The 144,179-nt window shown below is 38.5% G+C and overlaps 6 protein-coding genes across 12 annotated transcripts in view; 4 read left to right on the top strand and 2 right to left on the bottom strand.

Moving 5' to 3' along the window:
• The window catches only part of porb (P450 (cytochrome) oxidoreductase b), a 32,367-nt gene extending 29,393 nt beyond the window's left edge, over nucleotides 1-2,974 (bottom strand). Inside the window, exons 1-2 of the mRNA XM_030152670.1 lie at nucleotides 2,971-2,974; nucleotides 140-146 (exon numbers count right to left, since the gene is read on the bottom strand). The gene's annotated coding sequence lies outside the window, so the exon portion shown is untranslated. The remainder of the gene's footprint in view (nucleotides 1-139; nucleotides 147-2,970) is intronic.
• The window catches only part of gdpd1 (glycerophosphodiester phosphodiesterase domain containing 1), a 12,245-nt gene extending 2,754 nt beyond the window's left edge, over nucleotides 1-9,491 (top strand). Inside the window, exons 5-11 of the mRNA XM_030152673.1 lie at nucleotides 730-775; nucleotides 891-1,012; nucleotides 2,199-2,288; nucleotides 4,687-4,820; nucleotides 5,933-5,992; nucleotides 7,298-7,349; nucleotides 7,610-9,491. Coding sequence (XP_030008533.1) covers nucleotides 730-775; nucleotides 891-1,012; nucleotides 2,199-2,288; nucleotides 4,687-4,820; nucleotides 5,933-5,992; nucleotides 7,298-7,349; nucleotides 7,610-7,744 — 639 coding nt within the window. The 3' untranslated portion in view covers nucleotides 7,745-9,491. The remainder of the gene's footprint in view (nucleotides 1-729; nucleotides 776-890; nucleotides 1,013-2,198; nucleotides 2,289-4,686; nucleotides 4,821-5,932; nucleotides 5,993-7,297; nucleotides 7,350-7,609) is intronic.
• An 815-nt stretch (nucleotides 9,492-10,306) lies between these two features.
• ypel2b (yippee-like 2b) lies at nucleotides 10,307-26,133 on the top strand. The gene is made up of 5 exons (XM_030152674.1): nucleotides 10,307-10,505; nucleotides 15,529-15,760; nucleotides 17,168-17,211; nucleotides 17,689-17,797; nucleotides 23,558-26,133. The coding sequence occupies exons 2-5, from the start codon at nucleotides 15,644-15,646 to the stop codon at nucleotides 23,645-23,647; spliced, it is 360 nt and encodes a 119-aa protein (XP_030008534.1). The 5' UTR covers nucleotides 10,307-10,505; nucleotides 15,529-15,643; the 3' UTR covers nucleotides 23,648-26,133.
• Nucleotides 26,134-36,770: 10,637 nt separating this feature from the next.
• hip1 (huntingtin interacting protein 1) lies at nucleotides 36,771-108,194 on the bottom strand. 3 transcript variants are annotated; one of them, XM_030151908.1, is made up of 32 exons: nucleotides 107,890-108,194; nucleotides 80,962-81,025; nucleotides 79,536-79,678; nucleotides 79,350-79,406; nucleotides 73,266-73,346; nucleotides 70,395-70,471; nucleotides 69,115-69,176; nucleotides 66,818-66,958; nucleotides 63,801-63,858; nucleotides 63,496-63,571; nucleotides 62,687-62,830; nucleotides 60,447-60,544; nucleotides 59,783-59,855; nucleotides 59,471-59,654; nucleotides 58,497-58,585; nucleotides 58,207-58,323; nucleotides 57,699-57,800; nucleotides 55,756-55,758; nucleotides 54,582-54,776; nucleotides 53,027-53,174; nucleotides 52,846-52,932; nucleotides 50,467-50,574; nucleotides 49,111-49,247; nucleotides 47,590-47,700; nucleotides 47,359-47,417; nucleotides 45,637-45,730; nucleotides 44,114-44,214; nucleotides 43,074-43,179; nucleotides 42,033-42,156; nucleotides 41,855-41,916; nucleotides 40,666-40,783; nucleotides 36,771-39,603 (listed from the first exon to the last, which is right to left on the bottom strand). In XM_030151908.1, exons 1-32 carry the CDS (start codon nucleotides 108,004-108,006, stop codon nucleotides 39,593-39,595), a joined length of 3,147 nt encoding a protein of 1,048 aa, XP_030007768.1. In that variant the 5' UTR covers nucleotides 108,007-108,194; the 3' UTR covers nucleotides 36,771-39,592. The 3 variants fall into 3 exon arrangements, with proteins under 3 accessions (XP_030007768.1, XP_030007770.1, XP_030007769.1); XM_030151910.1 differs by lacking the exon at nucleotides 107,890-108,194 and adding an exon at nucleotides 96,307-96,438; XM_030151909.1 differs by lacking the exon at nucleotides 55,756-55,758.
• Nucleotides 108,195-110,291: 2,097 nt separating this feature from the next.
• Nucleotides 110,292-113,061, top strand: bcl7bb (BAF chromatin remodeling complex subunit BCL7B b). Of its 4 annotated transcripts, none has more exons than XM_030153015.1 (6): nucleotides 110,292-110,460; nucleotides 110,944-111,019; nucleotides 111,112-111,199; nucleotides 111,381-111,539; nucleotides 112,175-112,338; nucleotides 112,457-113,061. In XM_030153015.1, exons 1-6 carry the CDS (start codon nucleotides 110,348-110,350, stop codon nucleotides 112,526-112,528), a joined length of 672 nt encoding a protein of 223 aa, XP_030008875.1. In that variant the 5' UTR covers nucleotides 110,292-110,347; the 3' UTR covers nucleotides 112,529-113,061. The 4 variants fall into 4 exon arrangements, with proteins under 4 accessions (XP_030008875.1, XP_030008876.1, XP_030008878.1 ...); XM_030153016.1 differs by having other exon boundaries at nucleotides 110,294-110,460; nucleotides 112,199-112,338; nucleotides 112,457-113,052; XM_030153018.1 differs by having other exon boundaries at nucleotides 110,294-110,460; nucleotides 112,175-112,302; nucleotides 112,457-113,052.
• Nucleotides 113,062-113,490: 429 nt separating this feature from the next.
• baz1b (bromodomain adjacent to zinc finger domain, 1B) lies at nucleotides 113,491-128,631 on the top strand. Of its 2 annotated transcripts, none has more exons than XM_030151604.1 (21): nucleotides 113,491-114,288; nucleotides 115,430-115,546; nucleotides 116,698-116,842; nucleotides 117,205-117,397; nucleotides 117,598-117,719; nucleotides 117,947-118,144; nucleotides 118,226-118,414; nucleotides 118,528-119,821; nucleotides 120,089-120,280; nucleotides 120,516-120,654; nucleotides 120,775-120,959; nucleotides 121,224-121,335; nucleotides 121,429-121,527; nucleotides 121,892-122,069; nucleotides 122,579-122,764; nucleotides 122,934-123,081; nucleotides 123,688-123,835; nucleotides 123,923-124,044; nucleotides 124,666-124,796; nucleotides 125,057-125,163; nucleotides 125,821-128,631. In XM_030151604.1, exons 1-21 carry the CDS (start codon nucleotides 114,170-114,172, stop codon nucleotides 126,464-126,466), a joined length of 4,770 nt encoding a protein of 1,589 aa, XP_030007464.1. In that variant the 5' UTR covers nucleotides 113,491-114,169; the 3' UTR covers nucleotides 126,467-128,631. The 2 variants fall into 2 exon arrangements, with proteins under 2 accessions (XP_030007464.1, XP_030007465.1); XM_030151605.1 differs by having other exon boundaries at nucleotides 114,170-114,288; nucleotides 118,558-119,821.
• Nucleotides 128,632-144,179: the final 15,548 nt, after the last annotated feature.

Here is a 144,179-nt window from a genome sequence, read left to right as displayed (position 1 = left end):
AAAATATAACATTTTACAGGACATTTTTAAGTCAAATAAAGTGCAGTTTGAGGCTTCAGAGTTGTTTGAGTAAGGTAACAAATCATGTGCCTCAATTGTTTGAGGTCTACTACGTCTCCTGATCAGGTCACATGATAACCTTCAGCCTGATTTACAAAAAAAAAAAAAGGCAGAGTTGGTGGATTTGTTGCTTTCTCTGCCGTTCAGTTTTAAGTTCAGAGAATCCTGCTGAAAATTAAATGCCATATCTTTCTGAGACCCAGGAGAGTAAATGTTTTTGCTTTTTTACATTAAATAATTGTTGTGATTGGAAACAGCATATTGCAACAACTTTTTCAGATAAATTTTTTTGTATTGGAATGTTGAGTAAAGCTTAGAAACTCGTCTCCCCTACAGAGGACAGGAATGTACTGCTGAGTCTCAAGAGGATATTACCAAAACTATACTCTTAAGTGCCCATAAATAATTTCATGCCAATTAGACATTTGTATTTAAGAATATTTTGTTTGACTATGGCTGTAACGCACTTAAGCACAAAGTTCCAGGCATTAATTTTTTTCTTGGTTTCTAGCTCCTTTAATCTTATATTTGTCATTTGTGTTGATCATCCCACGACTACTATATGTGTGATTGAGTACATTTAATGTCTTGTGTGTTAACCACTGTCTCCTGTGTGCTCTCTCTCTCTCTCTCTCTCTCTCTCTCTCTCTCTCTCTCTCTCTCTCTCAGGAGCTGCCACTGTACCGCTGCAACCTTGATGTTACTTTTCAGAGAGGTGAGCGTAACACACTTAGAAATACATCACCCGCAGAAACACACACAGCTACCTCTTTAACCTGTGTTCTGTTCTCAATGCTGAGAGTGCTGTCCATTTGTCCATGTCTGTGCAGCGTGTATCTGTGCAGGAGGAGAAGATAAACGCATCCCTCTCCTCAGTGATGTTTTTGAGGCCTTTCCTAACACTCCTGTTAACATTGACATCAAGGTCAACAACGACACTCTCATCAAGAAGGTGTGTGTATTATGCATGCGTGTATTTCTTCTTTGCTGCTGAAACCACCGTAAATCAACCCTCTTTTCTTTTAGTTGGATATTTTTCAGGTCATATTTGAAAATGTTTCACAGCAGTTGCTAAACACAGATTAGTGATATGTTTTCATAGCCTGTTTGTTGACAAACACAGCATTTGTGGATACCTCATTGTGTATCAGAAGGGATAAGTAGATAATCATGGAAGAAGTGTCATCTTGCCAAACTACTACCAAGTAGGGCTGGGCGATATGAAAAAAAATCATATGATAATTTTTTTCATACCAGATGATATTGATATGTATCATGATATACATCAAATCACTATTTTTGTGAAGCTTTAATTTTCGGTTACTCATAAGTTAGTTGTGAAGACATTAGAAGGTTATTTTTGATTTAAATATGATTTATTTTCCGTCAGGTTGAACATGACAGATGTGATGAAGAACATTATACAACTGTTTCAGATAAATAAAACAGGTGCATATATTTAAAACTAAACCATAAGTCTGACCAGCAGGCAAAAGCTTTCAATTTTAAAAAGAGAACACAAACAAAACAGACCACCTTCATGAAACAATACCGGGGGTATATACGTGGGGCTGTGTTCCTTAACTGCCATAACCTGTTTAAACCGAAAATGAAACTTAACATGCTTTGAACGTCCGACTCCTGGCTTCTATGCCGCACCCTGCTTTTCAGTAACCCATAGCCCAAGTTCTCGGTCAAATTTTCTCCCGAAGGAACACTCACTATCTCCCGCTACAGCCCAAACATTAGTGTGTGTACTGCAGCATCAAGCTAATTTGACATGGCTCTAGTGTGATTGGTTCGGTGTGGCACTACTTAATTATGATTGGCTGTTCTTATGTCTATCAAAACATGGATGAATGAATTCTGTCAAAATTGTTTTGAACATTTCTCATATTTCCATCAAGGAAAAGTTGTATCGTGATATATATCGTTATCGTTTTATCACCCAGCCCTACTTACCAAGAAAAATTTAATTTATATTCTGTTATAACTTGAAATGCTTCACAGCTGCAAAATGTGATTTGTAGAAGGGAGTGTGAAAAGCATCGTAAAGTTGCTGATTCATGTTTCAAACCTGCAAAGTATGCTTTTTAAGCAGAGTAAAACCATTTTAACAAACCATATTTTTCCTCCAGGTGTCTGAGTTGGTTGTTAAATACGACAGAGAGAATCTGACTGTGTGGGGCAACGCCAGCAACAAGATTGTTAAAAAGTGTTACAAAGAGGTACATTCTTTCTAAGCACTGGGTTTACAGTACAACATCACAATTACAACACAGACATCATTATGAGCTGCATGCTGAGATGGGAAGGTTCTCCTTCACTGTAAACGATACTAGGACCTACTGGTCTTTCACTGCCTCGTATTACAGTACTGTTCAACAGTCTTAGATCACCCTCAACTCTACAAAAACACCCCGTTTCTGCAAGTTATAATGAGCATACATATTCAGGGTTTTTCTGTAGTTTGTGCAGGGATTAGGTGCTCAGGTGGCTTTTGTTATTTGACCAAAGGCTTTGCACTTTTCATAATGTTGGACCTATTTATTTATTTATTTATTTATTTATTTTTTACAACATTTTAAAAATAGCACAGTGAAATAATTTATGTCCTATTTTAAAACAATAAATAAATTAAAAATATTGATAATCATATGGTACCTTTTCTCTCCAGAGTTGTAAAGACATCTCAGTGTTTTTCCTGGTAAAACATTTATGCAGCTTCACCTATATCTTTATAATGGAAAACCCTGTTATTTATTTCTTAGTGTGTCATTGAAGATACAAGAAATCAGCTTTTTCTGCAAAAAAGCAGAACTGAGTTTCACACAGGCAAAAGTCAGTACTAAGTGTAAGTGTGACATCCATTTGCACCTTGTTGTACAGACTGAACTCTCTTGGTGTGACTCTTTTCTCTATAACCTTGTGGTATTATACCAATCTTCAGAACTCACCAAAGTTACTCTTTAGACTTGGCTTGTCTTTTATTATTCTCTGTCTGTATGATTCAGTCCAGCTTCTATAATAAGAATTTTCCTTCTGATTAGTTTCTTTTTAATGCTGTTCACATATTTCCCACATATTCCTCTGTGTTTTATTTCAGAGGCTGAGAAATATATGCTCATTATAGCCTTAATAAAACATCATCTCTAATAGTGGACTAACGCTTTTGCACAACGCTGCACTTCATTTCCATCTTTTAAATTGACGCCCTGTAGTACACGCTGAAATTATTGGATTATGTGGCAGGTGCTGGCTCAGAAAATCCAGTTTTATTCACAGTGCAACCGTAAACTGGAACAGGATGTATAAAATCTGAAGCTTGCATCATTTCTATCCTTAGGGCTTTTTAATGCTCCAGGGTGCTCTAAGATTTATGTGGATTTGTGAGGACACAACTGCAGAAATTGAACATAATATTCATAATTAAGTTGTCATTGGCGTATAATCACATAAAAGTAAAGCTGCAAGTAGTATGTAATGTATATACCTACAGAATGTATATGTATCTCCCTCTGTAGAATGTATATATATCTACAGAGGTTCACCTTTCACAAAGTTGTGTTTCTACGGTAGATTTGAAAAAGTTTCTACTTCCTTCTCCTTTTTAGCACTTGATAGGTGTCATCCAGTGTTAATGTCCATTATCATCATCCACTATGTTTGAGTGTAGATCAGAGTTAAAGGAGTGATGTTTTGCTTTTTTTAAATGGAATTATGCAGTTTAAAACATTTCCCTGTGGTCTTCATAAACTATAAATGCTATGCTTGGGTCTGAATTCTTCATTAATTCAATTCCACAGGTCCATCTTCAACACTATTTCTGAGTAATGACACCAGAAAGGTCATTTTGAGCGCTGGTCCTTTAAATGCAAATGAGCCACTTCATGTCCCACCCCCTCCAGGTTGTTGGCTGTGATGCTCTGTCCAGTTCAACCAACAACTGAACATTTTAGGTAATCGGCTTGAAGTTTGGACACATTTTCAGTTTTTACTACAACCGCTGCTGCTGAGAAACAATTATGTCGTACTCAGAGAAATGTTCATCGGAAGTCTTGACCTTATATGTGCAAATGTTGTGACGTAACTAGTTACAGACGCAACAAATTAAGCTGGAATTAAAACAGGTTGTAGAAATTCACCCAATTTTTGCCAAAATGAATATTTGATGAATATACTTTGCAGCACCTGTAGGGTTCAAATTCAAACTTTATGAACTATTAGGGTCCAAATACACAAATAAATGAACCAAAGACTAATAAAAGTGGGTTTAGCAAAATATGACCCCTTTAATATACCCTCAACTAAATAAGTAAAATGAGGCCACTACAGAGGAGAGATAAGCTGTGACTTTGTCAAAAGATATATAAATTTAGATTTTATTTTTCTACTTCTAGCTGTGGTTGTTTTCGTTAGATTAGAAACAAACACGCAAACAAACACGCAAACACACAAAGCAAAGCAATCACAATACCTCCTGGCGGAGGTAATGAACTATTTCAACAAGTTGAAAAAAAGAAGCCAATGTTTTATGTGATTATCTTAACTAAATATTGTGAGATTGAAACAGACTTTAATTAAATGCATATTAACACTGAGTCTCATCACCTTGTGTTTTCGCAGAACCCTCGTATTCCTGTGTTGTTCAGCTTTCCCAGAGTGCTGCAGCTGTTAGGCCTCTTCTACTCTGGCCTGCTCCCCTTTGTTCCACTCAAAGAGCAGTTCTTGGAGATCCCCATGCCCTCCATTATCACCAAGTAGGTCCTGATACAAAATAGTAATAATGTAATGAGATCCACTAATTGGCCTTCTGGAAAATGTAACCCTCTGCTTTCCAGGCTATCGAATGACACAGATATACAGTATGTGCTTTGCAGGTCAAGATTTTCATACAGTAATAAATTCCACCAGAGATTATCAGTATCAGACTCAACGTGCACGTTAATAAAAGTCGGACAAGGACGATTTTTATTTTATTTTATTTTTTTATTTGTGAGTTTTTAAAGATGTAAGGAATCTTTTTTTCCCTCTGCATTTGCTTAAGTCCTTGAATGAAACACAAGCCCATTAGAAATGGTCTTAACATGACAAAGCATGAAAGGTTTTAGTGCCACTGGTCCACAGGATTAAGCAATAATTCTGCCCCAGATTAAAATATGCAAGAGCCTGCTGTTAGGCTGACATAGCCGGCCAAGGTGCTGTGTCTCAGGAAAGGAAAAGATTTGTGCACTCGTACCGTTGCGAAATACTCAACCACTTGACTTCAAAGGTTAGACTGAGAAATGTTTAATTCATTAGCAAGAGAAATGTGGTTTCTTTAATTAAAGAGCTTTTAATCTTTTATTCAGGTTTTAAAAGTTGCACAAGGTGCTCATGTCCTCCCTGGATCGCGTGTAACCATCAGAGTTTATTCACTGTTGGCAGAGTGTCCTTCCATGTCTGTTTTAAAGAATGTCATTCAGCAAATGAAGTCATTAAAAGGTGGTTTTATTCACATCTCCTTTCATGGAGTGCGTATTGATGTGTCTTAAGGATGAAGGTCTTAGAGTAGAGTATTCATGCCTAACATTCATTCAGGATTAATACATTTGTTTATGACTCTGATAGTTTGCCTTGGTGTCCTTGTGTTCTGTGTATCTGTTCTCATATCTTTACCCTCTCGTTTTAACTTTTCTCATTATTTCCTAGATTGAATAGAAAAGATGTTGAATTCATTCCACTTTGAGTAAACTTAATGTACAGTGTAAAATTTTATATTTATTTGCTATCTTTTGAAATCATGTCATGCGGATGTGAAAACAGACTCCTGCATTTGACAGTAACAACTACTGTACGTAAACATGTAATTATGTTTTGAATGATTCGTCAGACTGAAGGACCCTGACAGATTAACCAGAAGTCAGAGATTCATTACGTGGTTGGCAGACACGTAAGTATACTCAGTTGCCATAATACTTCATTTTTTTCTTCTATAGGCAGATATGGGTAGTATTTAAAATAAATCTATTAAAAACACAATTCTATTGTATGTGTTTCGTAATTTTACTGGGTAGAAAAAAAAGAGATTTTGTATACTGTTAGAGTTTGTATTAGTGTTGTTGAAATACCTCAATTCAATGTGTTTTTTTTGCATAATGAGACTAAACTTTATAAAAGGTTATTCAACAATTAGCCTTATCATTCTGCAGATAATCCCACACGGATTACATGACTTGAAGTCTCCTGTGTCCAGTTCTGTGTGAAAATTTGCAGCAAAGTGTATTATTAATTATAGTTAAATGCACAAAAAAGGACACTTTGAGTTAACTGTATTTTTTGTCACTTCAAAATACAAATTACATGTACATGAAGAACTAAGTTATCAACTACCAGTATTTTGTATTTTATTCAATTTTCCAATATTTGGGTATTTTTGATTTGTAACCAGATGCTTTTTGCTGTATTAGTGTCTACATGGCCAGGTTTTCTCTGTTAGTATAAAGTTCAGAGTGGCTGAATGGTTATTTCCAATTAGAGTTATACATCTTAATCTAATATATTTAGTTACAGATGTTTTCTTTAATTTGACTGGATTCTGCTCTGTCTTACGTTGAACATTTACAGAGACTTCGCCTTTTTTAAGCATTGCTGGAATATTTACCATGTCTCATCTAACCCTAACCCCTAACCCTCATCATACAAACTTGATTAGCCTTTACATTCACAGGGTTCCCACAGGGTCTTAAAAGTCTTGAATTTACAAATTTGTATTTAATACCTTAAAAAAATCTTTAAAACATATTAAATCTGATATGGTAGGTCTTAAGTTATGTTGCCATAAACTTGTTAGCTGTATTGTATTTGAATGTGTCTGTTAAATGTCCAAGCTGCAAAGAAAGTCATGTTAGTCTGCTCAGTTCCACCAGTTCCAACCTGACAATTTATAGTGAAATTAGGAACCAATTATCACTAATTTTGCAGCCCGTGATGAGAAATGACTCAGAATGGTGGGAACCAAGATGTTGGAGTAAATAAATAAATATCCCTAAATTCTAGGAGTCACAGATTTTTTGCCAGTGTGGCAATGAAATAGGCTGTGAAATGGGCATTAAATTCTTTTCTAAATAGTCTTTAAAGTCTTAAATTTAACTTGTAGAAACCTGTAGGAACTCTGCATTCATTGTTAGTTGTTATGTGCTCTGTGCTTGGTTTATTTTGTTGCACAGTCTATATACTCATGACTTTTCTTCTTTAGATTGCTGATGAGAAAAGCTCTGTTTCAACATTTAACTGCAAGAGGAATTCAGGTAAAAACAGCATTTTTTGTTATAAATACCGATAAATAATGTATTAATTTCTTGAGCATCACATACAGTATTTTGTTTACATAGTGTAGTTAAGTTTATAGTAAATGTTAATAAATATGCTTGTGAGTGCATTGAGTACTGTTTGACCTACTTTCCACCGTGTCATGCTGAAAATGTCTGTGGTTCTTAACATGTTCAAAAATAGGCTACAACCTTCTACTAACACCAAAATGACGTGCAGAAATTGTGTGTGGTTTCAGGTGTACATCTGGGTGCTGAATGATGAAGAAGACTTCCAGAGGGCTTTTGAGTTGGGAGCCACAGGGGTTATGACAGATTTTCCCACCAGGCTTAAAGACTTCATGGACAGGAATGGCATTTCTAAGCCCCAGTGACCTGCCAAAATCTACCTCACACCCCTCCACCAGTGATTATCTTTCAACCTGACCTGACCTGCCAAGCCAGCCTCATATCCCATGTGCCCATTTTTTTCCTGCATGCATTCCAGCTGGGCTCCCCTGACACTGTTTGTTGCTGCCATTGTCTGTACTGATTTGATAAATTATTAGTTTCACTGCTAACACAGACTTCTCTGATTTAAATCCATATAAACATTCTCATAAAGGACACAGACTGTACTTGCTACATGTTATTATATCCTTTGTGCAGTGTTTTTTTTTTTTTTGCAGGATCTTTGTGGTTCCCTTCATACACATGTAATTTACCTGTGACAGTATAACAATCATGTGTTTCAAAGTTATGTAAAACTGCATGGGTTTTTGAGGTATACATTTGACACTGGGCTAAATGACCACTTAAACATGCTGATAAGTCATATTAGTCTTTTTCTAAACGGATCGGCAGATTTTGACTTGAAATTATTTTTGCTAATTTAAGGTCTTTATTTTAACCTCATACTTTGTAATACATAACATGACCGTTGTTTCATGTTCGCCGTGTTGCCCATACAAGATTCAAGTATCGTTTCAGTATAAACACCAGCAGATGCAGCTGCTCTTCGTGTTTGTTTACCAGTTGCTTTATTGAGTTTTGAGGTCAGGCATATTTTCCTGTCACTTAGCACATGGAATAACACACAAAGCAGTTTTCAGATATTTTTATATGAGCTGTATTATGCCAAAAAAAGTGCTTCTTGTGAGAAATAACGGGATGTTGATAAAAATACTGAGTTTCACTGATGCTCAGACTCTTAGTGTGAGATGAACAGAAGCTGATAATGTACAGAGGTGCTCTGTATTTCATTTTAGGCACTGGCAAATTCTAATTGACCACAAATTATGTTGTTTTCAAATGTAGGTTTTGCAAGCTTTGGGTTTTATGTTGTTTAGTTGTGTTGTATGCTTGTGTTTTCCCTGTTTTTCTCTAACTCCAGAGGTATGACTGAGGTTTTGTTTTTCCATGGGTAAACCTGTCAAAGATATTTGCACATCACAGAGAATACTGCTTTAGTCATAGTAATTTATACCTTTTCAGTGTGATCAGATGTCATTGAAATTTCTGTTTAAGACATTGAAAAGTGTACCATGTTGTGTGATCTGTTTTAAATGGTAATTTGACTCTGAAATGTATTACAGACAGCAGTTGTCAAGCAGTTCCTCACTGTGGCTGTCAAAGTTTGTGTGTGTAAAGGTTATTAGGATTATCATACCGCTGCCAGGAGCTAATCCAAACTTGTGACCACACAATGAGGGTTATTAATGATTGTATTATTGGTTGAATGTATTATATGCTCTTTGGTAACAGTATTGCTGTTTTATCATGTCTTCATTTTATTGTTGGCTATTTTATTAGTGCTGTTGGTCAGTGAAATCTGCACAGATATCAAACTGAAAGTGTGATTCAACTCTTCATCGTTTGAGTTCAGCAGAGAGGATAAATTATTCAAAGAAAGATTCCAAATCATAAGACAGAACTTGAATCAATATATGTAGCCAGAAGATTTTTAAAATTACATTTTTTTTGTTGTACTGAGTGGTTTGTTTTGCATGAACAAATACGTATTTGTTAAGGTGTCTGTATATTTGGTGACTGACAGAATCGTGTTGTGATATATGGAGTGTGTCATTTGTTTGCTGAGATTACTGAAATGTATTTTCTATCAATAAATACAAATAAACATTGTGTAGCCGATATTTATGGGTTTTCCATTTATGTTCATCTTCCACATACAGACAGCAGGTGGCACTGTGGACTGCACGAGAGTCAGCCGTTTCCTCGTAACGGGTTGGAGAAATGAATAATGTTGGGCATATTGAACTACTTTAACCAGACCACCTCGGTCTTCACTTTGCATCTTTATCCCACTGCTTTTTCACAACACGCAGCTTTCTGTCATTAATTGTGTACTTTCTAGAGAATTCTGTCTAAATAATTGGTTACGCTCCCATATTTCGGCCAATCAGCACTGTGTTGCTATGCCCGTTCAGTTTGCTGATTGGCTAAAACTCCTGTCATTCATTCAAATCAACCTCCGGTGTAATTTCTGCCAAAGATCGATACTTGTCTGTCAAGATAATCATCGTCATGGACTATACTCTCCTGTCAACGTTGCGATGTAAGGAAAACCCGTGACCGTATTAAATAAAATAAAGACAATTCGTGTAAAACTACATGAATCTACACTCAAGCAGACATTGCTAATAACTACTAACTACAACTTGTTCACACTAGTCAACCCTGCAGAGGTGAGTTGAAATAAATTATTTGGGAAATTAAACATCTATAAGTATCAATATCACATGCTTAAACTCCACCTACTAGAGTTTAAAAGAAGTATAAAAAGGCTTCACTCTAATTTAATGCGCTTTGCTTTTCAGTTAAAGGGCAGAATCAAAGTTGATTAGAGTTCTCTAATTTAAGAGCGTCTATGCAAACCCGGAAGTATTTGAAGGGAAATATCTTGCTCCGGCTGGTTGTTGTTCCGACTCTCTCCTCCTCTCTCTTCTATACTCTGTTGGGCATCGCTGCGCGTCAAAACATTGCGTTTCAGCAGGACTTGCCAGGGCCGGAGAGAAGAGGAAAATTGCCTGGGAAGGAATGCGAAAGGAGGTTTAGTATTGGCACTGCCACGAGGAAAACGAGGAGGTGCGACATTTTCTAGGCTACGTGGAGATCCGCTTTTTCTTTTCATCAAAGGTAACACGATTTCCTCTGCGTTATTTTTTTTGTACTGTGGTGCATTATTACGCACTGTTTTCATATCGCTCATGAACATTTTTCCAGAAAGCAATGTTGACATGTATAGCTTTGGACAGTAGTTTTTAATCATGCCAACTTTTATGCTGCAGCTGCATGCTCTGAGCTGTGTTTCATTTTAGAAATAAGTTTTTTGGTCTTAAATGTGGTGTCACCCTTCTTTTGGTGGTGATCACGTATTTTTGTGTGTGCACGTCCGTTTTCCTCGTGGATGGGATTTCGGAGGCTACTTTGCAACAGAGCAACAGTATCGGGTTATTATTAGGACACATGGTGTTTGTGGTGGCAGCTCTGCATGTATGCGCCATCATCATCCCTGTGCGCACGCCTGGCGTTGGTGCACGTCGGTGATGATCATTGCGGGTTATAATATTGTAGACTCATGAGATTATTGTCTGTGATCAGCTGATAGTCTTCGATCTGCAGGAGTCATTGCAGATATTAACGCATTTCTAAGTGTGTGTGTGTGTGTGTGTGCGTGTGTGTGTGTGCGTGTGTGTGTGTGCTTTAAGCTCTGCTGAGCCGAGGCATCCCCGCCATCTGTGCTCCGTGTGGTGGCAGAACTTATGCCCCAGATAAGTGCGCCACTGCTTGTGACCTGTTTCATACTAATAATCACGCATAGACACAGATCCATTAGTTTTAAAACGCATTTATTTATTTGTTTTCGTCCTGATGTGCTGCTCAGCCTGAGGAGGTGGCACTACTGTCACTATCCTGAGCAAGACAAATGACAAAAGTGGTTGGAAATAAATGAAAATATTGCAGGTTATACATGAGTGCGTTTGGGCAGTTTATGAGCAGTAACACTTACCAAGTTGCAATCTTTCCACTGTTTTGCGATCTAGTTTCATTGCAGAGCGTGCTTGCAGATAGGTATTGATCACAGGAGGGTCAATACACAGGGATGGAAGATGAGGGTCAGAGAGTTGCAGGCCTTGAAAAGTGATCCCATACAGACAGGACTTGTAGGCAAAACATAAACAAGAGCTGTGTGTAGTGTGTTTGAGTTTCACACACTTTGTAGATTACAGCTTTTTATGACACAGATCACTCTATCACTCAATGAAAATGACTTGGGGTTATGTTATACTGTGCAAGAACATTAAAAGTTTTTTATTCTTGAAGGAAACGTAAAAGTCAAAAGCACATGACACTCAATAAAACCATCCCTCCTGTGTGTTTAGAATGTTGTAAAATCAGACAGATAGAGGAATAAGGAGGGATAAAGATAAAAGACACACATAACCTGGTAAACAAGAGTGTTGCTTCATCAGTGAGATTTGATATGGGGGGAGGCAAGGAGGAGTTTTTTCCTTCCCTTCTCAGTGATGTCATGCTGCTGTACGATGTTGGCCTTGGTGTTCACGCTGAACGGAGAGCAGAGATGAAAGTACATGAAGTACAGCAGTAGTGTCAGTGCAGATTGTGAGCAATGCAGGACACACAGTCCGCCTGAAGAGGACACACAGCGTCTTCGTCTTCTCCCTGTCCCTTTCTGCGTCTCATCTTTCCTCCCCATATCTCCTCTTCCCCTGTGTCTTTCTCCCACTCTCTGTCATTGTTAGAAACATCATCAGCAGCGGCAGCATCAGTAGGTTACATAACAAAGGTTTTTTTGTTGGGACACAAGGGCCCTTTTGGCTGGTGAGACTCGTGGCACGTAGTCTTTTGTGATGACACCCAGAAATGACCAGAATGGACAGCTCGGTGGCCTCAAACAACCCGCAGCAGGACTGATGAATAGAAAGAGTGACAGCAGGACAAACAGAGGAGCAGATAGAGATGAAGACATAGGCAGGAAAACTCAAAGATAAACTGATCAAAGACGGGGTTATGTTTGTTAACATCTGTGCAGACAGTCGACATCCTGACGTGTCAGTTTTGATAACTTTTTTTTTTTTTTTTGCTATAGGAAGGATCCTGTCTGGGTATCTGTAATCAGACTTTGCAGACATCTGATCATTTATTCAATTTGGTATTCTTTCAAAGAGGGTTTTTTATTGCAAAGCAGCCCAGATTGACTCTTTGCGTCAGCGTTTTTCAGCGCGTCAGCATCTTGTTGCCTCAAACAATGTTGCCTTGCTCAATGATTTTCAAGCACGTCCACCCACTAAGATGAATGTTGCTCCTCTGTTGGAGAATAATTGAAAATGCTATTAAACATCAAACTTAGTCACAGTGCAGCCTGTGACACATCCAAATACAATGTTTTCCATTATTTATTATACTGCTGAAGACTGTACCTACTCTTTAGAAAATACTGTTCTTCATTGTAGATTTTATATCCATATGTTCTCTATTGTTGCACAGGTATGTTTTCTTCTCCAAAAGGTCTAAAAAGAACCCAACATAAGGATCATAATAGCAGCTTCCCATTGTATTATGTCACAGAATGTAGAGATAAGATATATTAAATAAAATCACAACTTAAACCTAAGGGGAATTATTCAGATTGCTCTGTTGTCTAAAAGTCTAACAACAATTATATTTATTTTACAGTGATGTTAAACAGAGCAATATAGTAAAATTGCACTTCTTTTCCTTTGTATTTTTATTTATTGTTTTCTGTATTTGTGTCCTTGGGTTTCATGAAAGGCACTTACAAATAACATTTATGATTATGATTATTATAATTATTATTAATAAAGCAAGTGTTAAGAAACATGAAGCATGTTTAAAAAACAAAATGACTAGGATGACCAATAGATGATAGATAGCACATCAATGAGACATACAGTATTAGTTTTCATCCCAAGCCACTGACACACACTGACACCATGTTTTTTGAGCTGTGACCGACTGAAGATAATACGCATAGAGAACTCAGCATGGATTATTTATGACTGAGGGAAAGACGTGCAATACTATAATCCAGCATTCCGTCTGTTTGTTAAGGGCACATTAGTATTATGATGCACTGCATCAACATGTCAGCGTGCTGACAGTCAACTGTAACTGCGTCCATCAGGGCTTTTTGTGCAGCTCGTATGTGAGTAAACACTTCATCTGTCTTGTTTGGCTTCAGCTGTAATGGACAGGTTGTTTGCTTTACATCATATATACATTGAAGGTGCTCAGCTGGTACTTCAGATATTTGGATTTAATGTAGTTCAATTAAAATTTGGAGCTTAAGTGGGAAGTATTAATTCCTAGATTATCTTCAACTCCTAATTACTCAGATGTAATCAGGCAGATCTTTGCACAGTTTATTTTATACACACAGACTAATTTAACTGAAATGACAGGGAAAAGCCAGAGTAAACAAACAATAACTTCTTGCTTATTCTCAGCCTTCAGTCCTGAAATGACCGTGAGGATAAATGAAGCTTTGGGTTAAACATCAGTCTGTGTGTATGTCAGGGGGTCAACACTGACAACTGTACTGAGCGTGTCTTTGTGCCCCAATCCCACGCCGCTGGCTGCGATTCAGAGGAGGGAAAACAAGGGCACGTCTCACTGGCTTATTTATTTATATCCTCCAGTCCTTCCCATCACTACTGGAACCTTTATCAGCCTGCGTCCGACACTGAAACCAATCATATCGCAGGGCAGTAAAGTGAAGAGGCCGCTCTTTCTTTCCTTTTGTTTGTCATGAACTCACTGAGGCCTCCTGCTCCCATTCAGAATTTTATTAGTTTTTCCAGATGGTTCACTAAAGACACACAGGAAAGAGAGGAGACTGACTGTGTCAGCATATGGTGAAGACGGACGAAGAGTTAAAACAGGCAGATAGACAGTAAAAGTGATACTGTACCGACATACTGTTCTTTATAATGTAATAATAATAATAATAATAATAATAATAATAATAATAATAATAAAATAACTGGATATGGCTCTATATTCATTTATGTTTCTTTAGTCAGCACCTACTTCTCATGCTTCACTTTATTTTAGATTATTTGATAGTTGTTTTTTAATACTGTATTTACACAGTGAATAATTATAGGAAAGAAAACTATCTGAATCATGTTTTGTCTAGAAAACAACAGATATAATTCATGAGTCATCCATACCAATGGCTAGAATATAATATGATATAATAATGATAATAATGTAATTTTCTCTGTATTGCTTATCCCTGAACTCCATCACCTTTTGCTCTTATATGAAAAGAAGCACTAGGGAATAACATTATTATTCACATTTTGTTACTGACAATGTGTTTCAGCAGAGCAACAGAACTGAAATAACAATATAACCCTAAAGATTGTGACTATACTAGAAGGTGAAGAGCTCTGGCCTCTAACTCTTCGTGTTTCTATTGTACAGTTAGTCTAAATATACAGAACCTTTGGGATGGGTTCCCAGGCCAGGCTCTAATCTACTCTGTCACCACGACACACCAGCAGAAGTATTTTAAGGGCTCTGTCTATTTGAATATCATGAAGAGAGCATAGCCCGATCCTCACTGTTGTGCTAGCCTAAGCAGATTATCTCTGCAGCCTTGTAGACTTTAACACAGAATGTGAGTTAGTATTGCCACCTCTGTGTCCTGAAAAGGCCTGCATGGGTTGAACACAGGCAAATGGAAACAGCTGCTCATAGATATGCACCTGCAGCTATAGCATGAGTAGCCCAGAGCAGCTGCTTTAGTAGCCCCAAACTGGTCCATTAGCCAGCTGGGACTCACTGTGTGTCATCTGTGTGGTGGACGCCTGCACCATGCTGCCTCTTGTTTTCAAAAGTAGGCTTTCTTCTGCTTTAAAGTAAAATGGGAATATAGTGACTCAGGCTGGGACTCCGGCTCATTAATCATGCATAACGGCGCATCACATTATAGCTGTTTTGGGGTTTGAAAGATTTCACAGACTCAAGCAGGTTGGAAAATTCTCTCAGCCCTTGGAGAAGGATTTAATCCCATCAGCAGAACACCTGCGACTCAGTTTGCAGTATCAGTGACAGGAAGCAGCTGTTACACAACCCTGTAACCATTAGCGTTCATCTCCTCCCTCCTCAGGTGTGTGCCTCCCGACCCACCGCCCACCACGGCCCTCACCTGTGTGTTGCGGTGCTTCCCCTGTGAGCCGACCTGGGCTGGCAGTCCCTTCTTGCACCGCCCGCCAACACCGCCCATGGTCAGAATGACGCGCTCCAAGACTTTTCAGGCCTACCTGCCGAGCTGTCACCGAACCTACAGCTGCATCCACTGCCGAGCTCACCTGGCCAACCATGACGAGCTCATTTCCAAGGTAACCAGCGCCTCTCTGCTTTTAATGATATGACTTATCTCCACAGGAGTAGTTATTCCTGGAACCACCTTTAGGTTTAGACAGCTAGTTAGTGCAAAGTGACAGCTGTTTTCACATGTTATTCCTGGGAAATTAGTGTTATTTTTTAAATGCAAAATAGTTTTGAGAAGCATGATTTTCCATTAGAAAAATAATCTCATGTTAGGAAAAAAAATCTACCTCTGAATATTACTGACCTATATTGAAATATAATTAGGTTATTACTGGTTTATTAACATGTTTTTCAATAATATGCTAAGACAGTAGCTTGCATAAAATCCTGACAGAGGAGCGTGTTGGTTTTCCTTCTTTTAAGAGTAAGACAGTTTGCACAATTTGTCAGTTTAAGCATACTAAGTTTATCATACTGTTTTGCATGTAGTAAATGATTAACTGTTGGCCAATTTGTCCCATACATCATATCTATTCAATATCTGGCTCTGTTTTTCTTTGTTGTAGGCAGTTTAATTATATGTAGGTTTTTGTCATTTCATTACAAAGTAGGATTAATAAGTGCTGAATGGAGTTAAACCACTGACTTGATAAAAAGAGAAGGAGAAAAGATGGCTTAAAAATAAACATCAGACTGAACACCTGTATGCATGTGTCATCTTCCACATTGTTGCCTGTGGATGGATTATGTTATAAGCTGGTTAGTGAATGGGATTATGAATGCACTATCACTTTTTCCATGTATGATTATGTATGACAACACAGCTCACCCGAGCATTAAGACCTTCTGCCCGTTGCACCACAGACGCACCAAAGAAATCTGCTTATTGTGCCTCTTCAGTACCTAATAACTGTGTTTTAAATGTATTTGAGATCATTCAGCATTATTATCAGTAATATGTTGACTCCTGGTACTGGAACACAAACTATACACACACATATTATCACTATAATATGTAACATTTCTGCATTGAAATAAGTAATGACTAGACCTGTGTTATATAATTTGTTGACTTTTATTGTAACAAGTGTTTCCAACAATGCTCAAAATTCACATAAATCAATAACTTTATTAAATGTAACATCTGTTTCATTTGATTGCCTCTCATTAAGGTTTAATATTACTCATGGTTATTTAATTAGAATAAAATGACATACTGTGAATAAAATAGAATAATTTAATAATCTTGCCTGTAAATATGATTTCTGTATTGGTCTTTTCATCCAAAATGGTGGCAAAAACAACAACTCCCATAATCCCACGCTACAATTATTATTGTTGTTTAGGTGGAAGAGATTTTACATGAAGTATTAAGGCAATATATTAGCTTGTTTGTATCATTTTATCAGTTTTTACACTTAGTACAATTGTTTGACGTTAATAACTGTTGTTTTATTTTGTTTCTCTGTCTGCAGTCGTTCCAGGGCAGCCAGGGCAGAGCTTACCTGTTCAACTCAGTGTGAGTATCTGCCTGTAAAAAAGACTATTTTATTTGTCCTGTTTTTGTTTTTCATCCACCTGCTCACTAATGGCTTTTCAGCTGCTACGATGTAATAAGAAACACACTCATGCATGCTGGGCTTGAACAGGAGACAAGTGATCTAATGTATTTGGGTAATTCACAATCGTGGTTGTTGTTCTTGCTGTTTTTGTAGTCGCAGTGTAGATGGTGCCGGCGAGTGCCTCAGAGCGTTGTCATCATTGGCTGAATTGAGTGTGAAAATTAGACTGTTTGATTCTGTGCTCTGTGGCCTGGTGCCCTATCAGTATGCAGTTTGAGTGGGTGTGAGGCAGTGACTCACTTGGAGCACATCATACAGTACATTTTAGTGAACAACTTAATCTACAGCCATTCCCAAAGAGCTTTTTTTTTTTTTAAACATTTTTGTCTATGTTTGTGTCTTTTCTTTCCCACATATGATTTTCCCACTCTCAGGGTGAATGTCGGGTGTGGCCCTGCAGAGGAGAGAGTTCTGCTCACAGGCCTGCATGCTGTAGCAGATATCTACTGTGAGAACTGCAAGACCACCCTGGGCTGGAAATATGTAAGTGTCCTGTCTGATGCTTGATCATCCAAGGTTAGAGGGGGATCAACTCTGGGGTTGTTCTTATAGCACTCACTAATTTTATTTGCACCCTAATTATATTTAGACTCCTCTTGTCAGAGTGAATGCAGCTGTGGGTTGAATAAATTAGTAGGCAGATGTCTCAGAGCAGATGAAGACAAGAAAGTATACGACTAGAAATAGGTTTTTATACTTTGTGAAATCAGTATTAGAAAGAAATGAATGCAATTTTGTATCACAAGTAGCAATTTCACTTGTCACTCTAACTTGAATGCAGTCTTTGGTTTGTCTATTGAACTGGTAATAGAGGTCAATTACATCTCAGCTGCAAAACAGATTTGATGGTAAAAACACTGAAATCATCAGGCTGAGAAATTATAATTGTAACCTGAATAAATCTTGGTTTATTTTTAAATTATGTAGTTGCAAACTTTAAAATCTGCTTGATTTTGAGAAAGGGTAAATGTAAACTCTATTCAATGTAAAAATGTTGCTCCAGAACTCCAATTCAACATGTGATCCAATATTAACTTAAAGAAGTGATATTTAGCTTTTTAAATGGAATTATGCATTTTAAAACATGTCCCTGTGGTCTACATAAACTGTAAATGCTTTGCTTGGGTCTGAATTCTTCATTAATTAAACTTCACAGGCCCATCTTCAACCCTATTTCTGAGTAATGACAGGAGAAAGAGCTAAACCATTCCAGTTGAACCGAGAAGAAGTACCAAAAAGAATGATGACCTGGGCAAATGAGAACCTACACAGACGACACGACAAAGGTTGTTTTGAGTGCTGGCCCTTTAAATGCACATGAGCCACTTCACACCCCACCCCCTCCAGGTTGTTGACCCTGCTGCTCTGTCCCGTTTCTCTGCACTCGGAGAAATGTTCGTCGAAGTCTTGACCTTATATGTGCAAATGTTGTGATGTAACAAATTAAACAGGAATTAAAACGAGTTGTAGAAATACACTCAATTTTTGCCAAAATGAATATAAAGATAGCTTTGCAGCACCTGGAGGGTTCAAATTCAAACTTTATGAACTATTAGGGTCCCCAAATACAAAAATAAATGTACCAAAGACTAATAAAAGTGGGTTTAGCAAAATATGACCCCTTTAAAGTTTAAAACTGTTAAAATAGCTTCCCTCTTGCATAATAATCAACTTCTTCAAAGACTCAGTCCAACTGAATTTCTCTCAAGATACTGGTTCATTAAGGAGACTAATATGTCTGACACTATTAACAAAACAATGCTCAGTTATTTTGCTATATTGGGCCGCTGACAAGTTTTTTTTTTCTCTAAAAGGGATAATTTATAACATCTTAGCAGAGAAATCATAAACAGGATTCATAAGTTTTCATCTTTCTGGCAAGGTAGTTTTTTGTTAAGGAATACAGACCAGCCTATAGTTAACATTTTTACATCTTTCGTATTCACCAGGTCTTGACAGCACACAACATAAGCAACATATAACATAACGTTGCTGTCGGGCGGAAACCTCTTATCTTATGTCCAAAACAGTTATTTTTCAGGAAAAATAACTGTTAAATAAATTGTTAGCAAGATAACTCAAAAAGTTATGGATGGATTTTCATGAAATTTTCAGGAAATGTTGATACTGGCACAAGGAAGAAATGATTAATTTTTGGTGGTGATCTGGGGTGGGGGGGCCCACGGGGGGCCCCACTGATCGGCCCTGGCGGGGGTCTGCGCTCTCCGAGTGCTTTTCTAGAAAAGACAGCACAGACCTCTGCCAGGGCCGATCAGTGGGGCCCTCCGTGGGCCCCACCACCAAAATGTAATCATTTCTTCCTTGTGCCAGTATCAACATTTCCTGAAAATTTCATGAAAATTCGTCCATAACTGTTTGAGTTATCTTGTTAACAAACAAACAAACACGCACACAAAGCAAAACAATCACAATACCTCCTGGTGGAGGTAATGAATGGAGTTAAGAGATGTAGTCACATGCCATTTTCAACACTTTCCATCAGTTAAGTACTTCTAAAACCATCACGCCAATGTGAAGACTGACCAATAGAATCGTTTTATGAAAAAAAAAAAAGACCAAAAATCGACATACGAGGTTTCCACCTGAAAGTAACGTACAGTATAACATGTATGAGCGATCGTGTGCTGAGTTAAACTCTGTCTCGAGCTCAAAGCAGGTCATTTATTGACATTTATGATCACAATTTCTAAGCTAATGGTGGTTGCACCCTGTTGCAGAGGAACGAGTAAAAGGTCAATCGAGTCTGAGTCCTTTACAGAGAAATCAGGACTAGGTTTTTAAGAAAATTATAATTCATTCACACATTGGAAAATAAATAAGCAAATAATAGATGTTAGCTTTCTTCGTATAGGTTACATATTGAAGCACTGATTTTGGTAAACTGTATGAAAATCCCTATACATCTATAGACTTAATCTACTAAAATAGGATAATTTTTTATTTGTTTAACAGAGCTCTGCTGAATTTACTCACTTTAAATCCACCTTTGCTCTAGTTCGGATAATAACAGAGTAAATTACCCTTCACCGGTGCAACCTAGTTGGTGTATAGCTTTGTTTTATAGTGTTTTATAGCTGAAATTTTTTTTCCACAATCAGCGTTTCTGTCAGAGTACACACGTGCTGTATGTATTTAGCACAGGTGGTATTTTAGGTTCTATGTCAGGGTGAAGTGAACAGGATCCACACATGTTAGCTGTCTTCATATATCATCTGAGCATGTGCAGCTGTTACTGGGGAACCCTGTCAGCATGGAGGTTAGTGTTATACGGCACATGGCTGTAGCTTAAAGGAATTGTGACACAAATATACGTAAACACAATATCACTGTTGTTTGACGTAAGTGAAGGCGCCATTGATCAGGAGTCTCTAAGCGTAACATTCGCAGCTGCAGGTCAGCCCGTAAATCTGATTCTTTAACCTTTCAGCCTAAAAATAACAATTTCCCTTATGAAGCCTGGTAAACACCTGGTAAACTAGTTTCATGAGTCGCTACTTTTCTGAGCTGCCTCTATTCCTGTCAGTACCCCACAAGGCAGGAAACAGAGGTCACATGTACACACAGACACAGGATAGGGCTTAACGGAGGGCTGCCATTAATATCAGTAACAGTTGCTTGATTTTCTGCAGTCGTCAAAGTCCTGTGGAGAGGCTTGACCCACTGCACTCCTACACCGAGAAACCTGATAATGTGCCTCTGTAGCCGAGAACCAAAATATGGTGCAGACGTTCCACAGTGAAAGAGCATTTGTACTGGCCCACTGTGTGACAGTCTGTTTTAAGGAGGGGCTTCTAATGAGTGAGTGGCTTTTTAACAGGAACACATGGCTGTTAATGGACTGGAACAGTGAGCAGAAGGTTTCAATAGGTGTTATTTTTTTATGCCACTGACTAGCAACTCTGCAGTTCAGTACATTATCAAAAATTTACCAAAACACAAACCCAATTAGGTGTAAATACAGTGCTTTACACATTTATTATACCAGCTTTCCCTATTTGTTTCAGAGACCATCTAGCATTATGAAGTGCTTTAATGTGGACTCTTTCGTTTTCAGCGAGCTCTCAACATTTTGTCGTTTTGAATAGGAATGAGGATTTTCAACCTTTTTATTCCCAAATTTGAGCCACTAAGTAGGTTTCTCTGAAAAGTCAGAACTTAATGAAGCATAACATTAAACCACTACATCTAAATTTTCTGCTCAGGATTATAAGCAAATAACTGTGTTTGAACATTTGAACACATCTTTATGTGCTTTACTATTTTTTCTTTTTTTTTGTAGAACAGCAAATTTGAAAATTCATGAATAAGAATATTAGTTATATTCTAGTATTAAAAATGTCCTTTCAGCCATAGGTATGTTAAGTTTGGGACTAGTGACGTATTTTTAAGAGTGGATCGTGCTTGGGTGATTATCTTATTCAGTATTTAATATTTACACTCATCATCAGTGTTTTTATCCATTGAAAGTATTTAGTTATGGTTTATTTGTCTGGGACAATGTACAAATACATTAATCTCAAAGAGAAGAGATGCTTTGCACCAGAGTTGGCTACTTTCCATCTGCTGTCCCCAGGCAGGTGCACACACAATATAGAACATTTACATTACATGCAATACAAAACTAATCTTAGCTCAAAATTACAATGTTAAAAACTTATATATTTATTTCAATTTCATAAATTTCATATTGTTTCTTAAAAAAGCAATTTCATTATATTTCATTCCTAAAAACGCAGGTTTTAAAATCATGCTTAAAAAGTCAATTTTTCTTAATTCATCAATCATTAAACGTACATGTTTACCAGTGAGTATATAACACTACTCTATTTTAAAAACATGTCAGTGTATCTCATGTTGGCACAATTGGGAATTGAGGATATGTTTTTTTTGTTTTGTTTTGTTTTTTATTTTGTGAATAACTACTCAGATCAACAGACAACTTCAGACTGTATAAGTGCTACTGTGACATTACCCATTTCTTTCTGAACTGTTGTTTTGAAGCCAATTTTGTGGTTGCAATGTTGGCTTTTGAAGCTAGATATTACCATATTTGGATGAAAGGGGCGGAGCCACAGGAGCCTGAGTTTGTCAGAGGGATCTGTAAAGGTTTCACGAGTCAGCTAACGTTACACAAAAGTTAACTGACTCCATAAAACAGTAATGACAACAAGTTATTTGACAGCGTTGTTAGTGTAATTTAGTAGCCTCTTAAACCAGACTGTTAGGTCCGTGTTGCCATGGTAATGCTACAAGATACTTGTAGCAATATGCACATGCTATACATCCATGTAACCAGGGGAATGTTAGTTAAGTTTTGTATAGGTAATTTCACATTACGTTAGAAATGTTTTGATCACATTCAGTTTGATGTTGGGCAGTCCAGGTTTATTCATATATTTATTTAGATATTTATCAATTAGACTTTGTTATTTGTAACTTTGAATTCTCATTTTCACTTTTTTCTTTTTCAAACATCATTCTATCTGCCTGTAAAAATTTATGGACCTCTTCAAAGAACGTTCATTTATTTATTTACCGGTTCTTATTACTGAATTCATTGTGAAAAATATTATTAAAATGCACTTCATCTAATTGACAAGCAGCTTTAAGGCATTTAAACAAACCTTTTATAACACCGAGATTTGAATAATTACTGTAAATTTTTGGTTGTTTGATCCCTGATAATCTGCATCTGCCCTGAGGAAAAAAAAGAACACATATCGGTCGACCTGTAATTCTTTTAGATCCCAATTATATTTTCCAGGGGGAATTTTGGATTGCACACCTAAAGTACAGATGCATGTTGGAGCTTGTAAAATTAGAGCAGACTTCACCTCTCTGCCGGCTGGATTGGGGGATTAAACCTGCGGGCTTTTGATTTTGGCAGCATCTCTGTAGTTAGAGAGGCCTTCCTGCCAACATGAAGAGTCCAATCTGACTTTTGGGTCTGCCGACTCCTCTGCAGCATTTAATGACTGACGGTTATATAACCAGCTTCCAAAACAGCCAAGAGCAGAGACAGGACAGGACTGAGTCAAGGATTTTCAGTAGCAGCTGAAAACACCGTCCCTCGCAGGGTGTTTTTATGCTGTCTGTGTCTCTCATGCTTTTTGTATCTTAAACCTCATGACTCCACTTGTGAATTAAAAACACTCTCCCTCTCTTTGTCTCCTTGTCTCCTTCTCCTTGTCTCCTTCTCCTGTCCTCTGCCACGCCCTCCAGGAACATGCCTTTGAAAGCAGTCAGAAATATAAAGAGGGCAAGTTCATCATCGAGTTGGCCCACATGATCAAGGACAATGGCTGGGACTGAGGCCGGGACACGACAGCGGGCGGGCTGATTGGAGGGACGCAGGGACAAACGGACGGATGGGAGGGAGGGAGGGGGAGGGGGGTTGTGTGTGGTGGGTTAGTGTGTGACTTTGGTTTGGCTGATTTACCATTAACCTCTGTAACTCTCTGCCCATCCCTCCCTACTGCACCTCTTGATGTACACACACAGACACACATAAACAAACACACATCAAGGTTCCAGACATCCCAGCTTGACAGAGAGACAGACTAGGCAGGCTTGTAAAAGCAGCTGGTTGGACTAGGTCTGGACTGGCCAGCGATACTAGAGAAGCAGCGTCACTTCTTTTCACTGAAATATGATTTGATGACTCTGTTGAAATGTGCTGGGAGACATCATCAGTGAAGTGAGGTATTTTTCCTTCTAATGTTCTAACCAGTTGTTAAAGTGTCATTCGGTGGAAATTTAACCAGAGGGAGTCCAGTTGGCGCAGCCTAGCGGGTTTCAATGGCCTTGGTTGAAGAGCTGACGGGCATTCACTCTGTTCCCACTGTGAATGAGATGACCTAAGATGATTATAGCAAATCCAGCTGATCGGGGCCATGCCAGCTGGGCCAGTGATGAGGCCTGGCGCTGAGGCTTGGCACGGAGGCCCGAGCACATGGGCGTTGTGGGTTGTGGCTGGGAGGTGGGTGCAGGGATCGCCGCCCACCGAGCAGGCTGCTCACTCAACACGGTGGGGAGGGAGCAGCAGGCAGGCAGGGGTGAGGGAAGATCCTGATCCAGTTAAGCACTGGCTTTGATAGCTTTCTGGCTAGGATCCACTCCATGTCTTGCCAGCGATGCAGCTCAGGACGGGCAGGGTGAGCACAGAGTGAAAGAGATACAGTCAGACAGCCCCCAGCTTGTCCTAAAACCTCGCAGGAATTTGCCCTGCACAGCAACAGCAATCCAGGTCCCCAGGGTTTTATTCATCCTTCGATACATCGAGTTGTGTAAAGTGATCTGCTGATCTTCCCCGTGTATGCCTGGTGTCTGGACGCATCAGTGCGTCCACCTTTGTTACTTGGAAGTTAGAATTACAAAACATAAGTGTGTCTCAGGTGAACAACTTTGGCTGGGATTTTCCAAAGGTTTGAAAGTGCTGTCAGCATCTTTCTGCTGTCATAGGTCAATGAGAAAATGGTCTGCAGCATCAGGGTGACAGTATCGAGGAAATACACAAACAACATACGATATAATTTGGAGAAACATATGACCAATTTGGGTAAAGATGAACTCACAAAAGGACATTCTAATTTGTACTGAAGTTAAGCGGTTTTCAGCCGATCGCAGAGGTCTGTTCTGTAGATGCATTTCACTCTTAGGCTCTCTTTCAGTCTGGGATGGCTGCTGTTTAACTGCTGTTAAACTGATCTTCACTAACTGGCTGCAACAAAACCACACTTTGGTTTGTTTTTTTCTTATTTTGTACCAACACTGCCCACCTACAAAAGCTTAGTAATGTTTTTCACTGACATTAATAGGTACCATTGGGAAACACAAGTACCCTAATGGTAAAAATTAGTGTTGTACCTCAACTTTCTTTTGCTAATGCTACTTAATGTGCTGGACATGTTCTCTGATGCTTAATTTTCAAACAGCTGCCTCCATCCTTCCAAACAACATTAATGCATGCACAGATTACAAGTGTATTGGACAGGGTTTTTTTTTTGCCACATTTTCATTACGTTTTTGTAAAGACAACAATTTGTGTGTCCTAGAGTTGCGAAGGCACTGTATGCTGTAATAATTCGTAGCTGCATCTAATCCATTTCATCTGGGTGCATTGGAGCAGCTTCACAGATAGGATGCTCCTGCGTTTGTTGCCCTATGTGTTGCACATTGTTTACTGTGTTTGTGAACATTGCTCTCTAGAAGTTGCCCTGTATTTGGTGAGTCCTCTTCCAAACTCTCCAGTTACAATTAAACAGACTAACTTCATTTCTCTAAAACTCTGCAGCTGACTGCTTATTCAAGGCTGTGACATAAAACCCAGCACAACCAAAGAACCCACCCATTAACAATAAATTGACCAAACAATTTTTTTGCTTGGGCAAAGTGTTGCAAAACAAGGGGGTGTGTATAGCTGAAAGCCAAGGTTGTGGATAGCCTTTCTCTGTGATATATATATAATGCATTATGATTTTGTAAACAAAAGATCTTAATATATAAATATATTCTATTTACTGTATTCACCATGAGGATTATCATCCATGTCAACGTCTGTGTTACAGACTGTAAATAGCGTTATGGTATTGTGTTTTATCTATGATCCATACGATGATGAATGAATATGATTTAGGTCATGTCATGCTTTCTCTCTGGTACCCCACATTGGCTGTACGATACTACTTTTTTACTGAAAATGTTTCAATTTTAATGTCTTTTGTAAAGGAGGATGCTGATGTTGACTATATATCATTGGATCTTCATCTAATAAAATGCACCTTGATATCGGTATGGAATACTGTGAAATTTTCTCTTCTTACATATTTATAATACTTCAACCTGAAAATAATCAGAAGTGGCAGAAGAAATGGTCAGATGAAATTCGGTATTGAAAACCTCGCTTATTTGTTAAGTTATTTCCTTTTCAGTGTGTTACTGTTACATAAGTTGGTATTACTACTGTGTTAATGTGTGTGTTCCATTTTACAGCTTCAGATGTTTAAGGTCAAGCTTGTTTGAACTATTTTATGTACTGTTGGGTAGATCAGTCTACAACAATGTGTCATGTTCTATAAGAGTTGTCTTTTCATGAGCTCAGAAAAACAGGCCTTTTTCCACTTGCGTCACTAAAACCTGTAAAGGAAAGTATCTTAATTTGTATTCTACATCTGTAGCTGTGTGTAGTTTGGAATTCTTTAGTCTAGACACAAGAACTCTCTTGTGATCTTTACTTATAGGCCTATACTCCACATTTCCCAGGCAAAGACTGTACCATGTATGGATTGTATACAAAAAAACCCCCACTGGATTAAAAAAAATAACCCAACTTTAACCCCACTGGTGGGTAGACAGATCGCACACTGGGCTAGTTTGACCTAAGCACTGGGTTTTGCTATTTAACCCAGTATGTCAGGTTTTTCTTTTAATTCTCCTGCTGGGTTACATATTTGTCATTCCCCTTCTATTATTATTATTAGTAGTAGTAGTAGTCGTAGTAGTAGTAGTAGTGTTATTATATTATCCAGTACGTACTATTCACATAATCATACAAAAACACACTATACCAAAAGAGACCATTGTAAGTGAGCATTCAACAACATTTTCTTATGTATTTTAGATGAGCTATTATGCATGAATACAAATGATTAGATTAGTTTGTTCGCACATTACAAACAACATGATGAGAAAAGAAAACGCAACAAAACAAAAGAAAAGAAAAACATTAGCACATTGTACAGGAGAGGTTAGAAGCCAAAAATTTCTTATGGAATAACCACAAATAAATCACAGAGACAAATGCTAGCACTAATATAGCATTAGAAAAAAAGGACAAAATAGGAGAGTTGACATGCAATGCAAGGAAAATATATGAGGCACAGATGTTAAATACATGTGCCACAAAACATCTGGAAAGGACCACTTCTGTCTCCACTACACTTGTGGGAATATTTACATAAAGTCAAAGGAAACAACTCCAGTTTTACATACTGTATATAACTGGAATGACAATAAAAAATAATAATCATTTCCCTTATAGAATTGAAAATAAAATTAAATGGAGAAAGTATAAATTTCTACTAGATGTAATCTGAAAACTAAATTAAAAACTGTCAATAAGAGGCAGTGGGATAATACAGTATAAGAATCTAAAATATAGTGAAGTAGAAAGATAAACATGGTTAAAACCAAAATCACTCAAGTACCTCAAATATGTTGTTAAGTATGCAGTTTTACTTGATTTGTGACACTGATGGTGAACCTTAGAGATGTTTTGATTTGATCTCAGTTACAGCTTCACACACAAATACCATTCTGCTTGACCTACCTATAATAACAGTAAATGTTGACAGAAATGAGTCCTTCATAGTAATTGTGAGATGGATGTTGGTGTGATTTGACAGAGCATCATCACAGAACGTGGGCACAAAGCCCACACTGTGACTGAACTGTGATATCTTGCAGTGACATTTCATTGTCCCCATGGTAACAGGTTTAACATCTGTTACTCTTGGGAGTCTGGGTAAAAAACATCAGCAGCAGCCTGGTTTCACAACACCTGTCATGCCTCTTTCATAAACTGAAGCATCACATCTCACCTTAATGAAGAAAATAATACGACGGTGTGTTTATTTGTGTGTGGAGGAGGTTATAAGTGGGTGGTGTAAACAGTCACACCTGTTAGTCACACACTGATCAAGCTGCTGCTCACGCATGTTTTCCCTCACCTCCATCCACCCCTTTCCCTATGCTCCTTGTCCTCCTCATCAGCCATTATTATCACCCCTCTCCTCTCCTTCTCTTCCCTCTTCTCCCCTCTTTCTCCCCCTGTAATGGGCCAATCCAATGAGCCTCCTGGGTGGATATCTCTCCCTGTCTGTCTCTGTCCGACTTGGCTAACCCACTCCAAATCTCACTGCAGCAGATGGTGCTGTGTTTGCATTGGGCCAGGTCTCCTAGCAACCCCGTCTCTCTCTCCCTCTCCTTCCTAAAGCAGAGTGGTGGAGGAGTCGGTGTCATGCACTGTCTGGGTCTGCCATGCCCACCCCTCCTCTGTCTCTTTCATTGACCTGACTGCCTCTCGTCAGATGTTTATGTCTATGTCTGCCTCTATCGCCAAATGCAAAATGTAAAACTGGGCCAATGGGACTGACTGTCTGGATTACTATACACGTGTGGTGATTAAATTCGATGTGTAAAATAGGGAAAGCAGGACACAACAAACCAACACTGTCGCGGCAGCAAAACGTGATTTGTAACCCTATGTGACCTAGATTTTACAGATGTTCACATATGTGGTGTTGACAGGGACAGATCCCATCTAGGTCACATAGGATTTAAGGACAATTTTTACACTGATCGCAGCAGCTACAACCTGAAAAGATATATGCTGATAGGGACTTCATTTATAATCTCATCAAAAAACATGATAAAGCTCATCAATTTCTAACATCTTGGGGGGCATGTCCAGTGATGTCACATGATGAGTCCTGCATATAGTGACATGTGACAGTGTCGAGTCAGTCTGCCAGGATACAACATGAAGTCTGCCCGGACACAGACTGCATATAGAAAGAAGGGAAAATAAGGACATGTATCCTGACATGGCATTTCTTTTGCTTTTTTCCCCTCCACTCTAGCCTGAGGACACAAGGGGGAGAAGTAGTAGTGAGAGGATTTAATGAAATAAAAGCACAAATGTCCCACAGTGAAAATACTGCATTCACAATATACACAAAGTACGGAGTAATTATCAGGATAATACACATAAAATACAAAAAGTAAAATGGTCCATCATTGTTTTACTCTTATATATGATGCTTTTGGATTCATATTTCTGCTTCATTAATGTCTATGCTGCATTTTACTGCTGTAGATGTTTAAGGGTGAACTCATTTAAACCTCTTTGTATATATTATATATAAAGTGTTGTGTCCCATCTGGTTCTAAAATGACAAAATGACATCAGGAATTGTTTGCAATTTGAGTGACTTTTACGTCATCAAAACAATACTGAAAAGTCAGAATGAAAAGGTGATACCAACCAAACTATCACTGAAAGTCTCTTTTTTGTCTTTTCCATCTCATTGAGTCTCATATTATTTTTTGTCTAGTTACATCCTTTATGTCATTTTAACCATATTATATATCTTAGGTGAGGTCAACATCAATTAACTCTCTTTTGATCTTGATTAGGAAAATTAATTCACATATATAATTTTGCTGATGAGCCAATAAAAACAGCTCTGCCACTCATTTTGGGCCCTAAGTTTGGGAGAGGCAGTTGTAAACTAGGAAACAACAAAGAATTTAACAGCACTATTAAAATGCATTTATTGTCATAGCATGGTCAAGTTAGACCTTTAAAACTTATTTGGGTAGTGTGTTGAAGAAACACTTCAAAGTACAGTTTTTAAAGGTATAATTTGCCAGTATAGGCACTTTAATACTTATAAAACAGTTAACTTTAGAGCTCTTGGTTGTTCACATATATATATATATATATATATATATATATATATATATATATATATATATATATATATACATGGATCAACCATATCATAATGATCACTGACAGGAAAAGTGCTAATATTATTAATTATTTCATTACAATCGGACCTTTCACTGGGACGGACAGTTAAGCAACATATTAATTGAACATTTAATTTTGTCCTTGAAACTGATGAGTTGGAAGCAACAAAATGATCAACATAAGGAACTGAGTGAGTTTGACCAGGTCCATATTGTAACAGCGATGACTGGGTCAGAGCATCTCCACAACTGCAGGTCTTTTTGGGTGTTCCTAGTCTGCAGTGGTTTGTACTGACCAAAAATGGACCAAGCAAGGACATCCCAATATCAGGGTCTGCTGCTAACATCTTGGTCCAGATACCACAGCACACCTTCAGAGGTCTGGTGGAGTCTAGGCCTCGGGTCAGAGCTGTTTTTTTTGGAAAAATAAGGATCAACACAATATTAAACAGATGAGCTTCTCTCACAGATGCTCAGTTGGTTGAGATCTGGTTGTTGTTCTTTAGATATTTTTGATGGGTACGAATGACTTTACACTGGGAATGAACATCAGGATCCGCAGATGATTAGACCCAGTGGTTTGACCATCACAATTCTTCCCGTATAAAAATGACACTTGCCCAGTTTGCTGTTTCTGACACATCAAATTTGAGGGTTAAATATTCACTTGTTGCTTAATATATCCACCCACTGACAGGTCCCACTGTAATGAGATAATCTAAATTAGTACCACTTTGACCGTCAGTAATTATGGAGTTATGGCTGTATCCCAAATCAAAGAGCAACTCTAACAAACACTTCTTTGAGTCCAGGAAGTGCTCCTTTTTCCAACATTGTTTTCGGCAGTTACATAATGTCGTTCAAATGATGTGAGATCATCCCATGTCTGTGGGATCATGGGAGCCATGTGTCTCTAAAAAGTCTACTTTACATGAGCCCAAAATAGCAGGTTTGTTTGGAGCTTTGTGATGATTCATTTTCCAGCAAATCTAAGAGGGTTTTAAAACAGTTTATTTAGGTTCAAAAGGGAGACTTTCCCTTCATCCTTCAGTTCATCACATACAACAACATTTTGAAATATGAAATGAGGCTCTCATTAGACAAGAAATAGATGAGAATTTAAATGTAGCAGTAGGAGTAAGAACTGCATTAGTGGTTGAAATTTAATGGAGTCACTGAGTAAAATAAAAAAAAATAAAAAATAAAAAAAAAATAAAGATAATGCCAAGTACCTCAAATCAGTGGCGCAGAAAAGGTCCCCTGGGGCCCCAAGCAAAAAAAAAAAAAAAAAAAAATTACATATATATATATATATATATATATATATATATATATATATAAACACAGGTGGGGGAGGGGCAATTTGGACTCAGGGGGCCCCTTCAGAGAATTTGAGACAGCTAGTTGTTACTGCAACTTCTCACTGCCGCTGTGTAGTGAACTTATTCTTTAGACTGTTTGTGTCAAGTCTGTTGGTCCTTTAGGGGCCCCTGCTGGCTTAGGGGCCCCAAGCAGCTGCCTGCCTTGCCTAATGGCAAGCAGCACCACTGCCTCAAATGTATAATTGAGTTTGATTTAGTCAGGGGATATTTAGCACAGGTAGTGAAACAAAACTGATGCCTACATTAACTTGTTCTCGTTCAGCTCAAACGGAACTTTTATCAAATTAAAGATAAATACTTCCATTTACTCGTATGACATATGAATGCTACACAATTGTACTTTTATCTCCAGTTGTCAGTCTTTAATGTTTGGAGCTTCTCATTTCCCTCTTGTACTTTTGTTTTGACCCTGGTGTAATAATCCCAAGCCCAAGAGCCAACTTAAAAGTGTCTTCCTCTTGTTTTTATTGTCGTGGCAGCATTTGGTCCTCACAAATCCAGACGTTCACAGGCACACTCACACAGAAGCCTCTAAAGTCTCTAATGGCTCACAGAGTAATCATCCATCATGCACAGACTAACAAACAGTCCCACTCAAACATACACACAAAGCCACCGCCGCGACACTTTAGTATTGCTGAGGGAGAAAACACAATACAAATAGCAGCCACAAGCCATGTTATGATGCTGCTGTGGCTGATTAATTGCTTTAATTTACTTTTCCAGCTGCATCACATAGACAGCCCAAATGCTTAATCATTCCCTTAACAAAAAAAACACGCCAATTCTTAATGAGAGCTCTGGATAACTTTTATATTAAACACAAATGTACCGTCTCACTCCTCGAAGCTTCTCATACACCTAAGAAGCACAACTGTCAGGTATTGATGATCGATTAAAAGCCGTGATGCGTCCACAGGGACCGTCTGCTCCAGCATCTAAAAGCTGCCTTTGTGGCTCTTCCTGCTGTTTGAGGGGAATTGTTGGCCCCAAAGGGAACCAAAGTGCCGCCTGCTTGTTTGTTTACTCGGGTAGAAGTGCCCACAGGCCTCAGTGGAGAGGGAAAGGCTTTTTCCTTGTCCTGTGACCTCATATCTGTATCAGTCACTCAGGCTGACAATGTGCAGGGCATGCAAAAAAAAAAAACAGTCTGTGATGGCACAGTTCAGATGACTGACAATGGCAAGAGCTTCAGGTCACACTAATGTCAAGCTTGGGTTTTAGTTACGAGTTCAGCTTAATTTGTTGTGTTATTTGCAGGATGGTGTTGTTTTTTAACCCTCCAAATGCATACACTTAAAGATCCCCAATGCCTTTTTGGCAACTTCGGGGGCGTCAAACTCATTTTAGTTCAGCCTAATTTAATCTCAAGTCGGCCGGACCAGTAAATAATAACAGTGGAAAAAAATACAATTACCATATGAAAAATATTTGCATTAACAAAGTTTCCTTAAAAATTTGAATAACATGAACAACCTGAAGAAGTGGGTGTGATGCTGAATCTGCGTACTTTGACAACAAATAAACAATACAAGCAAAAACATACTGTCTAATATAAAGGAATGAAAAAATCCTAAGGAAACTCATGATGTGAAAACTTGTTGAAGGGGATATAAACATCAGTAATTACATCGTAAAATTTGACAAAAATTATGTGTGAGCCATTCAGCTAAATATAAGATCTACATAATCTTATCTTCTAACACCAGTCTGTTGTATATTATGTCAGGACGATCAGACAAAATTGATGTATTTGTAGTAATTCTGTTTTGTTGAAGTGCTTGGATGCTTGTATAATTCTGACAAGTGGATGAATAAATAAATTCAGTCCTCAACCTCATCTGCCTCTGCTTCCAGTGTGCAGATACAACAACAACAACAACAACCACTATGCCAAAATGATGTAACAAGGCAACAGAATTCCCATTTTAATTCAACATGAAATAAATCAGTGTGTTACAGTCACATGTCTTGTAGGTTTGGGACACTGGTGGTTTGTCTTTGTGATGCTTTGTTGTGACAGAGTGAGAGAGGTCAGTGAGGCTGAAATGCAGGACAAACAGCAATTGGTTACTCAACCACAGAAATAAATCATAGGATAAAAATGTCTCGTATTATCAGGTGATGTACATTTACAGTGGAGAGGGAGATGGTGGTGAACTCCATTAAGGGAAATGTGTGTTTCTGGAGCTGACCCAGGAGCTAAGGTTATCTCAGTACTTGCATTTTACATGATTCAGTCTACTTAAAGTACATCCTATATTATAAAAGGGAAGCAGACTCTGTCTGTGTGTCTCAGCCATCACACAAAATCCAGAAAGAGCTGACCACTGCAGTTTGGCATACTTTTGTATTTTTGGTCAAGGAAGAGACTAGCAAAAACAGCAAGTTGATAGGACCAATATTTTGGGAGATAATAGTAATTTTGGGATACAATGGCCTTCCAATGGCCAGTCATGTTGCTATGCCCAGAATCATAGAATCATCATTGAAGTGGGTTACCTAGCAACAGATAAACAATAGGGCCATATTGCCATGGTGTCAAATTTCATGTGCAGAAACAGACATGCCAAGTGAGAGGTTATTCAACTGAAAATGCCAATGGAATTTACCAAAAAAAGTAAAGGAATGAACTGTATCAGAGGTTCAAGAGCCCACAGTTCCCCACGGCTCAATGCCCTAGTGTTGTATAATTGTACTTGTAATGAACTCTTCTGATACCGAATCACACAGGTACATTCCTCTAAACAATAATCAGCTCTCATTGTATCAGAGTTGCTCATTTTCTGTTGGATGCTGCTTGTGCTGAAAAGACAAACACAGACAATGCTGCTGCAGCCGCCAGGAGACCTGCTGAAAGGCAGCCCAGCTCAGGACTGCAGAGGCTATAAATAGCTCAGCCTGTCTTTTTCCACAAGCACCACCCACCACATTACCCATGTGACAGAACAGCAGCACACAGCAAAACAACACAGCACCGCTGCATACTGTAGCACATTAAATCAGATCAGAGGTAACCTTCTCACCGCTGAGTGTGAATATGACCTGAAAACTAAGTTACTGAGAGAGATGTGAGAAACAAAAAGTGTTGGGTGAGGAATTATAATGCCCTAATGCAGTTTTAAGGGTTTCAGTGAGGCTGCATTAGTCTAGTCATTGTCCTAATGTGTGAGTGAGAAACTACAAGTATAAGAAAATATAGCTCAACTCCTGGTAAGGGAAGCCAATGAGAATAAAGACCATATAATAAAGGAACCATGTATATATATCTTTCATTTGAGGTTCTCATATCAAATTCTCTGTTCATGTGGACTGCAGGAAGTCAGTTTCCAGGAAATGTTTTTCTGGAGTGAAGAAAGAGATCCGAGAAGCAGAGAAGAATTACTTTGAAATGAGACATTATTTACCTCAAATTCAAGAAAATGACCTCATTGTTTTTGTGAATCGGTCAAACATGGTCATCTACATTTCACTGGCCTACAAGTAAAAACAGAGAAACTTGGTTGGCTGTACTTTCTGAGATACAGTCTTGGGTCAAAATGTGAGATTCTGTGAATTAATGAGAGAATGGGTTTTACTCAAAGGAATGTTTGTCTCAGATCTACAGAGCAGTCTCAAAACACTGTCTGCACACAACAATACATTCACTCTAAGAGTGGAAGATTTATAAATAAATAAATGTAGATAAAACCAATATGTGTAATAATCGTATACTTTGAAAACATCAGCAAACCAGCCCTTTTGTCATTTGTTTTCCAACTCATCTTATTAAAGTACGTAAGACTTAACACATTTAATCTCCAGTGTTATCTGTTGTCTAAATATGCATTCCAGAGCAGGCCTCGGTCTGAGGAGGTTCACTAATCCGTCAGGTCATTAGTTAGTGTTAATTGTGTTCAGTTGAGAACCACTTCTTCAAAGCGGTGACATCTGATTCTCCTCATCTCACATGTCACTAACAGTTTAATGATCCCCCTGCCTCTGTCAGGAACGGTTCCGCTGTCTGTTACTGTTACTCAAATACTTTAAACTTCCTGTTTTTACTAAACAACACAAGGATTACTACTGTTGTGGTCTGGACTTCTGCAGGTTTTATGGTCCCTCTGAACAGGTAACAGGCCACACCTGTCTGGACCCAGCAGCAGGTGTGTCTGTTCATCTGTTGGGGGGGATTAACTCCTGTAGAACACCTGTACAGATGAGGAATTATTTAAATCTGTCAACCAATATGTGTGATATTTCAAAGCATTTGCTCTTCACTGCACTGTTTTGTTCTCATTCATCTATTTATTTTCTGCCACAATTGAAGTTTGTTGAATTACAGACATAAGAAATAAGACTCTTAACCAAAGATGTGGTTGATCCTGGAGCATGCTTTTCCCCAGATTAAGGATTTCTGTAATCTCAGCACAGTGGTTTCAGATTACACTGATTCATTTACTCACAGGCATCGCCTCTGATTCCATCTCCATGTGGGGGATGTTTATTGTTGTAACACATTCACACAGCATGGGAAGCAGGTAGTCTGGAGCAGCAACAGATCCTCTTTTTTGTTTGCTTATTTCAACATATATTAATTTCAGTTGAATGCCAACAAAGCACTTAAAATTGCACAGGTCAATGCTTTTACTGGAAAAGACCTGTTCCCAAAAATCAATCAATGAGGTGCATTAGGCTTTAGCTCTGCTCTCTGATGTAGACCTGAGGTTATTTCTCCTTTCAAAGAAGCTTGTTTTCTATCCAGGGTCCCTACAGGTTTCTACAAGTTATATTTAAGACTTTTTAATGCCTTTTTAAGAATACTTAAAACATAATTTAATACCCATTTAGCAAGAATTTAGGAAAATGTATGGCATTTATTTACTCCAACGCCTTGATTCCCATCATTCCAAGTCACTTCTCAACAGGGGCTGCAAGGTTAGCAATAATTGGTTCACAATTTCAATATAAATTGCCAGGTTGAAATGGGTGGAACTGAGTACAGTAACTTTACTTTCTTTGTAGCTTTGACATTTAACAGACACATATAAACATAATACAGCAAATAACTTTATGGCAGCATAACTTAAGACATACCATATCAAATTTAATACTTTTTTAAGGTATTAAATAAAGATTTGTAAATTCAAGATTTTTAGGGGAACCCTGTCTTCCACACACAATCAGCCTGTTGTGCTTGAATCTCAGCTACCACTAATCAAATCAACACAGGTTAAGCCTTTCTAAAAGCAGAAATGCAATTTATTAATTTTCTTAGAAATGCTAGAGGTTAACTACGTTGTATTGTAGAGTAAGAGGATTTAATAGAATAAAAAATGGAACATGTTATCATTCACAGAGACTGTTATGCAATTTCCAACTTATCCAAGAATAAAACCCATGGTGAGAGGTCAAGTGTTTTTATTTGCTCAAAATAACTCATTTCATCCTCTGACACTAAACACATTTTGGTGATTTGCTGCTTTATTTCAGTTCCACATCAGACCAGAGGAAAAAATAAAACCACGTTCACACCTGGGTCTGTATTAACGTGTTGAAATATTTATTTCAAAAACTGAAAAAATAAAAACAAACCCACCAACATAGTTTTAGTATATCATACAAAGACATATTTCAATGTTGCTATGTGAGTATTTGTTTTCTCTGACTACAGTGTGAGGCAGTTTGAAAGGCTGGCTGAGCTGGTACGACTACAGACACAGACCCAAGAGAAAAAAATAGAGACACAGAGAGGTTAATAAAGAATATTCGGGCAAAAATACAACCAAACATCACTCAAGGTGCATTCAATTTATCTCTCAAGACACTTAAAATACCTTCAAGAGTGGACCCATCCATCTTTTATGGCATTTTTTAAATTTCGTATTATAACTAGTTTGATGAAATCCACTCCCATTGTGCCCAGGTATGGAAGAAGACAGAACACAGCTAAAATCATTATTAAATACAAGACCTGGACCCAACAGTACTGCAAATAATACTTGCTGTTTTTTTAACCTGGTTGGAGCAGCAGATGGACGCTGTCTGCCAATAATTACTAAAAGGCTACTTAAAATTCTATTTATTTTTTCTCTAGTGAGCTGCTCTGCTTTCTCAGCCATCTGCTGCTCCAAAAGGTTTAAAACTGATTTTTAAGAATTATTGGCAAATACTATTTGACCAGTGTCTGTTAAATAACCAGTGTCAGAACTTTTTAGAGATACACAGCTGAAGCAGCGCGTCAAAACTAAGTATGTTAAGACACAGAGACTCGTCATCACCATCTTCACCAGACAGAGACGATTATGTATTGGGTTCAGAATGAATGCCTTCTTATCTCATCAAAATACACCTCTGCATGGTCGGCCTCCCCTGAGGAGTCAACTACAACCAAACCCACTCTGTTTATTCATCTGCCAAGTAGGAAAATCTGTTAAATAATGAAGCCTTACAAGAAATTGATGACTTGTGTTAGTTATGGTTGGCTTTCATTTGTACCATTTTGTATCCCTAATTCAATTCAACTGAATCCTGCAAGAATGGATACCATTGACAACTTTTAGATATAAGCAAAAGATTATTCCTGACAATAGAATGATTATTTTTAAATATACACAGCTACTTGGTCTTGAGGAAGCTATTGAAGACACTCCAGTATGTGTTCCGCATATGCAGAGTCCATTGTGGTCCTGTTTTGTGTTTACGAAACTGCAGGGTGCTTTAAGACAGGACAGGATCATGTGATTAATAAGTCTTTGCCGTTTACTGAAGAATAGAGTGTCCAATGGCATGACATATAAACTGAGGGTGATTAGAAAATATTAAAAACACGTTCAGGATTTACCCAGTTTTGTCTGACTGCGCGGTCAACAGTTCCGTATTGCCATGCTCTGTGCAGCACGTCGTCCTGCTGTCGTCTCCAGGAGCTAAACGACACTTTCTTTCTGCCAGGAGACGACACCATCAGCAGTTCATTATGAGACCGGTTCCCAGCTCCACAGCCAAAGCTGCTGCTGCTTTAGTGACAGATTTGTTTCAGTGCTGCTTGTCCACCGAGTCATCTATTTTAAAAAGGTTTCTAAAAAAAATACACAAGACGGGTCCTCAGCATTATTAGTTAAATGATTCTGTTACTGGAACTGCTGTTGCTAAGAAGCAAACCTTTTATTACTGCACACAAAAAAGTAGCACACCCCCATGTGTTGTAGCTTTTTCTATAGAAAAAAAAGGAGGTTTGCTTCTATTAACTCCGGCTGTTCATAACTTAAAAATTAAACTGATAAATGACAGAAAACAAATGTGCTTATTGTTTGGGCGACACTTCTCTACTCCTCAGACCTTCCCATAATGCAACGCCACCTCTGACCTCTTTACGATGTAGCATGAGGTAGTTGGCAGTCTCAGAACTCACAGGGAAGAAGAGTATTTTGGAAAAGACTGTGTGCTACTTTCCTGTTCTCAGACTACTCTGCAACTCCATTGCAGGAAACAGTTTGAGTTTTCATGCAAACGTCTATTAAAAAAACATAATAATAAAGGGGGAAAAAAACGGTGTCTCGAGTTAACAGTCAAAGTCGTTACAACGGTAAGTAGGAAGTGAAAGGCAGAAAGTCCAGTGAACCAGTTTGTGAAGTGGTGTGGACTTAATAGGTGATAACTCACAGTGAGAAAAGAATAGGAAGAAACTCGGGTCAATGTGGTGAAAGGACACGAAACTGCACCGACAAGTAAAGAGCAGCTCTGACTCACAAAAACAAAACACTTCTTTTAGTAGTAGAGCATGCATGCCATCTATGTCACACAGAGACACGATTCTGGGGCGAGGAGGTTTGGCAGACAGTCACTGATCTCCCCTCTGCTGCTGAGAGTTTGGCCCTTGTGCAGTGCATCCTGGGATGTCTTGAGTAGAACTTGTGCTTGAAGTCTCTCGCCTGAGACTCGATGGATATTGAAAAGGGAACGAAAGCACGACAGATACTTGGTGGAACAGGTCGACCTCAGCGTGTCTGCAGCCTCTCAGTGTCACAGTCCTGGGGGAGGGGCAGGTGGGGTGTGTGTGAAGAGGGGCTGTAGTTTTTATTCTCCTTTTTAAACCCAACACACTTCCCTATTTGTTTGTCCCTTCGGTGCGCCCCCGCCCCCCCCCCATTGCCGAGCCCTTGGTGCTGCACTTACGGAAGTTTCTGGACACGGGTGGAGAAGCAGGTTTAGAAAAGAAGCACCTTTTCATTTGGCTTAGATAACAAACAAACAAAAGAATAGAAGAAAACAAGGGAGAAAAAGAGACTGTGTGTATAAATAGAAATAGGCAGACAGAAGCCAGTCTTCAGGTACATGAGAAAGACGACAGGAGAGCCAGATCTCAACCTGTTCCTGCAAAAAAGAAAGAAAAACACACATCTGAGTCCATTTTGTTTTCTTTGATATGATATAGCTGAGGTTTATAGTTTATACCAGGGCCGTCAAACATTTAGCCCACCAAGGGGTCCAATTTGGCTGGTAGGAATTTGTGAGATGCAAAATTTACACAAAAGATATTAACACTCAAGGGTGTCAAACTCATTTTAGCTGAGCGGTCACATACAGTCCGATGTCATCTTAAGCATGTCAGACCATTTAAAATACTACCATAATAACCTATAAAAAATGGCAACTCCAATTTTTTCTATTGTGGTGTAAATAAGTACAAATTACATGAAAATGTTTACATTTACAAACTGTCCCGTCACAAAAAAATATGAATAACCTGAAATGTTTTAAGAAAAGTGCAATTTCAACAATATTTTTACTATTGAATTTTTTGCTACTGTAACAATCATAACTGTACAATAAAATGTATGTAATATATTACAACACAGTTATGTAACCCCAACCCTGATGCACCTCATACTCCAACCAAAATATGTAAACTCAAACATTCAAAACAAAAACATGAAATACAATAAATTAAAAAAATATCCTTAGTTTCAGTGAGAAGTTGTTTGTGTACATCTTTTTTCAATATAAAATGAGACAGGTGGCCACACTGTGTAGAATTTGGCTGCATTGCCTCTTGTGGTATATCTTATTTTCTTAATGCCAGATAGTTCATAAGGTCTTTAATCCAGAGGTTGAATGTTGGAGGATTTCATTTCATTTCATTTCTTAAATGTTTTGTACATTTGTAGATCCACTGTGATCTGTACATTATAATGTACAGACTTAATATTGTTAAAATTGCACTTATTCATATTTTTTCAATGGATAGTTTGCAGATGTAAACATTTTCATAATGTAACTTTACTTACAATCTACCACATAGAGAAAAGTTTGGAGTTGACATTATTTTAGGTTATTATCTTATTATTTTACCCATTTGAGATCATATTGGGCTGTATATGACCCCTGAACTAAAATGAGTTCACCGCCCCTGGTTCATACATCAGCTGTCCTCACCCTCCTCTTCCTCGCCCCAGCCCTCTGCTACCCCAGCCAGCTCGTAATGCTTCTTCCTCAGCTCGCCCAGACGTTCTCGCTCCTTCTGTAGACGTGTCTCCAGCTCCAAAACTAGGACCTAAGCAAACGCAGACACATGCACTTGTTATGTCACTGTAGCCTTTTTTCTGCCTCTTGGAAACTGTATCACAACAAATATTTCCAACTGTTTCATCTTCTCAGAATGCTCTTTTTTAGATGTCACAAGAGACTGCTTTTGAATTCCAATTAATCTTTCTCAACGCAAAAACTAAGTCCGTGCTAAATTAAGTTAGACACAGCAGAGGTAAATATAATCGAGTTGGTTATTCAATTTTGCCCAGTTTCTGTGGAGTCTGGGGAGGTTTTCAAAACCCCACAGAGAAATCCTTATTGACACAGGTTTAAGTTTGGCTGAAAATACACGACAAAATCTTTAAATAGAAGCTCTTTCTTTATAACAATGGACCATGTGTGAGAGCTGGTCCAGACCTTTCTGTTTTTCTTTCAGTGTGGGGGAACAGAGGTCACCACAGATGTGTTCAATGCCAAAACTCACATGTGAGTCAAAACTCAGCTTCTCAATGCACATTCAACACCTTAACACATTACGTAGTTTACTACTCATAATTTAGATTTTTTTTTCAGCTTTAATGACCACAAAGTCAAATATTTGTCTGAAATCCTTTCTTGAACTAAATAACATCAACATCTTCATCTAAATACAGAGGTGTCTTATTGATTAATAGCAGATGCTGATGACATTGGAAGCCTTGCAATGGAAATATTGAAACTGAAGCCTGGATATACACGGTATAATATGAGTTAAAGTCAGTAAAAACTGGACCTTATGTTTCTCCTAATAGGACATTCTTGACTATGAGGCTTCTTTAAGTGGATATTTAGTGGCACTCTATCTCATTTGTTCTTGTTTTTCTGTTTATTGGTGAAATCAGACAGAGATTTATCTTCAGAATACTTTACTAGATAATATAAGATAGTTTGAATTGCCATTTGTACATTCAGTTACATAGGAATTATTATGCAGAGGTATCTTAGAGTACAAGTATAAAAGATTAAAAGATACAATTAGAATAAAAGTCATAAGATAAAAGTAGTATGAAAGTATACTGCTAAATAACTAATGTATCTGTTCTACTCTGCTGCTTACCTGTGCATCCATCTCTTGTCGTTTAATCTGAGTTAAAGTCATGCTGGAGAAGTCCATTGTATCTGGCAAAGAAAATTCACAGGAAAATAAGAACTGTGAAAACTCCCCAGTAACAGGACGCAACAAGCAAATGGTAATTCTTTTACACCTTTGAATGTGACCTATGTAAGTGTCCCACCTGTTTCTTCTATCTGGGACTTTCCAGACTTGGTTGAGGCCACCACAGCTGCAGTGGCCTGGGTGACACCCCGGGACGCATGCTGCAGACGGTGCAGTTTAGCGCTGTCTTTGTCCGCCTTCACCTAAAGAAGTAGAGCAGGATATGGTCACATCAACAACAACCGCACTACCCCCTACTCTATATGAGGATTCCTCCATCATGCATCATGTCATGCATCTGTTATGTTTATTTACAACTTTCCTGTATGAAACTAAGCAACTCCTTCTATTCCAAGGGTGTGAAACTCATTTTAGTTCAGAGGCCACATACAGCCCAATATGATCTCAAGCCAGTGGAAAATAATAACATAATAACCTATGAATAATGTGAACTCCAACTTCTCTGTTTTGGAGTGAAAAAGCAAAATCACATAATGAAAACACTTACATCTTCAAATATCATTTAAAAAAATATGAATAACCTGAACAGTCTGAAATTTCTTAAGGAAAATTAAGTGCAATTTTAATAATATCATGCTTCAGCTTATCATTTACACATGTACATTACAACTTACAGATCTACAAATACACACAACATTTAGTAACAGGCATAATATTGTTAAAACTGCACTTACTTCTTTACTTCTTTAGACATCTTGGGTTAGCCACATTTTTTCAGGTTTTTCACATTTTTTGTGAAAGGATAGTTTGTAAATGTGAACATTTTCATGCAGTTTTACTTTTTTTTTTTTTTTTTTTTTACACTAAACCATTTGCAGTTGTCATTATTTATAGGTTATTATGATAGTATTTTTCTGGTTCAACTCACTTGAGATGGAATTAGGTTGTCTATGGCCCCTGAACTACAATGATTTTGACACCTTTGACTGTTAATATCATTGAGTATAATTTTTGCAGTTCATAAATTCATCCCATGGGCTGGATTGGAGGAATATGTTTAAAACCCCTGCCCTATTAACATGAATAATACACCTGTATGGGTAAAACAGGCTGAAGATAAACCCCATGTGTGAGGTGAAACCACACATCTAGTGCTTACCTTGGAGGCAGCCACCAGCTGTGCCGTGCTGGCAGCTATTTCATGTGAACACACCATCAGTTCCTCAAACTTCCCTTTGCCCTGCACCACCAGATCAGCAGCATCCCTAGAACAACAAAAGATAGAATAAACTCAGGGATTTCTGGAGCACCACTCAGACCAACGATTCACAAAGAGGCTGGTAGAGTCCTACTGGTGGTCTGCAACATCCTGTAAACCTGCCAGTTCACACCAAAGCAACTTGATGAAACAGTTTTGGAGCTAGTTATAATTTGTAATGCCTTGTGATGTGAAGGAGAATATCGATAGTGAGTTACTTGCTCTAACTGTATGCAAAAACGTCACATTTGAGAGGCTGTGAATACCTGGGCAGGGGCATATGCAAATTTATGCTGTGAAATTCAAACACAAGGTCTTCCCTCTTGTGTTGGTTTCTCCTGTTTATTCCTGTCTATGGGTGGGAAACACAGAGACGATGATATCATGATGACTCTGCAGTACTTGATACATTGCAAGACACTCATCTACGATAATCACAATGTTTGTGTAACTGAAGAAGGAAAAAATACACCAAATAAGGCAAAAATGCAGGATGCATCATGTTGCCATTTTCACAGAACTTGACAACTGAGATGAAATGAGATGAGACCAGCCACGGGTGACTCAACAAGCATCAGTCGGCTTAAGCTGAGCTGAGACGGACTGATTTATAGCACTGATAGCGCTTTTCCCCAGTAATGTACTAAAACTGATTTGTATCTCTGTGAATGTTTGTGCTTCTGTGAAGATTAAATATATGTTGCTGTGAATGTTTACGACAGATAATACAGGGAGAAACTCATGATTTATGGTTTGGTTTGTTATTATTTCTTCCATCCAAGTGATGGTAATCGCTCTACTTAAGGTAACGACAACCACTAATTAATAGTGACATTTATTTGTCATTCAGAGAAGCTGCAGATAGTAAACTTTCCCACTGTTCTATGCAGTCCTATAGTCTGTTGTTGGTAGGAGACTCTCGAGGGAGGACTGGTACTTACACCATGACCGTGGCTCCCCATCCCACTGCTTTGGAGGCTGAGATCAGGCCCTCAGTCCAGCGGGAGTTCTTGGCATAAAATTCCTTCATGGAGGCTGCCCCCTGGTGGACAAAAATTGAAATTAAAAATAGATGTTTAATGACATACTTAAAAAGGGTTAAGATGAGTGTTACTAAGATCTGTGCAATTTAATGTCATTTATAGCCCTGTTTGCATGTATCTAGTACAACCTCAGAACTCCCAGTGATTTAGAAATGACGCTCACGTCTATGTTTTGTGTGTCTCATTTAGTAAAGTCTTAAAAGAAATGAGTTTTACTTGAATTTATGAACATTAACCCTCTGGATATGATGTTTTCTATTTGACCACCATTCATGATTTCACTCATGAAAGACTGGTACCTCTTTCAGTGGATGGTTCTCCATGTTGTGTTGTGACACGAGTTTCCTACATTTACATGCAAAATGCTTTTAAAACTTTGCAACATTTCCAATTAGCAGCCTATCCTTGACAATTCTCATTTTAAATACAGGCAGAATAAATAAAAATACAACAGACTGATTGATGTTGATTCACAGTTCACTACTATAGCCACAAGATCTCTGTGTTTGGGGAAATAATATTGGCAATTAATGGCAAAATTTTAACCTAAAATATTATGGATGTACAGCATTAAGACTGCACATGAGTTTTACAAATATATAAGGACCTCAGGTAGAACTATTCCTGTACATATAGGATTTCAGTCTATACAGTGCAGTAAATATATTCTGAGTTTTGCTCAGTGTTGACAATTAAAGTGACACAATGTTGACAATTAAAGTGACACTGGTTCTACTGCTGTTGTGTTGCATCACTAGCAATTTGTAATAGCACCAACACAACATCATGTATACACAGCTGCATGTTTTGGTAGAAAACAGAAATACAAACTTTTTCAAACTTATGCAACAATCCATATATCCATAAAATATTCTTTGTTTTTTTACTATGGTGAAACTAGATTCCAGGATATCTGAAGGTTTGAGGGAAGCTAAATAAATGGAATTAATTTGAAGAAATATTTCAAGGCATCTTTACTCAAATTAAAACTTTACATTCACAAAATTAACAGTATATCTGACCTCATAGTTATTCATTTGAAACAGTCTTAATCATGTTTCAATCCAGTTTATGTTTTATTTCAATTTGTCCATGACTGATGTTTCTGCTGCTGATGTTTAAGTTGTTAAAGGTCACACCTGAACCCCTCCACCCATGAATGACTGGTGGAGCCCCCACTCACTCTGATCTCTGTTATGCTAAAATGCTAAACACTAATTACACAATTGATGAATTCATTACAAAAGATTTCCAAAGCAAATATAGCAATATGTCCATGCTGTGATCTATGTTTGCAAATGTTACTTGAATTGAAGAGATTACGCTGACAATCCAATTTTTTTTTTTTTTTTTTTTTTTGAGAAATCCATGAACAGGCAAACACCATTCAAACACATTAAAAAAACACCAGCATATCTCACCCTGCCACTCTCCACAATATCCCTTTGAAGATCTTTGGAAGACAGGATGAGTTCCTTGATCGCCTGCATCAGTTCTGTGCAGGATGCCAAGATCCTGCAGGGGGCAACAGAGAAAAGGAAGAAAAACTGCTCATGCACATCTTTTTCAGGAAGAACGATCCCACAAAGCTGATTTAGTTCTGTGGGAAACAAATTGCTCTTGTCTATATTATTTTAACAAAAACAAACTTTTATCAGACTGAAATCACAACTTTTCCCTTTTGGCAACACTTGCTGCAAGTCATGTTGATGTACAACTGATGCACTTCTGACTGAAACCTTCAGGAGCTGCTGTACTTTATTCATTTTTACAATTATCTCTTAAGTGGCGCAGAAAATATTTTTTTCCTTTTTTCCCCACATTAATAATTAAGTCAGTATGAGAGATGGGAGAAAAAGAAGAGCAGGAGGTCCACGTTTAATTAATGGAATCTGCACAAAGAGGTATATTTCATATTCTGGATGAATAATGCATCATTATCTCTTTGTTTTCAGAACTTAAAAATGATAAGACGCTAATTAGCGAAATTGAGGACATTGTGGGTTGTGTTTAGCGTGAGAAACAGACTTTTGCTCGCAAATTTGCAGAGATTATTTGTTTTAGTATCACAGGATGAAAAACAGAAGGAGGTTTAATTCTAAATAGTAAAGGGTTTGGACTAATGTAAAGCAAATGTGTATTTCTGTTGTGGGTGTCAGAATGTGGAATTCTTTGGCAATGGACGAGAAGAGCTGTACAAATATTTTTCAGTTTAAGAGGTTGTATAAGGAGAGAATAGAGAAGATTTCTCAAAACAGGTAATGAAATAGTTTTACTTATGGATTTTGGATTTGTTTATTTTCATTGACTGTCGAGTAAGCAGTTTTTTTACTGTAAAGCTGTAATGGCAACTTATTTGATGTAAGCAGATATTTTAAGAAAGGGGCAGGTATTGTAAGTTTTCTTCATCCTACTCCTTTCCAGTCATTTAAATTGGAATAAATAAATAAATGAAAATGAAAATCTAACTAATAAAAAACATGCACACTGAATAGCGATCTAAGATAAAAGCAGGTGCACTGAAAAATCTAAAACGGAACATGAATTTATGTGGCTTTGGATGGTTTAGTTCAGATTTATGTCACACACTGATGGTCAAGCTATGAGTTAAGCATCTGACCAAAAGTGGGGAAAAGAAAAAAATACAACAAGCATTTACATTTTAAGTACCCTAATACGGGAGCTACACTGGTGTAGTGGTTTTCCTCTTGTTCTACTTGTACTAATTAAAAAAAACCCACAACATAGACTTTACATGACACTAATACTGACTTGACCATTGCATCCCTAATGTGTCATGTGACCTTTGTTTTGGTTTGTAGAAAAAATATTCTCATTCTCCTTTCACGTTCAGTGCCGTAGCTTGTATCGCTAACATCTTGTGGTCATCTATTTTAGAAAAGAAGCTTTAGGCTTTGTTGGCTGGGTGTATTTATAATTGATATGCATATTAGTTTCTCAGTTACCACAATTTTTAATCCACTTTCATTTCTCTTTCACCATCAGTATGGTCTGATATTTATTTTCAGTCTTTCCAAGATAAAGTTTCTTTTTAATCTTAGCCTCGGTGTTGTGTGGAGTAAATAAACACAGACAGAGCCAAAGCCCTCTGGCTCTTAAGTGCATCCTTAATCCAGTTTTACCTCTCATTGACCTCCATCTTGATTCCCGTATCAACTGCTCGAGACTTGTTGAGCATTTCCTGTTGGAATACAGAGGCACAAAGGAAAAAAAAAAAAAAAACACACTTTGAAGTTAACACGATTGTGGAGTGAAACAGCGGTGAAGGCTTTCACACACAGATCCACAGTCACACAGTAAGTACTTGTAAATACACAGCTGTCCGTATCTAACACACACACATACTTATGTACCTCTATCCTGGCAGCAGCTGATTCCACCGCAGCGGAAGTCGCAGCCATTTCCTGCTCCACAAGATCTCCCAGCTCCCCCTGCTGCAGCTCCAAACCTCGAGGACGCAGTTTCTAAACCAGGACCACAGTGAGACACACAGGGAGTATGTAAACACTTAGTTTCTTGTAATTTCTGCTTTATTTATAGCGATGGTAGAGAGAGGAAAGGCATTAGAGAGAGGGGACGACATGCACAAAAATTTCCCAGACTGCATCTGAACCCAGGCCAAATGTACTCAAATAAGGCATCAGCCCCATTAGCCTGGACAGTTTATAAAATGGATCACTTTTGGGTCTGTTCACCATCAGTGAGTTTGTGCTCAACACAAAACACTGTTTGACTCTGAACAGTAGTGAGTGACTTTACTGACTGATACACATTGTCCCTCATTAACATCAATGTCTAATTGGTGATTTGTGTTGGTATTTGTGGTTGTTGGATGATGTATTCCCATTACTGCAAACACAGAGGCTGGTCAGATCACCAGAGCTGGAACCAGAAGGATGAGTATCGTTTATTTATTCCACTACTGTCTGTATTAGTCACTACATTCCCTTCATACATCACTGACAGAAGAATGGGAGGACATACCTCAGATCAAAATCATATGCTTCTGTCTGTCCATGAGGAGGAATCTGGTTGTTATTGATGTTAATGGGTTCCACACATTAGAAATTGACCTTAGACAAGGAGTGTCAAACTCATTTTAGTTCAGGGGCCACATACAGCATAATTTAATATCAAGTGGGGCAGCTCAGTAAAATAATAGTATAATAATCTATAAATAATGATAAGTCCAAATTTTTGTGCAAAAAGTTAAATTCAGTATTGAAAATGTTTACATTTATAAACTATCCTTACACAAAAAAATGTGAATAACCTGAAAAACCTGAAACTTCTTAAGAAAATTAAGTGAAATGTTAACAATATTACGCCTCAATTTATCATTTCTACAAGTGCATTACAGATCAAAGTAGATCTACAAAGGCACAAAACATTTAGTAACAGCCATAATATTAATGTAACTGTGGCGTTTGAAGTTTGGAACTAAAATGAGTTTGACTCCGTTGACTGGTAATATCTTCAGTATAATTTTGGTGTTTTGCAAATTCATCCCACAGCCCTAATTTAGAACCTTTGGCAGGCCGGCTTGTGCGCGGGTCACATGTTTGACTCCACTGGTTTAGACATTTGTTAGAATTCTGCAAACTTTTTCTGGTGGAATTAGTGGAATAAAATGTGTTTATGAGACTGCTTTTCTGACACAATGCATACACACTTATTATTTCCAAGCTTTCTATCTAATGCCTATCCAAAGAAAATTGCTACTTTGTCAAATTCTGTTAGTATTTGTGGATACTTAACCTTAAGGATTTTAACACAGTTTATATGACTATACAGCAGCACTTGCAATGAAGGGCCTGCATAACTCTGATAACACTGGGGTCCAGTTTGAGTTGAAACACAAATGCTGCACCAACCTCTGCAGTGGCCAGGATCGCCTCCAGTGTTGCCTTCAGCTTGGAGTTGTCTGCTGATGCCAGGCCGTCCTGCTGCTTCATCTGACCCAGCAGAGCCACAGCGTCCGCCCCACATGTCTTCACACTCTCTGACAAGGCTGTCACAAACAACAAGGTCACAGCATGTATGAGGTACTGCCAAAATAAGTGACAATTAAGTAACAAACACACATGGGTAAAAAGGGATATTATTTAAATTCAAGTTTCCCTGGTAGACATACTCCATTTTAAAGTGTCTAACTTCCTCTGTCCTGTCACACACCATTTCTATTATATATTAAAAAAATCATGTGTCATTTGTAAACAGTAATGTGGAGCAGTGCCACTAGTAGCTGCAGCTGCATTATTAATTATACTAAAATCCCTTCGGGCAAAGTGTCACCCGACAGCTGAAACAGCCATTCTAATGGCAGGAGGAGAAAACAAAAACTATAGCGACACCAGCCATAGGCCTGTTTTTTTTTTTTGTTTTTTTGTTTTTTTTTTACAGTCGATTTAAACACATAGGTCAACCAGATAATTTGAATCAAGTAGTCAATGCAGTAGTATAGATGACACAAGGGTCAAATAAAATGCTTTCCATTGATTCTCGGGGTCATAGTATCACTGCTGCTTTAGTTCGACCCAGTTTGACGTACACGTCTGTTTTTTTGTTGTCATATACAATCCTACAGGTCAGAGCTCCATTATATTTAGGTATGTTCAGAACTGCCCAGGGAATTATAATCTCTTAAAATCACATTTGCAAACATGACTACTGTACGAAGTCAGTAATTTCATTTTAATGGTGCACGTATTGGCTAAAAAAATCCTTTTCAAACACAGAGTAAACACTGCAGCAGGACTTCCAGATACACTGATAGCAGGTACACACATTTTGGCTTGTTTCAGCAGGAGAAGCACATGTGTTAGTGATTAGATTATCCATGGCTCTGATCCATTCAGAAAGCCAAACAAAGGCCCCAAAACTGATGCGTCTAAATGGAATGCAGACACTGTTATAATTAAGTCAATCACCTGTGTTTTAACCCTTCACAGGTTAAAGTGTCTTCTCTGAAAAAGGTCTGTTATGGCAACATGACATTATTTTAATAAAATCATAACAAACTGTATATTTCAGGCCATTGCAGATGATAGTCATACACATGTAATGTCTCTTAATGACTTTTTAAGAGGCGTAAACGGCTGACAGACACGCCGCGACACGCAGGCGTCTGAGCACATATTACACACTGACTCACCCACAGATAAAAAACAAATCAGTGGAAGAAAAGTGGAGACGATAATCTTTTTATTCTCACATGCCCCTAAACTTACCGTCAGCTTGCTCCACTGGAACCATGTGGGACGTGGCGCTGCCCTGAACGATGGTGTCGCCCACCAGGTGGCCACACTGGGTCACCACTCGTACCAGTTCAGACACAGCTGCACAAAAAAACACATACAGATATAAAACTGTAGCCCTTTATCATATTATTAAATTTTTGAAATTTTTCTCTCACTGTCTTTTTAATATCAGTGTTGTTTCAGTTTTACAAGTACATATGTAGTTTGAGTTTATTTGGAATAATTTTTAATTTAGTTATAATATAGTTTTTCAGGAATTTACAGCAGCTGAAAATGGAAAGTTTTAAAGACAACATGATATAAAGAGGATTATATGATTCCTTTGTTTATTTAAGGTTCTATAATGTGCAAAATAATTTCTTTCCTCTACACTATGAACCGTTAATACTGATAGAAAATAAAACAGATTATTGTACCTTTTAGTATGTGCTCCATTGTTCACTGTAGGTTTTAGTTACTTTTGCTAGTTTTTGGAACATATCATTTTCATTTTCTCATTGATAGTTTTAGTTCTAAGTGTTTGCATTTAAGAGAGATACTGGCAAACTTTTCATCTTGTTGGCTACTAACTTTCTTGGTTATCTACACCGAAACAGTGTATTTACTGGCGCTGTCATTAACTAAATTTCAATGGAGAATTACTTTATTAATAATAGTTGTTTTATACCCAGTCCACACTAATGCAGACATTTTTCTTAATATGTATTCCCCCCTCTTTAAAAACCAAGCTGTCCACATATTCTTCATTTTACAAAATGTCTTTGTATATTACAAGGAAAAATTACCATAAATGCTTAAACAACTCCTTGCTCTGACTCTCAGATAATATCGGACAAAGCAATGAATGATGCAGAGGCTTTAATCTGAGTTGTATTTGTGACTTGTACACATATATGACCTACAGTATATTTGATCTTTCAGGTGCAGATTCATTACACAATATCAGGATGTGATTTTTTATTTCTAATCTCCTTGGTTTCCCTGTTCACACTGATACACACAATCCAGCATTTTAAAAATCTTTGCAATGGAAAACATTAAATATATAAAAAAATTAAAACTCCATTTTAGTGACCTAAACTGCTTTTTACATGCAGACAAGAGGCCCACCTGTAAAATGAGAAAACTATCCATTTTGCAAAATATCCATATTAGTGAGGACAGGGCATCAGTGTTTGCACATTGTGGTACACAGATGAGGTGAAGCATTCATCTTTGCAGTTTTATGACTCAGTTTTAAAACACAAAATGCACAACCTCACAGGTGTTTTCACTTTCACTGCCTTGGATGTTTTCTCCAGATCATAAGCATGTTTTTGATTAAATTAACATTGTGCTTTTTTAGTCACGTTATACTTGCTTTGATGTAATTTACACCTCTAACCTAAATTTGATGACATTATGTAATTGTCTGCAGAGCTCTGAGTAACATTAAAGTAATCAAAGGTCTAATCAGATGTTGGCTAAAAGAGATAACATAAGTTTTAGTCTGGAGGGTCCAACTACATGACTTATCTTAAAGTAGCTATGTCTAATGTCTGCCAGTAGGGGGCTTCTCGGTCAATCAAAAATAACAAATGATGAAGTGGTAGATGATGTCATGAAGTCACCGTCATGGGAGTCCTCGACATTTATGAAAAAGGTTCTCACATGACTAATGCAGAAATGATGTTTACAGATCAGACAATCTGTTTTAGTTTCATTGCTAGATATCCCTTAGTATCACACCCTGAACCTTTAACCCATAAACACCCAGTGCTACTTTTATGTCAGCTCCCAAATGAATTTTTCCTCTACATTTAACCTTTCTTCAGTGATTCATCAGCATTTATTATAATATTAATTTCTGTGTTTTGTTTTTGTTCAGTGAAAATCTGGTATTTTCCTATTTTTAATTTACTGATCATGTCGCTGTTCATTAAAGCTCAGAATAAAAATGAGGGTTATATCAACATGGAGAAAATAAGAAAACGTGACTTGTTTTTTTTTTTTTTTTTTTAAATCTATCATTAACCAAGTGTAAAACAAGTGTGTCCATTCACTGTCATTGATCCAACTCCATAGATTTTACTGGTGAATCAATGTTGTAGAAGATAACGGTGTTTCCATGTTCACTGCAGAACCTCTGAACGTCCAAATGGGTCATATCTGATGACCATTAAAAGCTAACAAACTGCATTTTACATCAATTATTTACATGTATTGATAGGATTAGTGGATCAACAGATATTAAACATTATTGATCAGTAGATGGTTTTGTTCAGTGGTGGATGTTTGGGTCTTTATAGGTTAATGCAGAGAGATTACATTCAACAGCCCCTAACCCTTAGATAAAATACATTAAATTACCTGTGTTATCAGCGACAAAGGACTCTATGGCCAGATGGAGCCGGTCCGTGCAGTCTAATGAGGCCTGACATCTGGATGCAAGGTAGTCTGTAAAGATGAGAGATGTAAATAAAAAAATTCACTTGCATTGTTACGCAGAATAACAACACTAAATGTCTCAGTGTATACGGGCGTTCCTGACCTGCAGAGCTGGTGCAGCTGATGTGTGCTGGATCGTCGATCTGAGCCAGTGAGTCCTGGATGATCTTCCCGGCCTCTTCCACAGCTCCCTGTAGACTGGACCAGCGAGCTGCCACCAGCTGGCTCTCCAACGCCTGCTCCCTGCTCTCCTGGGGATTCATTTACACACAGTCAATTTATCATATCTATGCAAAAAAAAAACTACAATGAAGATGTTCTCTGCAGGGCTATATATATATATATATATATATATATATATATTTATTTATTTATTTTTCTTCTTCGACCTTCTTCTGTCTTTTGGGGTTACTTTGGCACCTTCTGCTAAAGCTCGTAGAAAATGTTTCAGTGTTTTCTTGATTTTCCTCATTTGACTATATTGTGATGCTGAATAAAATTATTTTTAAAAGTTCATAGCTCATCTTTCACTCAGGACCAAAACCTAACCTACAAAATAATGCATAAAGATGGGGATATTGATATACATTGATTCATTTTCCACAGGCATGATAGACATACACAGTTGAACATTCACACCTACAGGCAAGTTTGACGGTTATCAGTATGGGAGGAAGCCACAGAGAACCCACACAGATGGAAATGTGAAACTCAACACAGAAAGGCCTATGCTGGCTGGTGTTGGCATCGAACCCAGGACCTTCTGGCTATGAGGCAACAGTAGTAAGTAAATATACAGAGGTGGACAAATTTTTTTTTAACACCACGTGCATTTATAATACGTTGCAGTAAGAATCACTCTTAAGTCATTGAACTCTGCCAAGTATTGTTCCATTCTCTAAACCCACATGCTCCTTCTGCACATACTCTGATCCATCAAGGTCAAAACTGGATGTTTCAGTAAATAATGAAACACATCCAGGGCTTGACATGTTGAAACTGTCAGGAATTTAGTTTTGTTGTTTTATCTGATTAAGAATAAACAAAAAAAAAAATCACTTGCATTTGTTTTTGTCTGTCTGATGCAGCCACACCTTGTGAAAAAATAAATGGATTTTTCTGCAGATATTTCGCAATAATATTTGAGATTGTGTACAATTTTAAGGGTGTTAGACAGCTTTTTTCCACTACTGTACTAACTATACATACTTTCACCTTCTTTAATTCTGTTACTTCCACAACTCATCAGACCCGTTTCCATTTGTTTTGTGGCTTTACTGCATCATAGATACAAAATGCCTTCATTACCCTGGTACATCCTGTGTTAGCATGTTCAGTTTCAACATCCAATCATGTAAAAGACAATACAGTTAATATTATAAGAGATAAAAAAAAAAGATTTTTCTGCAATGATTTAATGATAATATCTGAGCTTGGGTAAAATTTTAAAGGTATCTTAAACTTTTTCCACTACTGTATGACATTTCTCGGCTGTCCATGTTCCTCATTACTGTGAAAACTCGTCCAATAGCACTTTTGTCTGTGCTGACCAGCTGTATTTTAATGGTCGTGTTAAAAAGTGTTTTTTCTCTTGGTACAGAAAGAGCCAATTACAGACTCTAATTTAGAAGCTAATTAAGATGACGACAACCCTTCACCTTTTCATTGAGCTGATTCTGCAGGGCCTCCGCTGTCTTCACTCCGCTCTCCCTCTCACTGGTCAGCGAGCTCTGGACCCGGTCTAGCTCCTCCCCACGAGCGGCCAGCTCCGCCTCCACCTTGGACAACGACTGCACCAGCTCCGCCTTCTCAGACTCCAGGGTGGCCAGCTGAGTGCTGAGCACCTCACTCGACTGCAGAGATAAGTCAGAAGAGGCAGGGGTGAAAAGAAAGTGTGGAAGAGAGGAGGAGTTAGCAATAGAAATAATTTTGAGGCCTTGGCTCAGATAATAACATCATGACATGTCAGGATGTGCTGTGATGGGAGTGCTTTGACCTCCACATTAAAAAACCATTCATCATTTAACTCTTTTAAGATTACCATTATAACTAGCCGCCTAGTTGTCTTCATGTTTTCTTTGCAATAAAAGTGTTCGAAAAATATTTTTTGCCAATTCTTTTGCACTTTTGTTTTCAGGAAGAACTTAACTTTCAATATATGGCCATTAATTACCATTATTATAAATAATAAATGCTTAAAACAGTATGTCTTAGTCAAAAAGAAAAAAAACTTGAAGCTTTTAGCATATTTATTATCAGAAACAACTGTAAATGTCCCTAACGAAACTTTTTGAGATTGCAGAAATAAACTTTAAACTATATTACATCTGCTCAACCATGCTTTCTGGTCTTGAACATTCAGCATCCATACTGTGGCTTCATATATTTTGTTATTTCCAGGTGTCGTTTTAGCCTGTGTGAAAGTTTCTGAAACAGTTCCTTTCCACTTGTAATGGAGTCCCACATTGCTGCTGTGTTATATAGTGCCGGAAAGCTCAGGATCTTAGGTTTCTTGTCCCAGTTGAATTTTGTGGATAGCACAAAAAGTTCAGGAGTTACAGAAATTTGAATGCTGTTAAGTGCAAAATGTAGGGCCGGAGAAATTGCTGCTGTTAAAGGGTTAATGTTGTCTGTATCAGTTTATGAGCGTTCCGGTCTGAGGTCAAGTGTGCAGTCATTGAGAAGCTGTGGTTGCACAACTTGGCTGCAGTGCAACAACTGTGAAATAGCATCACAAATATGAAAGTAATGACATTTTTTCCTGAAGGTGAAAGCGGATAATGAGTTTACATGAAAGTGTGCTGCAGGTAAGAAAAGCAGGTGATGACTTACAGCCTGGAGGCCAGCAGGTCCAACAGAGAGGGAGAAATGTTGAGAGAAACAGAAGTGATTAAGAACATAAAAGCAAACCTGCTGCTGCACAGGAAGAACTACTGAGAGCTGAGACAAAAGCGGCACAACGTGGGCTGTGTGAAAAGGACTGTAGAGATCGGAGAGATGGAGGAGGACAGAAAGAGTGACAGAGTTAATAAGTAGTGAATACAAAAATAGGACGGCAGGAGTGGGAGGCTGAGAGACAGGAGACAGATGAGAGGAATGGGGAACGGAGCATGTTCAGAGGAACATCTGAATGCGGGGGTGGAGGGAACCACAATCACTCACTGACATTGAAGGGGATTGTGGGGGATACTAGCAGAAATTCAGTGTTCACAGAAACTAATTCATGTCACTCAAATGTCCCCTTATTTTATTATTTTGCAGATCCATTTTTTCATCCTTTTGATATACACATTTAATTAATAAAGCTCACATTTTGGACAGAAATGTTACAGCTAAGGATGCTGGGATACTGTGCTTAATGACTACACTGAGGCAAGGAGACAAATACCTGCATTTAAAAAAAAAAAAACTTGTTTAGACAGATTTTACTGCTTCTGTGTTTTCACTCTTTAAACTTCAGTCGCCTGGTATAAACATTGACTTGGCATCTGCAAGTTGGACTTGGCTCAGCTGTGCAGAGATGACAAACACAGACAGAGAGGGGATTAAGAAGAAAAACAGAGGGTGAAAGCTGTTTGCTACTGTTTAAATGGGTTTCCTGCAGTGAATACCACTTTATACAATTGAATATATTAGCATTAAGGAATGAGTCAGAGGCTGGGTTAAATATAGGCAGAACAATCAGTGACTATGAGGAGTTAAAAGAATTAATTGTAGGGAGCATGAGGAGTGTACGGGCTATAGGCAATGAAAAAGGAACAGTAATATGAAAGTCATAGCTAATGTGTGGCTGAAAGGAAAATAGTATCTAATTGTATTTCTAGGCATGCATTTATATTCATAATCCAGGATGAAATATGGGAACAGTTTTGTTGTCATCCAGATGAAGGAGGTTTACGCTGTCGGAGCCCGACAGCAAGGGTATATCCCCGAAATCCCCCAAAACCTCTGCTCCCACAACCATTTAGAAAAAACACACCGCCTGGTGTCAAAGTATGACATCATGTAAACTCAAGGTAGTGGCATGAAGAAAGATCATTATTAGATAATCAAAATGAACTCATTTTGAGCTACATCGACCTGATAGTGGCAGAATAATGGTCAGAGAACCAATTTTTCCAAACTCTACCTAGTGAATGAAAATGACACCATATGAACTCTGGGTGGTAGTGAGAAATGGACATTTGTAAGATGATCAATATCAACCAGATTTTATCTCAATCGGCCTATATTGTTATTGCCCTTGATTTATGTCTGGATGACTCATAATACTCATAGAGAAGCTGAAATCGATAGGGTTCTTCCACTTGGGGTCCCCTATGTTTGTTATCAAGGGGTACGAAATCCAACCAAATCTAACCTAGTTATCACGTTCACACGAAGGATATCCAGCGGCGGCAATGTTCGGGGTAAGACCAACATATCCCCAAAATAATTACATGAAAGATATTGTCTTATAGAGTCTAATCCAGGTTATACAACTGTTCTGAGTCTACCCCTGTTTTTTCTGATTTCCAATGTTTATTAAATGTCAGATTTTAGAAACAAGCGGCCTGCAAGTGCATCTGTACATTAAAAATATCACTGTGTGAGATAGCATCTGATAAGAAATAAGTAGAGGAATGTCTGATGTTAGAAACCCACTGTTAGATTCACACACAGGTCTGTGAGTCTGGGGATTGTCGATCTCACACTCACTGGTAGCAGCTGGAGCTTTTATATATGCATTTTTAACAGGGCAAAAAGTTGGGCTTCTGAGATGAGAGGAGACTGACCTGTTGTGATGAGGCCATGGTGGTCTTCAGACTGTCCAGCTCTGACCTGCTGGACACCAGCTCGCTCTGGAGCTCCTGAAGCTGCTCCAACTGCTGTCTCTCCTGTGAGACATGGATAAAAAGTTGAAAGCAAATGTACCACAACTGAAAGAAAACATAGTACAGTGATGATCCACAAAATCTTAGTCCTCAAATGATGAGGCTCCTTCAGACTGTGGTTTGTCTGAGTTTCAAGCCAGAATGATCAAGGAAATCGGTGCTTTTACGCTGCATTTTTACCTCCATTTCAGCGTAAAAACATACATCCTGGCCTTTGTCATCGGCCCATCTGTAATACGCTTTCTTCTGTAACTCCAAACTAACTGAACAATCCCTGCAAACCCACCTTGCCCAAACAGCAGGGACATTTTTGGGGGTAAAAATAAATCCTCAGAACTGACATTTAAACCCCGGCCCCTGTGGTGGAAAATGTGTTTGGCACTGGCACCAAAATGTCTGCTTTCCCCACCTGTATGTCTGCAGCCTCCTGGGCGGCCTTCACCTTCTCATGCATCTCTTTCCTCACAGCTTCCACTTCGTCTTGTGCTGCTCGTGCCACCGTCATCTGCCGGGTCACCTCTGCATTCTGCACACATGTAGACACAGACAGAAACATCCAAGTATTTAGGACAAAGCCTGAATTTGAAGAGCAGCGGAAGGACGGCACTTAAATTTAACTGGGATGTTTGACATTTTAGAGGGCACGAGGACAAAAGAAGGAATTCACAAAGATGAAGAAGAGTGAGCTGCCTGTCTTACCTTCCTCAGCAGGTCTGCATGACTCTGAACCAGCTCTGTGTACTTCTCCTTCAGTTTGGTGTATCGCTGCTCATTGGCTTGAGCTTTTCCTGGAAAACACATCAAAATACCTAGATTACAGCATGAAATAAAATCTTAATTTAACAACAGAAATGTAAGAGTTACTAGCTTTATATAAAATAGTGTAAAAAGCTTTCTAACACTTACATTTTACACAATCTCTAACAGACACAAACAAATGCACATGTTTTTTGTGTTTGTTGTTAACAAGAAAAAATAACAAAACCAAATTCTTGACAGTTTCAACATGTCATGTCCTGGATGTGTTTCATGTGTCTGCTATGCAACTACACTGTAATCATATTTCTTCAACGTGTCACTGTAGAAGATGAACAGACTCACAGACAATCATCCACTATAAATAACATACAGTATTTGTAGACTGCTTTAAAGCATAGTCACCTGACCAGACATGGAAACTTTATTTTGCTGTGACTGACTTGTCACCCTAAAATACCTGACACATATGCACTGGGGCGGCCATTAGGGATGCAATGGTTCAACGGAAAATACCAGACCATTCATTTTGCGTTGGTGCTTTATATACTGCTTTACAGGCCATTGAGTGTACAGTATGTGCCTGTCCAAGCAGGCGAAAGCCTGCCCCCGCAAGTTAATGTCCAATCACTGCTGTGCCCCCACAACAGTGATTGGGGGGGTTTGGCTTTATAAGTCACGAAGGTTTAAGTCGCTCCACTGTCACGTCTCATCTGTGCAGTAACTACAAATGGAGTGGCGATACGGCTGAGGCTTGTACATCTCTCTCTCTCTCCCCAGGACAGCTATAGCTACAAACATAGTTTACCACAACCAGAATGTGAGAGTGAATGAATAATGGTGCATTGAAAAGTGCTATAAAAATAATCATTCTTATTATCAAATGTAACAAGTGGTTTTCTGAAGTCCAGCCGTACTCTCTATCTCCGTCAGGCTCCGCTGCTCCTTCTCTGTGTCCTCTCTGACCCGCCGCAGGTCATCCAGCTCGGCTTTCAGGAACTCGCTCTCTCCAACAGCCTGCAGCCTCAGGTGGCTCTGCTCCGCTAGCTCCGCCTCCAATTCACTGACCCGCCCCCTCAGTGCCTGACACAACCGTCCACTCTGGGGGAAAAAAAGAGCCAGACATGAAAACAAAGTGATTCAGCTGGTTCTGGAGATTCAGATACATTTTAAATCTTCTCTGTGGAGCAAAGAGGACATTAATAGTTGGACGTTTTTCTCCTCTTTACCTCCAGTCTGAAAGATTCCAGCTCGTCTTTGAGGGCCTGGATCTCCCTCGTCAGCTGCTCGATCAGACGGTCTCTGATGGGAAGAGAAAACATCCCTTATTTATCAAGAGAATTAATTTGAATACAGTATTTTACAGTGTACAGATAGAGCTCTGAGACTATCTGAAATTTAATAAACCACATTTGAAACCTCTGCAATGTGATAAAATAAAAATGGATTTTAACAAAGTTGAGCTGCTTGTATTTCTGCAGTAGGAGTGCCATAAAATAATGTGAAATAGAATAAAACATTTGTAATATTGACTAAACTGAAACATTAGCAGTGTGTTGTTAAATAGTGAATGTCAGCTTATTTTCTCTGTATTATTTATGATTTTGACCATTTGCTTCTTTCTGCAAATAAATTCTCTAGATGACAATAATTTCATGTGGAATTATAGGAGCAATAGAGTAAGCCATTTCTGTAAGATAGTTTTGGGTATTTTTGCCTTTATTGGAGATAGTGAATAGTGGAGAAAGTGCTATACTATGTGAGCCACCATGGTGCCACCGCAGTCAAAACCAGTGATTTACTGTTTTACCCCAGAGCTGCATGTTCTGCTTCGACATACTTTACATTTATTAAAGCATCACTATTGTGTGAGCTTTTGTTTCAGAGTCTTACTTGTCGTCCTTGCGCATGCCGTTCTGACTATTGAAGTTGAAAGGGTCTATAGCAGCTGAGGTACCAAACAGGTCATCGAACTTGGTCTCCAAAGCAGCCTGAGAGATTAAAACGACAGGTTCAGATGAAAAACAGTGAAAAATTAAACAAAAAACAAAAGATCAGGTTGTAGAATTTTGCACAGCTTTTGCCTCCTGTTTGGGTGATGTAAGTGATGTGCATGGTTTCTGAAATGAAAACCTGGTATGAAGGGACTTGAACCCAAGCATGATGATGATCACTGTTGGTTTTCTCAGTGGGAAACTGTCACAGCCCACAAGAGCAAGGGCCAATTTTTGAGCCAAGGTGATGGACAACTTAGACTTAAGTTCATATCTTTAAGTAAATTTGACCAGTTAAGCATGAATTATCTTCAGATCGTGAATACACAATGAAGCGTAAAGATGGGAAAATTGATATACGTTTGTTTATTTTCCAAATAAAATACCACTGGGACATCAGGCAGGACAGACATACATAGTTAGACAACCATTCACACCTACAGGCAATTTAGATGAATATTAATGCAGGAGGAAGCCACAGAGAACCCACACAGATGGAAATGTGAAACTCCACACAGAAAGGCCCACGCTGACTGGCAACGAACCCAGGACCTTCTGACTGAGAGGCAACAGTGGTAACTATATATATAGTGATGAAAAAAAGTTTTTGGACACCCCATGCATTTATGATACGTTGCATTAAGAATCACTCTCTAGTCATTAAACTCTCCCGAGTTTTGTTCCATTCTCTAAACCCACATGCTCCTTCTGCACATGCACTGATCCATCAAGGTCAAAACAGGATGTTTCAGCAGACAGGCATGACATGTTGAAACTATTAAGAATTTAGTTTTGTTATTATTTTTTTCTTTTTAAACAATAAAAAAAAACATCTGCATTTGTTTGTGTCTGTCTAATGCAGCTACACCTATTGAAACATAAAAGTAGTGCTGTCAAACAATTAAAATTTTTAATCAGATTAATGACAGGGTTGCTGTGGATTAATTTTGATTAATCAAGATTAAACATCATTCATTTTTAATTTATATTAATTGTGTTTCATACTGCACAAGCAAACAGACTCAAGAAAGAAGGGAATATACTGTATATGCACTTAACGTGTTTATTAGACACCTTCAACAGTTTCAACAAAACAACTTGAAACAACTGTTCCATCTTGGGTTTTTTAACTCATATTTCCATCCAGAGGGTGAACGTGCTGTTTAGCGTCTTCCATCTTTATGTGTTGGTTCTGTGCTGCCTGTCATAAACGGATCAACTGCCCATTTGTTCATGTGCGACGGTAACTCTACTGGGACAAACTGCCTGAAATTTGCTGGCAGAGACGTTCAGAGTCATTCTGTGCTGTGGATGGGTTAATTGCATTAAAATTTCCAATCAGATTAATCATGATGATGGATTAATCCGCGTGAACATGTTAATTTTGACAGCCCTACTCTTAAGTCACTGAACTCTGCCAAGTATTGTTCCATTCTCTAAACCCACTTGCTCCGTCTGCACATGCTCTGAACAATCAAGGTCAAAACTGGATGTTTCAGCAGATAATGAAACACATCCAAGGCTTGACATGTTGAAACTATTAAGAATTTAGTTTTCCTATTTTTTTTTCTTTTTAAACAATAAACCAAAAAAAAAACCATCTGCATTTGTTTGTGTCTGTCTAATGAAGCCACACCTTTTGAAACATAAAAAGATTTTTCCACAAACATTTCATGATAATATTTGATGTGTAAAATTTTAAGAGTGTCAATTTCCACTACTGTACTAACTATACATACTTTCACCTTCTTTCTTCTTTAATTTTCTGTTACTTCCACTGCTCATCAGACCCGTTTCCATCTGTTTTGTGGCTTTACTGCATCATAGATACAAAATGCCTTCATTACCCCGGTACGTCCTGTGCTGCCTTGCTCAGTTTCAACATTCAACCATGTAAAAGACAATACAGTTAACATTATAACATGCTAACAAAAACATAATCCAGATGTTTAGGCTTGCAAAGATTAAAAAAACATGTTGCTTATGTCTGGTTTTATCTCCTGTACTTTCCCTGTTTGCATGTATTCCCACAACGGAAACATCTTTCTTAAATTTGACTGCTGATTACAACAGCACAAAACCAGACAGACACAGCATTTATGGAGGTACCATTCAGGGATGCTTGTCTGGTGTATTTACCGGCAGCGCGGGGATGTCTGTGTCCACCAGGTCGTCCGTCTCAACCACATGCTCTGACTCGGGGGACGAGGACTCAGCTGGGATCACGACCACGGGGCTGATGTGCTCTGACAAGGCTGACGCACGTAGGAAGTTAGGCGGGTTCTGCAAAGATCACACAGAACACTTTTAATCACTTCATCTTTGTTAAATGGTTTTCTGTATCCGGACTTTTGCAGAAAGAATCAGGGAAACATTACGACAGACAAAACAATGTTCTTCCCATTCAGATCGAGACTGTTTTGGATATCATGTATCAACATTTGACATGGATTTTAACACTTACAATGAAAGCATGATGCAGGATTTTAGCATCTGTAGCAGTTTAGTCAAGTTTATCACAGATGCTGGGACACAGCAGCCAAGAGAAAAACCTTTATTGGAAAGATGGGAGCTAAAAGTACTAAATGGGAATCTCTCTTTCAGGTATTTGATTATGCTTTAAGGTTTAGTGTTAGAAAAGCAATTGATAACACTGATTGATGATGATTCTTGTGATGTACTTGGGATTCTTTGAGAGGCTGAACAGTAGAACGTGGCTTGAGTCAGCGGTTAAACTTTTCAGATTTGCTGCTTCTGCCAAAGTATGACAGTAAAAATAACGGGGAGGGACAAAGCTCTGACAACAGCTGTGAATGATTTAAGAAGTACAAGATATCAGAGCCCCAATAAAACAGTGTCGGCAGTCTATTAATAACCTGTATGGATCATGTACGGCCTGGGTGTGATTAATATGTGAAAACCTTCAATGCAATAAGGGCAGTTCTTACCTCAGGCAACTGTGGGATTTGAATGAGTCTCTTGAAATACTGTAAGTTGCTGGAGCGGTAGAAGAGATTCTTTAACCTGAAAGACATTAAAATGGACTTGAAGGCAGACGGAGAAAACAGACGGCTACAGAGAGAGAGAGAGAGACTGAGTGAGAGCTCAGCCTCCCGTTGAAAAAATTAATTTAACACAGTAATAGGTGCTCAGACATCAGGGTCAAACTGAACAAAAAGAGTCTGGGAGTACAGTCAAACTGTGACCAGTTGGTTTTATGCCCGAATGTGTGTCTGCAAGGTCTGCTTCTTACTTTTTAAACTGTTCCTGGAAGCGATCTCTGTGGCCCTGGAGAGTGTCTGCAGGAAGGCCTGCACACAAAACACACACAGACATCAACATCAGAAGAAGGACATGCAAAATGTTCAGGTATATGATGGGATTTGTGGAGAAATACATCAAAGCTGGCATGTGAAAGCCTGCAAAGCTATACAAAGTCAACTTTTCACAAAAAGGCTTTTTAAACTGGGCTTCATGCACTTTTTTCAGTTTATCCACTTCGGATTTGAAAGGTTTTATGAGCCAAAGAGAATACCCAAATCCTCTAAACCAGAGAAAAGCATTTCATCTTTGAGGGAGAGTGACACCCGTGTTAAGAATTGGTACACATTATTATAAGAGCTGTGGGTAAAGTGAGAAACTGAGATACATTTGATGTCACAGGGGCTCGATCTATCAGACTTCTCTGTTAATTCATACATGTAGGTCAGTTTACAGCACTTATTAACGTTTATCAATAACTAAACCAGTCACAATATCCCCTCTGGACCCCTCTGAAGAGCCCTCCACTGAGTAGTTTAGGAAGGAGCAGATGGGGGTAGAGAATGAAATCTGTACCCAGGAAATAACACACCCAATGTTACAAAATGATTATTAAAACTATTACATTCCTAATTGTTTTATATTAGAGCCTGCTGCTTGCTACCATTATTATTTGTATTATATGTTACTATTCAGGTAATGAATCGGACCAAACTTGCAGGACAGAACGAGACAGATTGATCAGAAAAGGCAAAGATAACTGGTTGCTCTTTTTCAACAAACCGTAGAATAACAGCTTGTCAGGTGTATTTGGACAAGCGGAGAATACAGAGGAAAAAAAACACCAGGAAGAAATCCAGGTATCCACAGAAAAAATATTTAACATGGATTAAGATTAATCTAGTGACAACAGCCAAGAAGCATGTTTACACATCAGCTGTTTCAGTGTCGTCTTACCCAGAGACATTTCTTCCATGCACTGACAAAAAGGAAAAGGCAGAACATTTGCTGCCCAATTATTTTTATGCTTCACTCATCAGCAAGAAAATAACTGTACTGTCCTTCATAAACCACTGTTTAAACAGAATGATTTTTTGGAAATGTTTGTTGTAATGACATTTATTTTGCATCTGCATCAATTCTAGATTGATTACACTGGTATGAAAAAAGATGTGAAATTTCTCCATATTTCAGTCCCTAATAAAGAAAAAATAATCAAAGTCCTAGTTTGCTATAGTTTTCACAATGCAGTATTGAGTCAAAATGTGACATTTTATGAATTAATGAGAGAACAGGTTTTACCTTAAATATTGGAATATTCTTCTGAGTTAGAAAACTGTCTACACATTAGAATACATTCATTTTTTAGATTTCTTCTAGTGTAAGATTTATAAATCTATTATATAAGCTATAAAAGATTAAATAAATAGTAAATATAGTCCATAAATATATGTACACTGCTGCCCATAAAGTTAGAATAATTTTGTTTTCAGACACGCTCCTCTTTCTATTCCTATTTATACACATCTGTAATCATCTTTGGCCAGGTCCAATGATTACATACTGAGTCTCAGTTACACTTTATCAAGAATGAATCACCATGTCACAATCATTTCATAAGAGGAAAAAATATTTGATTCCAACTTCATGTACAACAATGTATATTAGTGATGACACTTTCATTTATCTTAAAAACATTAGGCAAACAACACTTTTGTCATTTGTTTCTAATTAATTTAATCTAAGTACGTACAATTGAACAAATTTTTACCTCTGAGGCAAGTAATAAAAAAAATTTAAATAAATAAAAAAAATGAAGACCACTATTATTTTGGGCAAAAATACACAGCCTACTCAGAAACCTCCTTTTAACTGATGCAGTAGCTTCTCACTTCTTAAACGACCATCAGTTTGATATGGAGCACAACGACTGGACTGTGTTTCAATAGGAAAAGGTCATGTGGTCTGATGAGTCCAGACTGACTCTGGTCCAGAGTGATGAGAAGAGAGGTGGATGAAGTGATGACCCATCATGCCTAGTGCCTACAGTACACTCCTGTGAGGGCAGTGTTATGATCTGGAGGTGCTTCAGACGGTCAGGTTTAGGTTCAGAAATGTTTTATATCCTTGAAATAATGGAAATCAATTGAGTGACATATAAGCTTATAGAAACAACACCATATAATCAAAGCTAAAGACTGAAAGCAGGCAGGTATATTTGTATCACCACTTTATCATGTATCTTGAAAACATTAGTCAACCAGGATTTTTATCCCGCCCCCAGAAGGAGAGGCGAGGGGTACTGTTTTTGGTTCCGTTTCTTTGTTAACACTCTAGTAGTAAAACTATTGATTAAATTCATACCAAATTTGGTTTATACATTACCAGTGACCAAGAATAGATCTCATGACATTTTGGGAAAAGTAGGTCAAAGTTACAATTTTTAATGAATTTTTAAAATCTTTTATTTTCCCCCATTTGTTTAGAAAGTCTGTAGCAGCAACACTATTGGTTGAATTCATACCAAATTGACTTTATAGATTGCCAGTGACCTGGATTGGATCTCATTACATTTCGGGAACAGTAGGTCAAAGAAAAATTTTTTTATGAATTTTTAACGTCTTCCCATTTAGTTATAATGGCGAAATATGTGCGAGGGGCGGGGTTTGTTGTGACTGGCACCACTTCTTTTCATTTGATATCCAATTAATCTTAAAGTATGCAGGCAGTAACATTTCATTTCTGTGGGATTCTTTTCCCAAACTGGGGATTTTCTTTGACCTCGCTGTTTGGAGTTCTGAAAACACTCTATATGACCACAACCCTTATGAGAAATGAGACACCCCTATGGGAGACTGCAACACAGAGGGGTAGGACCAAGAGGGGATTTGGGATTGGACTGTGCTTGGCCAAAAATGGCTGATCAACCTTTGCTGTGTCCCCCTTTTTTTTTTTTTTTTTTTACTGAGCCTGTAATAGAGTAGATGCACCAACAGAGGAGTCACTTACAGGAGTGCAGCTTAAACAACAGCTTGACAGTGTAGTCATACAGGTGGCTGCTGTCCAGGATGACTTGGATGAGTGGAGCAAGACGGCATTGGCCTGCTGCGGTCACCGACACCGACCGAGACATGTCTAGAGAGCTGAACACTGGCACAGAAAGACACACATCAGATCAATATATACGCAAAATCAACAATAAACACAGACTCACAGCTGGAGCCAAACAAACACAGCAGTTATGATTAATGTAAAAACAGAGGGAAAACCCAGCACAAAGCTCATCAATCATTAATTTTTCATAAATCAATAAACTGCTTTCTTCTTTCTTAACTGTCTCAGCCACTAAAGCTAATAAAGTGTTTGAAAGCAGCACACAACTCAATTGGTTTTTTAAGAAACAAGGCAGGAAACGGGGAGTAGCAACCTGAACAGTAACAGGATTGTCTGACTCCATCATTACACCACTTTCATTTCACTGCCACCCTGTTCGCAGCGTCCCCACAGCCAGGCCCGAGAGCCTTTAAGGCGTGGTTTCCTGCGCAGCTACAAAACACACAGGCGCACACACACACAAACATACACAAAAACATAGACAGACACCTCAGGCCTGGCCTCTTTAGTGACGTGATGCTTTTAAAATACACCAGACCGCAGGAGGAAGCTGACAGGGCTTTCAGGTCCTCGATCAGCACAGACACTAATGTGATGAGGGGTTTTTTTATATACAAGACTGAAATATCAGATCACAGTAGCACAGCCTAGAAAACACTGTCACCATATTAACCTGTTAACCCTTGGCCATTTGTTTCTACTCAGAATCATTTCAATGTAACAAAACAATGGATGAGCCAAGAGCAGAAGCTTCATTCATTAAAAAAAACTAATTATGATTCGAAAACAGCAAAGACAAAATTTGTAATCACCACTTCATGATGTGACCTTTATTTTTGCACTTATTTGACTCATTCAGTGAGTTTCAGCATCAGAGAAACAATACTCGTACAGTTGGATCTGCTTAGTGTTTGCTCAGTGGAGCAAAGTTTGTCACATTGGTCTTCTGTTGTATTAACTTATTCATGACATATGCTGGTCTTAGACTGTTAGCTTGGTTTTGATATTTGCCTGTTTAAGAGCTTGTTGTTTGAGGGTTGTTTTTTTTTAACCCCCTTTTTTTTAGCTGTAAGCCGACGTTCTTCTGGTTACACGGATGTAGAGCACATGTAAATTGCTACAAGCATCCCATAGTATTATCATAGTGACGCAGGGGACAGCCTGTGTAAGAGACTACAATCAGGTAGGCTATTGGAGATGGGATAAGAGACAAACCATTATCATAGATTGTGGAGTTGGTGGGACATTCACATCCTCGAAAATAAGCTTTTAGCAAAAAATACTTAAACTTTTTCAAGTTGTTGTACCTGGCTGATCTAGAGGGACAGTAAGAACAGTATTGGTGTTTGTAAAAAGTCACTGAGGCCTGGCTGAAAAAAGTACATTTGTGGAGACGAATGGGTTTATCTGAGGTAGAATATCTGTGCAAAGGAAAGGCAGATGCATTTATTAAAAAGTGTTTAAAATGGATTAGTTATGCCTCACCCTTTTAGGTTAATTCACCTTATTATCCAGATGGTAAAATCCAGTTTCTGCATTTTATCCATGCTACTCAACCGAACATTAGTCTAGGCTTTGTTCAAATTTTTACTAACCATATTGAGTTTGCCATATTCTTCCTTATCTTACCAATACTTCAAATATATTTCTATTTCACACAGACAATATTAAGATAACATTATGGATTTGGCTTTTGACTCTAATGCTTTCTGTAAGTCCTGCTATAAATTCTGCATTTCTCTCCAGATAGAAGATAACATCATCATCTGGGTGCAGAATGAAGGGGCGGAAACTGGAATGCAATTTCTTCCTGTTCATTTATGAATGAGAATGTGCAGTTTTTTCCAGCATTTCTCTCCTGAGTTCCTGGTCACATCCTGGCCCTCTATTTTTAGTCTGGACAATACTTTAAGAAACATTAACTGAGGATGACTCACCCAGACAACAACAGGACCTTGGTATGAACCACTAACAGCCTCAGAGTGGGCTGAGTCAGACCAGGAGGAGCTCTGGTGATAATGTCGATAATGTAAGCGCCTATATCTGTGTCCCATTACTCATAGGTACTTCTCAATCAGTGTGTGCCTTCCTGTCTGTTGAACCATCCGTCTGTGTTTGTGTTACATCATGCATGACCTCAGAGATCAAACAGTACAGCTGTTCACCTAGAAATGAACACCAGAATAACTCACCACCGAGGAAGAGGTTGAGCTCACACTCTAGGTAGTCAAACATCTCTACTGTTAACTGGAAGCTGTGGAGGACAGACAAGACACACACAAATACAGACATATTACATTTGCACACTTAAAACAAGCACAGAAGGGTTAGTTTTCAAGAGCACAGAGCGTATATTGTTTTAGTTCATGCAGATTTTTGGGCCTGTCTTATGATTTTCAGTTGCAGATGGAAGTTTTCCTGTTTCTTTCCTTGTAAATCTTTGACACTAACAAGAAGCTCAAACATTTTCTTATTTTCCTTCCTTAATTTGTCTTTACTTTGGCGAATAAAAAAATTAAATACTACACTTGATATTGTCCAAACCCGCAGTAAAACAGCACAATAGTCTCTAACCTGGATAACAAGCTATTAAAAGCATTTTATTATTTTTATTCCAATTTATAACACCGTTTCTCCCTTAAAATACACAAAAAAGCAGAAAAACAATGTCCCTGCATTATCAACATTAGAGCTTGTATTGAGGGGACATCAAAGATTATGGCTCCATTGGCAAACAATACAAGGTCATCTCAAAATATTAAAATAATATGAAAAAGCTAAAAATCTCAAAAGGTTATTGAATAATACAAAATTAATGCAGCAGTACATGTGCTCTAGTTCACTCTGTAACTGTTCAAACAGCAAATGTGAAAGGTTATTAACAAATATGTGAATCCCCTTGTCTCAAAATACCAGAATAACAAAAGCAGGGCCTGCTTTGAGGATTGACTCTTGAGCCAACATACATTTTTTAAAGTAGACTTTACTACAACAGTTGGTAATAACAATTACAGACACACTCCACCAAGAGGGAAAGTCCCTGAAGATTATCTGTGAGAGTCACGGCTGCTCCCATGATTTTTTTGGAGATGCACTGGTAGTTTTTAATGAGGTTAACTGTAACAATGTAAAGATGAAGCATTAAAAATGTGAAGTCACTGACAATAATAAGCTGAACTATTATATATCTTTGCAATGTACTGATAAGAGGATAGTATTGGAATATTTTATGTTAATTAAAATAAGTAAATGTGTTTATTATTTGAATATTGTCCTGGCTTAAATTATCACTGCAGTTATGTGCGAATATCGGCCCTAGTGCATCATGATAAAAGTGTTCACTCCGCTTCATTTCATTTCGTTGAGACACTGATTAATATCTGGATCCTGTGGGAGACAGACACCATGGCCCTGTAAAACAAAAACCATAACACTGACGACAGCAGCTGACGGAACAATACAGCACACTCACAAGTTGTTAACATCATTCTCTCCGGCCTCATCGAGCTGTCTGTTTGACATCTGCAGGTTACCAGGGAAACGTGGGTTCTGAAGGAGAAGAAGATAGGATGATGAGGATGACACTTTAAGGACGAATGAGCTCGAGGTCATCATTTACAGGCAGGATGTCACGACTCAGCCGCAAACAGAGTAATAACTGTTTATCATTGCATAAGCTCACAACAAATAAAACCAGTCAGTGTCATATTGTCCAGTTTTTGTCAATTATATTATTTCACTGATGACATCGAGGTGAAAACTAAATAGAAAGTAATATTTGATGATTAAACTATACGAAAATCTATTAATAAACAAATGAAAACGAGACAAACATTTTAGTAATAGTAACCATTTTTAATCAAAATTTTTCCTTATAGTAAGTTTTTAGGCACGCATGCTTATCCTATAATCATGAATGTTATTGTAGCATTCGACAAATATAACACAATTTTACATTTCTGATTTGATTTAAATGTATGTAATGTAGGTTTAGTCGACTAAAATTTTATGATATGAAAAGCTAGCATAAAAACTTAACAGTTCAGATGAATAAAGCTGCAGTATTTGATGGTTTTTAAGCCTCACTGGGCAAAAAATCTGTAAAAAGCTGGAGACCAGTGGTTCCCAACCTTTTGTGGCTCATGGCCCCATTTTAACATCACAATTTTCTGGCTAAAATTAATTTGTTTTTGATCATGTAATACTTTGCAATACTATATTGCAAATAAACATTAATCTTTAGGTGACATTTAGTCTATATAATGTATATTATTATGGACGGAGGCAGAAAATCCAGGTGTAGATTACTGCACAAAGTGAGAATTTTATTTTCCTTGGTCAGGATATGTACAGTCAGTCCAGCTTGGATTTACAAGACTGAAAATTAATACTGAACAAACAAGAACTCAAACTATGAATTATGAAAGAGCTGCAGCATCTGAAACTGACCACAATGAACATTTGAAAGATAAACAGAACCACAGTGCTTCAGTTTCAGCTTCAGAGTTTGTCATGTCTTTTATGGATTGTGATTGTCTCTCTCAACTCACCATATATTTTTTATCAAGGTTTTTTTTTTTTTTTTTTATAATTTGTATCAATTACTAGAAATTTCAGGTGACCCCATTTGAATTCCAGGTGACCCCACGTGGGGTCCCGACCCCAAGATTGAAAACTAGTTCAGATAAAGTTGCAATACTTGATAGTTTTTAAGCCTCACTGGGCAATAAATCTGCAAAAAGCTATAGAGGATCTACTCTGTGATGCAGGTTTTGGCTAATCACAGACACTGTCAGTGAGGTAAGGGATCAAAGACATGACTGACAGTTGTAATTATCAATCACTAATCAGATCCTGTCAGATGTGACCTGGGTGATGGATGGAAGAGTCGAGAAGTGGTTTCACTTTCTGTAATGCCATGAAACTGCATCAAGTTATGTATATTTAGACAGACAGATAGATACAGATGTGGAAAAAATTATTAGACCACCCTTGTTTTCTTAAATGTCTTGTTCATTTTAATGCTTGGTACAACTAAAGGTAGGTTTGTTTGGACAAATATAATGATAATAACAAAAATCACTCAAAAGAGTTTAATTTCAGAGCTGATATCTATCTATTTTCCATGTTTTCTTGATAATAACCAAAATCACTTCAGTTCTTACATCAATAGCTATGGCACTGTACTGACAAAAACAGTGCTTTTAGGCATTCCATGCTTTCTTTTCTGTCTGTTTTAGTCACATGATACACACAGGAGTTAATACTTGATTGCATAACCATTGTTTTTGTTGACTTTTGATGGTCTGCTAATTTTTTCCGTGACTGTAGATCTTACATAGATAGATTTTATTTGCCATTTGTACACATTTAGGTACATAGTAATTATCATGCAGAGGTCTCTTTGAGTGCAAGTATAAAGGTTAAAAGATACAATCAAATAAAAGTCAAAGATCTAAGCAGTATAACAGTATAAAAATAAGATTAGGTTTATTGATTTGGACTGAGAGGAGAAAGCTGCAGATGGAAGGTATGCGTTTCAAATACTGGCATTTTTCTGCTGTGATTTTGGTTCCTACAGCTTTAATTTATTCCAAAAATAAATGGCATTTTAATCATAAGACTATGAAACTGAAATTAACACTGAATCCAATCAAAACAATATGTCGGCTCTGCATGAAACCAGCTGGATTCAGACAAACCTGCAGAAACACTGATTATTTTACACCGTACAAACATGTTATGGTGCATTATATAATCGGTAGTAAATAAGTAAATGATAAAAGTTTTGGTTAAAATGTGACACTGTATTTGCAGGAGCTGAGTGATGATTAACTGACCTTTATCAAAGCACCTGTGGGTGATGAAAGACTGTAGTACTTCTACCCTCTGAGTTATATTAAATGGTGTATGAGGCATGGAGATCAAACTGCACTGTGACATACAGAACACGCTTCTATGATGACAGAAAGAGCAAGAGCCGAGCTAAATGTTGATCAAAGGTTCAAAGTGTCGGATTATCAACCGTTATCGCCATTTTTCTGAAACATCACAGACAATTCTCACACCTGGGTAAGTTTTAACATTCAGCCTGTAGTAGCTCAACGCATAAGCACATCATTCTGATAACCTCGATGTCACATTCCAGTCCCTGCACCGCTCTGCTCATCTCCTAGAAAGGCTATATTACAGATTCGTGAGAGGCCATTAATGTAAAAGTCAGAATCTCCTATGAAGCCCGTCCCCCCACAGAGACTTGCTGACACTAAAAAGAGAGTCTGAGACAAAGATAATGAGTGATGAGGGAGGCTGGCGCTGGGTTTTATAGGCCAGGCTGACTCACTTTGATGTGGAACTCCATTTTGGTGATGAGCAGTTTGAGGTAGATGCTGCACAGCTTCCCATAGCCTTCACTCAGGTGACCCTGGGGGGGAGAGAGGACAGGAATAAAGAGAAAGGAGCAGAGGAACGATCAAAGGTGTGTTTTTGTCATCCCTCATGTTTTGTGGTTAAGAACACAGATGAAGGCAACGCTGACTGAAGACAAGCTCCCATTTTATACTGAAGTGTGAACTACAGAGCTCCAACTAATACTTTATTAATAGATTAAAACACACTTCTATCACAGTCTGTTCCTGATTCTGGTTTTATTCTCTTTTATGGGTAATTCTATCTCAAATCACAGTATTTCAGAAAATGCGTCCAACTGGCCATCTTTGGTTTGCTGCAGAAAATGTTCTTAGTCGAAGTAAACGCACAAAATTTCAGCTGCATGTCTTCATTAGATTTTGACATATTGGGGCTTTAACCAACTTGATATTTTGCAAATTATACCTTAAAGGAGTGATATTTTTCTTTTTTTTCTTTTTTTAAATGGAATTATGCATTTTAAAACATTTCCCTGTGGTCTACATAAACTGTAAATGCTATGCGTGGGCCTGAATTCTTCATTAATTCAACTCCACAGGTCCATCTTCAACCCTATTTCGGAGTAATGACACCAGAAAGGTCGTTTTGAGCGCTGGCCCTTTAAAAGCACTTGACCCACTTCACACTCCACCCCATCCAGGTTGTTGGCTATGCTGCTCTGTCCTGTCCAACCAACAATTGAACATTTTAGGTAATCAGTTCGAAGTTTGGACATATTTTCAGTATGGACTACAACTGCTGCTGCTGACAAACAATTATGTCGTGCTCAGAGAAATGTTCATGGGAAGTCTTGACCTTATATATGCAAATGCTGTGATATAACTAGTTATAGACGTAACAAATTAAGCAGGAATTGAAACAGGTTGTAGAAATTTACTTGATTTCTGCCAAAATGAATATAAAGATAGCTTTGCAGCACCTGGAGGCTTCAAATTCAAACTTTTTGAAGTATTAGGGTCCAAATACACAAATAAATGTACCAAAGACTAATAAAAGTGGGTTTAGTAAAATATGACCCCTTTAACCTCCTGAAACCCAGAAAATATCAGCAAAGTACAAGCTTTTTTTGTTTTTATTAAATAAGTGCCTATATTGGAAACATCACGATGCAACAGTTTTTTCAGATGCAGTTTTTAGAATTTTTATGGAATGTCCTTTGTGGTGGGCAGTTTTCTTTTCTTTTCTTTTTTGTATAAAGTTGTGAAAATCTTGTCCACAAATGTGGACAGAAAACCCATAGCTGGGTCTTAGGAGGTTAAAGCAAACATGCTCTTTCCAGTAATATAATTGTTTTTATGGTAGACCTTATCATATATGAAGTGGGTGTGAAATGTTTTTTTTTTTCCTCGTTTTTCACGCTTCATAAATCAAAAACATTGTTTTAAAAAATACTTTGTCTCCACAAAAGTGATATCAAATCCATCTGTGGTGCTTCAATGTGGAGACAAATGAGGCGAACTTGACTTTGGATAAACTATTTTTTTTTTTTTACAGTTTTCATTAATCTGTAATTTAGCAACTGTGGATCTTCTTTTTTAGACATTTAAAGATATCTTCTACAGTATATCTCTCCAACAACTCCTAGAATAAGCTCTAAATAACCTTTACTATCAGCCACTGCTATAGGTGAAATAACAGCTTATTTATCCAAAATGATCTCTTACAGGCCGACATACAGGATCTGTGCACTATTATTTTGCACCTTTGTTTCTGATGTGCTATGTGAATAAATAAGATGACTGTGAATATGATTGTAATAATTATCTCCTATGCAAAGTTCCAGATTGAACGTTCGTTATGTGGGCATGTACAGTTCACTTCAGTATGTGTGAAAGTATCACTGGTATAACACTGAGACTTGTAGCTATGTAGCCAGTTGCCTCTCGCTTCCTTTTTCCTGGAGCCTGGAGTGTGGGTGGTCATGACACAACAGGAAAGAAAGGCCACAACTGGGTTCACAGGGACCACACTTCCTGTATCCTTCTCCACAATGATATCAGCAAAAACTGAGCAATGAAAATACTATGTAAGAGAAGTAAATCCAGGAATACAGAGGCCTCCACCCAAGCCAGCATTGCCTAACTGAAGGATGACTTGTTCATACTTTATGGTGTAATAGAGTGGCATCTACATGACTTTACACAATGAACTGCATGAATTTCATCAGAGGTGTGTGTGAAACATCAGTTGTTTTTAATCTACAAACCAAACATTTCTTCAACAATGAACATTTTTAAGCTCTAGCCCCCTGATAAATGCTGCAGAGAAGCTTCTAGACATATTACTGTAAGTTAGGTCATTTGAAGAACTGGCGATTTCATCTAGTTTTCACTAACTTTGTCATTTAATGTACAGTTCTGGCATACTGTCCACAGGTATGTAAACAGATCAGAGGGCTATGGCTTCACTAAGATCCATTAATACAAGAACTAAAAAACATATAAGCCACTAATCAATAATAAGCAATAATATAAGCCTGTGGTGAATGATTTCTCTAATGATTCTCTTTATTCATCACAAACTTCACCGTCAATCAACTGCAGCAGGTACACCAATCAGCCATAACATTATGACCACTGACAGGAGAAGTGTTCATAATACTGATTATTTCATTACAATGTCCTTTTTACTGGGTTGGATATATTAGGCATAAAGTGAACATTTAGTCCTTGAAGCTGATGTGTTGGAAACAGCAAAATGATCAACATAAGGAACTGAGTGACTTTGACCAAGTCCATATTCTAACAGTGATGACTGGGTCAGAACATCTTCACAACTGCAGGTCTTGTTTTTTCCCAGTCTACAGTGGTTAGTACTGACCAGAAATGGGCTAAGGAAGGACATCCCAATATCAGGACAATTGAGCATCTAATAAGGCCTTGAGTCACAGATGTTTGTGCGGAAAAAGGGGGATCTACACAACATTAGACAGGTCGTAATAATGTTCTGATCCCATAGATCAGGGGTGTCAAACTCATTTTAGTACAGGGGCAAAATCCTCCCAATATGATCTGAAGTTGGCCGGACCAGTGAATTAATAACAATAATATTTTTAAAAAGTGGCAACTCCAAACATTTCAATGTGTTTTATAGTGAAAAAAGTAAAATCCCATTATGGAAACGTTTACATCTATAAAGTGTCCTTTTAAAACTGTGAATAACATGAACAACCATGAAAAAAATGACACTTATTAAAAAAAATAAATGCAATTTTAACTATATTTTGCCTCTGCTTATCATTTGTAAATGTGCATTACAACTTACAGATCACAATGGATCTGCAAATACACCAAATATTTTAGTAACTGGCAGAAAATTAGTAAAATTGCACTTACTTCTCTTAACACATTTCTAGTTTTTCATATTTTTTGTGAGAGGCTAGTTTGTAAATTTACACATTTTCGTGTAATTACACTTTTTTTTTTTTTACACTAAATCTGAGGGAAAATTTGGAATTGTCATTATTTGTAGGTTTTTATGGCAGTAATTTACTGATCTGACCCACTTGAGACTAAAGTAGGGCTTTATATGGGCCCTAAAGTAAAACGATTTACTCTTTTGATATCTTCAGTGTAATTTTGCATTTCACAAATTCATCCTATGGGCCAGATTGGACCCTTTGGTGGGCCGGATTTGGTCCCCGGGCCACATGTTTGACACCTGTGCCATAGATGCTCGACTGGTTTAGGTCCAGTTGTTTTTCTTTAGATACTTTTGGTAGATATGAACCACTTTACACTGAATGGACAACAAGATCTGGAGATGGTCTGACCCAGAGATTTGACCATCACAATTTAACCTTTGTCAAAATTGCTCAGATCCATACTCGTGCCCATTTTGATGTTTCCAATAGGGGTGTAATGGTGCACTCATTTGTACCAAATGGTTTCGGGGCCTTCAATACAATATGGAGGTGTACCGAACTAATATGTGTAGTCTATGTGAAGAACGGAAACACTCGCCTTATGTTTCCTTATGTATGAGCAGGGTGGCAGCAAGCAGAACCCATGGGCAATATTTGACATCCTAGCCAGACGTCTAAGCGGTACACGCACCATACACATGCTGAAGGTGAACCAGCATGGCAGCTCAGAGCAACGTCACAAGTACAAAGCCAGATGTGGAAGACTCTCCATCTTCTCTAAGGTCTCTGATATGGGAGCATTTCGGATTCACTGTCAGTTATGTCAATGGAGAGAGACAAGTTGACAGAACAACAGGCATTGTTTTGTGAAGATCAGTTATATTTCTGGTAACACATCGAAGTTGTGAAATTGGTCTCCTTCACTGTACTTAAAACATATTGAAAATGTATCGAACCGAAGACCCCTCTACCGAAAACGTACCGAATTGAAATTTTTCTGTACCGTTACACCCATAGTTTCCAACACATCAACTCTAAGGGTTAAATGTTCACTTGCTGCCTAATATATCAGGTCCCACTGTAATGACATCCTACTATAATGGACGTTCTGCCCATCTTTCTCTGGTGCATCTTTGTCCGATCGATGTAGCAGCTCAAGAGGGCGTTTGTACGGGTTTTCCTCTGCCTTCACAGGCCCCATCGCCACCAAACTCGCCAAATGAATAGAAACATTACCTGACCATCTACAAGGCACAATTTTATGTCCGTATTCAAATGTTGTGTGGTATTCTGGCCGATTTTATCCATCCTGGCTCGCTCAGCCAGGCACGAGAGATGTGACGTTTGCGGACGAGTCAAGTCTTTTGAACGGCTCTTTTAAGTGAACGATAACAACCGATTTGTTGTGAGCTGTTCGTTTACGTGCCGTTCTTATATTCAAATTACCCACACTGCCTTCATGCTTCACCTGTGTGCCACATGAGTCTGAGTTGTCCACACTGCCTTCACCTGCACGACTAATGGCATGACCGAGTTTGAGTTGTCCCAGCACACCCCATTCACTTGAATGCAGCTACGTGTGCAGTTTAACTTAGGGGAGAACAGTCCAACTGACTGGAATGAAGACATTTACCGCTGTATCCAGGAGGAGCGACTGGAAAAAGTGGAGATGTGGGATTAACTGGAGGAGCATCTTCTTCCTATAAATGCAGATACGCATTCATGTGGTCGAAAAGCCGAGCCCTGGTGGACCTCAGCCTCATCACAGTTACGATATGAAGTACCTGTCTGCTGTTCTACTCTATGAAATGGCCCGTGAAACGCTCAAAAATCTGTTTCCTTTTACACATTTGAAGGTTTTTCAAAAAAGTAACGCAATAATTACTTTCCCTGGTAACTTATTACATTTATGAAGGACTAATTCTGTTACTAATTCAATTACTTTTTTGGAAAAGTGATTAGTAACTATAACTGAATACTTTTTCAAAGTAATTTGCCCAACACTGGTGGTTACGCTGTCGTTCATGAAATTTCTACAGCTACCAGACCATGCTACAATGTGAAGGCTGCAGTTCACTACCGCTGTATGAATTTAATCATGCTTGACAGGCCAAACAAATACATGCTCTTCCCTTCATGCCTCACATGTTGGCTCAAATTATTACCTGCACAATGCATGATTAAATGGTAGTTTACAAATGGATAGTGGTGGCAGACAAGTTCTACTTATCATGCTATCGTACAATGGCACCACAGGTACAATGCCGCTAGTAATATAAATGAACACAACTTTGCCTGTCAGTGGTCAAAATATTATGGCTGATCAGTGTCTATCAGGAACAATAATCTGACCATCATTACAGCAGGAAAGTACAGTACAAGGCTGCCACTAATGAACTACAGAAGGGTCTGTTTATGCATCACAATCCACCATATACAACTGAGCAGTGCAGCAGCTTTCATTCTGGAACTTGGCACTAATTCACTGATTAAATATAAAATATTTTCCAACACCACACATTCTGACCTTGAAGTCACTGTGCTTCACTGACTGATCAACTTGAGAAAAAGGTCTTATTTGTTAGACTTGTAAATTCTGTGATGTGATGTGATTCGATAATAGCTTTTCCTTACCCACATCCTGCTCATATCGGTCAGATCAGCCTTATTCCTCATGGAGTCCTTTATCACCTGGAGCGACGACAACGAAAAGAGAAGAGGGTTTAATGATAAAGTAAGAGGAGGTAATCACTGACTAAAATGTGCTAGACTCTTTAACTCATTTGCATTTCTGTGTTAAAATGCTTCATCTTTACATACATTCGGGTGGCCGTCTCGCAGCAGCTTGTGGAAGACGTGGCAGAATTTCCAACAGAGCACTGCATTGCTGGAGAGAGGAAGCCGGTTCACCGCCGCCCAGAAGGTGTGAGCACCTTTCTCATGATGGGTTCCCAAGATGCACGGTGACAGGGACAGTCAAGGAACATGGGGTTGTAGTGCATGACATTTATTAAACCATGAGTCAGTCTGGATGCTTATTGTACAGCAGCATCTCACAGATATCAGAGTATCAACCCTTTAGCTTTTAACTACACTTTTTCCCCATACTGCTTGTATATATCCTTATGTGTTCTATATATTTCTTTCAGTTGTGGTGTAGAATTAGCTTTTTGTATATTTTAGTATTTCGTTGTAATTTTTTTTTTACATTGTCAATACTTTTCAGTACAATTTCATGTGATATTTTTATACAGTCTCTTTGCACTTTAAGTGTTTTTGCTGCTTAATAAGAAAGAGCTACTAAACTGATTTTCATTGTTCCTTTATGGTCTAAATGGTTTATCTGGTCAAACAAACAAACAAACAAACAAATAAATAAATAAAGGCAAAGTTTGGTATATTTAATAGCACTGTACCCATATGATATGTATGCATGATATTTGCACCTGTACACAAAACTTTATATGAAAGGCTTTATAACAAATGTTTAATGTAGTAAAAGGCTCCATTTTAGCCCAAAACATTTGACTTCTTAAGTAATTTTGGGGCCTGATTTAAACAAACTGCAAGTGAAAATTGAAATTGACAAATGCATTTTTAACAAAATTTAATCCACTCACACATAACATTTTAGGAATAAAAGAATCTTACACTATACATAAAATTACAGATTTTTTTTTATGCGTGATTGGGTGAAAGGGGCACATTGGTATTTGTGTCTATTTACACCCTGGTGCTTCGAAGCACTCCCAATAAATAAACCATTACAATATGTTGAACTCAACTAAAATTTACTAGAACTTCATGCCCCCACTTTCTTGTTCCAAGAAGGAACTGCTGTCTTCTCTCAAGTTTGAGAGGTCAGATTAAGTTTTTAGTCATAGCAAATTAATGGGAGCGTTTTACAGTAGACCAGTTATTATCTTCTAGGAAATGAAAATAATGATATGTCCCTGAGGTTTTAAATGACTGAACTTTTAAATGTCTCTGATGACACACAAATGGGAGAACACTGCTGACTCCAAACAGCTCTCCTCCTGTCTGATTACATTTGTGTTTTGTTTCACACATAGCTAAATTAGTTCTGCAGAGGATGGGGTTACACTAAGTTTGCCGGTTTGCACTAAAGTAACCCATGGAAGACACACACACATGAAACAAGATAAACATACTTCTTCCTTACACACACACACACACACACACACACACACACACACACACACACAGATGAATAATATGAGGATATTCCTGGCATGCTTCTCTTTGACAGCGACCTCCTGTGTGTTGATGGCCTTATTGATGCTGACAGCCTGCAGAAGAAGAGGAAAGGAAGGGCAGAGGAGAACAGAGGAAAGAAACAGAGCACAAATCAGCCCAGAGTCTCAGAAGAAAAACTAAAAAAAAACCTCTCAAGTGTCAAGTGCTTTGTTTTTTCAACTTGACACTTTTCCACCTTCTAAACAGTTGCTTTTCCTTTTCGATCCACCTGGGAAACAGAAGCGGTGAAGCTCTTAGTGAAGGGTGATTGACCCATTTTCTGCAGAGTTGGTATTCAAGGCAGAGGCTGGGAGGCCTGAGCATGTTGCACCTTTGAGGAAGCAGCAAAACCTCTGACAACAGAAGCTCCACAAATGACAAAAATACAACCGTATGCCTGACGGTATCGCCTACAGAACGCAGACACCATCTCATACTTGAGATTATTGCAGCCTGGAGCTATTCACAAATGTGAAGAAACTACCATCACAGTTAAAATTATTGCTAAATGCAATGATCCCAAAACTCAGAGCCTGTGGATGAGTGGAGGGAGTATCAAAAAGAGGGCAAAATTGAAGCTGCTCCAAGCTCAGCTCAACTTTAAGAGCATTAAATCATTCTGCATCAAAAAGCCGTTAACTGGCAAAGGAAAAGTGTATACTGGTGACAAAAATCAGCCAGGCTAAAGTAGTTTTAGTGTCAGTGTTAACGAAGATTCCTCTAAAATTAGTGCTAGGCGATATTAAACACACAGATCACAGTATTTATACGATTCCAACAGTTTCACTGATTATATTTTTTCTGGGCCTTTATCCACATCCGTTTCTTTCTATCTGGAATACATAGATTATAGAAAACATTTTAAGCCTAGCAACAAATGAAATGTGTAAAATTACGTTTTAGATCAAATAATCAAACCAAATTAAGTCGATCAAATGTGACATCATTGTAAACCCATGCAGTCTACCCAAACCATCCTACTATATAATGCACGTTTTGGCCCCGCCCCATGTCCCATCAATGTGTGATCGATGTTGCAGCACAGAAGGGCGTGCGGGTACAGTGCCACTGTTGCACCATGGGAGGGCACTATCATACAATGGCATCACGGGTACAATGCCGCTAGTAATAATGATAATAATAATAATAATAATAATAATAATAATAATATCAATACAAAAAATTGACCAAAGATGGGGGAATCACAAATATCCCCTTTTTTTATTTGTCATTTCTAACATTACTTGGCATAAAAGCACTGGAAGGAAGAAACAGTGCCACAAATATTAGTTTCACATCTCTATGAAGTAAAACAAATCCCCCACTGCCACTCCAAATTCAAATTAGATTACTGCGTTTACTGTTTAGACTCCTGAACTAATTATTATTGAATGATTATTCATGCTCATCCATCACACAAAACAATGTGTAAGATTTAAAGATTGGATTTATGGTCGGAATTTATTCTCTTAAATCATGTAATTTTCTCCTTAAATGGCTAATGGTTGATTCATGAATATTTAAACACCTCAAGCTATTATCAATCATCAAATCGCGGCCAGAAAATGCAACTAAAATGAACATTTTACGATTTACTTTCATAGAGCTAACACTCTCAAACCCAGTACACTTCAACTCCTACTGCTACATTTTCATTGCCAAAATTTGTATTTCTTTTGTTTTTCAATATACATAACATATACAGTACAACATGTAATATGGCTTTGATTAATACAGATTTTGCTAGGCTTCACAAAATAATAAAATATATGATGTAATCAGTTTGTATGAAACAGAACAAACTTTCACTGTGCACAATGCAGCATATTAAAAATATAACATAAGAAGAAGCAGAATAGCTGGACATCCCCAAAAACGAGAAAGGCCAAATCTCCAAAATTTACTTTTTCATCTCCAATTTTAGCAAAATATCTCTGAATAAAATCAAGAAAGATTGGGAAGAAGAAACTGACAGGGTTATTGATGACAATGACTGGAATTGTGCTCTAATTCGAGTGAATAACAGTACATCTTGTTACAGACTTAATTTGATACAGTTTAAAGTTGTCCACTGTATCTACTTAACCAATTACAAACTCTCCAATATATATCCCAATGTCGCACACATTTGCAACAGATGTCACATGTCACCTGCAGACATGACACATGTTTAGGTTCTGTCCCCGACTACATAATTACTGGATAACTATTTTGTTTGTTTGACTGTTTATTTATTTTGAATATAACATTAAAATCAAACCACAAAAAGACTTATATAAAAAGAAAGGAAAACATTCGAAAAGGAGCGGGATGAAGTTTAATTTATAATCTCCTGCCTCCTTACCCCATCCTTATACCTACCCTAAATTCCTATGTCAGATCCCATAAGAAACTCAAAAATCCTACTCATATCAGGTTAAATTCTGACAAAGTACAAAACACAAAAATGCTATACATATCAAGGATAGACACTGCCTATTTTGCAACAGCATTTCACATCAAAATAAACTCCGTCCCTTTTGTAGCAGTAATAATATCCATATCGCAAACACAATTTTCAAACATCTTGCTGTGGCATTAGACATAAAGTTGATGTCATGTGTGGAAATGGCTATTTTTGGAATAATATCTGACCCTCAAATAATATGGAGAAAGTTTAAGGACAGTATTGCCCTTGCATCCTTATTAGCACACAGAAGAATTCTGCTGGAGTGGAGGTCGCCTTTTGCCCCCAAAGTTTCCCAATGGCTTAAGGACCTTATGCTATACTTAGACCTGGAGAAAATGAAGTACAATCTGATGGGGGCACCCTGGAAATTTGAGTCTGTTTGGGGTTGTATGATTGAGTACATAGCTAAATTAAAGACACTACAGAGCTAATGGAAAGCTCACCTCTACTACAAAGTCAAAGTTACAATTATCTGCCTATGATAGGAAGGAAGGATGAGTCACGAACAGTTGTTTTTCATTTTTTGCTCTATCAGTAAATATATGTGTAAACATACATATTCTATTTTTTATATTGCGTATATGTATGTATATATATGTATGTATGTATATAAAATTTTTTGAAGAAGGACCGGGGGGGTGAGGAGGGTGTATTTGTGTGTAAAGCAAAGTGTTATTGAATTTTTGTTCCTGGAAAGGGGGAAAAAAGAAAAGAAGGCGCTTTTTTGTTTATTACACATTGTACTTCCTGTGAAATCAATAAAGACATTAAAAAAAAAAAAAAAAAAAAAAAGCAGAATAGCCAATAACTGCTACACTGCTTTCTTTTAACCCTTTCATGCATAGTGGTCTCTCCAGTGGACAGCTATTCTACAGTTGTTCTCTTGTATTTTCATGGATTTTGTTGTTTTAGTTCCATGTCAGCCAACACATTGGGCACTCATGCATCATCCCATACACTGACATTCATACCATTACTGTAACTTTGCTTTCTTGATAAAATTGATCCGCAGTAACATGTTTGAGTGTAAAGTAATTGCTTATTATTTTTATTAGACTGTAATTAACACCAAAAAGTTTTTTTTTTTTTCATATTATCTCCATGAAGTGAGACTAGTATTAGGGTATATTAAAATGTGACAAAACATCAGATTAGCAGCATGAAAAATGTTTTTATTTTATAGTTTTCACACAGCATATTAGTAAATACATGTTTCTTTGCTTCAGAAATTGGACACATGGTGTCCGGCTGAGTGGACTTTTTTGCAACTCCATGAAAAATAGATTCATTAAAAAAAATTTCAAATGCTTTGTTTTTTTTTTTTTTAATCCAGTCCAATCCAACTTTATTTGTAAAGCACAGTGGATTAAAGTAATGTACAGAAAAATAAATAAAAACCAAAATAACAGAGTAAAATACAAGAACAGATTAAAAGACAGAACTGTAAAAAAAAAAAAAATAATAATAATAATAATGAAATAAAATAAAATAGATAAAAATACAGAAGAATAGATAAAACCTAAATAAAAGAATAAAATACAAGAATAGATTAAAAACATAAAAAAGCTGTACAATTAATGCCAAATTCAGGAAAAATAAAAACACTCAGTAAAAAAATCTTGATTAAGGTTCTCATAATTCATGCATGAAAGGGTTAAAGCATACTATTATCAATAAGCCTGTATTTGCTATGATCTGACCAGTGTTTTAACTATTACTCTGAAGCTGTTTGTCTGTCTGGGACCATGTACCTGCTAGCATCCATAATGTTACAAAAAGTAACTGTTGTGTTGTAAAAAAAAAAAGTATACATAATAAATAGGGGTCCCAGCACAAGCAAAAACCCACTGTCACATCCAGGCTATTCATTTTTATTTATCTGAGACATAAAATGCTATCTGTTTTCTTCTTTAGGCTCCAAGATTGCTTCTCTGGTTCAGATTTTAAATGAGCTGTCCTCTGCCTGCATCTGGCTGACATATCACATTGCACCTCTGAGGAAAAATCTACCAAGAAAATCATAAATTACACCCCCTCACACACACATTCAGAAGTATGCTAAAAAAACTGAACCGGAAATATGAACGCTGACAAATCAAAGTTTTAGTTGCATTTCATCATTATGGTTTAAACGCCGTTGGTAAGTGGTGATGACGGTCGGGGTCACGAGAGGACGGGAAGCCTGTTTCATAATCTCACTTCCCACAGATGTCCTGAGCCTGCTCCTCCTCTTCCAGTATGTGATCTGCCATATCTGGAAGTTCATCGTGAGGAGTCTATCTATCTATCAGAGGCCTCCACGGGACGAGGAGGAGGAGGAGCGAGGAGACAGGAATGAAAGGGAGAGAGGCAGAACAACTTGGAAGCTGTCGGTGTCAGTAGAAAAAGACGAACCTCGAGAAAGACCACCTCTGTGAAAGGAAAAACACCTCTGAACTAAAAAAACAACAACCCCCCCCCCCCCCCCCCCCCCCCCCACACACACACACACACACACACACACACATATATATGGGTTCTGGACTCATGTAAAGAAAAGCACAACAGACTACACCCCAGTCCCGTGCTCTGTCAACTGAATGACATATTATCACCAGTGACTTGGCAAACACGAGCTCACAAAAATCTAATTTACAGGCTGAAATAAACTAAAGCGGGACTGTGAGAGGAAGAAGAGGAGGAGACGGAGGAGGAGGAGGTGGTGGTGGTGGAAGAATGCAGAGTTGGCTGCTGTTTCCACACATCTGACTTCATATTTAACACCGTCCACCTGCCTGCGCTCTGCTCTGTAATCCTGAAAATGATGAGCGTCCCCACAGCGTGTGGCCCAGATGATGGCAGCGTGCGCTTCCACTCTTGCCATTAAACACACATGATTTTGATTAAATATGAACACCGGAGCTATGACACCTGTCCTGTTGCATCAGGAGTGAAATCTGAACCACAGCTCTGTGTGATAGAGCCAGTACTATAAAGGTCAAACACAGTGGCACTGCATGACACCCTGCATGGCTGAAAAAGAGGAATTACAAATCTAGCAATATACAGATGGTGAGATGTGTGGAAACACCCAAACTGATTATGTGATCAAACTACAATATCCAACACGGAGCATTAGTTTAAATATGCCAGCCTTTTTTTTTTAACTGTTCCAATTCAGCGTTTCCATCAAATGGCTGTACAGTCCCCAGTGGTTTTTCAGATATAAATATCATTCAATGTTTCTGCTAATGCTGACGCTACTAAGGAGGTTAAATCTCCCAAAAATAATTGAGATACAAGCTTACGTTGAAACATGTGTTTACACTCTGGTCACCTCAGCGCTGCATTAGCAAAAAAGGAAGTGACTTTCTTTGTCATTTCCTGCCACTGTTTCATCTATGGAAATATCTCATATGCAATTACATCTAAAAGACGCCGCAGAAATGACTGCAGGCTGAAACAATGCTAGTTTAACATCAGCTGCTTTTGGACACTTAAATGACAGCAACAGCAATTTAATAATATTGCATTGTCCCTGTCAAGCTCAGAAATCAAGAGATGATTAAAAAACACTTTTGCAACTGGTTCCCACATGAGGATGACCCAATTAGTCCACAGTGAGACTTTGTACTTTGTGTTTGGGTTGAATGAGAGTGCCAGCTGCCTAGGACTCCTGGCATTGGCCGAGGTAGCTTGCTGGCATCGATGCATCAATGGTCTATTAGCTCCTCGCAGCGTGGCCGACAAAGTGAAACCATGAGATATTAAAGTAGAGGCGAGAAGCAGGTGATTATGGGAGTGAAGAGCAAAGATCAGCTCTGTAAGGGAGATGTAGACTGGTGGAGTTGACAGACCCACGTCACTGCATCCACAGGGAAATAACCTCAGCTCTGCACGTCCACCTTTGTACTTTCATTTCTTGCTACCATTATTTCTAACCATTCATCCAATATTTTAAATTCAATGACAGCTCAAACAAGCACAAAAGTCTTTTAAGCATCCTGGTATCTACAGAAACATCTTTCCCCCCACAGCTTTGGCTTCAAACAAAGTGTTATTGATACAGTGTTGAAAGCATGTTAAGTTAGTCCTGGCAAGCTCCAATTGGCCCTTCTGTAGAAAGCAGCGCATTGATATGCTGATCGTAGCCTGTGTCCACTGAAGGGCCAGTGCGAGTTGCAGCGAGAGGAAGCATCTTCTGCCTGCTAAAATCAAGCAGCTTTCACTCACTGACTCACTTCGCTGTCTTCTGCTTCGCTTTTCAGCATCTGACTAATGCATGCCTCTGCAATTTGATTTCCATATTAATCCCAGAGATATGACAGGGCACCATGGTCTTTCCATGACAGTAGCACTGAAAAAATGGTGCTCTTGGATATTTTTGTCTCTGCTGTGGCACATTTTATGTCAACATTAATAATGAGACAAACCCACTGCCAGCGGTGCTCAATCATGAGAAAATCACAGTGGAAAACCTCACAAGAGCCAAATGAAAGGGGGCAGAATAAATTCGGAAACACTTGTTCTCACTGGGTTGAAATTCTCATCGTTAGGAGGCGGAGGATGTGTCCTTATGCGACCCTGATGATTTAGTATGGGAGTGGAGTGATTAATCTTAGTTACAGCACTATGATTATCTGAGCCCAGTCATTTAGGTCTAGAGCAGTTGTTCTCAATCTTTTTCTCCTGGGTCCCCCTTTGGAGGACGAAAAATCTCCAGGCCCCCCTAAACCCCAACAACATTGTAACAGTGGCACAATTATAATGTTTACTGAAATAAACATCAATTTTGTAACAATACTTTTTGCTTTTCTTTGAATAATTAGTTGTGCAAATTAAGAATAACTTAGATTTTTGCTTGAACAATACAAATAAACTCAACAAGACTGTTCCCGGAGACAATATTTTTCCAAATAAAAATAGGAAATGCGCAATTATCTTACAACTATGACAATAAAGTTACTTTATTTTAGAACAACAAAGAAATTTAACAATATCAGTGGCTGCAATGAGCCGGTTTACAATGTACATCTCAGAACATTAAATTGCAAACTGTACAAACTATGCAAAAACAGAAACATTGCACATTTTTCTTTCCCAGTCCAATCCTTGTCCATTCTCCAAACCTAAACTCTTTGTCTAGTCTGGTGACAGATCACTGTGTCAGTAGGTTGGTTTGTTGTACGTCCCTAAAATGAGTCCAGGGTGATCCAACGCCAAGACATTAGCTCCACCTGTTACATGTTCTAATCTGAAGAAAAAAAACAACACCCAGCAGTGACACCCCCCCCCCCCCCCCCCCCCAAGTTTGAGAGACACTGGTCTAGAGGAAGAAGATGCAGATTTGAACAGGATTTATAGACATTTTAGCTTCACACATTTGTGAAATCATCCTTCCTCATGGACTGTCACATCTTCCTCAGTAGAAGGAAAAGGTGTGCATTCTTAAGTCTGACTTTAGTATTTATTTGTCAACCAACAGCATCACACTGTATTTATATCTTGGGAATAACGCTGTACAATATATCCTTTTCACAGTGTTATTGCAGTGTGTGCATCTGCAAAAGTCACATTGCAATTAATGCTATGTCAAGTCAATCAAACTAACTCAAACCTGTCATGCTACAACATTACTGTTGCTTGACACAAGAGGAAAAATTGCATGGTTGTCATTTTCTGATTAATGTGCAAGTAAGATATAAAATAATTTATTTCTCTAATACTATTTGGATGCATAGTTTGGTGTTACTGAGTGAAATGCACAGTTACCCATCAATCACAACCATTTTTGATCACATCCTGCTCTTGCTACACATCGACCATAACTAAAAAAAAAAAAAAAAAAAAGTGTATAGCAGAAAAACACAGAAAATGAAGATATGGCTCAAAAACAAAAGTAGCATCACTTATCTGGAATTATTCTGGTGGCATAAGGGATGATGTCAACTTAACATAGGTACTTCGTCGACAGTTCTTTGTACCTCTTAAAAACATCACCTTTGTTCAATAGAGTAATATTTCTACTTGTTATTATTGTTTTTACTTTCTGTGCAGATTCACTCCCATGCAAAATGCCTCCTATCATTCTGGAATAATTTATTATTCCCAAAATGAGCCATTCAAGCCGTTTGGTGAAAATTCCTGTTCCTCCCATTGTCATATCAATGAAAAAATATTGCTTTTGGATTTTTTGCATTTAACAACATTGTGCAGTGTTACTTGGAATCAGCATTTGAGATGTTTTTCAGTCCACTGTGACATGAGAGACCAAAATGAGGTCTGTCTGACGTCCTCTTGCAGAACCATGATAATGTCTTTCTCAACACAACTTTATTTGTAAAGCATTTTAAGAACAACCACTGCTGAAACAAAGTGCTGTACATCAATCTTAAAAACATATCTATAAAAGAAACATGCAATAAAAAAGCAATAAAAACAATAAAAGTACTAAAACAAGAGAAGAGTTTCTTGCTGGGTCAAAAGCCAAGGATCATTTTTAATAAAAACCACAAACTAAGTGGGAATGGCTTCATGCTTTTACTCCTAATTGAAATTTACAGTCATGTCTGACCTCATCTGTTAACAAATTCATTTTTTCTAAGCTATGAGTACATTAAGAGGCTTTTTTTCAATGTAACTGAATGGTGGTTCCATGTCATGCTGCTGAGACTTGTCCACATACTGAAATCAGACAGACAGACAGTGGAAGGGCTTAGATTCACAGCAGCACACATGCACAGGCGTAATGCTGAGGTGTGGCTGAGAGGCCGTGGTCACTGTGGCTGACGCACCGGGGGTGGAGGTAGTGTTGGTGAGGAGGTGGGGGGAGGGGAAAGAGGGGTTTACAGGCGCTCGCTTCGGCTTCCTGTGTTGGCACACCCTGCACTGCCCATTTCCTGGCTGTTTGCTGAAAAATGCCCAGCTCCACCGCCCCTTCCTTCAGCTAAAACCATGCTCAGTCAACCCAGACTGTGCCTGAGACAGTCAGTCAGGCTGTCATTCCTTTTCCCCCCTCTCACATTTCCTGCCAGCCTCTTCCAGGTGTCTTTAAAGCTCAGCTGAATATACTAAGACCTCTACGTCACTGTGTGTTCAGACTGTGTTCTCAGTTTGCTAGAAGAGAAGCAGGACGACATATTCACCAACCAAAAACTATACAGGATTTTACCTTTTGTCACTGTGGTTTATGAGTTTCTGATGGTATTCAAGGTGTGTTTACATCACTAATATATGTGAAGTAACACTATTATCATTTCAGACAACCACATACTACTTAGTTTAGACTTCTATGTTCAAATAAGGACTCACCGCACCACTAACATGAACATTTCCTTGAGTATTTCAACAAGGAAAGTTTGACAACTAAATATACAAGCCCATTTTGTCCAAAATAATACAACTTGCCTCAGTACAATATGCATGACCAAACATAAACACATGGAATCAAAAGCCAGCTTCACCACCGTGACATTCCCTCTCCTCACACACACTCATTCACCACAGATGACAGCATCATAAAATGGTACTTGCCATTAAAAAAAAAAAAAAAAAATCAGATAATAAAAGGAAAATCTGTTTTGCCAAAACATTTTTCCAGGAGTAACTCCACCCGATTGAAAAGGTCAGGGTGCTAAACAGGGCCCTCTGTGTTGCTTGTTTAAGGACTGTTTTACGTGTTGCATCTGACAGGAACATCCGCTCCCATAGACCGGTCACTCCACACCTCTTGAAAGGAGCTAAGCTGGCAATGAGAAGAGGAAGGTAGTTGAAAAGATGCTCTATTTCAGAACACTTCATTTTTCCAGTATAACCAAAAGCACAAGGAAAAGACCCAGCTGTGGAAATGATAAACAGAGGCTGTGCAACTCTCTTAAGACTGTAACAATGTTCATCATCATTTTTCACAATGAACTGGATTATTTAAAAAAAGGTTCTTTTCTCATTTCTGTTTTTAATTTTACAAATATAACACAAACACAAACTCAACTGACAGCACTAAACATGGTAAAGACAAGAGCTTACAATATCACACAGGGAAAACCCCCCAAAATTCCTACAGATCAAGCACTTGGTGACAGTGGAGGCAGGTAAAACTCCCTTTATAACTTCTAATGTGTTAGTGTCAAATAGTGTTTAAGACTACATAGAGTGGTGGCTAAAAACCAAGAAAGGACTTCAGAGCTAAAGTATTGCAGTTGTAAAGTAATTATTTCATCACACATCGTATTAAGAAAAATAACAAAACTACCAAGTATAAATTTAGCAAATATTAGATCTGATAAACTTGTAATAAAGACAGTATAAAAGACTACATCAATAATAACAAATAAGAAATTATTTTATGTATGTTTACTTCGTATATACAGCCAGTGTGCAAAAATCTGACCACTGAGATGAGCTTAAATAGTGTCAATTTGGTTGAAATTCCAAAATTAATTTATTCATAGCAGGTCATATTTCCATTTCAATAATAAGAATGCATATTACAGTTTCCTGATATTGGACAGGTCTAGTAAACATATCCATGTCACCTATAGGCTGTCACAATTGTGAAATTTTACGTAATAATTAATTAATTAATCAAAGGTCAGAGGAATAATTACTCAATTATTTAAATTATTTTATTTAAACAACTGTTTTGTATGACTGGTTTTATGTCAATAGTAGGGTATAGCACAAGTCCAACAGTCTGATGAAGAAGAATGACAGAAGGGTCCTTTACTGGCACTAGGACACATATAGTAAATAAAATACATTTCTGTCTGTTTAACATAAATATCTGTGCAAATTTGACCCAAGAAAATGACTACTCTAACTCTGGGGACATGATGATGACAGGTACCAAAAAAATTAAATGAGACATTGACACTAAAAAAGCCCTGATCAAATCTCAAGCAGTGGAAAGTGATATGGAAAAAGGTCTATAATGGCCATACAAAATAATCACAGTTCACTCAAATGATGTAATAACTGTGACAGGCCTGGGTGTCTTAGCGCTGTCTGCAGCATCAACACCGAGCACAACAGCATGAAGGCTGATAGGGTGAAATGAAGTGTCAGTCACATATAAACTCCTCAGAATGTAAATGGGAGTTTGTTTTCTACAGAAATCCCTGTGCTGCTTCCAGCCAATTGCAACAGGGCATCGGGAGGTGATGCACATAAGCCCAGTGGGATGATCACATCTCTTAAGAGCCCATTAAGAAGCATAAAAACACAGAGCTTCAGGATGCTTAGGGTGTGTGACTTCAGAACACCGGGCTTCTGTTCCTGAGGGCAGAGGTGGAGGGCAGCAGCTGGTTAAAGACGCTCACAGACACGCACATATACTGAAGGATGAGCTGTGGCATAATTAAACTCTGAGGCCTCCACCCCCCTGGCAGGTTTATGGCAGACTCTCATAATAAGACAGCTTTCTACAGCCCTGTGTGAAGGAGTTAGTCCTCTTCCTGCAAGGCTGGTGATGTCATGACAATGTATTATAAAAAAGGAACATCTGTGCTCCTAAAACCAAGTGCTCCAACACTCAAAATTTGTGAACTTCACAGACTCCATGTGTGGGTGTGATCTCCTGAAGGATTTGGTGATGACTTACGTAGTGATGTGACACCAATTAAAACCATCCCACAACAGTCCAACTCTTGCAGCAAACAAACTGTTGTTTGACTGGCAAGTGCCAAATCAGTTTGTTCTGTTCCTATAAAGAAGAATTTGCTGAAGTGATGTGGATGCAAATGTAGATGTTTAATTCATGGATTAGACAGGTCACTGCCCAAGACATTTGATTCAATAAAGATTCTGAATTCATAAAAAAAGAAAAAAAAAAAAAGGCTCACAGTAGCCTGCTCTGATATACAGGTGAGGAAAGCGTATCACAAATTATGAATAAGGCTCTGAATTGACAAATGGACTCTTCTTTCCATATTAAACACTGTGTATATTAATAAATCAGGAAAAGGATGAGGTTTCTATTAGACCTGTGTGACATGAAGAAAACCTGCGACATGCGATCATACAGTTCAAGGTTGTAATAACAAAATGATTTGCAACAAACTGACCTTGCCACTAAACTGAAACCACATAATAAATGGAGGGTAGTGCTGACCAAATGGTGCATTCAGGGCTCCCTCTGACTGGTCAATGGATGACACAGGTAAATAAAATCATTTATCTTGCCCATCCTGATTCCGGCAGCCATGTTTGTCAGACATGATAAAAATGTGACGCAAGCCCCACTCATGTATTTATTTAATATGTCACAATAATGAATTAATGAGAGAAAAAAAACTCTACTTTTGCTTTAAAACAGCACATTAGGGTTTTATATTAAACATAATACAGTGTAATAAATCAGAACAGATATTAGGGTTGTAATCAAATATGACCACTGTTAATATTTCTGTATAAACAAATCAAACATTCATTGTTATTGCGTGTGGATATGTGGTAAACACATCCAAACAATGCAAAACAATCACATTGCAGATTTTCCTCATATCATCCAAGCCTGTCAGGTACAGTGAGCCACTGATCTTAAAATGTCATATGATACTGGAATGGAAAACCTCAGTATAAACATCCGTCAGAAATACTTAGAAGCAGATACACTGCTCTATAACAAAATGCTTCCAGAAAACAAGAAGTGAAACTTTACCAAATCTGGGTCACTTATGGAGAAAAACTAAGCAAATGTACAACTGTATTTTACAATAGTTTTCAAGACACAGCATTGAGTCAAAATGTGAAATGCTATGAATTAATGCGAGAATGGGTTTTACTCAAAATACATGTGTATCTCTGAGCTACAAAACACCGTCACATCACAATGCATTCACTTCTTCACTTTATGAATCCATGACAAATGATAACTAGACATAAAACGATCTACATACTGTACATAATAACAGTTTCTCATTCCAGGAACATTAGCCATCCAACACATTTGTCATTTCTTACCCAGTTCACTTTTATCAACTAGAAGCACTCGGAGAGCGCAGACCTCCGCCAAGGCTGATCAGTGCCCCCCCCCCCCCCCCCCGTGGGCCCCCCCACGCCAAGGAGGTTATGTTTTTGCCAGGGTTTGTTTGTTTGTTTGTCTGTCTGTCTGTTTGTCTGTCCGTTAGTGTGCAACATAACCCAAAAAGTTATGGACAGATTTTGATGAAATTTTGTGGTCTGCCCCCCCCCCCCCGTGGGCCCCCCCCAACCCTGATCACCACCAAAATTTAATAATTTCTTCCTTATCCCATTTCCAACAAACCCTGAAAATTTCATCAAAATCTGTCCATAACTTTTTGAGTTATGTTGCACACTAACGGACAGACAAACAGACAAACAAACCCTGGCAAAAACATAACCTCCTTGGCGGAGGTAAATATGTAAGACTCTGCATATTTTTCCTCTGAAGAAGATAATTTTTGTAACTTATCTTGAAAAAAATTGCTAAAAACATTCTTCAAATGCACTACTTTAATGTATACACAGGAGACTGTGGGAATGTACAGTGTCCTTGCTGAGAGTCTGGCATCTATCTGGGTTTTGTTTTCATACCACTGAGTTTCACTAAATGCCAAAGAGCCAAAACATAGTCCCAGAGAAAAAAAAAGGCAGGCAAGCAAACAATCCAACCTGCCTGGAGTAGTTCTGCAAGATCTGTAACACTTGCCAACAGTATCACAATAATCTACACAGTTAAAATGAATGGACATGAGCTGGAAGAGAATTACCATCACTACACCTACGCCATGTCTGTGCTTCATGCCCCGACCGGCTTCATGTAGGCAGCTGAGATTTATTTCAGAGATCATAGTGGTTTTCCTGTTTGGTTACAACAGAAACTGTCTGGATCTGGGGCCTCTGAATACCTTCCCGGACACATTGATTGTCCCATTTCCTGAATTGTTTCTTACAGGATCTCCTCCATACAAATTTCTCATGTCTTGGAGAGAGACAGAGGGCTCTGGGTGGGCTTTCATCACCCACCCACCCTCCCCCACATCTGTGCAAAGGCTAAAAGTACACCCATCCATCCATGCAGGCTGTGAAAGGCCAGTCTTGTTGCTTTGGCTTATGTGCACCTGCTCCAGTACACTTTGGCCACTTCGCCTGCCTTTGGGTCTCTATCACATCATTCACAGCACGATGAGTCCAAGCCAAAATAAAGGCACAATAGATACATGAGATTTAAATGTGCAATGCAAAAGAACACAATGAGATCCACTATGATATCAGTGTATTCGTGTAATGCAATAGTAGTTACATCATAAACAGACATTAACGCCATTTGGAACCCACATTCTTGTCACATATCAGCTGAAAACCCAGTCATGTGAAAAAGAAAGCTGTGGGCAACAGAGCAGCACATCCTGGACATCATTTTCACATCTAGGTCCTTGAAATAGACACACTTAAAGCTACAAAACCTCCTGTGTCCTCTGATAGAAGATTACGATAGACTCTGTTTAGGTTTTTGGAGCCTGTCCTCGAAGAAAACCTTGAGATCAGAACGTTGAAACACGCAGATCCTGATTATAGTCTTCTGGACTAAACTGAGCCGTTCTGGGACCCTGAAGACCCCTTCAAGGACCCTGTGCCCCAGTTTGCAAACACACCAGAAGGACTGCCTGCTCAGACCTTCATGCCTTCTACACCACAACAAAAACAGAAAAACTCAAACTTCCCACGGATACATTTAGCTGCAGTATCGTCACACAACAAGTCTGTGCTTGCTTTGAGCATAACTTGCGTGTATTCGCGCAAACAGCCGTGGTGCGTTTGAGTGTATGTGTGCGTTTGAGCAACAGGACTTCTTCTTGGACACCACCCCCACCTCCAAAAAAAAAAAAAAAAAAAACATGCAAAGGATCGGTGTGGCAAACAAATCGATCCATTATAAGCACTTACAATTTTGCTGAGATCCATGGTGGTCCCGGTGCAAACGCTGTGGATCCTTGGAGCCGCAGATCCGCTGGCTTTATCCCACGGAGTAATTAGTAACGGGAAAGAGACTAAGGCAACAAATGCATTTGGGAGGAGAAGGGGGAGGTGGAGTGGGCCGTTAGCTCAACATGTGTCCCGATTTGGTATTAAAATGCTCCCCTATCCTTTCTTCCTTTCCTTCCTTCCTTCCTTCCGCGTCCCCTCTCCTTTCTATCCGAGCCGTGCGTGCGCCCTTATCGGTGACCACTTCCAGCATCCGCGCGCCGAGACGCCGATGAGTGAGGAGGAGAAACTACCGCCGATCGAACCCACACATCCGCGTCCTCACCTTCAAACCTCCCTGTCTGTGGATCAGCCCACACCGCGACAGTAGGCTACCTTTATTTTGCAAATAACCCGCTCTCCTGTTAAACAATAGTAGCATGGAGCCTGCAGAGTGGGACGGCTCAAACCCCGGTGGTGCCCAAGCTGGGGTCCGGGGACCATAGGGGGTTCTTACAAGGAGGGGAGGGGAGGGGAGGGGAGGTGAGGTGGAGGGGTCATCCAGGAAATGAGAAAACAGCTTAATCCTCAGTGTTCCACAGTTTGTATGAGTAAACACAAATACTAAACAAAATTACACCTCGGCTAAAATTTACTTAGGGGGTCAAATGAGTGGTTATTTTTGTCAAAAAAAAAAAAAAGTTGTAAAAAAAAAAAAATGCATAGAACTGTGTTGAAATAATGCTAATACATTTGTGCACAGACTATTGATATTATTTGACAATGGAAGCTATATTTTCAGAAATATTGGATTTTGAATAGCATGTGTATGTGAAAACTTTTGCTGGTGGACGGACGTGACATTACCCATGATGATCTGGTCAGTACCAGTACTTTATTAGGAATAAACTTGTATACTTACTATTGCTAATTCTCCTCTTATTCATAAATGTTAGTATTGTGGATCTAAAACAATAACAGCTGACACAAAAACACAAAATGTGGCAGTGGACGGATGTGACATGGTTGTTACAGATCCCATCATACTGATGCTCGGCAGCCATGTCACTGTTTCCACAAATGATCCCTGTGCAAAAACTAGTATCATAATTATTTATTGTATAGTTTATCATCATACTAAAGAGTAAATAACAATATAGAACTGTCATTTCTTTATAAAAAATGCTTATTAGAAAACTGTTGAATTAAAAAAAGGGCCGTGTGACATTCTTCATGTATGTATTGGCGTAACATAAGCAGGATGGATCAGCACCATACTCCATATTGCAACCTATAAAAATAAAACATGCGATATGTAGTATAGAATCTTTTAAGAAAAATTAGGGAATCTAAAAGAATAGAATATTTGTTTTTCAGGTAAATTCAGTTCAAATATAACTTGGCCATCTGTCACATGAAAATATAGTTCATATGACCATCAACATGTTGCAACAGAATTGAAATCCTGTAAATTTGCATAACTTGCATTTACCAACACAAAGTTCCTTTGTGGATTCACTTATATTGATTTCTTATGCACAAAGACATAACTAAGACCGACGTAGACAGGGGTGTCAAATAGGGGTGTGTATTGGCAAGAATCTGGAGATACAATACAAATCACAATAGTAGGATCACAATACGATATATCACGATACTGTTAACAAGGCGATGTTTTTTTGTTGTTTTTCTTTTTTTAAAAGATTATTTCCTGGGAAAACCTACAGTGTAGCATTTGGATAAATAAAGTTTTAACACGCACCTTACCAGTACAAAAAAACCCCACAAAAATAAATAAATAAATAAACAAAGTTTTACAGACATTAAAGTTTAAGATCCTGCTTAAATATTTGTATTCTATTGCGAAAAGAATACATAGTGTTCAGTCCCTGAATCATCCAATAACATAACATTATTTTTGTGCATTCCCAATAAAAAACAAACAAACATTTGCCTCTTTCAGACAGTAAAAAGTGCTTTTAGGATGCTTGAATTATCCATTATTTAACAAAAAAGCATTATCAATTTCCAAAAACTACATTTATGACCTGCAATATCACAATGCTACTTTTGTAGCATACAAACAACAGAACAAAATACCCATGTGAATACAGAAATAAAAGAGCTTGAAAAACAAAAATTAACCTCCACCATGTCTGCATTTGAATAAATACCTAAAAATATCGATACAGTACTTTTGAATATTGATACAGTATCGTGAAGTGAAATATCACAATATATTGTGATACCGATATTTTCTTACACTCCTGGTGTCAAATATAGGGTCCGCGGGTCAAAACCTGCCCATCGTAGGGTCCAATCTGGCCCAAGGGAGGATTCAGGAGCCACATACAATCCAATATGGTCTCTAGTAGGCCAGAACAGTAAAATAATAGCACAAAAACATTTGGGTTCTTCTATGAAACTGGTCCCTAAAAGCAGGACAGAGGGGCTAAAAATTCAAACCAGATGTAGACTAATGTTATGAAACAAGTTTGGAAGCACTTTGGGTCTGTTTTAAAAATAAATATTTACTGAGATAAAAGAGAAACTATTTTTCAGATAAAACACATTTTTGGAAGAGGGATATATACATATATATATATATATATATACATATATATATATATATATATATATACATATATATATATATATACATACATACATATATATATATACACATATATATATATATATATATATATATATACATATATATATATATATACATACATACATATATATATATATATATATATATATATATATATATATATATATATATATATATACATACATACATATATATATATATACACATATATATATATATATATATATATATATATATATATATATATATATATATATAAAACTAATAATATTTTATGGAGAGGAGGTAGGATTAAATAAGTTGCACTTCTACCCATCCCCTTTTTCGGGCATGTAAATGTAACTATTGTGCTGTTCTTCTGTCTAAGATTGTTATGATAGTTGATATTTGTATTATTATTTATGTTTGCTTGTTCAGATTTCTGTTAAATTTCATTGCATGTTCGGAAAAAAATCACTAAATTTAAAAAAAAAAAATCTATTTTTAATTGACACCGCATGCACAGGTACATTTTGGGAATCAAAGCAAATATGCAAGGCATAGTGTTTCACAAAAATGACTGCTGTTGCAAAATCACTCCTGATTTATTTGTGTTTAAATGGGCAAGTTCCGCATGTAACATGAGTGGACACAATGGGTTATGCACAAAACCTGGAACGAGACTGCCAATTCATGAAAAACCACAGTGTCTTTATTTGTAGTGGTATATAAGATCATTTCAAGCCATGTTTTAAATATAAAATGCACTGACACCTAGGTAGCTTTCCATCTCCCAATTTTGGTTTTATTTTTGGCCCCAATATTTTATTAAAAATTCATTAATTTTGGAATGGCTCAGAGCAAGACTGTAATTTTTTTTGCATTTATCTGAGGTCATCATTAAGTACATCCTGGGGGAAATATGTCTAAATTTCTCTTATTATTGGGTCTAAAAAGCTGCCAGATACCAGAATAAACCCAGTTTCATGGAAAGACCCAAATAAATAATGACAAATCCAAATTTCTTATGACAGTACAGTGGATAGTTAACCCTATGACCCCACCCCACCCCCCATATCTTTGTAGATCCACTGCGATCTGTGAATTATGATAGACATATGTAAATAAGCTGAAGCAAAATACTTTTCTAATGAAAATTCAGGTGGAAAGAATAGTTTATATTTTCTCACAATGTAATTTTAGTTTTTGCAAGAGAAAATTTTGGAGTTGACAATATTTATAGGTTTTTGTGCTATTGTTTTACTGGTCCGGTCCACTTGAGATTAAATTGGGCTGTATGTGACCCCTTAGCTAAAATGTGTTTGACACCCTTGACCTAGAGGATGGAGAGAAAAGTCAAATCTATCAGATGTACGTGTTTGTGATTGATTAAAAGTGTCTTTGCAATAAAATATTGGGGAACCCTGCTTTGCTTGCCGTGTTTTCCAATATACCACTACAACAAAGCATGTAACATGAAACCATAACCGCAATCAACTACGAAAAACAACTGTAATTTAAGAAACATGCCATGGAACGTTGGTCAAATGTTCCTCATGTTTAGGATGAAGATTGCTCATGTAATCTATGTGATTCACTTTTAATGAAACCTTATAAGAACAAGCACTCTAAGTGAAACGGCAGAAGAGCGAGCATCTGTAGGTAACTGATGCCCCCATCTGGTTTCTGAGACTGTCAACAGGAGGCTGCTTCTTCGAGGAAATACACTGTTTATATGAGTCTGTTTCTTTAATTTATGCTCTGGTGACACTCTGTAATGAGGACACAAATCATATACTTGAGAAATGCTTGATGATTTAATGCATGAGTTAATTAATGTGAGATGCATGATAAATTTCAGATGTTCTCTTTGAATTAATGATCAAGTCGCTGTGGCTTCATGTGATTACTCTACACTTACCTTGATCATCATCAGTTCAGGAATATTAATTCAGTGTTTATATCAAGTGATATGTGGACAAATCAGCTGGATTCCTCACATGTTCATGTCAGCTCAGAGCTTTTGATCAACATCTCTGTCAGAAGATTTGCAGAGAGTGTGTTGCATCACATAGAGGATATTCCACATCCTAATATTATGAAAACATCAAGTCTTTTTAATCAACTTACAAACATACAGCATATGTAAAAACTTGTGCTGCAGTATCTACAGTGGGTCTGATGTAGATCCAGTGAAACCAGTATAAATTCTGTTAATTCTGTGTTATTAAAGTCCATATGATGTAAATGTTTCATCATGAACACTAATATGACAGGTCCAGTTTTTTTTTTTTTAGAATCAAGTCTTTATTATAACTTTCCTTCCCAAAGAAAACCACTGCAAAATACGGAACACAAGGTCTGTGGTCAAAGTTTAATGCAAAAATGTTTTCTAAACCTCAATCTAATGTAAGGCTTCAGCAAACAAATTGAATCCTGCTGCTGGGGGCGCTATAGCCTTCTACTGTATTTGAAAACACTGCATATTTGTTAATGCAAGACATAGCAGTGAATTAACATTCCTTAAATCAATGATCAACAGAGTGGAAAGTAATCACATAAAGCCACGACCACTTGATCCTTAGTTCATGTTGAGCAACAGGAATTCATTATATACATCTTAAATGAAATTATGCATTAAATCATAATGATGCATATATTAGCTAGTTGAGCAAAAACTAGGCATATGATATGTACTAAGTGTTATATATTAGTAATAGAGACTCATAATTGTCTGTTGTACATCAGTCCATACACCATTTTGAGAAACTTCTCTGTGGATACTGGCAGCTGCTTCATACTTAAGGAAATGTATTGTATTTGTGAAAAGAATATTAAGACAAAGTCATACTTTTCCTGTAGCTGTCATATGGGATTATATGGTGCTTTATTTTAGCAAAAAGATCAAAGTAATGAACATGATCTTGTGAGCTTTTACCAAGTGTCACTTATTACTAAGCATTACATATGTTTTATATATAGAACACACACATTTTAAACCACAAATGTTGACTCCAAAGCACTGTAAAATTTTCCCAGCTGCTGAGATAACAACCTACCATCACAAAAATATGAAAGGAACTAATAACTATAGCACAACTAATACAAAAACTGAGGTTTAAGTCATGGTTCATCCCTATTTCCCATCACTACATATTGATTATTTTCTTTCTTTCCTTTTTTTTTTTTTTTTACTTAAACATGGCTCCTGTTATTATGCTACTAAATATGCTTTCAACCTTCTTTACACATGCTTTTTCTTTGTATGTTTTTTCTTAGTTTTCAATCAAGTTCCGTAAGATAAGAATGTAACAAACAGTGGCTCCTTTGACCTAAATGCAAAAGATAATCATTTAAAGCTGTAATATACAAGGAAATTGTTTCCCAGGTGTACTTTGGGCAATGAGGTGGGTTGTGTAAGACTGTGAATGGACAAGCTACATATTTATATATCAGCTGGTTGTTGTTTTAACACCAAGACATACTGTACTGTTGTGGATTATAAATCTTGAACTCTGACATTTTCATTGTTGCTGCAAGTTGTAAAATGTTTCGAGGGGAGATATTAATGCTGCTTATCTGGATCCTTCCAGACACAGTGAGCCTTCAAAGTTGATTTTTAGAAGAAGTTTCTATACAACCACATCAGCTGATAGAGCGAGGCTGCAGGCCAGCATCAATAATCAATATGCTACTTATTGTACCATCAGAACAGTTCAACATAAACAGTCTGTCTCCAGACAATGCCAGCTCTTTTACACCGAGCCTGTTCACTTCCTGGTACAGCGTGGGCCCTTGGCCTGGGGCAGCCTCACAGAGCATTTCTCACATTCAGCAGGCCCACTACATCTCTGCCTGGCTGTTTAGTCACCCACTTAAAGCCATCCCCCTTTTTCTAACATTTAGCCACCTGAACTGGAGGGCAGACTACGGGTATTTGAGTTCTCATCTTAACCCATAAAGACCCAAACAGCAACTGGCAACCAAAACCATCTACTGATCTAAACTGTTTAATACCTGTTAATCCACTAATCCTATCAATACATGTAAATAATTTTTGTAAAATACAGTTACTCATCTTTTCATGGTCATCAGATATGACCCATTTTGACGTTCAGAGGACCTGTAGTTACCTTGGAAACACTATCATCTTCTACAACATTGATTCGCCAGTAAAACCCATAGAGTTAGATCAATGACCATGGATGAAGACACTGGGTTTATGTTCAGTTAATGATGTCTTTGCTGAAAAAGTCACTTTTTCTGCAATTATCTCTGTTTCTGATATAATAACCCTCAACTTTAATCTGATCTTTTATGAACATCTACATGATCAATAAATTAAATACTGGAAAATACATGATTTACACTGAGAAAAGGCAAAATAAGGAGGATAATATTACAATCAATGGTGATAAATCACTTAAGAAAGGTTAAATATAGAGAAAAAAATAATTTGGAAACAGACACAAAAGCAGAACTGGGCCTTTATGGGTTAAATTAGGCATATAGTCACAGATAATAATTTGTGTCACAGTCAAACACTGTCAAATTACAAAATGTAGCTTGTTACTGCATTGAAGTAGGCATGGGGTTTACTTTGTGATCTCATGTTTAATGCCTTTTTCCAACATACAACTCACAGTGAAATAATATCACGGCAACCATATGGCGTTTGCCTTCCTTACATAGTATAAATAATTCTATGAAAAAAAAAAAAAGGATTTCAATACATTAAAAATGTTTTTGTCTAGATGAAACACTTAAGTCCTAAAGTTTTGAGTGACAACTGATAATAAGACAAACACTTTATTATTAAATACATTCTGTGGACTTACACTTAAAACAAGATATTTCAATATACTCGTTTATATACATTTTAAAAAGAAGAAAAATGATCTGTAATATCTCTTTATGATGAGCTGTATGTTCTGGGGCAGAGAGGACCAACAATAATTCGGTATTGTTTTTTCTTTGGCAAAAATTGTTCCCATTGTTTAATTGTCTAATGTGGATCTGATGGACACTGGTAGTGTGTAGCTGAGTTCACTTTTAAAGTTCAGTCTAAAAAGAAAATATAAAAACAGACACCTGTGGTGAGGCTAGAATTGATCAGTTTCTTCTTTCTGCTTTTCAGACATGATCTACATTGTTTGAATAATTTACTGTGCAGTACATAAAATATGTGTGCTGCAGATACTATTGCTTATTTTTGGTTTTTATTTGGCCTACATTTCTTTTAATTTTACAAAAAATCAGGATGAAAAAAAATAGTGTTGTATAATTTAAAAAGAAACTGCCTCAGTCCGACTGAAACCCATTACCCATGTCTGAATCTTATGTGTATACAGTAAGTGCTGTTATTACACACTTAGGCAATCTGCAGGTAGATTTAGGGTTCAGACTTGTATCAGATGGTGAGTTCAGTTTGTGACCTTTGTACTTATCTTAACAACAGTAGAATGCGGTTTTACTTTCTTTCTGGTATTGTGTATGAATAAAAAAAAAACAATCCTCATGACGATGTGGTCATTTCACCAACTTATACGGTCTAAATTGTTTTAACATCAAATCTGACTGTACAACAAAGTTTAAAGATCATCAGTTTATCTTTTTTTATGAGTGATTTTACACGTATTTGACTTGAGCTGATAGTCAATATTATTTATTGGTATCTGTAAAAATATCACATGTCAGTGGTGAATGTCGTTCGTCACACAGCTGGGGTCTGTTCATTTTAAAGCAGTCTAATTTGCATATCACACACTCACACCAACGACGTAGCTGACTTTTGACCTCTGCTGCATGTGAAACAACAGCTAACACTTCATCTCTGTCTTTCTCACTTTCCACTAAACTCTGCTATCCAACATGGAAGAAAACACCACAACAATCTGCAAATCAAAGCTATTGTTAACGCCGCCAGGAACTCATCTGTGCACTTTGTTCCACTTACTGACCTGTCACTCATGCCCAGCTCTATTATTCTTCAGCCAGTCAGTGCAATGAGGCCACAAACCACCGCCTGCTGGTTCTGCTGCCTCAGTGCTTTTAATGGTCTCTCTTTCATGCTTGCATGCTTGTCTGTGTGTGTACTGCATGTATGCGGATATCCCTCCATAACTTCCCCGCATTTTGAATTGCAGGATGTAAAAGAAGGCGGGCAGGACTCAAGACAATGAGCGATAGAGGGGAGAACAACAAGGCAAAGAAGACGACAAAATAAAACAATGAGAAACAGACAGGGGGTTTAAAAAAAATGCTTGTCTACGTCCGCCCTGCTGAGTCCTGCTTGTGCCCGAGGGCCACGTTCCCACTCCTCCCCTGAATTCCACAGCTGCCAGGGCACCAAACAGCACTGAGGAGGGCGCAGGCTGGAGGGGGGAGATGGGTGTTGATTAAACAGGTCTGCAGATACTGTACGTAGTCACGCAATGCAAATGCTTAAAATTAGATACAAACAGGAGTGACCTCTGAGTTGATGGGGAAATGGGAAGGAGGAGACTGGGAGGGAGTCTAATTTTAAAGCCTTAATTATGTAACATACAATGTGGTGTCACTCAGTGGCCCACTCTGAATGTCCCGGCTGAGGAACTGGTGCCACAGAAGTTTTCCACAAGCACTAATTATGGTTCATATTGGGCCAAAGATTACTACCTACACCAGCTTTCAAATGAAAAACCTCTACTGGTCTTTGACAGCTCTGGGACTGGCTTGCACTCTAGGAGGCAGTAGACAGCCTTAAGATAAGATTATAAAGTATGTGTTGTTAAGTACAAACTTGTTATTTACTTCCTCTGCGAGGGGAATACAATACAAACCCCAACCAAAATGTGCCATGACGCTGGAGACAAACACACTGACGATTAAATCCCCCTAAACTCTAAATTAAAGAGTCAGCTGCTATTATGAGGCTAAACATGTCATTAAAACAAGCAGTGTGTGCTATCTGGCTGCCCTCTTCCATGCTTTTTATAACCCAGCGTGGACACTAGGATTTTGAACACGCCCTGGTTGTTTACCCAACTTAACACAGAGATAGGAGAGCACTTCTGAGAATCAGCATTAGGTTAGTCAGTAGGTGACCCCGCTGTCTGTAGTGCAAACATTGTGTATTCTTGTGACTTAAACTTTGTATACCGGATGCATGTGGAATGTGTTTGGAATGTATTGTCTATAATCTACTGTTCATAGATGCAGACAACAATACAGATCCAAATGTTCCTGAGTTTTTGTCGGTCTGATAAATAATTACATATAATTTGATTGATATAGACTTGAAGCTTTGACTGAATGGTGCTTTGTGTTTTAACAGGCTGGAGCTGAGAGGAAGAAAATGGAAAATGATAGAGACAGCTACGCAGACAGTTGCTTTTCTATATAGAAGGTGAAAGCCAGCCACCCAACAGATTTAGGCAGCTTTACAGCACAACAGATCAGATGAGATTATCTCCCACTGATCCCCTGTAAAGCAGAGAGCAGATTCATTGATTCCTGTGCCGCCTGCCACCGTCCTGGATCCCCTCAGTCAAAAAAATCTACCCATGAGGAAAAACAAAGCATGAGCAGCAGGACTACTGGGTGACAAACGCTAATCAGTCATTTAGGAACTGTACCAACACAGGAGGAATTGTTGCTTTGCGGAGGAGATGCTGGCACCTTCATCATCAAGAACAACCAACTGAATGTGTCATTCTGTGGTCTAGTCATCCTAGTGGATGCTTTATCTTGTATAACTATTTAGAATCCTTCCAAATGAAAACAGCAGGCTGATAGGCTGCGCAAAGCACTCTGCTTCAGTTACTTAACTCATAATTAAAAGCTTTAATAAGGCAGCTTGAGTGAAAGCTTTCCCACATTTTGTTTTGCTTCACACAACATCATAATGATACCATATGGTGTGAAGGCATGTATGATACTGCATTTTGCCTTGGCACACTTCCAGAGGATCTGATCTCAGGAGTCTGACACTGACCTACTGACCAAGCTCATCTCAGGACACATAAAGCCACACATGCGTCTCTCCTACTGCTAATCCATGCTGTTACTGTCTCAGATGAGGGAACGGATGGAGCCGAGCTGTGCGTGACCATATAAACACAGTTCCCGGCTGTGCACATTTAGTCTCTGTGTCAACTGCACGGTCCAATTTAGCAGCCAGTGTAAATGGGAGAAGCATGTTTCAGTGCTACCAGGACAGTTTGGCTGCCTGGATTCATCTGACCTACTTTCCCCCCATTCCCCTCCCATGTGCCTGGTCTGGGAAGAGGGGAGGGGAGACCACCAGGCAGGAAACAGCCGGATCTACAGCATAACAGCAACCTACATACATATACTGTCTGGGAGACCACTCTGACTAAACTCACACTCATTATTTAGAGGCACTTGTGACCTAAAAATAAACAGCAACACAAAGCATTCAGCCCTGACGTCCATGAATCTTCATCCATCTCCATTTCCAATTTCCAGGATCTACTGTATTCACACTATCAACACTGATCCTGATGCAGACACTAAGCCTTTTATGCATGGTAGCTCTACTGAGCTTCAGCTTTGCTCCCTCATGTCTGGTTTATCCAGCAGATACACAACACAGTTATCAATTCAAAAGGCTTTTGACCTAAATTTCAACAGCTCTTTTGTTGTTCAGTGGACTCACTGATATCTCTGCTGATCAAACACAGACATCAGTAAAAGTATCATAGATGTCCAACATTAATCTCAAGACATGATATTAATTACAATGGTCCTGGTGTGTTTATATGTGAAAATGTGTCATGCAAGATTACAGAAGCGTCTCATGTTGTGAGGTTTTCAGTGAAAATCTCACAACATGGTTTGTGACAGTAAACACCCTACCATCCTCCCACCTTACAAAGAGGATCTGAGTGTGGAGCGCAAACCTCCATCCCACGCTTTCCTGAAAACATTTTCAGTAGATGATTAATATAAGGTCGGCTGCTCCATACCTGCCCTCTCTCAAAGTTTTCCTTCTCCAGCTCCAGGCTGTTGGCCCCTCCTGTCCGTCTGATCACTTTGGGGATAGCGTTGGGTACTTGCTGCATGGAGCTCTTCACTCGATCCATTATTGTCGTCTGTGGTGGAAAACACACCAGCGAACAAAAGCAAAAAACAACAGCAACTTTCCGCTGGTAAACAGGCTGAACTGTACAAAAAATGAAGCGAAGCAGCACTAACTATGGCGGGCTGCAGTCCATGCTGTGCTGGACTCGTCGGCCCGTTCACTGGCTCATTTGGCCTCTGTTCACCAGCCCCGTCAATGACAGGAGCAGCCACAGCGGCTCCACGGTCAAACCCACGGATTCACACCCCACACACTTCCGCTTGCAGCTTCACAAAGTAAAGGCAGCTACAGCTTTCCACATACACACAACAGATGGTTAAGTACATGCGGCTCTGTAGCTTTACACTCTTAAAGGCAACATTTTTGCAACTTGATGCTTAGAAAAAAACCTGCACTGGTTCTAGTCTAGTGTCAGCATTAACTTTTATGCAGCAGGCATTTCCGGTTTTGACCATTCCTGCACGGTTAACTCTTATTTGAATATTTGTTGGCTCTCATGACACCAAGAAAATCCAGATGGAGGTATTGATCACACTGGTCTATCTACCTAAAATGTATGTTTTCTTCATTTTTTTTTTCTCTTGTAGCCATGCAACTTTTACGCACAGAGATTGAAGAGGATTATATGTCTGTGTGGGTGCATCGGTATTCACAACATCTGCTGCAGGTGTGAACATCAGACCCCCCTTCAGCTGCTGCTGCTGGTATTTGGATATTTTCTCTGGCAACTGTCACTGACTCCTCCCACTGCTGTCAGCCATTGGCTAGAGCTCAAACTATGCCCGCCCACACAATTAGTAATGCATGTCTGTAGGTTTTTTAGCATTTTTAAAATCATACTCTTATCAAATACATGATTCAAAGAAGTTTTGACAAGATTTGATATTATGTCATTTATTCAGCTGTGAGAAACTATTAACTCTGATATGACTCAAAGGCTGTTTTAATACAGGCTGTCAAAAAGCCATAATCTACCTCATTTGGAGATGTATTAATTCTATTAAAATTTGGACATGTATGTGAAGATTGAGGGAGATTCTGGCTTAATAAACCTCCTTATTGTTTAAAACTAAGCAAACAATAATACAGCCGCTCTGCTGTCCACACACTGAGGTTTGTAAAGCTTATACACAGCATCACATTTTGCCTGAAACTTCCCACTTACTAACAATAGTGCTATAACAATAGAGGAATAATCTCTGCAGGAGAGGAAGAATGGAAGCACTCATGCTGTGCTGGTCATTTGTACCACCTCTGATAAACAACACCAGACTGGCACTAAACACTAACAACACTGACTTATAATAACTGATAATGTATCATCAGCCACTGAAAGCTGACCGGAGAACCCTTTAATGCTTATACACTGACTGCCACTGACAATAATTTCATAAGGGTCTTTGGGTTTATTTAACTGTCAGACACTTGTCCCAGGGGTTCCTTTTATGGAATGGGTAAAATAAGATGATCCTACTCACAGTCTGACCTGTAATATGAAGAAGTAGGATATAATGTACTTCCAAGATGCATTCCTGCTGCATTGACAAATCAAAATTTCAACAGACTGCCAACCTCTGGGGCACAGGAGGAGTCTGTGTGCACTGTATGGCTCAAGGATGCCCTCATCTGGTCAAACATGGAAACTAAGAAATCAAAATTAACCCAGCTTCAGCTCTATTATATGGAGTAATGCAGTTTTCCACTTTGAGCGATATACAAAAAAAGAAGCGGAGGAAATTAATAATAACCTCCTCTATAACCACCTCTTTATGAACAGTAATGATGCTTGCAACAATGATAAATTAGTGTAGAAATTAGTTACAAACCTTCACTGACAACAAGGATTTGGATTGTCAGATTAAGAAAAATCACTCCTACTGCAATGTGATACTTAACTCAATTTATATTGTTAATTTCCCAAGAAAATCTCTTGTTTACATTTCCACAGGTTATCAGCTTTTTGTATAAAAAAATAAAATAAAATAAACTCCTTCCAGACTTGCAGCTTATTGAGTTTTACTGGGTGAGCCTGTATTATAAATCCAATCACTTACGGCTCTTATGATTAACATTTATAGATCCATTTACGTCAACGTTTGACAACTCAAATTAAACACACTATTAATATATTGTAATATAAATATGTGAATGTAAATATTGTGAATAAAATTAATCAAACATGAGTAAATACGACCAGTACATTACAGTACATACAGTATGAGCATACAAATGAGGCTGAGGTAAAAAAAGAAAAAGGAAAAAAAATGCTATGAAATCTCGCGAGATTACGGTTGTAACGGAGTACTGGGGCTTGGTCTTGAAGTTTTCAGATGCATCTGTAGATGAATCATAACACCATCAAGATGTCGGGACGATCAGGCCGCGCTGAGACCCGAAGTCGGGCTAAAGATGACATTAAAAAGGTGCTGGCGGCAATCGAGAAAGTGCGCAAATGGTATGTAGGCTGTCTTGGGGACAATATGGAGGGAAATGTATTAGTAGACCGTAGCCTGATATCTGCTGCGTCGCTCAACAAACTTCAGTCGGAAAAGTTAGATGATTGACTGGGCCGCCAACCAATCAATGGCCAGTTTTGACAGGAGAGGCGGGCCGGCTGACTTTTTCCGCCGAGAGCTGTCAATATGGCTACAGCAAAGCCTCACATGCTGCGCGCTGTAATTACACGACTGCCCTGTAGCCACTATAATGAAAATATTAAACACCATGCAACATTTCCTCCTATTTTCACATGCTCATTTAGTGTAAACAATACTTATAAGTGATCAGTATGGGATATAGATCAGCTATAACCTGTACTATAGATAAATAAGGCATTGGTATTCACTGCATGCACAGAAATGTCATCAAATGTATAGCTTTATTGTTAGACTTAAACCGAGCTCTCTCTTGAATTCCTAAAAACTAATTTCATCCCCAGGGAGAAGAAATGGGTGACAGTTGGAGACACATCCCTGCGCATATTTAAGTGGGTGCCGGTAACAGAAACAAAGCAGGTGGGGACCCCTGCTATGTCCAGTTCATTGATGTTAATTTTTTTGTGCAACCCTATCTATTGAGAATTTAACAATCCCCTCTCTATTATCAGATATATCGTACCAAATCCACAGGTGGAGATGTTAGAGGGCTGAAAGATGTGGTCTTAGAAAACACTAATTCTCTTCTGGATTTTGCTGGTGAGTCTTAATAATAATTTCCAAAACAACCCACTGCGCTGTGAAGATAGTGAAATGACTGTATGTTCATTTAGATAATTTAAAATGCATATCATAGCTCATATCCCATTTTTCATATCCCATCTTACTACGGCAAAGTAAGAGTACCATCTAAATCTTATACCCATGCTTTAAACTTCAGATGAAAACAGCAACCAGAGTTTCCTGTCGGACGTTTATCAGCCTAAGATGGATAACAGCAGCAGCACATCTAGCTCACAGCAAGTCAGCCCTCCACATTCATCCAGCCTCCGGACTGAAGACTCTCAACCACCGATGCTGGGCCAGGAAAGTGTGGATGGTATATTTATTTATACAACTTTGTATTATACATATGTATTAATTCAAAATACACAGAGACCATCCTTAATCTCAGAGGACCAAATAAATACAACACAGTTTAAGTAGGGTATTTATTGTATATAGAAATCCCCAATACTACTACTACTACTACTACTACTAGTACTGCTACTGTTTCTATTTGATTTCACTGTATTTAACCACAGACTGAGACTTCCACGTTGCACTACAGAACCCCACAGGAGACCTTTTCTGCCTGTGGCCACTACTCAAACAGCTGAAACATGGACACAATACTAATTATGTGAACAACACTGTCACGTCCACAAATTGTCCTTTTACCTTCAGTGTTAACATCATGGTCAATATTTTGTGCAATATTAGCTTTTATTACTTCATTTTATTTTATAGTACTGGTTCTTATTGTATTTATTACTTACCATCAATATTCATAGTTACTGTTTTTTATTCTTATGTACTGTTACTCTTAAATTGTTGTTAACTGTCTTGGTAAACAACAATATGGTACATTAATTATTTTTTCAATTTTATAAAGTACTATCTTATCTTATCTTATCTTATCTTATCTTATCTTATCTTATCTTATCTTATCTTATCTTATCTTATCTTAATAAGAATATACCCCTTGTGTGAATGCAGAGCCAGTTCATTCCGGACAGGATGGGGCCGATGAGCCTCCAACTCTCATCAAAGAGGACCTTCTATCATCAGGAACTGTCAGACGGAGCACCCCAGACACACAGGTGTCTTATGAAAACAGAATGAAGGACCACAACCTCATAATTAATAAATTATCAATGGTGTTAGGGATATAAAATTGATGATAAATTACAGTAAAGATTTCTTTACAAAAATGTATTATTCAAATACTTACATGTGTTCTTTCTTCTTTTACAGGAAGATGTGGATGAATCAGGTGCTCCCCCTTTAAAGAAGATTTGCACAGGAGAAAATTCTGTTCTTAGATAGTTTATTTATAATCTGATTTTGTCCTCAGTTTTTGTCAGATTTGCTATGCTTAGGTTCTCTTATTAAGCAACTATTACTCATTGTATTTCAACAAATGGAAAACTCAACTACTTACTGTTAAATCTGTTCTAAATCATTTCTTTTAAAATGATTAAGATTTCCGCAATTTCTGTGACAAGTCATTTTTATTCCTCTTGTAGACTGTGTAATTCTATTCACATGCTGTAAATGGGTCATTTCTGGATACAAATTGCTTCTGACTTAATGTTTATGCAGTTGAACTTTACTTTTGCATGTTGCCCTATCTTTATTTGAGTTTTACAGAATATTTTGAAAATGTGTTTATTGTAGATTCATGCAGACTGATGGTTAGCTGGTTCATTATGTATAAATATGATGCCCTTTCTTGGGCTTTGTTTAGCTTATCACATGCAAGAATAAATGCTTTTTTTAATATTTATAATTTGCCTGTTTATAATTAAAGGTGCTTATGTAAACTACAATAAATGCAACTGTCAGTGTCAGTGCACTGATCCCAGAGGACTGAAATTCATTGGCTATATGTAGTAGAACGCTTTACATGCATGAGTGAGGTAAGCCTATGGCAGTCCATTGTTCAGGGTTGCTCCAAAGGGATAATAGGCAAGGGGTCTACAAAGGCATTAATCAAAGAGCAATCTATAGTATTTATATTTTAGGACTCAAAGAAAATACTGGAATATATTTATGTGATTGTAACACAAAATAGACCATGCATACTTCGTTATGGTCACCTGACCTCTAGCTCTTGATGTATATTCAACGAGGGGCGTGGTCCACTTGAAGCGGGCTGACCCACACTGACAAAAGACAAGCAGATGTACCCAATCAGACGCCAAATTAAATCGAATTGACGAAGGCGCCTCACTGAGGGAACCAATCAATGCCAAGAAAGGGCGGGGCTTGTCGACGACGCTAGTTGCTGCCGGGGAAACGGCGTACCAAGGGTACTACGGAATTGTGCCGGTGGACTAAGAAACTCCCGCCATTTCGACAAGGAATTAACCTCTTGATTGAACCAGGTTACTTTTTAGTAAGAATTACTAACGCAGTGTTCCGCTACCAGGACGTTCTGGCTCAACGAAGATGCAACAAAGACAATTGTTTATGCAAGGACAGGCCTAGTTTACAAGACTTGGATTGTACAGCGCGCCAGACCTGCTGAACTGAGCTTTGGCTATTGCCGCGAGTTTGATTTCGGGGTGGCTTGTACTCTTTCATGTCCATCTGGAGAAGCTAAAAGTTTCTCAGCTGTCCAGAGAAACAAGTCCAGCAACATCATATATCTCAGGCATTGCATGAAACCGATGTGACAACGGCACCAAAGGAGAGGACAAGGATGCGATGAGGCAGGTGGCGAGAAGCGCACTGTTATTGTTTTGCAACGACATAGCAAACCAGCCTACTAGCTAGTCGGCTAACTAGCTGCTACACGTTGAGAGCCGGGCCTGCCGGCGGTAACGTGAGACGTGCTATCATTAGGCGGTAACACTTGGGACACTTGGATACATGCTAGGGTCATATTGTTGTATATCACTACACTAGTTTGTTGCTTGGAGGTTTAACTTTTCTGTTGGTACCAGTGCCATTTGTGGATTTACAATGGCGCCGCTTTTGGGCCGGAAACCTTACCCACTGGCTAAACCGCTAGCCGAGCCACCAGGCCCGGGAGAGGAGATCTACATCATCGAGCACACCAAGGAGGCCTTCAGGAACAAAGAGTATCCTTAACGTGATGCTGCTGATGCTTATACAAGTTAAGCCACCCGGCAAGCTCCGCTTGTGTAACGAACTGGCTATATTATTGTGTTCACAGCCTTATGCCTTGTACAAGAGAGTTGACGAGCGTTACATAATTGCGTCTACCCTGCCATTTTCGACCTATTATGTGATCTCCGCCAGTAGGCAGTTTACATTGTATGTCATGCTTGCCAGCTAACGTTTACAGCACTTGGCTAATCAGCTCATTGTAGCTTACTGGCTATTGCATTACGCAAGTAATAATAGCAGTTTATCTGGCACATAACACATATCTTGTACTTTTTGAATGTACAGACAAGCCAGAGGACCCCTTTCACTCTCTGTTTTTATGGCCCGCTGTCAGTTATCAATGCTAGCAGGGTTAGCTAACACACTGCTAACGTTAGTATCCCATTTTGTCACAAAAGCCTGTCGTCTGCCTGCGCCGGTTGAAGCCATTGCTCGGTTAAATAGTTAGCCGTTAGCATACAAGCCCCTATAAAGTTAGCTAGTTGTGGCTAATGTCAAACTTGTCTTTATGTTTTGGTTTGTGACAGCAGGTAGCTATGTACTGTTCAATAGTTTAACTAAGTATTTCAGTTAATGTATAAAGGTTAACTTTCCCTTCATGTTCAGAAGGTGTTTATGTGAAAACTACAAATGTTATTGATAGGTAGTTGACATGAATACGAAAACAACAATGACGGCAGTGACACGTGCACTCCTATCAGCTAGCTTTTCTATTTGGTTTGAAGTTGGCTGGATTTGTCTTCTGACAGTCCCATAGCTTTGTTGATGTTGTCGTATTTTCTATCAACCGTTACTATGTAATGCCTAGGATATCTGCTTGTGTAACAGATACAGTATTTGAAACTTAGCCACTCGTGTCAATTTCAAGCTTTTCCATGTACTTTAAAATTGAAAATTTTCCAGAAGTGGGCTTCGTTATTTTGTTTGGTTTTACTTTCTTTGGATTTGTCATAGATGAGACTTCCCCTAGCCTTCTGGGTCGTTTCGGTGTAATCTGTTGACATTTAGGCATCTTAAGTGACAAGTAAATAACCAAGTTAATGGATATGTCATTTATGTGAATATTTAATTTCCTTGATCAAATATGTACAGAGAGTATGAGGCACGCTTACAGAGATACAGTGAGCGTATATGGACATGTAAGAGCACTGGAAGCAGCCAGCTTACACACAAAGAAGCATGGGAGGAGGAACAAGAAGTCACTGAACTGTGAGTATTAATTTTAAGGTCTGTGTCTCTGTTAACAGTTTCTAGGTGCTTGTTATAAAAACAATACCATTTGCCTTCTCTTTTTGATTGCAAGAAGCAGACTTTGCGCAGTCAGTTCTCTATGTTGCACCACTAGGACATTTTAGTTGATGGTGTGCTTTTAGATGGCCACTAAACTTTGCCAGTTATCTCTGAATATTACAACCACAGCTGGTTATGCAGATGCTCTTGCAGTTTCATTGAAATGACAGATAGGGTGTCTGCCAGAAGCTCTGTGGTATCACAGAAGAACTAAGCTCCTCTGGTGAAGGTCGTGCGCTTTGTTGCTTTGCTATGATTGGGTGAATCTGGTGCTCCTCCTCTCATTCTATTTAGAGGGTGTGTGATTGAGTCATCCTTGAATCTGCAAAGGCCTACTGGAAGTTCCCTTATCCTGATCTGCAACAGAGGGAAATATAGTGACTGTAAAATCTAGAATGACTGTATCTTTAAACTCAGTCACCACCATCTTGTTATATGTGTTCTGTATTTACTCATAAAGAGAAAGGGTTACCAAGCTGTATCTGCAACTAGAGGAGATGTCACAACAAAGACAGGGCTCAGCTGCTCAATCACACAGGATCAGGAGCTGTATTTAAACTCTAATTATATCAGCCAATAGACTTTGCGTCCCCTAGTGGCCACTTTCATCCTATTGTTGCCCTATTATGTAATACTCTCAACCTAAACCTTGTAATGAATGGTGTGTTGGAGGTAGTCATAAGGAACATCAATTGCAATGACTGTGAGGAATCCAACAAATATTAACCTATGTAAATCAATCTTTATTAATTTTAACAAACATAAGTTGGCGTACAATTTTTGATGCTTTGTAGTTTAAATGACTATACCCTGAAGTGTGAATATTATATCATCCTGAGGATATAGTGTACATGATGATAATGATTGGCATCTGAACAATAGTTCAGCAACCCTTTTTTCTTTGACAGAGCCGTAGAAAAACTGAATTCAAAGCAAACAAACTCCACCAATGTGAAAGAAATCTCCACAAAAAGGGTCCATGTCTGTTGTGGCAGCAGTCACAGTTGTTCGCATTTGTCAGGAGAGTAGTCTTGTTTTTTCCCCCTACTAAACTGTGTTTGTATGTGCAGACTTGAGGAGGAGTATCCCCAGTGGTTTGAGAAGCCAGTCCTGGAGATGGTCCACCACAATACTGTGTCTTTAGACAAACTAGTTGAAATGGCCTGGTTGGAAATCCTCACCAAGTATGCTGTTGGAGAAGAATGCGATTTTCTGGTCAGTATAACCCGTTACTTTCTAAACCAGTGTAATTTTCCATTTTGAATATAGTGTGAATTTTTTTAACCGTAGAGTTACAGAATGACTAATACTTTGAGTTATCAAGCTGTATGTGGTAACCCAAAAACTTTAGATTTGTACTGTGATTCTTATGCCACCATTCGCTTCAGATGCATTTAATCACGTCAGCATATGTATTTAAATGAAACATTTCTGTATATAATTCTGTTGTTTTACCTCAGTATAAATGCAAATGATCTGGTCTTGGTGGTATAACTGTTCAAGAATGTGTTAAAACACAACCTTCCATGTGGTGTCATGTAAGGTGTTCTGATCCTTTTTTTTTTTTTTTTTTTCAGGTGGGGAAGGACAAAAGTCTACGAGTGAAGGTGATTAAAATTCATCCTTTAGAAAACCCAGAGGGTGAGACAGGGGAGAAAAAGCTTGAGGGTGCCTGTGACTCTCCATCCAGTGATAAGGAGAACGCCAGCCAGGAGAATCAGCGAAAGGAACCTCCTATCCGAGAGGAGGAGAACAGGAGGGAGAGTCTGAGTATGTATCATTAAAGGGATTAACAAACAAGAGTTAAAAAATGTGTCCATTAAACTCTCTTCAGATTGTTTTTTACTACTGAAACAGAAGTGAGATATAAAATGAAAACACTGGGAATCCTTTCCATTTATTACAATTAACTATATCTTACTTAACTTTTTCAGTATGTTTTGGTGAAAAAGTCTAATTTTATTCTTTAGGTGACAGAGCTCGGCGATCTCCAAGAAAACTTCCCACTGCCATGAAAGAGGAGAAAAAGAAATGGGTGATGCCAAAATTTCTTCCTCATAAGTATGACGTGAAGCTCATCAGTGAGGATAAGGTTTGTATACCATTACCGTTAGTTAAGACCTTTTATTGAGTTTTCTATCTAGGCTAACTAAACAGTCTGCTGTGTCTTGGAGCACATATAACAGTAAATCACCCTGTTTTCTGTGCTCTAAAATACATTCATTGCTGCCTAATCCTCAGCTCTTGACCCCCCCCCCCCCCCAAAAAAAAAAAAAAAAAAAAATCAATCCATATCTTCCACTCTGATTTCTGTTGTAGGTGATCAGTGATGTCCCATCAGACAGCCTTTTCAGGACTGAACGACCTCCAACCAAGGAAATTATGCGCTATTTCATCAGGCACTACGCTCTGAGGTTGGGCAAGGCAGAGAGTGCCCCCTGGGTGGTTGAGGATGAGCTAGTGAAAAAGTTCAACCTACCCAGCAAATTCAGTGACTTCCTTCTTGATCCACACAAGGTACCTTATAAATGGTGATATTTACCCACCACTTAATTGAACAATTTTGTGCTTGTCTTATACTGTTGTTTGTTTTCTTAGTTCTTGGCTGAGAATCCCTCTGCAAAGCGTAAGAGCTTGTCATCTCCTGAGGGTAAACCTAGCAAGAAGCTTAAAACTCAAGACACACCAGGGGAGGATTCAGGAAACGAGAAGGTAGAGAAGAAAAGAAAAAAGAAGAAAGATGCTCTCAGCATGTCCCTCAGTCCCACTATTTGGGGCCACATGCAGGTTAGCCCAATGAGAATTTTTGTTTTCAACATCATGAAACCTCAGTAAAAATACGTAATTTCACTTAAAATTCAAAAGTTTTGTTTGATAGTTTTATGTTGTCTTCATTCCAGAAAATAAATATGAATGGTTCTCCACTCAAGGTAAAAAACTCAGGAACTCCAAAGAAAGGAGACGGCAAGAGCACGGCTCCCTCCACTCCAAAATCAGGCAAAAAATCAGCAGACAAAAAAGAGGGAAAGAAAACTGGAAAGACTGGGGATAAGAATGTCCTTAAAGCATCTAAAAAAGATGGTAAAGCCGGTCCTAAGATGAAACAGATGACTCTGCTCCATCTGGCTAAGAGCACTCCTGCTGGAAGCCCTAAGAAGAGAGCCAGAAGTTCTAGCTTGGGAACGCCAAAACTTGGGAAGCCATTGCATCCCATGGCTCTCCATCTTCTTCGCTACTATAAAGAAAACAAGGACAAAGAAGACAAAAAGAATTCCCTTTCTGGTCTCATTGCTAAGGCTGCTAAGACATTGTCCTCTGATGACCGGGGTCGCCTGCCGGAGGAGCTCAGGGAAATGGTGCAGAAACGCTGGGAGCGCCTAGAGGAAAAGAAACGCTGGGCAGCCATGACTGAAGAAGAAAAACAGGAAGAGATGAATAAGAAACGTCAGAAACTGCGAGAGAAGGCCAGGGAGAGGCGTGAAAAAGAGATGCTTGTTCGACGTGAACAATCACGTAGATATGAGGACCAGGAGATTGAAGGTGGCAAGACCCTGCCGGCATTCAAGCTTGTGGACATGCCTGAAGGGCTTCCAAACACTCTCTTTGGGGACGTAGCTATGGTGGTGGACTTTCTCCACTGCTACGCAGGGCTGCTAATGCCAGAAGACCAGTATCCCATCACAGCAACAGCCCTAATGGAAGCGCTGGCTGGAGACCGATCTGGTTTCCTCTACCTGAACCGTGTGCTGGTAGTTCTCCTGCAGACACTGCTACAGGATGAGCTGGCTGAAGGTTACAGTGAGCTAGATATGCCTTTATCAGAGATCCCTCTTACCATGCATTCTGCATCAGAACTTGCACGACTGTGTCTGCGTCCGTGCGATGCCCACGGCGAAGAGAGTGTCCAGGGCTCAGAGGACTCTGGGGCCGTAGGCGGCTTTGATGATGTGGTTACAAGTGAATTTTTGGAGAAGCTGGAGACAATTGAAGTGTTTGAGCTCAGTCCAGAGGAGAAGGTCAACCTTCTAGTGTCACTTTGTCACCGCATCCTCATGACCTACTCAGTGGAAGACCATGTTGATGCGATGCAGCAGCGATCTGCTGAGCTGTGGAAGGAGCGTCTGGCTATGCTCAAGATGGTCAATGATCGCAAGAGGGCTGAAAGGAAAAAGCGCAAAGAGATGGAAGACAAAGGTAAACAATTACCTGAAAGGTCTTGGTATAATTTGTTTGTTAGAAGGTTCATAAGGTACTTGATTGGTGATGTATCTTCTTGCGTCTCACTTTAAAGTAGTGAATTAAATGTGAGGGAATGTAATGTTGGATTAAACACAACAAGACCTATATAAATTGTCCTTTTATCCTTGGTATATCGACTTGAACATTTATCAGTATATTTATTTCATATGGTGTCTTGTGTGACTTTTGACTGATTTTTTTTTTTTTTTTTAATTGCCATAGTCAAAGAGGAGGGTGGCACACCCAAAGAAAAGAAAAAAGAGGGTGGTGCTAAGAAGGAGAAGGAAAAGGAGAACAAAAATGAAGTCAAAGTGGAGCCTGAGCCAGAGGATATGATCAGCTCGGTGAAGAGCAGGCGGCTGATGTCCATGCAAGCCAAGAAGGAGAAAGAGGAGTTGGACAGGCAGAACAAAGGTAAATTCTTGAGTGGAGCAGGTCACTCTGATCAAGGAATACTTATTTTTCACTGTGACTTAAAATATTTTAGAAGTGGCTTCATGAGGCAACGAATGTTGCATTGATTTGGATTTGTAAAATGGAGATTCTCAAATTTTGCTTGTCAGATATGAAAGCCAGAGAAATGATTACTAAATATATTACAATTCACTTGCTATTTCTCACACTTATTTTTTAACATTATTCCCTGTAGAACGAATGGAGAAGGAGGCTGAAGAGGAACGAGCACGTAAACAAAGGGTCGCTGCAGAAAGGGCCTTTCAGGATGGTGTAACCAAAGCCAAACTTGTAATGCGCAGGACCCCACTGGGAACAGACAGAAGTCATAACAGGTTAGTGTTGTACACAGACACTAATAAATGTAGTAATGATGTATTAATTGAAACAATTTCTTGGATAGATGGTTTTACATACTTGATCTGAAACCATAATACATTCCTGTTTCTGTTCAGGTACTGGCTGTTCTCTGATGTGGTTCCTGGGCTGTATATTGAGAAAGGCTGGGTACATGAAAGCATCGACTACAGCTACACCCCTCCACCTCCTCCACCCGAAGAAAAACCAGCACCAGAGCCTGAGGTAGAAGAGGATGAAGATACTGGCTCAGCTATTACTCAAGATTCTGCTACTACACAAGGTGGAGTGACTTGAGAATTTTTTTAAATAGGAGGCATCTCTGTGAATCTGGATTTGAAAAAAAATGCACAAATCTGTATCAATGGACTGTCCAGACTCATTATAAACATGGGAAAACTGTCAATAACACCAGAGTACAAAAGCTGAACTTTGTATTTTTCCTCCAATATGCTCACAACCTTTTACTGAGTACAGAGCACCAACTTGGAAAGTGACAATTGTTTCTGTTGGTTATTGACTGATTCATTTGATTATGTTGTAATAGCTGAAAAGGACGATGGCAGCATAGATGGTGCTATTAGTGAAGGAGCCCAGCAGGGAGCAGCACCGGAGGTCTGCATAGAAACTACTATTCCTAAGCAAGGACAAAACCTCTGGTAAGAGTGCTGCCTCTTTCTTTCCTACTCTTGCAGTCCTCTTTTTACTCTGTAATATGCTCTTCACTCGTAAATGTCCTGCCTCTTACACAGGTTTGTATGCGATAATCCAGCTGACTTGGATGAACTGGTGGAGAGTCTTCATCCTCAGGGAGTTAGAGAGAGCGTACTGAAAGCAAAGATACAAAACAGGTAAATGCAGTGATAGTCAAAACAAATTAAGAGTCACTTGAAATCCTGCCACTTTTTACTTTTCACTTCACAAATTGTTTTATTAGCTCTTATGAAAAACATCCAAGACTCCAGTTAGAGTTGTCTTGCATAACCTGCGTGTTTTAAATTTCTTCAGATCTGAATGGAATATGATGGAGGACTATTTCCGTCATCAGGTCCAAAATTGCTGAATTCTGTTTTTAGTTTCTAGATTCAAGTAGAATTGCTGGCATTTTAGTGGGAAAAGTCCTGATTATTGAGCCCTGCATATTTAATATAGGGTTAAGTAAAAGTCAACTACATGCAGGAAAATAAGTCCAAAGTTGTTCAAATCTTGCCACAGATACCAGGATATCCTCCACTCCATCCATCTGACCCGTAAGGGGAAGACTGGCCTCAGGACCTGTGATGGCTATGAAGAGCTGCTCAAATACATGCGCAGTGACATCCAGGAGATAGCCTCACGACTCCAGAAGGGAGGCCTGGGATACATGGATGATAACACAGACATTGGAGAACAGGTGATTGTTTTCGACTGATAAGAAATACAAGATGCATTGATTAGTTTTATTGTTTTTGATATTTGCATGTGTCTGCATCCTGCAGGGTCTGAGAAAGTCCTAAAAGTCTTGAATTTACAAATATGCATTTAGTACCTTAAAAAAGTCTTGAAAAGGTATTAAATTTGATATGGTATTTCTTAATTTATGCTACCATAAACTTGTTGGCTGTATTGTGTGTGTCTGGGAAATCTGCAAACAAAGTAGTGTTAGTCGACTCAGCTTCATCAGTTCCAACCTAGACAATTCATATTGAAATTAGGAACCAATTATTGCTAACTTTGCAGACCCCCAGAAATGACTCATGGCGTTGGAGTAAATAAATACGTTTTCCTAAATTCTAGGAGTCACAAATTTTTGCCAGTATGGCTGTGAAATGGGCATTAAATTCTGCTTTAAGTAGTCTTAAATTTAACTTGTAGAAACCTTTAGGAACCCTGTAATAACTTTGCTTCATCACTTGGATGCAGCTGAAGGACATTGAGAGCCTGAAAGAGTTTGGTGAGTGCATCATCACCATTCAGGCCTGTGTCATCAAAAAGTTCCTGCAAGGATTCATGGCCCCTAAGCAGAAAAAGAAGAAAAAGCAAGGAGGCGAGGAAAGCAGCAAGGCTGAGGAGGTGGATGAGGAGAAGAGGCTGGCAGAGGAGGCCAGGGTAAGAGGACAGAGCCGTTTGTCTTTTAACTGGATCAAAAAGTCTCTTGGACTTAAACTATACAGGAACATGTATACCTTTTATAGATAAATGGTATGCTTTCTCATCCAAATGAATCCTAATCTGTATAATGGCGTCCTATAACACACATTACATTATTGCTTCTTAGGTGGCTACAGCTGTAGAGAAGTGGAAGACTGCTATCAGAGAGGCCCAGACATTTTCGCGGATGCATGTGCTACTGGGAATGTTGGACGCTTGTATTAAGTGGGATATGTCTGCAGAGAACGCTCGCTGCAAAGTCTGCCGCAGGAAAGGTAAATAACCATTTCACTAATTTTAATGAAAAGGTATCCTACAGGTTAGTTATAGCCGATGTCTGGTGGTGTTCATTGTCTGGATATTTACGTGCAATTAAATAAGAAGATGGATAACTTTTATTACATCTGCTGTACAGAGATTCCGCAACTGATCCCTATCTAAGTTCTCTCTCTCATTAAAGAGGTCAGCACTGTCTCAGAGTTAATCCAGTAAACTGTTGTACTGCTGTCTGTACACATGGTCATCAGTAGTTGGAGTGAAGCACTGTCATAATTCTACCTTCTGTCTAGTGCTCAGGGAAAACCCTTCTATACTGAAGCTGATGGAGTGTCCCAGCAGGTACAGAGCAGAGCAGGCTAGTGTCAGGCAGGTCTACATACAGCATCCCCGCAGGCCCTCAGGTGAACCTGTAGTGATAAGATAAGTCATGTCTTAGCTAATGAAAAAGTGCAGCAAGTTATAGCATCTGTTATCGCCATTCCAGGAGGAGTATGACTCTAAAAGAATAATAAACCAGAAGAAATGCAAAAATGAACTTGTAAAAAAGATGAAACTACCTCCCCTGGTGACGACAGACCAACATGTCCTCTGGTCTGTTCCAGGTGATGACGAGCGGCTCATCCTCTGTGACGAGTGCAACAAGGCCTTCCATCTGTTCTGCCTGAGACCGGCATTGTACCGTATTCCTGCTGGCGAGTGGCTGTGTCCGGCCTGCCAACCCACCATAGCCAGAAGAGGCTCCCGGTCAAGGTAAAAGATTAAAAAAGATGACTTTTCCAATACACACCATTTTCTTTCATGTTCAAATCTGTTTGTAATAGATTCTTCTTCTTTCAGGAACTATAACCAGGACACAGAAGAAGAAGATGAAGAAGAGGAGTCTGAAGAGGAGGATTCTGATGAAGATGATGAGGAGGAGGATGAAGAAGAGAATGACTACACGGCCATGGGCCACAGCTGTGAGTGTTGATTAGGGAAACTGCCACGGCCAAATGCGTCAATGAGGATGTGTTCCTTTGGTCATGTGACTCATGACATGATGATTATGGGATGTTTTAACATGTACTGATTGATTTCATTACCTTTTTTTTTGTTGCATACTGCTACAGAAATGCAAAAGAAACAGCAGAACAAAACAGACTCATTCTAATCTGATTTTTATTCAAGCATCCTAGTGCTTATTTTTCTAAACTTGCAGCCCTGGTCTTCAAATTGGAATGAGAAGAATGTTGACGGGAATTTTAGTCCCCGTCTCTCCATTGTCTGTGTGTTGTCATGTAGCACAGTTCAGGTCTGGACCCTCCTTTGAAGCTGGGTCACAGTGTGGTTTCACTCAAACTATGTGGCAGGATGATCCCCTCTGTCAGTTCAGGGATGCATGATGAATAACAACTTGTACCTGCTCTGCTGTGTAAGAACTGATTCTCCTTTCTTGCCTGAGAGGGGATAGATTTGGTCCACTATTTAACTTCAACTTCAGATTCATCACATTATAAGCACGATGATGTTAAAGGTGAAAAACTTCTAGACTACATTTTGTCATATCTTGACCTGAAACCATCTCTCATTTCTCTTTACAGTGAGATCAAGGAAGAAAATTAAGCAGTCCTCCTCCCGGCAGAAAAGTTCAAAAAGTAAATCTAAGAAGCCATCATCCTCAAGCAGCAAGCAGAGAGGTGGTCCCAACAGCCCTGCGGACATTGACGAACTGGTAAGAAACAAAGAGACACTACAACTGTGGATTTCAGATAATTGTTGAATGTGTGATTGTTCATTATGTGTGTTACAGTTCCGTCTGTTTTATCTATATGAATAAATAATTAAAACACATTGGAGCTAACATATGGCAGGACTTATTTCTTATTTTTTGGAAGGATTTGTTTTTCATTTAAACTGATTTGTCATCAGTATGTTAGATGTGTTGGTATTTCCACTCTGGGTGAACTGTAGCGTCTGTTTGCTGTTGACCAGGTGCGGCAGACTACCCAAACAGGAGTCCGCAGGCAGGTGTTGGAACTGGAGAAATGTGAGGAAATCTTGAAGAAACTGATGAAATTTCGTTACAGCTGGCCTTTCAGGTGAGAACAACACTTGGACCATTTCTTTTATGTGCTACAGGGAGTCATTTTAAGTTGGGGCAACATCAATCACTAGAGAACTTTAACACTGAGTGAATCTTGTACACTAAGGCCTCAGACTAACAGGAAGTTGTCTGTTAGAATATATGGTCTTCTTCCCTTCGACTCCGCAGAGACCCTCACTACTCAGTGAAACATAATGGACCTCAGAGTGTAATGTTTTTACCAACCAAAAACTGGAAATTTTTTTTTTTTGTCGTTGAAGATTTGCATAACACATTGAATGGATTGCTTGTTTGGTGGTTCTTTTTATTATGTAGCCATTTTAATGCTAGGGCCCTCACACAAATAAATATTCAACAAAAACCAAGGTTATAATCACTACATCTGGAGCTCAGTGCGGCCCATGTCAACTGTGATTGGCTTAAAGAAAATCAACAAGCCAGAGGAGTTTTCTCCTTATTCCAGAATAATAGGTTAATTCAGTGCTGAAATGCAATGTGGAGATAGGTCTGTCAATGTAAAACCACATCAGACTCAATGAGTTTCTTCATGGAACCCATTTATATCATAAAACATACCAGACTATATGTATTTTTTTCATTAGTCTTCAACTGATTGCTGCCATCATCTCATCTGTTTTCACTCTTCTTTCAGGGAGCCTGTGTCTCCAGAAGAGGCAGAGGACTACCTGGACATTATCTCACAGCCCATGGATTTCCAGACAATGCTGGGAAAGTTCAGCCAAGGGTCATATCGCAACAACCAGGACTTCCTAGAAGACATGAAACTGGTCTTCTCCAATGCAGAAGAGTACAATCAGCAGGGTAGCACTGTGCTCTCCTGCTTGGCCAAGACGGAGCAAACATTTACTGAGCTCCTTCAAAAGCTGCTGCCTGGCCTCAGCTACCTCCGCAGGCGCTCACGCAAACGTGCCTACCAAGCACCTGCAACATCTGAGGAAGAAGAAGAGGAGGATGAGGATGAAGAAGAAGAGGAAGAGGAGGAACCACAGAAGAAGATGCAGAATGGAAAATCAGACAAGAAGAAAAGTAAAAATGGCAGGGCACAGAAATATGAGGAGAGCGAGAGTGAGGAGGATGAGGAGGAGGGGAGTGGCAAGAGGAGGAGTAAGCGGACCTCTGGAACCTCAGGCAGAAAGGATTACAAGGAGCAGGAAAGTGATGATGAGCGGGATAGCCGCAGAACTCGGCAGCGGGGGGGCCGGGGCGATGCTGGGGGAGCGAGTAGTGACGAGGATCGGTCCAACCAGCGACATTCCAAGCGACTGAAACGCTCGTGAAGTTTAGGGTGCTTTTTGTTATTTTGTCGTCTCTTTGCTTTAAAATTTCAGTCCCGCACTTCTGAAAACGATCAAGAGCCCTTCATCGCCTCCTCTTCGACAGCCAGCGGGACTTAATCCTCAGAAGGACTTTTTGTGTTATTGAATTTATGTTCATATTTTGAAATAAGACAAAAGAAAACTGATTTATATTTGTAACATGTTTAATATCAGTGGTGTTTTTTTCAACCAAGAAATTTGAAACATTTGAAATAATGGAGAATTCCTCAAAGCTCTTAAGACACTTTGATTAGAATTTCAGTTCCAGGTTGACAACCTCACACAAGTGTAATTTGTCTTGAAATGCTGAAAACATTGTCATGTGGACTGCTTTGTTTAAACATTGCTTTGTCACTCCAGACACCAGTACATTGTGATCCTGTCTTAACCCTCCACATGCACTCGAAGTCCAACCATCACTTTTAATTACGAGGGTTAAACATAGGTAACCCCACAGTAAAATGTCTGTCACCCACCCACACCTGCCACAGTCCAGTGTGTTGTCAGTAAGTACTTTTAAAGAGATGGTGTTATTGTAGCTCAAACCCCCTGTGCAGACAGAAATACTTCTTGATATAAATGTGTATCCTCCTCCAAATTGCTCTTTCTATGTAGTACCATTTTATCTTGGTCAAATGCAAGTTTATAGACAAACATGATAGGATTTTACTAGTTAGTCTTTTGTTTTTAAGCCAAGTCTCACTATACAGAATCACAAAGAACACTCAACTATTTTCATTGATTCTCATGCTAAAAATGAGCATCATCTCAGCTTTTGGTGTCCAGCTGTTTTCAAAATCTTGGACCTGACTTTTCTTGGAGTCCTGTAGTCGGTGTAGAACTGACCAGCCTCTCTGCTCTGTAGTGCCCTGCCACTTTAAAAGAACCGGTACCTCAATGCTCCGCCAGTTTGCACTCCTTTTTGTGTAAAGTGCATCTAATATGCCAGCAGGACCACACTTTACAGAAATGATGTGCATAAACATTTGTAAACAGTGTTTAAAACAGCAGATGTGATGTTTGTTAACAAAATGGGCATTTTGAATATTTGATATTTTTTGCACATTTTATTTGGTATTGTAAATTAAACTTGTTAGTTGAACTTAGTCACATCCACTAAATTTGTAACCAGGGCTCTTCTGGTCAATGCAGAGAACATGTCAGGACACTTTTGTTTTACTTTTGTCTCAGTAGAAATGGTTTAATTTGTCAGCGGTGTATTTAATCACACCTAAAGCCTTCTGTCACTTGTTTATTGACTTAACAGGCTTAGTTAAGTGAAACCAGCTCCTTAGAGACAAATTAAACCCCCCGCATGTCCTGGCAAAGTCACCAGGTGGTGCTCTACCCCTGCACTTTGAGTCATTTTTCTTTTCTTTTTTTTTTTTTCCCTAATGGGTAATGTACTGACATCACTGTAAACACAACACCTGACAGTGAGATTTAAACAGTCCTGGTGAGTTTTGGCACTTGATTTGTATTTAGTATAAAGACACACTGGGCAGGAAAACTGCTACAGCTAAATGCTTGCATCGGCACCTATTTAAGGAAGCATTTGTACCTCGTGACCATGTGCAGATGTTTCTTTTGTAGATCTGAGGCTGTATATACTGATGAGGCTGGTTTGCCCTCTTCTGTTTGTACTGTGCTGTGCTGTTTTCCTGTGTTTCTCTAGTGCTGTTAACATTTAGTATTTTCTGATTTCATTCGGCTCCTGATTTCTTCCCCTCATGTTTTTTTTTTTTTGCTTTGTTCCTGACCTGATTTAAGATGATAATTGTTGATCATTTCAGCGAACAAGCAAAAGTGACTGCCCCTCTCTAAATGAGACCTGACTGTAAATGCTTTCTTTATTATTGAAGGAACTGCAAAACTCTTTTACACTTCCTTTTTTATATATATATTTATAGTCTCTAAATCTGGGTTTGGGCAGGGTCGGAGGATTCACATGTAAAGAATTTCCAATAAAGGCTATGGATGAACAATGCAGTTCTCCCTGTTTATTTTGTTTGGAGCTGACATCACTGCCATCTGTAAACCTGATAATGAACGGGGGTGAGAGCGGGTCGGGCTGTGACCACCGACCAATGTCTTCTTTACTTTTTAATAAAATATCAAACATGTTTTTGCTGTGGTCTTGAGTCTTTCTCTAAAACATCATGGAATGCATGTCTAATAATACACAGGGAAATTCACACATGAATGATAGATGCAGAAAAGTTGTCCCCTCTGATGGTTGTGCATTGAATTATGTTGCATCAAGATCATTTTACTCATGCATTTATGTAAAACCAGGCCTTCAATGTTGTAGCTGGTTCAGATGGAGCTTATTTTGGACTGATTTGTATTATAATGTAACTGATTATTTCCATTCTGCATTAATCAGATTTATTCCCCTCTTCCATTAATCAATTTAGTCTATGAATATTCAGAACAACAGTGAGGAATGCTAACACAAAGAAGCCCGGAGATCCAGATTCATTTTGTCAATTCCATGGGGAAATTCCTTTGTCCTTGAGTGAATCAGTAAATAATTTACAGAACCGTCAGTCTGTCTTCAGTCCAGTGGCACACTTTTGTCCAAACATCAAAATAATCCAAATACATATTAATCATTAAAACAATTTAATGGAAAAACTGCAAATTCTGTCTTTGAAGGAGCTGCAACTGTTAAATGTTTTACATGAAAAAGGACATGAAATAACTGATAAATATTCTCCTAGTCAACTTTGAGCAATACCTGCTGAAAACAAAACCATATTTTATGAACTCTGTGTCTTTTATGTGAAAATGTGTGAAATAACTAAAGCTGTTGGACTCAGTACTTTACACATGTCTCCACAACTGATACCAGTCAAGTGTTCTGGACATAAATACTAAGACATAAGAAATGATAATGTTAATTATTGCATATGTTGAAAATGTCACATATTTTCAGAAAGGTGATGCATAGATTGTATCTCTTAAGAAAACTGATGTCCAAAGTTGGTTGACTTTTGCTCCGAAGTTTTTACCATCATCTCTAATGTAACTGGTAGGAAAATTAATTCAAACCCCTTGAGTGCTCTATTTGGGATTTTTGTCAGGACACCTTCCTTCTCCACCTCTCAAAGTAATTCTCTTGCATTTATGACTATTCTTGCGAGAAGGGTAATTGTCCTGAAATGGAAATCACCACAGCCCCCTTCCTTTATTCACTGGCTCAGAGACATCCTGTATTTCCTCAAATTGGAAAAAATTAGAATGACTCTATGCCTCCGCTGATAAATTTTCACAAATCTGGAATTCTTTGTTTCAACTAGTCAGGAAAATAAATTTCCCCTTTGTTCCAGATTGACCTTTATGGTAATTTTTCTGCCCGGTGCTCTTCTTTGTTTTTTCTATTCGGTAATGCACCTTGTGTAACACATAACGGATCGATATTCTAAATGTGAACCTTTCAAGACCTTTTTTTGTTTGTTTAGTTTTTTTGGCTTTTTTTTTTTGTTGTTAATGGAGAAGGTTGGTGTACTTGTTCTTGTTCTTGGGTTTGTTTGCATGTAAAAAAAAAAAAAAGGAAATTGTGCAACAATTTATTTTTAATTGATGTCACATATGATACAGTGTTTGTAGTGCCCAATTTCTATAAAACTCCAAATAAAGGTTGGAGAAAAAAAAACAGAAAACTGATGGACTTTGATGTGAACCAGAAAATTCTTGAGATGTTTTACTTGAGTTTGGTAGAAAGCAGTGTGTCTTAACATGTTGGTTTGGTACGGACACTTGGATGTTAAATGTGAAGGCATACTGTTCAGAAAAGTAAATACTGTGAGCAAAATAATCTGAAAACCACAGATCAGGAAATGGACCTGTCTCATCCTATTTGTAGGGCTCCTAGAGTCCCAGGATTCATTAAAAGGATCTCTGAGAAATCTTTTGTATCAGCTGCACTTAAGGTATTAAGTTGCTGAACTGGATCAACTGACTGTAACTGAACCCAAGGTCTCCAGTTTTTACTGTTGTTTATCAATTATGGTTTTTGTGTAAAGTATGTTTCTGTCTCTTTTAACTCATAAAGACCCAAACAATCACTGGAGACCAAAATCATCTGTCAGTATACAATGTTTAATAACTTCTCATCCATTAATCGTATCAATCAATGTAAATAATTGGTGTAAAATACAGTTTTTCATCTTTTCATGGTCATCAGATATGACCCATTTGGATGATCAGAGGCTCTGTAGTTACCGTGGAAACACTGTCACCTTCTGCAACATTAATTCACCAGTAAAACCCATGGAGTTGGATCAATGATAGTGAATGGAGACACTTGTTTTATGTTCAATTAATGATATATTTGGTGATAAAGTTACTTAAAAAAAAAAAAAAAAGAAATCTCTTTTTCTGATATTATAACAATTTTATTCTAAGCTGTTATCAACGTCTACATGATCAGTAAATTAAATATGGGAAAATACTTGATTTTTATTGAAGAAACGCAAATACAGAGAATAATGTTATAATAAATGGTGATGGGTCAATTAAGAAAGGTTAAATAGAGAGAAAAAAATTCATTTTGGAACTGTCGCAAAAGTAGCACTGGGTCTTTATGGGTTGATTTAAGTATATCCTGTTTCTTTTTGCGGAACCAATTACAGTTTTCCATTTTGTGGTCAAGATCAATCTAACCCAAACTAACCTAACAAATGTAGAGGAAAAAGTACAATATTTACCTCATTTACTAGGGTAAAAATATTCAAGTGAAGTACCTTCAATGTGCAGCTATGTAAGTAAAATTACTGTGTTACATTTTAGCTCTACTTTGAGAAGACTTGCTGTTTCCTGATGACATGCACTAATAATCTGTTGCTGCCTTTGGTCTGTTCTAATAAACTGACTGACTGAATTTACTCTAAACAAGTTTGACCATTAAAAGCTGTGGATACAACCAACATTAGATGTTTATGAAGGCTATTACTGTGTCTAGACTGTGACTGAATGTACTTTCTAATGTTGTAATTATGGACTAAAACCATGACTTTGGTCCCTGCTCTAGTCTGAGCCAGTTTCACGAGGAGCTCTGCACAAAAATGAATGTGTACAGCTGGAAAAGTTCCTACACAACTGGAATGAAGTTTCTGTCAACGATGTATGGAACAGAGGAGAGCGTAAGGAGGACAGCAACATCTTATGAAATATCTAGTGAGGCGCTGACAGCCTCTGAGCGGTCTGTAATTTGGAAACAGGTGTAGAGGCTAAGACGGATCAGAGGAAAGGTCAGAGATGTTAAAAGTCAGTGGAAACGTAGCACTTGATTAGTGACACTTCAAGCATGGTGGCAGCTGCATTCAGATATCATAAACCTCAAATGATGCTTCACTTTGATACGCTTTACTCGCTTTAGATTTTACAAGATCTGCTTTACTCTCTAACTTCTATATCTGTTCTATAACGTCTGCTTTTATCACCCTTAAAGGAGAAGATGGTTGTCGGTTATGATGTTGACCCAAAAGAAAGGAAGGTGATGGCAGATTGAGGGCATTATGAGTTACAAGCCCTGAGGTGCTGGAGGGAAATGGCAGGTTTTTTTTTTCTGATTTGTTGTTATTCCAGTTAGAAGCATGAAATTTGCTTACTGAATCCTTGTGACAGACAGATTTTAGTGCAGTTTTGAAAAATGGTGCCAAAACTAACTAAGCAGTACTTTCTAATTAAGTGAACTGGGTTTGATTTAAATGAACTTGTAATGAACTCTGAGTAGTAGTAAGACCTCTTCACCTTCAGGAGTCTCTGTTCTTAGTCTTAGCATTAGAGGATTTGTTTTAACTAAAAAAAAAAATACAATCCCGTCATAAAACATTAACTTTTCGAGGTTTTGTATCAGGGTCTTTCCACTGGAGTGAAGGATTGTTCATTCCTCTCTGTACATCCTACGCAGTCCAACACAGTGGAGACGTGCATTCATCTCCACACTCCCCTGTTAAATCATGCACAGTCAGCAGCTGTCCACATGTACTGTAGCACGAAGGAGCTGCTTCCTGAGTCATCTGTAGGAAAACTAAAAGGTTCAGGTAAAGTTTGAGACAGTGGTTATGTAGATATTACACTGCATGACTGACAAACCTATGAACAAAGCAGAGTTTGGCACCTGAGAGCTTCTCTATGTCAGATGGAAATCAAAGTTGCATTAGTTTTTGAACAGATCTCAACAGGGTTTAGGGAGATTTATTTAACCCATAAAAACCCAGACAATCACTGTTGACTGAAATCATCTACCAATATAAAATATTTAATAACTTCTTCTCCATTAAACCTATCAATACATGTAAAGAATTGGTGTAAAATGCAGTTTGTCGTCTTTTTATGGTCATCAGATACGACCCATTTGGATGTTCAGAGGCTCCGTGGTGAACATGGAAACACCGTCCTCTTCTACAACATTGATTCACCAGTAAAACCCATAGAGTTGGATCAATGACAGTGGATGGAGACACTTGGTTTATGTTAAGTAAATGATAAATTTTGTTGAAAAAGTCCCATTTTCTTCATTGTTCTCTGTTTCTGATATTATGACAATTAACTTTAATCTGAGCTTTTATGAACATCTACATGATCTTGAATTAAATATGGGAAAATACTTGATTTTTATTGAAGAAAAGCAAAATACAGAGGATAATATGACAATAAATGGTGATAAATTGCTTAAGAAAGGTTAAATAGAGAGAAAAATTAATTTGGGAACTGCCGGAAAAGTAACACTGGGTCTTTATGTGTTAAATATAAATGCAGAAATGCAATAGAATATAATGTAACAGAATATTCATGTTTATGTTTTCTTTAGTGTATAATCATCAGTGTATAAGAGTTGTTGCTTTTTTGTTATTTTTCAGTGAACTGCTTATACTTTCATAGGTAGTGTATCTTCCTCTACAGAGTTCATCATGACTCTACAGTAGTTTATAAGGAATGTTCTGTCCTACTTGAAATTAGAAAAATTCTCAAAACCCACATTGATCTTGGATCTCTATCTTTTCTTCTTGGCTTATCAAATAAGTGTTTTAGTAATAAACCTAGTGGTAAATTGTATCATATTTTAACCTTTTGTGCCCAAAAGAATAAATTACTACATTGGGCTTCTAATAAATCCTCTACCATTTCTGGATGGAGGAAGCTAATACTGGAGCACATTCCACTGGACTTTTTGACATGTTTGGCACATTCTAAAATTGACATATTCAACCACATTTGGAAAGCCTTCTTGGATTATACTGAAGGAAATGTGTCCTCAATTCTTTCTCAGGCTTTCATCTGCTCTTAAATGGACTCTTATTATATTATACAGATATGAATGTGATGGGAATTTGTCTCTATGCTGAGTGTAAATCTCTATTTTTTGTTTTGACTGTGGTGCTGAGCTGTTTTGTTTTGTTTTGAAAAATGAAAATGCAATAAATATATTCTTAAAAAAAAAAAAAAAAAGGATGCTCTCCTGTTTTTGATTACTGTCACCTATTATACTGAAGTGTAATCAGAGAATGTAGTAGATGGAAGAATTGTGACGTGACCCATCAGTTTCCTAATTGCCATTTCAAAGCCAACAGTTTGTGATTTAGCTGTTGTCATGTTGGCTTATGGGAGCTAGAAATGACCATATTTGGACAAAAGGGGCTAAGCTGCAGGAGTACAAGGGGTCAAAGCCATCTGCAAGGGGTTATGGGTAAGCTAATGCTAAGCACTAGTTTACTGACTCTGTAAAACATTAAATTTCACCGAGCATTGTTGTAACAAAGTCATTTCATAGTTTTGTTAGTGGAACCTATTAACCACAACCACAGTAGAGCTGTCTGCCAGGAAAAATGTGCTTCATTAAATAAGCCAAAACTCAGCAAGGCTGACGTGGCAGATGAGTGAGATGTCATCCAGACCTGTCAATCAAAGTCCAATATGGTAGACGTCAAGGCCTTCTATTTACCCAAAGATATAATTAACAGAGGAATGATTTAAAGATGGACAAGTAGATCATTTATTAGAGGGTCCAAATATGTCAGATGAAACCTGAATGACTCTTACAAAAAATAAATAAATAAATAAATCATGTTTTAAGAGAGAAGTTCAGTGTAAGTCTATGGACCTGGGGTTTGTTGGAACTGAAGTCCTTCTCTGTTGAATGTAACCAAGATGTCCAAAATATCCATCCAAACACTGGCAATGTGCACCTTCACCACAATACGTCAGGAAATATTACATTTAACATCAGAATATGTTAAATGTAATATGTTAGATTATGTTTCTACAGCTTCATAAATATTTCCATTGCCAAAACACATTGATCATTTTGTTGTTTGGCAGCAATGTTTTTTTGTGAGTGGGGCATAACTGGTCGGAAAATGGGGAAATGCGAATGACATTATGTAATTTAAAGGCAGAGCTAGAGTTGTGTTTAGTCACACTTAAAGTAAAGTGTGTCATATCACTGATATTTCCATACCGTATACTGAGTGATGTTGAAGTGCAGTTTTTACCTCACACACTAATGTTCCTAATATCAGTCACTAGTGTTCAATATGAAATAACTAGTGGAGAATGCCGCTCCATGGTTACTACTGTTACTAATTCATCGGAGTCAGCAGTGTTGCACTAAATTGTTGGAGTACAACCTTATGTCCCCCTGTAATAAAATGTTTGTTCACTGTAATCATTGACTCTCTCTGTGCAAAGATTGACACTGACATTTTCACAGATTCTTCTGCCGTTTCTCTGCCTTCCCCCCAAATCACCTCTTAGCAGGATTTGGAGCCTGTTGTGATCTTTTACAGTAACTTTTACAGGTGTGGTGTGGAAAGCTCAAGACATCAGTGCATAGACTGAAAGGAAAACTTTTAGAGAAATAGGAAAGTTGCAGTGCCCAGTAGATACACATTAGAAATTATTTATATATTTAGAGATTCCAGATGTTCCAGTGACAGTGAAGGAGAAGATGGCAATTTCACACTTACTTGTTACTAAGGTTATTGGACTGTTGGACTGAATAAACATCTGAAATAGTTCCTGTAGTTTCTTTACCTGTTTGCTTTCCACAAATTGTAACAATAGGAGCCATTTCTGTCTGTTTGATTGGTGTCACTTGTCTGAGAGCATTTACCATTTTTCAGCAGCTGGAATAAAATAACCTAGTTTACACAATTAATAGCTTTCAGGTCATGAGTTTGTTTCGACAGGTTGAAGCAGGATCAGTAGCAGGTGCTTTCGCTCTATGACAAGCAAACACAGGCCATGCACAGACTAATCTTTGAACCCTGTGTAAACCGACAGCAGCAGTGTTATGACCGAACTATCCACACACACTGTGTGTATGTTCGGGAGCAGAGTGGAGTAACCCACCCAGCAAATATTTACCTCTCGTCCAAGTCAGTGCAGAGGGCATCTGGCAAGAAATAGACAAGTGTGTTTCTCACTCTCATTCCATCAGACATGATGTACTGCAGCCTGACACATGAAACCTCCTTCACTGTCATCTTACCGACTACTTGTCTACTTATGAGTCATAAGATATCCAAAGGGTGGCCATGAAACTGATACAAATGCTACTTTTTTGTGATGTTGGCTTCATACTTTACACTCCTATTATGTCAGCTTGTTTTATTTTTCTTACTTTCTACAATCATATATAACTGTCACCATCATCATTGTTTTATATATTCAGACAGGCACTAAATTAAAGAAAAACTCCAACTAAATGAAGAGCGAAACATAAAAAATGGCCATAAAATGCTATGAATCATACACTACAGCATTTGCAGTCAGCACTATATTTTACTCAGGAACAAGGTGTCGTCATTGTTATGAAACTAGAATATTCAGAAAATCTTTGAGATCAAAAGCCCAGAGACTTGGAGAGTCTACTATGTCAAGGCATGTTGAAGCAGTTCATGAGGCATGTAGTCTTTTCTTTAACTTGTCACCCACCTTAACCTTGAATACCTATAAGGATATCAAATCTTTATGCACTTTCATACCTTATTCTGCATCTTCAGTCGGTGTGGAGGTTAGACTAAAACCTACTTGCGTTTTTGACACCTGTCCCATTGGTGCCGTCACATGAAATGACACAGCGAGTCATGCTGCTCCGCTGAAGTCGGTGTTGTGGTGCATGAAGGGAATTTTGAGCTGTAAGCGTAAACTCAATTTGTGTCATATCATGGCATACTTCAGAATGAGCTCAGTCAGTAATCTATCAAGCTGGCAGCTGCATGAACACACACACACATGGAGACAACCGGGACAAGTGGAGGAGAGGGGGGTAGGTGGGTGGGTGGGTGGGGGGGAGTGGGAATCCTGACAGTCTGCCAGAACAGAGAGAAGTGAAGTAACATAATCATTCGCAGAGCATAAAAGTGCCCTGAAAATTGAGTGCCAAAACCAACGCATATGACCGCAGCAGCGACATGCCCTAAATTTTTCTCTCCCTTCTGTTTTAAGTGCAACTACAAATGATTATTAATGCATTATTCACAAAACAGAGCCTTCTCCCCCACTTTTTCTCCACTGATGTGCGTCCTCTCCCTTTGATGATATAACCAAAGTAAGAGGGGAGAAAAGTGAGGGAGCGCTGAAACGGAGGAGTTCAGAGGATGGCTTTTCTCATGGGAAGACAGAGCTTTCATCCCAAAGGGGCTCCTGCATGCATCTAAAACAGTCTGAATCTTCCTGTAGACCAGGCTCCAAACAGCAGCATTTACATATCACTCATAGATCCTCTCTACCACGACTGCACACACCAAACACAGCAAGTGCCAAGATGCACATTTGGCCTGCTTACGGCGCTTATATTGTCCCTTATATTCTCTTCCCTGGCTTCTCATCAGACAGGTCAATGGAGGCTATCCCAGTATGCGCTGCTTCCTTCTTTATCGACATTTTAAATTAAGATGTACATGAAGTCACAATTGGGAAGAATGTTAAGGGCAATCTGAGAGAGAATAACCTTAGAATCACCCAAGGGATTTCTTTGAACTGTGGGATCCTGATATGGCAGCAGCAACAATTGGATGAATGCGCTTTAGGGAAGATGAAAGGGAGTCAAAGTTGTAGACGTAATAAGAGGGCTGAGGCCTTTCATGATTCATACAGAGGCTTCATCTTACCGTTCAGTCAAGCCAGTGATCCAAAAATGTTCAATAGGCTTATATATATCGCTGAATTCTTTGTAAAACTTAGCAGGGGATGATAGAAAGCCAATTAACTTCCTCCCACTGTTTTGAGTACGCACTTGGAAAGATTTTCTTTTTTTTTTTTAATAAGCTCGAATCATGATGAGTGGCTGCGATGCTTCTCTCACAACTTCCACCTGACACAGAACTGCCCTTCATCCAGTTTCACCCTCTGTCTCTCAGCTCCTCTCATCTTTGAAGTACCCAGAGAAAGTGGACTTCAGCCTTAAAAATGAAAAAAGTTGCCTTACGTTTGATTAAGGATACAGCACTAGTGAACATCTGAGAGTGTTACTTTTCACCGAAGGGAAGTCAAAGGTTTTATTTAATGGCAGAAATGAACTAAATACAAAACAACATCCAGTCACACCAGAACAGGTCCGCAAAAAGTTTTTAAAAGGCTGATCACTTTTCTTACTTGAGTATATTTCTCCTTTCTCCACAGATAAAATATAAAGTTACATGATGGCCTTGCTGTTGTCACTTTGTCTCATGTTTCCCTCATGTGTGCTTATGCCCAGTGACAGGGATGTTAGCAATAAATAGATTAAAGTGTGTTGGCCCAATAACTAACCCTGCATTGCTCCACTATGCTCGGGTGATTCACTTAAAAAAAAGGCTGCAGCTGTTCAGGCTGACTTATGTAAAGGTTTTTGGTTTAATAGGACGAAACTGGGGGTGTATGTGCACATAAATGTGTGTGTGTGCCAGAGAAACAACCATGCCAGAGACAACATATCATAAATGAGAAAGTTTACATGAATATAGGCATAAATGTAAATGTGTGCATGTGTGAACCTGTGCACAGGCTGTGTGTATGTGTGTCAAGGTGTGCACGTGTACTACAGTGTGCATGTGGCTTAATAGGAAGCAGTCACAGTGCTGCTGACGGCTCCATAAAGGAGCCTTTGAATGACTTGGCTCTGGTAAATTCATAGCAGATGTGAGCGAAAGAATATCCACCCAGGTTGAGTGGCCCTTCACTGCGAAGGCGACAGGAGTCCAATCCAGGGGAGGCAGACGGACGGCAGACAGGAGCCAGGAGGAGACACACACACACACACACACACACACACACACACACACACACACATGCATTGGGTGAACTCCAATCAGAAGGAGGCAGCTCTGCACGGCACTAAAGCAGCAGACAGGACGTTTTCTTTGAGCGACTTTGGCTTTTAAGTTGAAAATAATTCTCCCTTTTATTCCGAGTTCAAAACTTTTGACTCCTGTGTGTTGCTCTGTGGGCAGGTTTTCCACTCAAGTATACAGCTTCAGGCCAGGTGTATATAAGCTTCAGGGATGGCCTTCACACACTGGATCAAGCCCTCTGGATCTGGATCCCTCAGGACCCAGGGAGTCTGGAGCGCTCTGAGGCCCAGCTTTATGCCACCTTTCCTGGCTCTAACTGACGCCAGAGCAGAAGTGGAGAGAGACTGGCGCCTCTCACACACAGAGCATGGCGAGGTAACACATGATAGGCCACATTTAAGCAAAGAGGTCAGCACACAGTCAGGTGGGATAAGACTCATTAAACCGTCCAGGACATCTGCGCTGCGAGCCGAGGCATCAAAAGAAGAGGAAAAAAAAGACACCAGGTTATGTGTGAGAGGACACTGAGTCAGTAGTTCCCAAATTTTTTTGTGGTTTAATGTATCCCCAAGACTCAATCTGATAAACGAACCTGCTAAATTCAGTTCAGTCCAGTTCAGTTCATTTCAAATATGCTACAAAACAAACAAAACAATCCTACTTTACTGCCTAGAAGGAAAACAGATTTCAATGAAACATGAAAATTTATACATATAAATGGAAATAAAATATGACTTAATTCGCAATTTCAAAAAGGAGTGGGAGGAAGTGTAAATTCAGCTCATATGGACAATTTTTAAGTTGTTTTCTATTCATATATTTAAGGTACAATATGTAACTTTTGCACATACTTTTGTGCATATGTTAAGTTTGGATTGAAGCCCATGTTGTACCAGGAGCTGGGATTTGTTCATGTTAGTGGACTCCATTTCTAGGTTGTGTTATGCACTGTGGACGACATCAACACCTGGACTTTCATAGAAAATTCATCTTGAAGTCCTCAAAATATGTAAAATTACTTTGCATACTGTTATCATGAATACATATACTATTATTATTATTATCTCTGCTTATTCTTTAAGGTTTGCTATGAAACATTCACACCAGTGGTGGCTGCTCGTCTTTCAGAGAGGGGAAGCTCATTGTTGACTTACATAGAAAAAAAAATTGTCAAGTTATTTAAACATAAATTCGGCCCTCTGTTCCTTTTTAAGAAAATGGTCAGTGACCTTATCGTACCAAGTAAACAAGAAAACGTTCAAATTATGTTAAATTGAAACAAGGAAGTACAATGAGTGTGTTTTATTTAAAGTGCAAGAGATGAACAAGTAATTTCGTAGTGGTTTCTCTCTCGATTTCACAGCAGAATATGCAACAGTATTAAACTGAACTCTGTCAAGTGAAGGAGTAGATCTCAAAATAGCAAATCAAACGGGATTCAGCCTTTTGACTGATCCTCCAATCAGCACGTGGAAGCTCAGCGTCCAGCCCGGCCGAGCTCCGCCCACAGCTTCATTCACCCCCAGAGATGCCCAGCGTCCAGGGGTGGGACAACATCGTGGCATTTATCCAATTACCGTCCAGTTTTGAGGCAATGAAAACAACTGCTCCACTCAGTCCCATTGAAGTGCATGGACGCTGAGCGTCTACGGGCAAATGCACTGAGCAGAGATCATATGAGAAAACAGCGCAATGGGAATGTATGAGAAGTGAACAACATCGAGTCCGTTGATTTATGATAAAGCTGATTCTGAACAAACTCGTCTGTGAGATGAACGTGTTCTAATACATTTGTAGTCAATGAAATGTCAACACAACCGTACATATTTGACCATTTAATTTTCGTAATTTTAGGGGAAGCCGAGCTTCCCTTGCAGTCTATGAGAAATCGCCACTGATTCACACCCTATAAGTAGCTCATATAAAGGAAATATGAGCTATTTACTCATATATTTCTATGTAGTTATTTTATTATTTATATTAGCCTACACAGTAAGTTTCCTTCAGTGTTGTAGTTAAACTCTATTTGCATGTATCTCTTACCTTTATCTATATTAAAACACATAGAATAGACTATGGTGAGTATAGTAGGTTATGTGGTAAAAGCTCTACATTCCAAGTCAATTCAAGTTTAATCTCGTATTTTTTATGCTATATACATACATGCATATATTTAAATCATTAATCCTCTTCATTTAAGAGCTCTATATTGACCTTTTGTCCCTGTTTGAGTAATAGAATACATATGACAACAGTTCATATATGTGAAGCAGACCACAATTACAGTCTTAAAATCAATAGTTTACTTTTACCATTGGCAGTATTTGCTCTAAACATGAAAAGGCATCACTATTTCCATAAGCCTCTGATTTAAAACACAACAAATCCTGTCTCACTTGTTTTGAATAATCTGACACAATAGGTTGTTGTAATCCCATTTAAATCCAGACGTAACTCTCCCAACGCTGCATTGTTACGGTAAATCTGAGAAAGGTGAAAAAGTTTGTTGCTCTGTCAGCAAAAGCAACCCCGGCTCTAATTAAAAGTCGTCTGGGAAATTCATCACATGGGAGCAGTGAAGCCCATTGACTTTCAGCCTCCTGAGGTAATTACAACTGATACATGGAAGGTTTAGCTTTATTACCTGTGCTGCTATAAACAAGATGTATGCACAATGAGCTTTTTTTAGTTAAAAGTGATGAGGGAATCCTTGTGCCAGCTCATAAATGAGGCCCCAGTTCTTGTATCCGGAGGCGATTTGTAAACACAACATGAGCACAGTCTCACTCGTAAACTGCTCTGACTGTGACCACAATGCAAAGCTGCAGCGCTGTCAGGCTTACCTCTGCAAAAATATCTTTGTTCATAAATTAATTAAGTGAAGAGGACCTCTCATAACCCTGAGAACTTCATGACAAGAACGTGTGGATGTAAGACTTTGCCCCCTCAGTTTCCCGGTTCAGGGTTCAAGAGGTCCTTGTGCTTTAAGCCAGTTGACAAAGGTGATCTTGCATGGTAGAGTGCTTCTGGAAAACCACACTCTGGAGGGTAAGCAGATTTTTCTGTAAGCAATACACCCTCCTCTGTGTGTGGGGGCAATGGGCACTTTGTCTGTAACTCAGGCTGTTCCATCTGACTGCAACTGAAAACAAACAGCGGGAAAGGGAAATTTCACACCCTGAGCAACTCCTGAGTGGTTAAATTACTCTGGTTCTCCTGTCTGTGTGTCTTCCTTACATGTTTCTGCATTTCTTTGTCTTTTTTTTTTATTTCTCTGCCATCTGTCTGTCTCTTTTGCTAGTTATGCCTTTGTCTTCTCATTCCACGCTCAGATGAAGCTCAGGGGAAAGACAAAGCTGTGGGGGCTGGCTGGAGGGCATCACTTTCACTTTTAATTAAAACTTCACACCCAAATAAATGTAGCTGAGTATCACACCCACTCATATCGCCCTATGAAAAGAGCCCGCCGGGGCCAGATGTTTGCCTTAGCGAGGATAAATATCTAAGTGGCAGCTTTCTCTGTAAGAGAATCTGCTCCCTCTGTCGTTTTGTCGGATTAGCTGGGGTAAGGAAAACATGGGGATCGTGTTCCGTGCGTTTCCCACTCTCTCGCTGTTCAGCATAAACACCCTGAGTTCTTGGCCTCCCTCACATCCGCCTCCTCAGCTCCTACGCCACTCTCCTCCACCCGGGGGGTTCTAGCAAAGGGTTTGTTTTAGTAGCATAGCCGCAGAAGAGTGTTTGGTTGTGTTGTGTGTCACACTGGGTGTTTGATTATACTTAGTGTTACACGGTGCGGGTGTGCATGAACAGAAAGGCGGGAGACGATAATCCCTCTCTGCTTTGTCCTCAGCACTCTTTGCAGGACACTTCACAGAGGGGCTGCAGAGGAATTCATGTAACCGCCACTACGAGAGGAGCTTGTAGCTGTACACACAAACAGAAATGAACAAAAAGGCTTACTTGTGCACGCACGACTAAAGGGAAAGGCAGGACAATGTGCGTTTCAGCCTCCTGCTAAAACACCAAAAACTATGTTTCATAAAGCCTGAAGCCACAAATAAATTAAAGTATCTGAGGCAAATCATTAGGTTTCTGCACACGAAGGCCTAATAAATATCCTTTATTTAAACAGGTAAAAAAGCCTCAAAAAGGTTGCAAATGTCTTTTTCAAGAGTGACCTGGCCAAGAAAAGCAGCATAACTCACAGTTTCCGACAAGACACGACATAATCACATAACACAAAAACTTTCAATCGATAATTACAAAACAATCATTCGTGCAAGTTTAAAAACAGTTACTTTGACCAAGCTCATTGATTTCACACTCTTTTAAAATAGCTTTAAATTCACCTATAGTAACAAGTTCAGATAGATTTAATGTCTAAAGTATTGCTCTCTTACTTATGCAGCTGAATATGGTACATCTATTGCTCCAAAAACAATTAAAAACCCATCAGTTTTGCACACATTTGCACTGGTTGATATGTTCCATCATAATGATGAACGTAGGCTTTGTGGTTTCAGTCAGTCCTACATGCAGTAATCCGCAACTGAAAATAGTCTGCAACAAGTACACCATTTATTCCTGTTTGACTAACATCTGTTGAAAACTACAGTGCCCAGTTGTATAAGAAATGAGTTAGTTTAAGTATGAACTGATGAGTTCGGGGCCGAGGGCCACACACAGGCCAGGGAAGTCGTAAAACTATCAAGGGTTGGCAGAAAGCACTCTTAGTCTTTCCATGCGATTTGTTAGCAATTACAAAACCTAAAGTATTATTCTTTAAATGTGTGTTTAATCTGACAAATCATTAGCGATGATGAAACATGTAAAGATGTTAGTGAGGGGATATTTTTGAGCAGAAGTGAATAATGCACACTTCACTAATAAGTAAGTGCTGTTTGGCTGTGTTGTGGAAACCAGGCTGCAGCATGGAGCACCTGGCCCAGTCGGGTTCTGGTTTGGGGCTACATGCCGGCCCCACTAATAGGCACTTCAGCCCCCCCACATCCGTCTAGTACCATGTTCCACCTAATGAGGCTCTACCCTGGGTTGTAAACAAGCCCAGATGCAACCCCAAAACACACACAGGAAATGTCTCATGACCATAACAACACAAGGATCCTGCCAGCTCATGCATGATGGGGTGTGAACAGGAAGGCTGATCCTTGCAGGTTTTCTCCCTCTTGGCTCCACAGCAGTTATTATCCTGAGGGCAGCATGTGGTGCTGCTGCTTTAGCTTTTGCTCTGCATGCCAAATCCACACCGGCCGCCAAGATCATCACAGACCGCTGCCTTGCTCCTTTTCCACAGCCTACAGTTACAGTATGTACACAAACCACAGTTTATTCAGCACTGTGTTGGACCTGGCATGTCAGCTTTGACA

Source organism: Sphaeramia orbicularis, chromosome 13 (genome assembly GCF_902148855.1).
Source record: "Sphaeramia orbicularis chromosome 13, fSphaOr1.1, whole genome shotgun sequence".
Taxonomy (NCBI): Eukaryota; Metazoa; Chordata; class Actinopteri; order Kurtiformes; family Apogonidae; genus Sphaeramia; species Sphaeramia orbicularis.
Note: the sequence above shows the minus strand (reverse complement) of the source record. Positions and strands in the feature narration are given on the sequence as shown.

Bases quoted from the DNA above. Each gene is read 5' to 3' on its own strand.
- hip1 (XM_030151908.1), bottom strand. From the start codon at position 108,006: ATGGATCGAGTGAAGAGCTCCATGCAGCAAGTACCCAACGCTATCCCC. The intron at 53,175-54,581 runs GTGAAGGGTTGT...ATGAATCCCCAG, and splicing joins AGAATCAGCTCAATGAAAAG to GAGAGCAGGGAGCAGGCGTT. The intron at 45,731-47,358 runs GTAAAACTGGAT...TGCCCCCTGCAG, and splicing joins AAGATGGAGGTCAATGAGAG to GATCTTGGCATCCTGCACAG.
- baz1b (XM_030151604.1), top strand. From the start codon at position 114,170: ATGGCGCCGCTTTTGGGCCGGAAACCTTACCCACTGGCTAAACCGCTA. The intron at 117,398-117,597 runs GTATGTATCATT...TTTATTCTTTAG, and splicing joins GAACAGGAGGGAGAGTCTGA to GTGACAGAGCTCGGCGATCT. The intron at 121,528-121,891 runs GTAAATGCAGTG...ATCTTGCCACAG, and splicing joins AAAGCAAAGATACAAAACAG to ATACCAGGATATCCTCCACT.
- bcl7bb (XM_030153015.1), top strand. From the start codon at position 110,348: ATGAATCATAACACCATCAAGATGTCGGGACGATCAGGCCGCGCTGAG. The intron at 110,461-110,943 runs GTATGTAGGCTG...TTTCATCCCCAG, and splicing joins ATCGAGAAAGTGCGCAAATG to GGAGAAGAAATGGGTGACAG. The intron at 111,020-111,111 runs GTGGGGACCCCT...CTCTATTATCAG, and splicing joins CGGTAACAGAAACAAAGCAG to ATATATCGTACCAAATCCAC.
- ypel2b (XM_030152674.1), top strand. From the start codon at position 15,644: ATGGTCAGAATGACGCGCTCCAAGACTTTTCAGGCCTACCTGCCGAGC. The intron at 15,761-17,167 runs GTAACCAGCGCC...CTCTGTCTGCAG, and splicing joins ATGACGAGCTCATTTCCAAG to TCGTTCCAGGGCAGCCAGGG. The intron at 17,798-23,557 runs GTAAGTGTCCTG...CACGCCCTCCAG, and splicing joins CCACCCTGGGCTGGAAATAT to GAACATGCCTTTGAAAGCAG.